The 111,924-nt window shown below is 39.1% G+C and overlaps 2 protein-coding genes across 4 annotated transcripts; one reads left to right on the top strand and one right to left on the bottom strand.

The window, feature by feature from the left end:
• The first annotated feature begins 15,005 nt into the window (after positions 1–15,005).
• Positions 15,006–74,042, top strand: STX18 (syntaxin 18). Of its 2 annotated transcripts, XM_063401609.1 has the most exons (12): positions 15,199–15,255; positions 48,347–48,414; positions 54,529–54,694; positions 58,612–58,727; positions 59,802–59,879; positions 59,983–60,049; positions 63,385–63,500; positions 67,924–68,012; positions 71,155–71,213; positions 71,900–71,969; positions 72,530–72,610; positions 73,926–74,042. In XM_063401609.1, exons 4-12 carry the CDS (start codon positions 58,619–58,621, stop codon positions 74,019–74,021), a joined length of 765 nt encoding a protein of 254 aa, XP_063257679.1. In that variant the 5' UTR covers positions 15,199–15,255; positions 48,347–48,414; positions 54,529–54,694; positions 58,612–58,618; the 3' UTR covers positions 74,022–74,042. The 2 variants fall into 2 exon arrangements, with proteins under 2 accessions (XP_063257678.1, XP_063257679.1); XM_063401608.1 differs by lacking the exon at positions 54,529–54,694 and having other exon boundaries at positions 15,006–15,255.
• A 2,604-nt stretch (positions 74,043–76,646) lies between these two features.
• NSG1 (neuronal vesicle trafficking associated 1) lies at positions 76,647–97,517 on the bottom strand. Of its 2 annotated transcripts, none has more exons than XM_063401611.1 (5): positions 97,231–97,517; positions 96,655–96,805; positions 92,895–93,011; positions 82,249–82,359; positions 76,647–77,027 (listed from the first exon to the last, which is right to left on the bottom strand). In XM_063401611.1, exons 2-5 carry the CDS (start codon positions 96,781–96,783, stop codon positions 76,827–76,829), a joined length of 558 nt encoding a protein of 185 aa, XP_063257681.1. In that variant the 5' UTR covers positions 96,784–96,805; positions 97,231–97,517; the 3' UTR covers positions 76,647–76,826. The 2 variants fall into 2 exon arrangements, with proteins under 2 accessions (XP_063257681.1, XP_063257680.1); XM_063401610.1 differs by having other exon boundaries at positions 96,655–96,894; positions 97,231–97,516.
• Positions 97,518–111,924: the final 14,407 nt, after the last annotated feature.

Below are 111,924 nucleotides of genomic sequence, written 5' to 3' on the forward strand. Positions count from 1 at the left end.
AATACCTTGTGTAGAATAAAATAATCTAACACAAAGCTAACATAGTCAGTTCCTTTGTCACACTGTTGCCTGCTGACAATTATGCCAGTGCCTGCTATTACTTTCTGTTAGACTCTGCATTTCTCAGCTGATTAATTTTAATTGCTGTATCAGTGCAAGTCTTTCAAACTGATCCTAAATTTTTTGCAAGAAAACTCAGAAACTTGACTAGGATGTAATTTGGAAGTGAGACACTAACCACGTTAAAGTGCTCTGGTTTTGTTCTCTTTTTGTATTGCAATAAAACCTGTTTGTGAGAGTTCAAACATTTTTTTCAGAAGCAGCACTCTTACAACTTCATTTCGTAGTAGATAAGATAATCACAGGATGCCTGGGGAATTAAAATCCTTGCAAGACATCATGGCTTGCCAAAGGCACAGCAGGCCAACAGCATCAGGGCCAGGATTCCAGAGAGCTGTTGTGCTTCAGCACAATCTGCCAGCTGCTATATATGCATCTTTCCACTTCTCATTCTCTCCTCAGCTCCTCTTTACTTCACTCTCTCATAAAAAATAAATGCTGAGGGAAAAAGTTATCTAGTCAATGCCCCTTCATCATCCTACACGCTGGATAATTTTATAGTGGCACCCTTCTTCCATTCCCTCTGGCCTATTTCTTAATTAGACTTGTTAATTAAAACCAAAACCCAGGCTACATCACCCCTATGTAACCTTGCACTCTTGTGTAACATCTTTCAATGGTACATTTTTAGACACGTACAATTTATTCTTTTCTGGATTTGACCCTTTCAGTTTCCCTGATACTGGTTCTTGTTAAGCATTCGTCAGAGAGATTAAAATATCTCAGCTAAATGGCTGATTTTGAACGGTCTTAAGTTTCTTTTAGATAAATTAAATATTTAGGATTTTTAGTCATTCACACATCTTTATAGCTGTTTTCTATACTTCTACCTTGCCAGTATTTTCCTTTGGCAAAACAAGTATCCAAATTTAGTACATTCTCCTTTTGCAGCAGTTGCGGAAAGACCAGGTACAGTTGCAATATTTTCCTTGTATTTACCTAATCCTCTGCTGACACACCTAAAGATTTTCCAGCCATACCATATTCAGTTCATTATTTACCATGATGAAAAAAGTAGTTAACCTGAACATGCCTCTGTCCACACAGATTTACTGGTCTCACACTGCTACAAGTTACTGATACTGCTTGAAGATTTGACCACCCCATTTAACTGAATCCTCCATCAAGTTACCTTCCCTCCCCTAATCTCACAGCTCCCTATGTCATCCTAATTCTTTCCTTGCCTGGGCCTTCACTGAACCCCACAAACTCCACAGATAATTTTTCTTCCCTGCTGTGAGCATGTCCAACAAGATGTGATCAGTGCTATCTGTCAGGGAATTGTTTACATCAGAGACAGCCCAAATGAGAGGCCCTAGCCATCATTGTCCCCAGAGTCTTACTCTGTAGAAAAGAAAAGGTCAATGGGAAGTTAACAGAAGACAAGAGGAAAGAAAAACATGTAGCAGTGTCCTTTCAACAAGATACTTCATCTTCATTTATATGCTATATATGCATATACTTTTTTAAATGTGCAGGCTGTCATGTTGCCTTTTCTTCCCCATCTCATGGAGACATTCTCAAGCTTATTTAATCTGACATGTACTTTGTGGTTCTCAGTTGACAAAAAGCCATTAAGCATTATTTATACAATATTCAAACAGAAGTTCCCATACTCGCAGGGTGATGAAATCACAAGTAATATTAAATGGCCTTCAGTCCAAAAATTGCCAGCCTAAGACTCTGAAAGGATCTACTCTGACATTTCCAACACCCTGATGTTCACTTTAGGACTTCAATACCTACCACAGGGCTCCTTTCAGTAACTGAACTCCCTCTTTGTGAACTTCTAAGAATCAGTGGCTCTCCTTAACACCTCCAGGAGGAAAACGACAGAGAATATCCTTTTCCGAAATAATATGGGTCAACCTCAAACATAAATTGGACACTTTCTTCCTTGTTTACTTGATCCTCATGCAGAAGATTTCAAAATGATGCCAGGTGGGCAACTCCTACAGTGAACATTGCATGGTGGGAGAGCTTATCCAAGGAGAATAGCTTAGCATGTTGCAGCAGAGGAGCAGTGAGTGAGGCCTCGGTGGTAATCGACAGAAGGCTTGTTCTGACAGGTTTGTGTCACTGTGTAAACAGGAATGTTTATAACTGTGCTGGAAAAGTGGAATTTGTTAGTGGGACAGCATTACACGTGAATGCCAACCAGGGTGGATCAAGTTTTGCCAATACAATTATTCACACAGCCCAGGCTGTGGCCCTTTCCTGCCGGTCTGACTTTCCCAGCAGTGGTTTCGTTGATGTGAATTATGTCCCATAGCCCTGGCTGTACTGAGCCCAGCTCCAGCCCAGCTCCAGTCGCAGCCTTTGTCCCAGCCCCAGCTCTAGCCCCAGCCATGGTTCCAGCTCCAGCTCCAGCTGCAACCCCAGCTCCAGCTCCAACCCCAGCTCCAGTTCCTGCTCCAGTTCCTGCTCCAGCTCCAGTCCCAGTCCCAGTCCCTGTCCCAGTTCCAGTCCCAGTCCCAGCCCCTGTCCCAGTCCCAGTCCCAGTCCCAGTCCCAGTCCCAGTCCCAGTCCCAGTCCCAGTCCCAGTCCCAGCCCTTATTCCTGTCCCTGTCCCAGCTCCAGCTCCAGCCCCAGCTCCAGTCCCAGTCCCAGTCCCAGTCCCAGTCCCAGTCCCAGTCCCAGTCCCAGTCCCAGCCCTTGTTCCAGTCCCAGCCCGCGCCCTGGCCCCGGCCCCGGGAATCTGGAGAACGGGCGCTCCAAAACAGCAAATCTTCCTCTGACCCCTAAACCGATCATTATTCACTTGAAAGGCAGGCTTGCACAAACAAATATTTTGTGTAGCTGTTATGATTATTGTCAGTATCTGTCCCCATTGTTCAGGCGCAGGAATTCCTTTGGTCTCATAAATACTGAGCCCGGCCCTCCCCTCCCCCCTTTAACTGTCAGATAATTACACAGTTGGCTTTAGAGTTTAACTTGTCAAAGGAGTTTCATTACTTTGTTCCTTTTGGGCAGCTTCCACTATTGTGCTTTCTGAACACTAAACAGAACCTATATTAACTGTCAGTTAATTACACACCGTTTTTCTTCAGTATTTACCAGTCAAAGGGGCAGGTAGGCTGCAATCCTATCATCTCAATCACTGTCTCTGCTCACAAAAGAATCAATAAAGATGAGTCACTTAGTGTCACCCAGTGTCTGATACTCAAAGCCACCCATTCCTAATTGCCTTTAGAGATGGATGATAATACAAACTTTGAAGTGATAATCAGCCTAATGAGTGGCCTTGCTGAGAGGGTAGATCATGTGTCAGAACAGTTTGCAGATGCTTACAGGCAAACAAAGCCAGCTTTCCTTTTAGACCTGAGAGGACCATGGCAAGTCTGGTACCCAGAGCCCCGCACAATGGCAGAGACTGGGGCACAGCAGGACGCTGCAGCCTGCTGATCACAACTGACTCCATCCATCTTGCTCTTTGCCTTTAATCAGCACGGTCAGAACAAGTCCTCCAGATCCCTGCATGTTTATGCTGGATGTTTAGGCAATAACTGTGTAAAAGATAAATTCTCTGATTCTGAGTCATTGGATTTAAATAATAGCGATTGGGCTTGATAGGTAATGGCCGGGAATCCCGGCTAAAACTACTGAGTAAATGTAATTAAATACAATCGAGTGCAGTCAGCCAGGCAGAGCCAGAGACCATAAAAGGCTCATTCAGACAGCAATGAAAACAAACAACGTCAGCAACAAAAACAAAACCAGTGTTTGGTTTGCTAATAAGAGCATGATCTGAGGCCTGATCTACACTCAATTTTTGCACCCAGCACTTGGACCAAATCAATAATTTGTAAAAAGCCAGCAGCAAACAAATAAACAAACAAAAAGACAAATTAAATTGCTATAATCCCTTAATCTGGATGCAGTTATGTTATCATAAAAACATTTTCTTTTTAAAATAATTAAGCTTAATTTTAAGCTTAATAGTTAATCTTCAATTCAGTGAAGTATGAACAAATAGTCTATGACCATGTTTGTGCTAATATGAGTGTCTCAATGTAAAACGATCATGTTGATTTGACAATCCTTTACTAATTTAGCTGCATTTTGACAAGAGCTCAACACAGATATTGCTTCAAAATCAACTCGCAAAGGCTGGGAATCTGCAGCATTACACCAATTTGACTTCTAAGCATAAAGGAAATATATGTGAAACAAATGTATGAATGAGTTAGCATGCTTAAAAATTTGGATGTAACAATCCAAAACTATTTTGGGGGCAAATCTGTAGTCACTTTCTTGGTGAAAGGTGGTGAAAAAGCTGAACAAGTGGGTTCAGGATTTACACTGTTTTAATTGGAAGCTGTCAAGTTTTAGTATTTTGTAGTCAACTATTTAGCTTGTAAAACCTGTCATGCAAATAAGGAAGTAATGCAATAAAGCAAATGAGAAACAGAAATTTCATAAAAGAAAACTTACCCTTTGAAACTAAGAGCAAGATTATTGCTGCCATTTCAAAAACTACAGAACAAGGCCTCTTTCAGAAAAAACAATCATATTTTCATATTTTTACTAGCTTTATATCTGCGTGGCTCCCTTTCTTCATGTCAGTGAGAAAAGTGCAATCTTTTGGATCTGGATGTACAGAAAAAAAAACCCTTTTATTTTGCATAGTTTGTGTATGAATATAACAGATGTGCCTGTGGAAAGGCTTTAGAGTTTTCTGATTTGAAGTTTTGTTTCAAGACAACATTCCCCAGTAAGTGATATCTGGTAATACTTGCTGCATGCTGACATGAAAACCTGTGCATTCAAGCTCTCTGCTATAATTAATATCAGCAATTAGCCCACCAACAACATTAGAAACTGAATGCACCAGAAGTTAATTTCTTTTGCTAGAGAGTATGAGAAAGAAAATACTTCACTGAATAAGTAAGTGGGCTTTAGAGGCGTGTGTCCATCAGCACTGAGAAGCTGGCAGTGATCACACAGGTTATCCAAGGTTCCTGAACTCACAAAGCTGGAAACACACATGACTGTCTGCCAGCACCCTGCTCTCACTCTTGTGGCAGTCAAACAAACTCAGCTCTGCTCAGCTCCCCTCCCTCAGTGGCAGCTGTGAATAACACAAGAGTCTTCCATGCATTGAAGCTGTGGGCTCGTTCCCTACAGACCTACAGCCCCTTCATCTCTGTGCACAAAGCACCCCAGTGAGCCAGACTTCTCTAACACTGCTACATCAGAACTTTTGGGAAGTGGTTTTGAGCTAGGTAAGTTCTTTCTTACCCAGTGAATCAGCTGGAAAAGACCACCCTGCCCACGCTAAAGTCATTTTCTTCTCCAAGGAAAATTCTAATCCACAGTTATATTTCTCCTACAGGAAATATTCCTTTTAAATCCCCTTAACTTACATATTAATAGTTCATATGATTCAAGTTAATTGTTAAGCAATAAAGTTGCTAAACACATTTTTTTAAATCACTATATAACTCCATAGACATATGCATTGGACTATATGTACACCATATATGGTTTCACAGTAATTTAGTTCTACACAAATGCATTCACAAGCATGGAAGTCTAAAAATATCCTTTCAAGCACATTATATTGCTAACATTACATATCTTATCACTTGTAATCACATTCAAAATCTCCATTTGAGCTCTGAAGTATGTTGGGCAAGGGAAAACTCACCTGTAGTTAGACCTATAGAACTGAGGCTGATAATTTGTGATTAGTTAATGGAAATGTGTTGACAAATGAATTACAGTTGCAAGTTTAAGCATGTATGTTGCAAGCAATTATGAACTGGAAAGGAAAGGAGACAATGAATTGAATAAATGGGTTTGGTGATGCATAATGGCTAATACCCACTCAAGTAATCTCGATTTACAGTTTGGATTATAGGCAGAGATGTTAAAATTCGCATAACATGATACACTGGAAAGTGTATCTTTCTAAATTTTTTTTCTAACTTTTCTTTTAAAATTTTTCTAACTTTTAGAAAAGTTTCTGATTTTTTGAAAAAACAAAAAAAATGAGACTTTTAATATCTCTTTGAAATCCACTTATGTGGTATTAACCTTAGAATATGAATTTAGCGTTATTTTGTTATCTCATATTTGTATTTTTATATACAAATGCTACAACCCTCTTCTTTATGACTATAAGATGCTATAATAAAATAGCATATAACTAGCATCTCATAGTCATAAAGAGGGTTTTGATGCTCAACTCTGTACATGTAACAACCAAATAATCCATGTCTGAAAGATTTCCCAAGAGATAAAGCCCTAAGAAAAGAATCGTAGCCAAGATTTTCAGAATTTTTTCTGTGTGTGTGTGTGAGCTAAATTTGAGAACCTTAAAGGTATCTGGTTATCAGAGGATTTTTAACTTCCCATGTTCTAAAAATATTGTAAGTTAGACACCCAGAAACAAGGGCAGCCACAATCAGTCGTTATCTTTAAACCCACAGCTATGGTTTCTCTCTCAGCTCACGTCACCCTTGCATGGGGTCACTGCTGGAAAAGGGAGTCCTAACCTCCCAGTCGCCTCTGGTTGTGCACTCTCGCTGCATGAAATCTGCTGGCACTCGTGCTGGTGAGCAAGCCAATCTGATGGAAACATAAGCCTCGAGAAAAGGCAAGGCGATCTGCTTGGCTGGGCAGCCACACAAGTGGTAATGACAGCACAGGGGCACAGGCTGCCAGGGCGGGCCGCAGGCAGGACGGCTCTGTCAGCACCAGCCCAGCCTCATCACCCCGAGGGGCAATGGAACTGCACCCCGTAAGCAATCTGCTGCTGCTTGGCCAAGAGCAGCCAAAGAAACAGAAACAGTGCAGCAAATATTAGCCTTTAACAAAACAGATACTTTAGAGGGTTAGAGTGAGGGCAAAAGTGAAAAAAGAAACTATGTCTTTGCTTTAATCTTTTGGTTTGCATATTGAGATTTACAGTGACTATGAATTTAAAATAGCATCTCCAAGGTCTTTTTTCAAATCAGTAGCTCTAAGTGTTTCACTGATACCTACAAAATTCCATCAATCTTTCCATGAGGCAGTAAAACATGCCAGGAGCCAGTCACCTGTTAGTGGAAGGCAAGTACATTTTGAGGAAAATGCAGCAGGGGCAGTAAAATCTAGCACCACTATAAATAATGGAAACCACAGGAAGAAACGAAGGTACTTAAACAGCTACTGGAGATGAAATTTAGCCAAGACATGATGGCCTACAATCCTTTTCCCAGTCTCAGTCCTGTTAAAAAGAGCCATGAAACTGGTAATGACAAAAAGGAATGGGAGACTCCTTTTGTCTCATCTGAGATGTATCTCTGGAGTAACAAACTTGCTTTTAAAATGGTTTGCTTTGTATTTATTCCCTTTGAGCCAGCATAAACTTTACCCATTGTTTTAACTGGACCAGATCCTTAGTGTGTTACTGAATAAATTACCAAACCCACTTCCTACTTTTCTTGGAAATGTCTCCATACCCCATATTCATTCAGTTCAGCTCTTCCCTGAGCTGCAACTCTGTCCAATCTTACAAACTACAAGGACAGGAAAGAACTGTAATTCTGGAACTCTGCAACACATTTTGAACATTTATTTTAACACATGCTTTATGGCACTAGGATTTTGAGCAGATAAATTCTATAGCAAAAGTCACAGACAGAAAACCAAATGTGGCTTTTGCAAAGTATTTTCTTATTTTTTTTAAAAAACACACTATATGATCACTGTTATGTTAAAATGCAGACTGATTCAGCAGTGGGCTGTATTGCCTTCCCTCCCATTGACTTCAAAATGAATAAGCTCAGCCTGGGTATTTGAGAATTCATTGCTGTGAAGACATATTCTGGCAGGTCAACACAAGCATTATTCATAGGCCTCAATTCAGTCTGTCATCTGAAATGAAAGGGAGCCTTTCTTTAAAAAGCTAAAATCCATCTTTAATTTGTTGTTCTAGTAACTGTATCAAAAACTGTTATAAAACAAATATTAAAAATGAGAGCAAGCTGATGAGCAATTGAAACACAGTAAAATAGATCTGGAAGTGCTGCAGAGCCACCAAATCCTTGCTCAAGCTATTGCAGACAACATGTTTATATAACCTTTTCCATGAATATATCAAGATCTCTCTTAAAAGCAGCTCGTTTTATTTCATTTACTGCTATTGTACAGTTATTTGTAGTTCTTCCAGTTTGAGTTACAGATTTATAGATTATATGCCAGAGTGGACCACTGTGATCATCAAATTTGACCTCCATAATCTGCAGGATTGCCCTGAATTCATTTGAGAAGCCAGTGATTTTACAAGCAGGAGTTTATTAGGGAAAGGGCACAAGAGCCATGGTATCAGTGTTGACTGATGGGATTAATCAGCTCATGTTAACACACTGATTATCATATAGTAAAGGGAAATGTTTCAAAAGAATACTCCAGTCTGAAACATAAAGCAAAATCATTTGGACTTCCAGAGAGGTCATGGTTGAAATATCACAAAACTCTCTTGACTCAAAGCAGATGTTTATTAAGATTAATTTAGTGTGAAAAATGAACCAGAATGCATATAAAAGACAATGCCTCCTCAATTATGTAATAGGACACCTCCTCATTATATTGTGTTCACTGAAGATGATGGTATTTTCCTAGGGGATGTATAACTACAGTTTGCCAAAGTCCCTCTCCCTCATTTTAGATTAAATATCAGACTGCAGAGCATGAAGCCAAGTGAACGGAAACAAGAGAACTCAAATAAACATAATTTAAATGAAAAAGAAAAGGCCTCTTAAGCATGTTTTCTGAATAAATGTGTTCAAAATAGAAAGTTACAATGATGCCAGGATACAAATACAGAGGAAAATCACCAGAATTTAATATAAGCAAAAATGCCTCTTTCCTACATTTGTAAATGTATTGCAATGAAATGCAATCTCTAAGTGTAAATATTCACAGAACTGAAACAACTTCTCTTTCTTGCCACCTTTTCTCTTTTTTTCCTGTCTCTTTCTGTGAGCTCCCTCCAGTGTTCTCAAGGAAGTATTGAATCATTTCATTTTGTTATATTACATTTTTATCACAGGAATCATCACGATAAGAAAGATTATATTAATCTAATCTCCCAGGATGCCCAGTCTGGGCTAAAGGTGTGATTTAAACCTGGTTGTGAAAACAGGCACTGGAAGAATAAGAATATTGAATATAAGAATTATGCCCCTCACCCACCACGGATGTCCCTTAGAAGGAATGGCACATGTGTCAAAAGGGCTGCTGGCTGTAGAGGTGACTAGAAAACGAGCTGAGACTAGGTACCAACCTTGGGATTATTTAGAGTAAAGGAGCATCAATTATTTCGTTATTTTCCTCCAGGAATTAACAAGAAAGGTTTCTGCTCTAAACTGCAGGTTCATCAGTTGGAAAAGACAAAATGACCAGGAAAACCAGGTCACTGACTCTCAGCCATCAACATGAAAAAAACAGGGTTGGCTCTAAGACCCTGTCAGGTAAGGTACATTCCATATTGCAATAATAATGCCTTTGTACAAGTCTAAGCTGAAAAGGGATATGATTACACTTTGGCAGAAACCAACCAGGGCACTGAATCCAGTACGCTGTGGACATGCCAGTCTGCTTGGAGCCAGCTCAGAGATCTCTGTACAGAGCTGCTATGCAGGCTACAAACCTGCCAAAAGGGCTCTAACACCTATTTACATCTAGTCCAACTCCTGCTTCTACCAAGATAAACAAAAATAGAGTCAAACGCTTTATTTCTATGCCTCTTCCACTGGCTTTGTGGAGTTACTAAACAAATGAGGATAAAATTATTCTCTGTAATGTTACTCTGCCTGGTTTATTTCTGCTGGTTTGTGTTTTAGTGGTTGTTCACTGACAGAACAAACCAGTCTGAGCTGGGGCTGTTGCAGTACCTTCCTACCCTTTCTTCCACAAGCTACTTGTCCCACCCCTTCCCTTGTACCCACAGCAGTGCTTTGGGCAACTGAGCCATGAAAAGAGTCAGGGAGTTTAGTTGTAATAAAACCAGGCAAATATTGGGAGAACATACAGAAGCTTAAAGTCATACGTAACAGAACTAAAGATGATTTTTAGTACTGCAATGTCAATTAATTTGGTGTCTTTGCTGGTGCTTTAGTTACTGTAAAGGTGACTGTGACAAGCCACTCTCCTGCTAATCTGCATGATATCCAGCAGATAGTGAGCCATTGCCCAACCTCAGAAATGTCCAAATGGAACTCTGGATTTACTCCAGTCCTTTGTGGGTTTGGCAAAGACCTTGTAGGATTTCTGGTGACGTATGCTGGGCCTGACTCAAATCCCAGTAATGGAAATTTCTTTGATTTGGCTTATTGTTATTTCTGACCCTGTAAATGTGGGGAGCACTCGGGCATTAAGAAAGACATTGTTTCCCTGACATATCAGTTGGTCACTGCTGTTTACATCAATTGAAACAGAATTAAAATTCCAATTCGATTTTTCCTCTTTTACTTTCAAAGCACTTAACATCAATTCAATGCCCATCCAACCATCATGTTGGATGATTTGTTATGTACACAGCAGGGTTTGAGTTTCTTATGAGAAAATTGAAAAAAAAAAGATCCAGATTTCACAACTCCCTTTCTCTTATCATTGTCTGTAACTAACTTCGGAAAAGCTCTTTCCATTTTCTCCCCTCTTCTCCTCTACACTAATTCTTTATATAAGTTCTTTGTACATTTAAATTTTTCTACCCTTTTTGTATTTTTGTTTTACCCATCCTCTTGTAAGGGCTGCTCTACCATCGCTTTTGCACGTTGCTAACATGGAATCAGTGGAAGATCAATTCTGAATACAGTTCTTTTTTAATACAAAATGTTAGTATGTCTGTGTTCCATGACTGAAGTGCCTCTTAATGTTTCATAACAGATTTTTAAAATCAATTTTTATTAAGAGGCTGGAACTTTAAAGAGTTTGCTTTCACTCTGAAACCCATGACTCTGGAGAATAATTTTCCAGTAATAATTTTCTCTAAAAATGTCTACTGTTAGACAACATATATACAGACATGTTTTAAGGCAAAAATATATTTTACACACAGGGCTTCTGGTTTTTTAGTATTATTGGTATAAATGTTGTTGTGATGGTCTAGTTCCAAGAGGAATGACAGAATCTTGATATTCCTGCCAATTGAACTGGTTTCTAGCAGTCAATATTTGTGGCCACAGACAATGCAAGTTGCAGTTCATATACATCCTTTTCACAAAACTTTGTTTCAATGAAGTGATCATACTTCCCTTGTACATGTTGTCTTCCAGCCCCACTTTTAAACACTAAAGAAGATTTCTCTCACATCCACGAACTGTAAGCCAGTAAGTATTCACACTTTTGGCTTAAAAGTTCAAACTGTCATCAAATGGAGTTTCTCTCTTTTTGAATTGTCTTGGTCACAAATGTGCACTGTGAGCAAATTGCCTTCCTCTTGATATTCTCTTCAGTTTGCAACACTGTCATCATGCCAAGAAAGTTACTGGGTTTATGCAAAAAAAGAAAAAAAAAAAGTAGAAAATGGACCACATGTAGTCTTCTACTGTCTGTGCCAAATTAGGACCTTTGTAACATCGGGAGGAAGCTCAGGAGCTTTATCCCTTTTGTTTGTCTTTCACCCCAAAGGAAATTACAATTTGAGGAGTTACCTGTCTCTGAGACAACCCCACCAACCCCTCTTTAATGAGCACATTAATTGATAATCACAGGGAAACATGAACTCCTTTTCACTAGTAGATTTTCCTAAGACTGCCTGTTAAGCAGGTAAGTATACCAGGACCTGATGATCAGCTTGCTGTCCTCACACTGCACACAAAAATGTTGTAGTTTGCAGTGTCTTCATTTCTTCTCTTGCAGACATGCTCCTGCTGGGGCACAACAGAGTGCACAGTGCATGTGGTCTCACCAATTTACCTGCATTGCTTGTGGTGGGACTGTAGTGCTTTGTGAATGTTTTTGGAATTTTATTCCAGCCTTAAAATCTTAAATTTCAAGGTGAGTGTTTTTAGCAATTACAGGAAGCTCCAGCATGTACTGTTGAAACCTATCTACTCCAAAGTAAGCTCCAAGCTTTTAAAAGAAGGTGGCTGTGGAAGTGCAAATGACTGCTGAGGAGATGCAGTTACTGTATACAGGAAGCTCGGATCAAGTTCAAATGAAAGCTCTGGGCACCAGTTCTTAGCAATTGATTTTAAAGCAGTTGTAATCTTCAAAGCTATCTATCTCTACAGCAGAGGCCCTGGGTATTATATAGCTAATGAGTTAGACCATTTGAGCAACCTTCTTTCACATTAAAAAGGTACTTTAACTTTTTCTTTTGCCAGATTAGCTGTTCAGTTTGTTTCTCACAGATGAGATCAGCTATATGGAATTTTAATACTCAATTTCTTCTAAAACGTGCCTCTGTTTATTTCCTTGGGCTGGAATGGAAGTTTTAAGACTGTTGAGGTTCAAAATTGGTTGTGTAATATTACTATTTCTGTTTCGGGGTGTTTTTCAGTAACTATTGGTCACATGCATAAAACAGAAATAAATAAGTAAAAGTAGAAATAAAGACATGATCTTGTTCCCAAAGAATTTCCAGCTAAGATCTCCCAATCTAGTAAAAGAGTTATGTGCTTAACTGTGTGTGCCTTGTGTGAGGTTCCATTGACCTCAGTGGGAGTATTCAAAGTAGTTTAATATGTGTATAAATCTTTGCAAAATTAGGAGGTAAACTATAGTATGTCTGTTAAATTTTACTCTGCTTTAATGAACTCTAGATTCCTTTTTTTGGTCAAAATATGTATAGAATATTCCAGCTATTTTAAAGAATCTAAATCTCATTAGAAAATAATTAAACTATTACTTGACACAGGCACCAACACATTGGCTTTTTTCTAAAAGCAGTAAGCAAAGGTGTTCAAAATTTCAAAATAGCTTTCATATTTCTACAGTTTAAATGTGAAAAAAGCAGAACTCTAATAGGAAAAACTCTGTAGATTCTTATCCAATGGTCATTTAAATGAGACCACTTTAAGGGAGTGTAAATCTTTGCTTCATTAAATATTGGAACAAACTATATAGTTGAGTGTTAATGCTGTCATCTACATTTTAAGGAGTATACTACCATGGGCCAAGATGTGGCCTTCTTATTTTTACAGACAAAAACTAACCTGTGCAAGTGTCTGTGAAAGAATGTGTATGTGGAATGAGTTATTAGTTATGACAAGGATGGCAGAACCACGGCACATGGAAATTACCTAAACTGGTAGCATTAATGAACATCTCAGAAGTGTCTTCCAGGAGTTTAAGACTGCGGATGTCAGCATGATCAAGTCATTCCTGAAAGTTTATTAAATGTGACTGCTCGGGTTTTGGTAATGCAAGGAAAAGGAAATCCATCATGTTAGGAAACATACCTGAAAGGATCTGATTTACTATGCGTGTGCTTCACATAGCTTTATTAAACATGTCCTTTGCTGAAGTATCATTATACTGACTTTCTTAATGTTGAAAGAGAAAGCATTTGGCTCACGGTTCAATCAAGTACTGCTGGCATTCCTGGAATGACAACTTTAATCTCCTTCATTGCCCACTTATAGAATACCTTAAATATATTTTCATGGTAAATCCAGCACCGAGGACAGAGACTTAAAACAGTTTATTCCTTTAATTAGAAATATGTAGCCAAACCACAATAAAAACACAATTTAAAGTAGAACGATGATAACAAAGTATGAATGAATGGTAATTACAATATAACTATGAGGGAACCACTAATATACAGCCAAGGCTGAATTGATGGGAATTGAACTGAAAGCAGAGTAATAATCAACATGAGAAGAAAGCCCGATACCCTGTAGTAGATAGGAAAAATAGTTCTGCTTGATTAAGTTTCAGTCCACTGGGATGAGGTAGGATTTGGAAATTGTACTCTTTGGAGACTGTGCCAGGGAATGAATGTACTTCTGGTCAGTGAAAGGACAGCTAAAAACTACATGGTGTCTGCTGGATCCCAGAGCACTGGGTGGCACATATGTATGTGTAAGCATATTTATATAAACACCACCACTAGTTATTTGGTAAAAAGCTTTCCTCTCTGTGCCACACAATTTTGCATAGCTAGGCCACTGCACAGACCAGGATAATAAAGTTGCCTCGATAGCAAATGTTATTTCACAAAGTTTATCCTGCAATGAGATTATGAACACTGTGATACATCCTGCAGGTACTGATGTACTGTGCCAGCGCAGGTGGCAGCAGGTCGGGGGACCCGGGAAGTCAGCTGTCCCTTCAGGAGAGGAAAGCATCGCTGTAACAAGGGGATATGTGGTCATGGGACACACACGGAATCACAGAAACACAGAATATTCTGTGTTGGAAGGGACCCCCAAGGATCATCGGGTCCAGCTCCTGGTCCTGCACAGGACATCCCCAAGAGTCACACCTGAGATCAGTGTCCAAACCTTTCTTGAGCTCTGTCAGGTTTGGTGCAGTGATCCCTTCCCTGCGGAGCCTGTGCCAGTGCCCAAGCACTCTGTGGGTGAAGAGCCTTTTTCTAATGTCCCACCTAAACCTCCCTGACACAACTTCAGGCCATGTCCTCGGTTCTGATCAGAGCCTGATCGCACATGAGGGCATTTCGTACGGGAGTCTCACACCAGCGCCTACCCCAGATCGCAGAGGGATCTGGTTAATGTGTATTAATCAACCAGCCTTGCACCAGCACCGCTTGGCGGCACCTGGCAGGACGCTCTAGGGGGTTCGTTACCCCATACATGTTCTATTCTCTATTTCAGCGTTCACTCAGCGCTGCCCACGCGTGCAGGCCGTGCCGGGACACGGCCCCGCTCCGCTGCCGTCCCTCCCTCCCCGGCACGGCGCTGCCACCGCGGCCTCCCCGCCCCTCCCGCCCGGAACCGCCCGCGGCCGGAACGCGCCGCGCGGGGCCGCGGTGCGCGGGGAAGGGCGCGCGGCGGCACCGGCGCCGCCATGGCGGTGGACATCACCCTGCTCTTCAAGGCCAGCGTGAAGACCGTGAAGACCCGCAACAAGGCGCTGGGGGTGGCGGCGGCGGGGGACGGCGCCAGGGACGAGCTGCTCAAGCGGGGCACCGCCCGCTCGAAAAGCGACTTCACCAGCAGGGCGCGGGAGGTGGTGAGTGCGGCCCCGGGGGGAGGGCGAGGGGCAGCCGGGGCCGGCGGCAGCGGCTCCGCCCGGGCGGGCAGCCCGGCCCTCACCGCCGCCTCGGAGCGTCCCCGGGGAGAGCGAGCGGGCCCCGGAGCCGCCCGCAGAGAGCCCCGGGGCAGCGCTTTCCCACGCGGGTGTGGGCTGGGAGCGCGGCTGAGAGCCGGGGCCCGGCGCTGCCGGGGCCGGCTCCGAGCCCGCCTGTCCCCGCGTTCCCCGCTGCTCCCGGGGGCTCTGCGGGCCGCTCCTGCCGGGGCTGCGCCTGTGTCGGTGCGGATCCGCCGGCCCCGGCCGTGCCTGCGTGCGCACGGCTGTTTCCTCCTGCCGGCTGCCACGTAACAGGAGCACACGCGTTCGCCAGCGTTTGCAGTGCTGCTCCCTGCATGCTGCCCGTGGCTTCCTTGCTTCCCCTTCACACGGTGTGGCAGTTCAGTGCCAGCCCTAGGCAGATTACATGTACAGAGGTAATCGGGACGTTTTAGGGCTTGAAAAGACAAGCACTGAAAGTTAAGGAATTACAGAGGTGAAAGCTCATTGGCATTAACAGCAGTCCTCAGTCTGTAATCGTTCTGTAAAAACAATTTTGTTGCATATTGTTCTCCTCCATACTGAGTCAAAGGCAGCTTTTGAATAACATATCTTTGATGAAGCAGTGACTGTATTTTGAAAAGCTGGGAGGAACTCTGAGCAGACAGACTTACAGAATGGATATGCAAGTTTGGGACTAAATGAGCAATGCACAGGTGGTTTATAGCAGCAGGGGAAGCACAAGGAAATCTGAGGGTTTTAGGTGCCATTCCACATACTCTTTCAGCCACAGATTTGTTTGTTCCCTCTGAACAAGCCTTTTGCCCCATTGCCGCCAGTATTATCTCTCTCTGAATTTCGATTCCTCCTCAGTTTCCATGTCTGTATTTCAAATAATTTACAGTCTCAGACTAGGTTCATGCCAACCTCTTCATCCCTTTTAGTCTTTGATTCCCCTTATCTTCTTACTACCAGGGCTTCTTTGCTTTTGCCTCTTCCCAAGTTTGGTTTTCTTTTTTGAAGTTCTGTTCATACTCAAGCCTACCCTCACCTCATCTTCCCCTTGCCCTGCTGTGGTCCTGTGCAGTGACAGCATGCCATAGCCATGTCCTTTTTTCCTGCCCTGGTTCTTTGGCTCCCCCCTGTTCACAGCTGCGCTTTCCTGATGATCCCAGGTTTTGTCTCTGAACTCCTCACCCTTTCTGAGTTTCCTCAGTGCACTGTCCAGAAAGAAGGACAAAGGCGGAGAGAAAAAAGTGTCTTGTTTAATTTGTAAGAGCATCAGGTGAAGTAAGCAGCTAATGCCAGTGGGGATGAGCTGAACCGTCTGAGGGGGACAATGGTTTTAATTAATGGTACTTACACAAACAATGACTTTGGAGAGGAAACAAAAGCCGAAATGTGTTGCTGTGTGAACACAGGGTGCCTGTTGACAGCTGGTCAGTGAGAAGGAGCGTCCTTAGCTCCTGTACCTTTGCGACAGTGAGCCAACAGCCCACCAGACCACAGAGCATCATTTTATTGTGTGAATAAAACGTTGAAATGGCAGCTGGAAGAATAAGCTTTATAGTAAAATAAATGATGATTTTACCAGTTTGTTTCAGCCAAATACACTTCAGTTTGGTTATGTATGTGTCAAACCCTCTTTCAAATGCTTTATTGTAGTCTTTTGATTAAAAGTTTAACTGCTTCAGCCAAGTCTATGCACTTTGGCTTGGAAATGTAATCTTTTGACAGATACATTAATTCTTTAATATATTTCTTTTTCAAAAGCTCCCCAAAAGTTAGTGAATTCTTGTCACTAAACAGGCTTTTTGTTTATTTTTTAAACTCAGGAAGATATGAAATGTTTAGCTAGTGTTGTCTATAAAAGTTTTAATGAACGACACTGGTCAGAATCCATATATGATAATAGTTAAGACCCTGAATAAGCTACACTTAGTCACCACTTTCTTTATGCCATACTAGGTTGCAGAATAGAATATTTCAGTTGGAAAGGACCCGCAGCTATCATCTGCTCCAACTGCCTGACCCTTTCAGGGCTGAGCAAAGTTAAAGCAAGTTACTAAGGGCATTGTCCAAATGCCCCTGGAACACTGACAGGCTTGGGGCACCAACCACCTCTCTGGGAAGCCTCTTGTGGTGTTTGACCACCTGCTCATTATAAAATGCTTCTTAATGTCCAGTGTAAGCCTCCCCTGGCACAGCTTTGAACCATTCCCAGTCATCCTGTCCCTAGATACCAGAGGGAAAAGATTGACACTTCTGCATGTCCTCTCCTCAGGAAAATGTAGAGCAATGAGGCTGACCCTCAGCTGCCTTTTCTCCAAACTAGAGAAGCCCAAAGTCCTCAATGCAAGTTCTCCATCTGGCATGCAAATATGGAAATTGTGAAATAATAGAGTCTGCACAGACAACTATTCCTTTCAACATTATATTCTGTGTGAGTTTGTGTAGCATCTTGCAGGTAGAGCTGTGCTGATGCTGCTTATGCTCCAAGCTCCAGGAGTAGCAGCCAGTTTCTCACAGCTGCAAAACAGCTGGAGTGTGGGACTGGGTGGATGCTCAGCTGTAGGATCAAAGATCTCTCTAGCCCATCCCACAGAGGTTTTGTGTCACATGAAGCGTTTGAACAGTTCACTGAACTGTATTAAGTGATGTAACTATTATACACTGAATGTTCTCTTTGTCCTTTCTGCCCTTAAAGGACTGTGAGTTTTGCTGTAGGATCCAAGAACTGTGGAGACTTTTTTGGGGTTTAACTCCTTTGTATACAGTCTAAGTGATGTTTAAGAGGGAAGACTGAAGGTGCTTAGTGTTTGGAGAAGAAGCTGACAAAATTGTAACCAGTAATCCTACACAGCTTCTGTATTTATGGTAGAGGTTCATTGCACCTGGGAGATAAAGTTATAAATTCCTGTTTTACACTTTCAAACTTAAGTTGATTTTTTTGAAGGAGGATTGAGGATTGAAGGAGACACAGAGAATGTAGAATATAAGAGTTTTGACTTGAATCAATATTGTGTGGGGAAGCTGGTTTAGAGATGTGTGCTCTCGGTGTTTTGTGTTAATCATAAGAAAATATTTCAACGTTCTGTATTAATTTGTATTTTTTGAAGCTGGCTGTTTTGTGCTCAGGTATACTGCATTGCTGCAGTCTCTGGGGAGCTGGTGAAGGTTTTTGCATTTGAGACTTAAGTTCTTATCACAAGGATGTTATGAGCTCACCTGTAACCATGGTAATGTTAGTCACAGAGACAGTGTTGCTGTTGATGTTATTAAGCTGTTCCATTCATATAAATCGAAGATGAAGTTACAGCTCTGAGCTGTTGAAAGGATTTTCTTTGCCCTGGCATTGACCCATCACTGTTTATTTGGTTTGGGGGTTTTTGGTCTGTCAGCTGCCACTGTACAACCATTGGGTTGTCTGTAATGTGACTAACGCTTTTTTATGTTGAATATTTTTGGCACCTCTCAATCTCTTCATCAGCTGCATGTTGACTAGGACCAGGTGAGAAATTATTGTTATGGATCAACAGGATCCTGTAGCTACAGGAAAGCTACAGTTACAGTGACAGACTTTCCATTGCTTGTAATTTATAAAAGACTTATAATTTATTATGTTTATGTTAGTGCTTTTTAGTGAGTTAAAACAAAACATTTTCTTTCTCTTAGACTTTACAGTGACATGTTGTTCAAAATGCAGGGTAATATTATCCAGGGATATTATCCAGTTTGCATTTCTTCATACTTTTATATAGTTTGTAGTTTTATCCAGACTGGATGCCAGGTACCCACCAAAGCTACTCTATCACTGCCCTCCTCATCTGTGCAGGGGAGAGGAAATAGAATGAAAGGCTCATGGGTCAAGGTTAGGACAGCGAGTGATCTCTCAGCAATTGGGTCGTGGGCAAGACCGACTTAAATTGGGGAAAATGAGTTTAATTTATTACCAACCAAATCAGAGGAGGATAATGAGAAATAAACCACAATCTTAGAAACATTTTTCCCCCACTCTTCCCATCTTCCCAGGCTGAACTTCACTCCCAGTTCTCTACTTCTTCCCACCAGTGGCACAGGGGGACAAGGAGTGGAGGCTGAGGTTCCTCACATGTTGTCTCTGCTGCTCCTTCCTCCACAAGGGATAATTCAGCCTGTTCCCCTGATCCAGAGTGGGGTCCCTTGCCCAGGAGACAGTCCTCTGTGAGCTGCTCCAGTGTGGAGTGCTTGTGGAGTCCTGCCAGCAGAACTGCTGCAGTGTGGGCTTCTCTCTCCACAGATCCTGCCAGGAGACCGTGTGAACTTCCCCTGGGGTCACAGCTGCCTGTGGCCATCCACCTGCTCCACCGTGGAGTCTCCATGGGCGGCAGGGGCACAGCTGCCCTGCCATGGTTGGCACCAGGGGCTGCAGGGGAACCTCCTGCTCCTCCTGTCCCTCCTTCTGCACTGACTTTTCTGCAGGGCTGTCCTCTCACATCTTCTCATGCCTGCCTCCTGATGCAGTTACTGCTGTGCAGTTACACTTTTTCACCTCTTTCTTAACTCTGTTATCCCAGAGGCACAGCCACTGGTGCTGCTGGCCTCATCCTGACAGTGGCAGGTCTGTCCTGGAGCCAGCTGGCATTGGCTCCACTGGACACGGGGAAGATTCTGGCAGCTTCTCACAGAAAACACCCCTGTAGCCAAAACACCCCACTACCAAAACCTTGCCACACAAATCCAGTACAGGTGTTCCTTGGTATGGTGTCAGGTTTGGGATTAAACTAAATTATTGAAGAATTTTAAAGATCAGAGCAAAAGTATTTAAGTAAAAAAAATGGGCTTGCATTAAGTGCTCAGTGACAAACAAACAGTTCAGAGCCCCAGTTTGTGACACTGGTTCACAGCTTCACAATGCCTTAAATCTATTGTCTCGGATGTTTTAAAAGATTGTCAGTTTTGCAAAGTATTTGGCATTTCTACTTCTGTTTTAGGGCAATATTAGGAATCTGACTCTTTAGATCTTAGTTTTTACTTTTTCGTGGCAAATGTGAGCAGTTGGGAATATAATCTTTCAAATATACATCTTAGATATTTGAAAATATTGAAGGAACTAGAAATTTTTATGATTGCTGACTGTTCAATATCCGATGGACAAATGGAATCAAGACTTATACAACCTATAAACAGAAATAAATATAAATTAATGGTCAAGCAGATTTTAATGGTGGATTTAATTGCAGTTGTGAATAAAAGGTTTTGTGAAAAGCTAAAAATGGAAGAAGCATGAATTATTCAAAATCAGTATCAGGCATATCTGAAGAAATATCCTTGAGAATGGAAAATTTGAAAGGTTAAATACTTGTAAATCTTTAAATGCAAAATTTCAGAATGATCAAATGTCCCTGTTTGAAGCTGTTGAGCACATAAGGATGCCAGATTCATGAGGCTGCAACATCTGTTATTCATATAAGTTCTGCATATGGATTCTGTAGGATGATTAACTGATTCTTCAAAAAAAAATGGTACAATAGGCCAATATTCACACAAAAAATATGTTCAGCTGCTCTGTACAAATGTGTAATGAGGAGGAAAAATCCCCACATAAAACTTGTCTCCAGAACTAGTTCTTGTGAGAGCCAGAACAAATGACATTGAATATAAATTTTAAGCAAACCTTTTAATTACAAGGCCACTTGACTTTTGTAGTTCATTGCTTTGGCTACACATAGGGCAGTGGTGACTTTATAATTTTATTTTATTTTTTAATTTTACATACTCTATGTAAAACAGCTTTTCATGCGTACCTGTGAAAGTCCAGCTTATTTCATTGTTTGGAATGCAGCCGAAGGGATAATTTAAAATAGGAGTGCTATTAGAAGAGATGGAGAGCTGATGCTTTGTCCTTGGTGCCAGATTTGAGATATTCCTGCACGTTTTTGTATTACAAATGCAAGTAGATAAAGATTAGTATTTAGAGCATTCCCCTAAGACAGACAAAGGGTAGGAGTGTTTGTATCTGGTGTTACAGTTTATTCATTGCCACTGTCACTACATTAAATAAAGCCTAAAAAAGGCATGGGGAATGCCCAAACCAGGGACTGGTCCCCCAAACTGACCATGAAAGACCACCTTGAATAGCATAATGTAATTGTTGACATAGCACAGTTAAAAGGGAGTGTTTTTAAACAGAAATACTTTCTGATCCCTTTCAGAGTGTTCAGGATTGTTTGAAGAGGTACCAAGGATAAAATTCAGCCACTGAAACTGTGTAATGTACACAGTGCTAATAGAGAAAGACAAGACCCTCACTGGAAAATTTCTAGGTGTTTACAAATAAAAACTTTGAAAAATATTAGATGTAGATTAGATTAGAAGATAGTAGATGAAGTCTGAAGATCTAGATTTCAAACAGAGTATTCCTTGTGCATAATACAATTCTAGTATGCTAAGAAAAAAGTTGACTTGCAAGCTGGGAGGTCCACAGGCTTTTCCACTGGTTTCAAAATATACTTCAGTGATTGGCACCAATGTGCTGATGGAGGGAGTAACACCATCCTTGTTCTAAAAGTAAAAGCTATAGAAAAATTAAAATGCCAGATACTAAATGTTTTATTGGCATATGCAGTTATTATTTTGATGGTTTGGAGTCAAGTTCAGGTTGATGACTCCAGAACAGTCAGGTTATATATGAGCTTTTCAAAAGGCTGGGAAATATCCAAAATAACGAAGTAGTCAGTTTATTGTATTAACTTTTATGGGATGGGACATGTACTCTCCAGGTCTAAAACAGAACTGAAAGGGTCTTAATCCTTAAAATTTCCAGACCCAAGAGTGGTACTGCTGTGGGCAAACACAGGCAGAGCACCAAAGACTGCATGGTCATGTAGTGAACTGCTTCTGTTGTAACTGAATAGCTGATACTTACCAGGGCTATGAGGGAAATGGCCAAAAATGGTTAAAGTTGTGTGCTTTAATGGTTTTGGTTTTATACTCCAACTGAAAAATTATAACCTAGTTTAATAAGGTTATTTAATACAATTTTTTTTCTCTACTGATTACATAAGAATAACTCCCATGAGAGAATATTTGAATGCAGGGGAAATATATACTGTTTGTGGTGTAGCCAAATTAGTCTCTTTATTAGAAATGAATGACTGTGCCAGATTTTGGACAGTGAGTGATATTTCAGTTCACTTAACTTTTAATTTGAGATAAGTTCTATTAAATTGGGCCCATTGCTGAGGTCATTAGGATTAATTCTGACTTCTTCCATGAACAGTTATAAACAGTCACTCTTTCCCCCAAAGTTCACTGATGTTGTTGCATTTTGTACTCGTTTACATACACATGGGTTTCCCTCCCCCATATATATTTTGCAGGCAGAAAATATAATTTTAAATTCTACTTTTTCAAATAGGGAGTTACAGTGTTCTGCTGTCTAATACCTCAGATTTATCTCTTCCCCTGTGCAAATTACGGTTAATGGTAGTTTTTTATTATGAGCATTTATTGGTTTTGCTTCTCATTTCCTTCATCCTTGTTAGAGACGTTTAGTCTGAGAGATGGAAGGGAAAGAGGATAATTTTAATTAGTAGATGAGAAATATTTAAAAAGTTGGTTAAAGAAATAGCAGAGTAAAGATTGAAGAATAAAAACAACTTGGAGAAGAATGAAATGCTGACCTTGTTTAGTACATTAGGACTAAATGCCAAATCACTAATGTTCCCCATGTGATGCTTCTGGTTTTAGCAAAAATCACTTCAGAAACAGTGAGGAGGGTATTGGATGGCCCTGGGGAAAAGTTCTGAACTCCTGCATTTTGGGAAATTCTGTGCAAATGTCCGTCATTGTTTCCCCTTGCTTTGTTTGTTTGTTTTAAAGTACATTCTCAACTCCATGGGAATTATTTTCTGAATTTAACAGAACAGCAGGATTGAAAGTTGGCTTGGGAGACAACTTTCCTTAGTTGCCTGTTAATTTTGTTTTGACTAACTGGACCTCATGTGGTGCTGAGGAGTCCAGAAGTATCTAACACTGAATTCCCATTTTGAGGATGTTGTCTTCGTCCTCACCTCACCTCCTTCCAGGCTGCTTGTGGGAGTTCTTTCCTGGCTTGGAGTTTGAGGAATTGTTACATCCTGCACCTGGAGCTGTGGACTCTTTCCTGACTGTGGTGTTCCATTAAGCTGCAAGCTTTTGCAGGTTCTTGCTTTTTCATCCCTCCACAAAGGATAATGTTTGTGGAAGTTTGTAGAGCATGTGGAAATGGAAGAAAGCTGAGGTTTAGCATAGGTTGTCTCCTTCTTTTCTAAACATAGTTTACATTAGCATGATCTCTGAAGGAGAAGGATGGGCTAGAGGCAGGGTAGTGGACCTTGAAGTGTCTGAAAAGCTGGAGAGACACAGTGGAAAAGACAGACAATAGAAAGTGTGCAGGCATCATGGAAGAAAATGGAATGATCCAGGTTGTAGAAGAGACAGACTGACATTACACATAGAAATATGAGTAAAAAACCAGAATGAATATCAGGAAATGATATGAGGTTGTGATATAGTTCATCTAAATAGGGAAGAGAGAAAGGCAAGTGAAAGAAGGGAGAAAAAAGATGGAACTTAATATTTTAAGGTTAGTGAATTTAACTGGTACATTTACACTTTTTGCTGTTTGTCTGAATTCTTTATCAAAGATTTTGAAGCAAGAACAGCTCATTGAGTACTTTGGTTCACTGCCATTGCTATAAGCTTTGGGCTCTATATTTATGTATTTTGAAATATAAACTCTTGTTTGGGACAGCAATGAACATAAAAGTAAGCAAACTCAAAAGAATATCAGTGTGGTTTGTTAAGAGATGTAACTGTGGGGTTTATTTTTCCAGCTATTAATACTGAGGCCAAAATAAAGCTCATTTCCCTGAAAGTTGGTAACTTTAAGGTGTTTGATTATTCTCCTTTGCTTTTTTGAAAATAGAACAAGTTGGGTGGATAGCAGTCCAGAGAAGGTCTTAGCTGTGACTCTTTCCAGCATCCTGCAGTTCTTTCTGTGTTCATGGTGTATCTTGCTGCTTTTTTCGGTAGAGAGGGATGTTTTTGGACTCACACTTGTATTTTTGCTAATTGAGACTCATTTTGGTCTTCAGGTTTAGTTATTGCTGTAATGCTGAGCTGATAGCTTGTGATTTTTTGGTAATGAGTCGATTAAATTTTTGTGTGTTTCACCATGGACTAAAGGATACAATTTTTCAGTGAAAGATTATGTAATTATATGCTCTGTCTTTGAAACTTCAGTCCTCTGTACTTGAAAATATTTTTCAGACTGGCAAGTATTAAAACCTGCCATGATAGCTTCAGCAGTGAGAGCAATTAAAGGGTGAAAATTGGAGGTATGAATCATTTCCAGTAATTTTAGGAAAATGTTCTTTAGTGTTGAAAATATTACACACTGTAGTATAATTGCATAGAATGTGAAATGATGGATACTTTTTTGAAAATGTGAGTTTCCTGGCTTCAGGGTGGTGTGTCAAAACTTTCTGTTTGGCAGAAAAGTACATTTTATAGTGATCAGGAGTTTGTTGTCCCTTTTTACCCTTTCATTCTGACTCTGCCTTCTCTTTTGATGGAGGCTGGTGACACCTGTAGAAAAGTGCATGTGCTGCATTGACTCAAATTTGCATCTATTCCATTTCTGCAGGTATTGTCCAGCATTTGAAAAGCAAACAAAATATAAAACAGATAAAATTAAATGTAATCCAACTTCTTTCACTCTTCGATTTTCCATTATTAATGGATTGTTTGTCATTTCACACTGGGTATATCTTTTTTTTTGTAGACTTTTAAACAGTTTTACATATGGATGTAATGTCACTCATTCTAAATTTAACATTTCATTTCTGTTGAGAAATTTCTGTAGATGCAACTGACTGGTGTTTCCCACCTCTCCAGTTTTTCAGTTGGGTAGGAAGAGTGAAATGAGTTTCAAGTGAATGTTGGTGGAGGTTCTGTGGGGATATCCATAAGCTCTCAACTGTTGTGTTGGTTAATGGTGGCAAATAAGAGAAGGGGTCTTGGTTTTACTCCTGAATTTGTTTGACCTCTAATATGAAGTATTATTCTAATATTCTAACTAGAATGACTATAATTTTAATAAGATCATTCTGTGAATTTATTAATTTTTCTTATGGTAAAAAAAATCCAAGGCCTTCTGTGTTTAGTCAAGGTGCAAGTAAAATCTCACCATATTTAGAAGACCATAAATAATCTTGCTGCAGGCCTTGTGGGGATGTCTGGTATAAAGGACACCGAGGTGTGTCAGGTGAAGGAGGAGGAGCGAAGGCAGCATCAGGTTGTACGGAGCCCACCCTGGGTACGCTGGGAGCTGCTCCCTGCCTCTGTGGCAGCAGCGAGCCTGAGAGTGCAGAGCAGCCAGGTCTCAGCCTCCAGAACAGGGGAGAGTTGATAAAAGGGTAGGAAAACAGAGGAGTTTGTCAGTAATGGGTTGGAACCAAGGTCTTTGGTGTTTTGGGAGGAAAACACGCTCTTGGAGATCTGAGTTTTTATGAAAGTCTGGTGTCATCTGCTGGTTTTCAGACTGACGAGTAAAATCCGGACGTAATTGCATTTTTTTTTTCTTTACTATTTTCAGGTGGTTTGGATGTTTTGAAAAACAAATTTGAATTCCCAGAACTTCAGAGATTTCTCTCTCTCAAAAATTTCTAGCCTTCCACTGAGAGTTTTTGGCTGAGATAGGTCTCGCTTTTCCCCAATCTCCCCCAGTTTAACAAGTTTTTTTCCTGCCTTTACTCCAGTTCTTTCCTAGAAAAGAAGGAAAACATTGTGTGAGCTGTAGAAGAACATATGGCTCTTAGGACTCTTTGTGTGTATCTTATGGGCATGTTATACATAATATCTGCATTTTTTATGACTAGTTCAGTTATATTAAAACACTGATAGCAAGCAGGCGTGAAAGACAAACTTAGTGGTGATGAAAAGCATTTAATGATTAGGAGAGAAACATATTTATTGAATATAAAAACCATGTCTAAAGGTTCTAATGATGACTTGAAACACTACCATTTTGTGGTACTTCCAGTGCTGTATGTCCTGTACAGTAGATATTGTTTAAAATTGCTTGGGAACTGGAGCTTACAATTGTGAGCTTGGAATGTCCTGCAGATAATTAAGTTGTGGTCAGGCCTTACAAAAATAAAAAGTTCTCGAACTATGATTTTATAAACATGCTACAATAACATTTCTTTATATCTAACAGTTTCTTACAGAAAGCTGATACTCTCACAAGGAATTGACTAAAGGTAAAACATCAAGAAAGAAAAAATATTGAATTAAATCTTCACTTAGGATGTTGACAGTTTGCTTGTAATATTAAACAGATGTGTGTGTTCTTGGGATATTCTTCTTTCAGAACCTTGTTGCATACTAGTTCTTAAGTGACAGCAACAAATTTTTGATTAATTTAAAATTCTGCTTTCTTCAGTTGTCTTTGTTATGTTATTTTCTTTGGGTCTAGTCAGCTGGACAGTGTAATGCCAGCTTGCAGTTTCTGCTGTGATGTTCAAGGGAAAGCGTTCCTTTGTGTAGGCTTAAACTGAGGCATTCCTCATTCAACTACATAGAAAAATTATTACATATATGCTAATGTATGTATTTGAAATACATATATGTATTTCTTGGACATGATACTACCTTTGCATGTGTGAGGGTGGCATGTATTGGTTCTGGTTGTGGGTGTGGTAAGGCATAATTTGGCCTCTTGGCTCCTAGTAAATACTGCACATAGAAGCCAATACCAAAATAATGGAACTTAAGTTTTTATAAGACGTGCATTTAATGAAACATAGAGGGAATTATTTGTTAAAGGGAAAGTGTATAGCACTATTAAAATGATAGAATGTTGTGTCCAGTTCTGATATCAACCTTTTCCAGAAGTGTGGTAGTAGTGGGATGTTGCTTTGTTGGGATTTTTTAAAATAGAAAGAGCTACTAGAATCATCTAAAGTCTGAAAAATTTACCTTGTGGTGAGAAATTTTTATTTTGTTACGACACACAATCACAAATAAAAAAGTCTCTGATTTCTTCATGGATCCTATGAACAGCAAAATGAGATGTAGTGCTGCAAGTAGTATGCATTATTTGAGGTGTGATTCAGCTGATTCTTGATCTGGTAAATTCTGCATCACTTGGAATCTCTAAAGTCAAATCTGTGTATTTCAAAATACATATGGTACTCAACAAGTAATGCAGCAGTTAATGCACAGAGATGGCTCTGGAATTCCTTTTTGCATGTGGGACATTGTTTCATACCAAAGCAAGGAATTGGATATTGGTTTTCCAGATCCCAGACTACTGCTCCAGTGACCTGTGACTCTGATCAGTCTGACCTTGGACTGTGCAAATGGATGAATGTTCTCTCTTAATTTTTAATAATACATGCACCTATAGGAAACAAATCACGCTAGAGTATTTCTAAAATAAAATAGCTGTATGTGACTTCACAGGGTGCTTAATCTACCACAGAAGTTTGTTGCTGTGAAGTAAGCAACCACTTTTTAATGGGTTTTTTTTGTTGTTGTCAGATTTCTTCCCCACAGATTTCAGGGGATGAGTGATGTACAAAGGTGGTTAAATTATATATATGTATTTTGTTATTATTTTTAGGACTGAAGGAATCAATATGAGGCAATTGTTGATTAAATAGTGCCACATTGCAGTAGTCTGCATAGTGACTCCATTTAATATACATGAATAGGGTATCTTTCTTTTTTTTTTTTTTTAGGATTGTGTAAAGACACAAGGAAACAACATAATATGAGTGAGACTAGCTTGTAAGAACACACTTTATTTTTCTTTATGATGTTGCTTTCAGTTCCCGTAATTTTTAGCTCATTGTGGAATCCATTAAAGTATAATGGGAAATTGTTGCAAGAGCTCAGATTCTGTTTCTTATGGGTTTGAATATAATGTAAAGGACTGTACAGCGAATACAGCGAATATTTATTACAGATAGTGGAAATGTGAAGGAGAAGAAAAAGGAAAAAATATCAAAGAGCTGATTAGCTGGTCCAGAATGTGACCCAGTATAACTTGTAGTGTGTTTATTTTCTGCCGTGTTACAGCATACAGAATATGTGGTGCTATGGCTTGGCTGTTTCATTTACTTGAGCATTTCTTCACAATTTATTGTCCAAAAAATTATAGTAATTTCAGGAATAGTTTGTGGGTTCCCACAATACATTTGAAATACTTATAGTTTCATTTTTTAGCGGAAGTAAGGCATATGTATTTTTTGAAGGAAGCTTTTTGTTGCTTACAATGAGGGAGAAGAAGCCTTTTCTATATAGCTCTTAAGTAAAGATTGAGACTTATTTTACTGAATTAAGCATAAGCACCTAATGCAAATTCTATATATAAGTGTTATTTCAATTTTACAGAAACATTTAAAAGCTTCTATTAGAGATGTGGGGGAAGAAGATAATGAAAATATTAATGGATTTTATCCTTTGAGTAAAATTGCATGCTTGTTTCAAAGGCAATTTTAATTTGCTTATACATGGTTGCTGCTGGTGTTCTTACATTTAAAAAAGAGCTACTGTTGCAGAAACCCGTAGTCTTCTTGCAGGCATTTTATGGATTGAAGTGTCTTGAACAAACTGATTTGTATCAATCAGTTCTTAAAATGAAGCAGAAGAAGTTTCTTCGTTTGGTGAGACTTGTAAGTTGTGGTGGGAATTCTGTGCAACCTGATGATGATGGACAGGATCTTCTGTCTTAGCAGGCATACAAATAATTCAATTATTATTGCTGCTGGGGCTTTGTCGTGCTTGGTTCTGCCTTCAGGTTTTGTCCCTCTTGTGGACAACTTTGAAATAATAGGAATAAAATATTAATCATGGAAATTACATGAGATAACATGCTTTTTCATTAGCCCACTCAGATACAGAGATTATATTAACATAGTTCCAATTATCCTTATTGCCAGTGCTTGAACACTAAGGCTGTGGCAGAACAGCTCTATCGATGTCTAGGTATAGATCCTACAAATATAACTTCTGTGACTGAGACTGTTGCCAGTGAGATACTGTCATTCATTAAACACAAATGTATGTCTTAACAAAAAAGTATTTTTATTGGAATTTTGTAGGGAAGAGGATTGGTGCAGTACAGAGAAACTGAAACTCTTGAATAGTAAGTTGTTTGGAATTAAGTTTCCTGCCTCTTTTAAGACTATGAACTGAACTATTATATGGCCGCCTGATTGCATGGTGTGTTTTCTGCTTTAAATTGCTATTACAGTAGCTCTGAGGGTCCCTAACTGAGAGCAGAGCTAGATTCCCTTTGCAGAGCGTTTGAACTGTTAACCAAACAAGACTTTGAATGATGCAAGATGAAATCCTGGTTGTACTGAAACAGGCTGCAGAGTTATGGTTGATTTAATGGAAGAAAATACTGTGCAAAAAATTCGTAGCCGAGTGAAAGTTTATTGCTTGCTCATTGTTTATTCCACATTTTATCTTGACTGAGAGTGATGATGAAGGCTCAAATAAAAGATTATGGAAAAAGAAGTCTCCTCAAGTGTTCTTAAAGGGTTTAAGACATATTTCTCTTTTTTTTTGTTTTGCAAGAAATGAACGGATTCAGTTGAAACTATTCAAGTATTGTTCACTTGGGTCCTGAGAGAGCATTCCCCAAATGGGAAGGCATTATGAGTAAGGACATTTCTAATTGGTGTCACTTATTTGTATTTCCAAAGATATGCTGTATCCTAAACCAAAATAATTCTGAAACTATTTATGCATAACAGTTGTTGGGTAAAACTAGCAATTTTCTGAAAAAATGTAGTTTTGAAACTCTCTCAGAGTTGTAGCAATTAACCTACATGCACATTTATAATTCTAGAAAATGGACAGCATATTACATTCAAAGACTTGATCTGATAGACTCAAATTGCTTAAAACATCAGTTATTGAAGATGTCCCCTTGGGACTTTGAGAAACTATTTAACAGATGAAAGTACATTTTGAAAAGTCTGACCTTACAGGCAATCATAAAATGAATCAAAACAGTTCTTTCCTCCCCTGAAATGTACAGAGCCCATCTGTATCTAATCCAGTAATTATAGACTGAGTTCAATTACCTTTTCAAACTTGGAGCAGACTGGAGACTAGGCAGTGAACAAACATCGGGTTTTGTCTAGACCTCAATTGACCACAGTCTAAAACTTGAATTTAGATCTAATTTTATTTTTAGCGTTGTTTGATAGTTTTTAAAGGATTTATTTTGCTACCTAGTTGCTAGATCATGAAGGTTTTTATTTGTTGACTTAGTGTTTATGGCAACATTTTTTATTCCAATGAAGTTAATAAAATGGCACCAAGTCCTAAGAGTTTACTGTATAAATAATATTTAAATTTTTAAAAAGTGGATTAAACGTCTCTTTTGAATCTTTAATATTGCTGCAATGAAATTATGAAAAAATTTGAACAAAATTATGTAATTTAATGTCTGTGCTCATATAATATATTTAATATTTAGATTAAAACATGCGCCTTTGATGGTTTTGGCTCTTTCAGAAAAATGAACCCCGACTACCTGACTGCAATATTATTAGTAGTAGTTGACAGAGATTAGAAACTGTGCTGAAAATAGTTTTTCAATTATTTTATTAATTTCTTTCAGTTAAAGCAAATAAACAAATCCATTCAGCCACACAGGCAATGTTAGAGAATACATAGATGGCTACAAGTCGTTGAAATTAATGTAAGTTATCACTTTGACCACCCAGTTGAAACCTAGTCATCTTTTGATATTATCACACAAGCAGACCAAACCACATAATATATAATATAATATGCATCTTGTTGAGAGGAATCTCATGCTGCATTCACTGTCTGACATAGCATTTCCAACATGATGTTGTTATTCCTTGTAGGACAGCTCTGAGCAGCCTTCTCTTGGTGGGCATTCTTTGCAACAAAGCTGTGTAGTTTGCAGAACTCAGTGCAGTGCACAGGACTGAGGTTGTTACAGGAGAACATTTCCTATCTCTTGGGTAGCAGTGGAGGAGCAATGATTAAGAATAGAATAAACGCTTTATTTTTAACTTTTAATTGTGCAGTGTGCTTTTGATAGAATGGCGTTTCTTGGCAAGTGAGGCCTATGATAATTAGTGCGTTCAGTTTAACTTACTTATTCTTAATAATAATCAGTATTTTGTAGCTGTTGCTGTAATTAGTTAAGAATGTGGTTCATGATGACTTGCAAGTCAACACGTATTTGATGAATAAGGCACACTGTTCCAGTAAGTAGTAAATTTGACATGACAAGCAGGAGTCTTTTGATGTTTAATTGGCTTTCCTTGTAACACTTGAGGAAAAAAATGATCTAATGAATGTTGCGTTGACCATAAAGCTGAAGCCCAGGAGATTGCATGGAATGTATTTTATCTCCATATTTTGTAGGCATGGGAAAAGCTCTCTAATATTTCTCTTTTGGTATGTTTTTCTGCGTGGGAGGTGTTTGGTTGGTTTGGGTTTTTAGTGTATAATAGTTTTCTGGATGAATGGTACTGTTCTGAAGAGGTAATATGGAAATGTATAAAATTATATTAATAATCATATTTTTAAGGAAAATTTGTAATAGTGTATTATCAGGAAATTTAGTAGTATATAACATCAGTCTGGTTTGTTGTTTTGGATTTTTTCCCCTCTCAGAAAGGAACGACTGTCATGCACTTGGAAGTCAGGAAATCCAATTTAAAATTTCAGTCCTTCATTAGAATCTTATTTTCAAAAGCATTGAGAAGTTCTTTATTTCTTCCTGCCTTAACTCCACTTCGGGAGCCAAGAATACCTTTCAGCTGTTGCTGATAGCAAATGTCATAATCTGATGCACAATTGCATTTGTATTGGTAGATTTATCATAGAAACTATGATCATAATCTGCTTAATCTGCTTCTAATCCCCTAGCACTTGTTTTTCTTCCTCCTTACCATTATGACAATAAGAAATAAAATTCACCTAGAAATTCTATTAACGTTTGTGCTGCCGTGGAGTGTACCACCAGACTGCAATGGAAGATAGGGATTGTTGGTGGAAGTTTCTGAATTTTTAATAGTTCTGTGTTACAGCTTCATAGGAAAAATCTGCTATGACCAGGATATGGAATCTATTTCCTGTGCTCATTTCATTTTACATGGCTTCAGTATTGCACAGAACTTCAGAAATGAAAGCATTTAAGCCCAACAGCTGAAATGAGTGTGTTCTGAGAGTAAACTAAGGCAGTACCTATGGCTGGAAGGTTACCTGAAATGAGAAGTCTAGATTTAGCACTGTGTTTGGATCTGGATAATTTTATTTCTAAGGGGTAGTGACACTACAGACCCCAAATTCCAAGGCTGCTGACAGTAACTTAAGAATTATGCTGGCTGCAATAGACAGAAGTTGTCTTACAGGAAAAAAGACTATTTTGTGGTCTCAAGATTTTTCATGACCACGTCAAGTGTTTTTCCCAAATGAAGGTTGGCTGGTTCAGTTGCATCTCTTTGCTCATTAGAAAAAGGACTTTGTTTTGTGACTCTTGCAAGAAACTACTGTTAATTTTCAGTTGCATTCTGACACTGCCTGATAGATTTTCTGCTCTGTGCATTGCATACACTATATTTGCAGTGTAAGATAAAAACAGTATTTTAAAAAACCTGTGTTTTAGTTTAATAGAAAAAGAAATTTGAAAAGTGAGGGCATTTGTCCTTTGTGCTTCAGTGGATATTTGTGTGTTGATTGTTTTCAAGCCAGATCCCTTGAGTCAGCTCTCGTAATTGTACGTGTCCCCGCCTCGGAGCAGGCGCTCCAAACCCGGTGGAGAACATGAATCTTTTAGCTGCCTCTTCAAGGAAATACATTGATTTTCCCTTGTAAGATCATTTTTAAATCTAAAGGGAATATTAACTTTATTATAACCCCTGGTATTAATTTTGAAAAAAAATTTGAGGTTCTTCAGGAGTCACCCTATTTTCTTCTGTTTCACTTATTTAAAAGAAGTAACTTTCTTTTGCCTTCATTTGGTCCTTACATTTTTGATGTGTGCTTTTCTTTCTGGTTCTGTGTATTGTGTTTAGTCATAGGTTTCTGTTGAAATCACAATTTTAGTGTCACTGATTTCTTATAGTTGGTATTCTTAATTTGCACTCCATTTGATTCCTTTGTTACTATATTTATTTCCTGATTTTTGGCTGATTTTCTACACATTACAGAATTAGTAGACACTTGTTTATTTAAGTGGTAAGAAACTCTTAACTACAAGAAGGATAATTTGGTTGCCTGCAAATACCTAGTCAGTTGTTTAACTTCCTGTAGTAGAAGGGAGGATTTTTCCTTTTTGTTGTTACCTAGTTTATTGTATAAGGCAAAGGAATTCAAAGTGCTGTCTATGTGAAGCTTAATGTTTATAAATAATTTTTCCTTTGTCTTTTTTTTCCTGTCTTATCTAGCTATTGCTTTTTGGACTTTTTCTTGACTCCATTTATGCCATTAATGAGTATTAATAATGGCTACTAATTAAGCAATAAAAAAGATGCTTGCAGTAATTAAAGTTACGTTTTTTAAAAACTTTGAGTGCAAATTCCTCAGATCACTAAATAAAAGAAAAATCATGTTGCATGACTTGAACTACATAAGTTACAATACAGCTAATTTGATACAGTGCAACGAGATAGAAGTAAACAAAGCTATGTGAGTAAAACTTTCTATTTAGACACTGGGCTTTATTTTCTCTTTATTTTTCTATCCTCACTCATTTTGTCTCTTCCATGCTTATTGATGCTGTAGCCAGACAGACACTTGAGTTGCTTGTGCATGAACCACATTTGAATTGCTCTGTGGAGGACTGAAGAACATTCAAGACAAAAATATGAAGTATCTTCAAACTAGTTTAAATATCCTGATTTTAAGGATGCATCACTGCTATACACTGTGTTCAATAATGTTTTTCCATTAGTATGACATTAGAGCTACAGGCATTTGAAACTGTTGTGTGTTTCTGTGGGGAACATTGTAATTTTGGAATGCTCTGGTTCTAATGCTGATGTGCCAAGGAGTAGAACATGTTATTAAAACATGAGGTCAGGTTAACCCTTTCCTTGCTAGCATATATATAGCATGAAGTCTTTTAGGCTGTTTTGAGCACTTTCAAGGAGAATATTTTATATCCTAAGAGATTTAATAATCGGTTTGGGGCATTGTTTTGTTCCCCTTTAAGTGTAGGGTTACGGTTTTTTTGGTTTTGTTCTGGTTTATTACCCTAAATAACGGTACTGTTCTTCCAATACATGGTAGGCTCTTGTGTCTCTGATATCCGTCTCTCATTTGCACTTTAATTATAATTACTGCTTTAGCTTGGGTAAAAAAACCCTTACTTTTCATGTTTTTTCACTCTTTTCCTCAGACCATGCCCTTCTGCTTCTATTTCTGTTACCCTTTCCATCTGCAATTCTTACCCTCCTTCACTTTTCAATGTTTCTCTTATTTTTGCGTGTGTGTGTATATATATATATATGCATATTGTGTCATAATGAGCTTTACCAGCTCCTGTTCCATTTATTCATACAGTCAAATATCTGTTTGACATTTACCACTTAATCCCAACCAGTCTCTATGGTAAATTTTCTTGCTACTGTTAAGTTTTCATATTCTAATTGTGATTCACGGCCATAACATTTTCATCTTAAAGTTGCTAATGAGATAGCTCCTCAGCAGGGAGGTACTTCATGTTTACCTTTCTCTCTTCCTAAGCTCATGCCAGTGCATGAGCAGACTACTGAAATACTGATGAAATGTATTTCAGTAATACTGACTCATCTGCAGTGCAGAGCAGAGCTGTGGAGCAGTGGCATGACATTTGTAACCCAAACAGAAACTGGGAAATGTAGCATCACTTCTGTCCTTGACTTGAGAGTCTGTTCACTAATCGGTGTAAGAGCTGAGAAACATTGTGGCAAAGTGCAATAATGTTTTAGTCTAACCTTGAGTGAAAACTCTACACCAACCAGTATCCATCTTACAGGAGATACTTCAATTTCTCCATATGCTTGTCTGCTGAAACACAGGTATTTTTCATCCAGTTGTTCTGTTATTTGGCCACACAATGGAGTACCATTCAGCTACTGCAGTCCAACCTGGGCAGTCTAGTTGTTAGGGCAAAAGACGGAGGTAACATTGATTTTTTTTCACTGTGTATGGGTTGGTGAGATACAGTGAAACTGTTTGATAGATGCTGAGTATTAACACGAAGCATCTTAGTAAGTTTTACAGCTTGATCTGTAAGTTCCTGGACAGTTTGTGTGTGTTTACTTGTTGATGTGGTGGTGGTTTAGTTACTTGAGGGTTCCTTCTTGCCCTTCATGCTACGGCAATGGCCAAATGGGTATCAGCAGAAAGTTGTGAAAAGGAGATCTCTATCAAAACAGTAGCATCTGTGAAATGTGTGTGCCCCAAATTGTTGAAAAACTGTGATGCTGCCTATAAAATAAAAAAGTTGGACAAAGGAAAGTAGTCCCAGTTTTATTCTCTCTAACAGAGTGTTTCAGGTAAAATAAGAACTCAAATTCATTTTGTGAAGTGTTTTAATAGATTTTTGTCTTCTGAAGCTCTTCTGATTCATCAGAGTTTATGAAGTAAGCACAGTCTTTTTCATTGCACTGGTGGTTTCTGTGATCCTATCTCAGTGTACTTAAAGGTGCTGGATAGCTGATGCAGCTCTCACCTCAAAGTCCTTGTGAACAGGAATCTGTCAATAAATACACGTCACTGTTTCTGTCACCGTCTTGTTTCCTAAGATTGTGTCACAGCTGGCTGGCCACTTAATAGTTTCAGAATGGAGACTGTGTTCCTTTCCTGAGCACCCATGAGGATAGTGCTGTAGTTCACAGCCCTCTCTTTGAGGAGACACTTTGGAGTTGGCTGCTGATTAGAACCTCAGACTTAATGCAGCAGTATAGCGTGGTGGTATGTTTCAGTACAGGTGCTATTTCATTTTGTTTCAGCCAACCCTTTTATTTCCTTTTCTTGTGTATCTTGGGTTTGCCTTAGTTTTTGCTGGTTTGTTTCTGTTTCTCTCCCTGTTTACGCACTGTGTGTTTACTTTTATGTGGATGTGTACCATCAAAAGCCACCTATTATGTGAAGTTGTGGGTTCTTATGAATTTGAGACTTCCTAGAGATAGATAAAACTCTTTCAGAAATTAGTAACATGTTGCAGGGAAAGGTAGCCAATTACAGGATACAGGTCACTTAACTAGGAGACACAAACAGATTGTTGTATTTTGAGGTGTCTTGCATGGTTCTGCAGAGTTCACTTTAATGAGTCTCTTTTGGCATTTGTATGACAAGCCAAGCTTTGTTATGTCCATGTGAGCCTTGGTTTGGCTGAGTCTCCTAGATCATTCTCTCCTACAGGCTGAGTTAAGAGAAGGAGACCAGAAGTTCATCTCTCTTGGGTTTTCAGATTTTATACTCTGGCTTATGAACAGTTACTGTCATACCAGAAACTTTCAGCTTCTAAGCAGCTTGATGTTTTTTCTTTATTTTGTTTGATAATGTTTTTGTCATTGTATAATAGAATAATTGAGTTCACAGCTTAGTTGTAAATAAGGCTAAACTTTATGATTTAATTTTATTATTTTCCTGATATGGTTTGATTATTTCCTATCAATATGGTCAAGGAAGGCTTACATGGTAATTATATACAGGCTATATAACCACCAAAAGTGCCACGGAATAGTTTATTGTAAAAGATACAGGAATTAGAAAGATTATCTGTTAAACTGTATTTTTTTGATCAAGTTTCCTTCTACTGCTGATTCAGTATTTTTCACAACTTTATGTTCCTACAGGAAACTATTTCAGTCTATTGTGATGTAAAATTTTTTCTGGATTTTGGGCTATGGGGGTTTTTTTGTTACATTGTAAAGCACGTCAGTGTTGCCTCATGTGAACTTCTTTTCCTTGCTTTTTGAAAATACAACAAACGCTGTTGCTCTTTTAACTCTTACTTAACTAACCTATAAATACTTAATTAGTTTAACTTTGAATTTCTTTATGTAGCACGATTGTTGAGGGTCAGAATGCAAACTTGTAAATAAACTTGAGGGTCAGTTTCAGGCAAACTTGTAAATACTTAGTCTATAGCAACCACTATTTCTGAACATTTTTTTTAGCTATGCTTTCTAGTTTGTGCATTTTTATCCTTTTCTGCTGTTCCCAAACTTTTTATATGAGAAACTCATAAAAATTTTTGTGCTGTCTTCCTGTTGGCTTTGCAATGTCAAAGAAGTTTCTCATGATTGCTCTTATCATTAAAAATGTTCCATATATTTAGCTTTTTAAATCTGAAAATCCTTAACTTCTTTTTTTTCTTTTAGTGATTGGCATTTATATCAAGTAAAATTAAAACTCAGATATCTGAATACTTTGTTCAAATTGGTTAAATGAGTATGATTAAGTTGTAAGAAGTAGCCCATCAAGTAAAATCTTACAATTGCATACAAAGCTGCCTGTTGAATTAAAAAACCAGAAACTCAACTTTCATTTGCAATAGCACCGTTCTGATTTTCATTAAATAAATTATGTTTTACTCTATTTTGTTTAAACTCTAGATTAATTTCTATGGTTACAGTGAATATAAATCTCTAGATTGCCTTTAAAAGGGATTGTTTATTCAGAACAGGACTGACAGTCTCTCCTCAAGAGAAGCTATTACTTAATTTTATTTTTCTAAGTTTAAATGCTTAAAAAATATTTCTAATGATACCCCAAAGGCATCATAAAAATGTAAAAATAATTATACTCTAAAATTACCAAAATTACAGGAAGTGGACATTTAAAAAAATGTTACTGAAATTCATGGCTGAGAAACAGTGAGGAAGGAAAAGTGCCTTACTTCACAACTTGAAATCTTGTCAGGGATTTCTGCTTTCAGTGATTAAAAATAATGTGTTTGAATTGTCAGTAGTACTGAGATGTGAGAGAATAGCATTGATTTCCCTTTTAATTACAACTAAAACTTTCCTCTCACAAATACTGCAAGATCTTTCCAGAGAGAAATTTTTATGTGACAGTTTTTTTCAGGTAAATAAAATAAAAATAAAATAAAATAAAAATGGGGGCATCTTTTTCATAGGCAAAACAGCTGGCAAATACCCCTAGGTAGGTGAAAACCAGCATGAAAAGCATTTTGAGATGAGAAAACCCTGGGGTTGAGAGATACTTTTTTGGACACTTCATATGTTACCTTGGGAATGTAGTGGTCATTTGGTAGTTAGCTTAATGGAAATATGGAAGGGCAATGTGCTCTAAAGGAAGAGATTCTTCTCTTGGGCTTTGGTCATGTCAGAAGATTCTCCAGTGGGAACAAGACAAAGTGTCTTTGTTCTGTGATGCTTTTAGTCCCACTTGTGCTCTGATAAACTTCCAGCCCTTGCTGTGGAGTTGAGAACCTGTCATGGTTTCCATTGATAACAATTTATAAGATGATCGTTTCCCAGAAAAGGACAGGATGAAGGAACTTGGATAATATTTGGATTTCAGATTGACTGTTAGTATTCCACTCTGGTCCAAGAGTTATTAAAAGCATTACCTTTTTTTTTTTTTTTTTTGTGTGTGTGTGTGCGACTATTTTTCCTCACCTCAGTTTGCTGTTATAAGAACTAGTGGAGAAGTTATTTTCCCCAGGGATGGAGGAGGTATTTTTCATATGGCTCTATTTCCTAGGTGCTCTAACAAAGGAGTAGTGGCTTGCTCAGAAAAGGCAGTGAAGCAGGGCATTTGAAGTGGGGCAGAGGAGCAGATGTGTGTGCCTGCTGGAGCAGCTCTGTCTGGGTTTCCTGAGGATGTGAATGCCTCTCTCTGCATCAGCCATGGAAGAACTTCTGGCTACCAGGGCCCAGGACATTCCTGCCATTAGGGCAGAGGATCAGCTCTTGGGGTTTGCTGTTGCATGAGAAGAGGGGGCAGAAAGGGCCCCTTGTCTCAATTTTTATACTGATACCATAAAGCACTTGGATTAAAATCTTAGTATGTACAGAATTGAGTTACTTCCAGTATATTTAGTTATTGCTTTTGTGCCTGATCTATACATGTTCTTTTCATAAGGATTAATAAACATCTCGTTTCTGGCTGGGTGTTTTTCTTGGAGTTTTAGTGGGAAAGAAACTTATTTGGTATAAAGGCTAGAGCAACCACTAAAGTAATGTTCAGTCTGTATAATAAAAATTAAGGTGTTGAAACGTAGTGGAAGTTTTTGCACTAAGAACATTATTGTACCAGTGATGAAAATCCAGGAAAATACTTGTCCTCTGCATAGTATTTGACAAGAGCTGTAGGATTTTGAGACAGAATAGGTGTTCGTGCTCTGTATCAGAATGGTGTATGTATGAAAATGCAGAGCTCTGAGAGGGAAGGGGCTGGCAGAGGGACTGCGGAGCCCAGCGAGGCTCAGCTCTGCCCGCGGCTTAGGGAGCGGCGGCGGCGGCTCAGCCCCGGCCCCGGGCTCAGCTCCTGCGGTGCCTGCAATGGCTTAACGCTGGAGCAGATTCAGCCTGGTCCCAAAGTGAAGCACATGTGCATGGAACTCTGTGAATTGCACTGCAAAAACTTTTCGGAAAATCAAAAGATTTAATAGTAATAGTCAGAAAGAGTAACCATTTATTACTGAGTATGTGGTAAGTGAGACTGGACATCTCTATATCGTAGACCATCTTTCAGTCAAGATGTACTAAATGAATACTAAATGCAGTACTAAAATGAGCTCAGACTGTGAGAACAAGGGACAAGGAAAATATCTCTTACAGAAAGACACAAGCAATGTTGAATGCAGTTACTGAAAGGTTGTAAATGGAGCATTTTCAACATCAGCGGTAAAAGCCAATTATTGCAAATATGTATTTTGACCAATTTCCCTGTATCTCTCAACCCAAACATTTCCCACAATTGTTGTGGGGTATATATTTTAGTCAATGAGGTTTTGGATGACTGTGTAAAAATATAAATGTTAAAGAAAGTTACGATTAGATTCTGACAATGAAAAAGGAAAAGGGAAATAGTAAGTTTTATTAAAGTCAGATGTGCTCTTTTTTTAAAATTGAAAGTCTTTGTTGCTGCTGACAATAAATGAAAACTAGTTACTAAAACCATTTAACATGATGCTACATTGTAGGAAGCCTACTGTTAATTTTTTCAGGTCATCTCATGTTCCTATTGACTGTCTACAGACCATTTTCAGAATATCTAGATGTGTTTCTGTATGTGATGGTGTCAAACCAGTGTGTTCCCACAAGAGCTAAGGAAACAATGACAAAATTAACACAAATCTCTGTCTTAAGGACTATGTGTGTTGCATTTTTCTGGTTCAGAGCTGGAGTTCAGTTATTTGTAAGTAACTACTGTAAAAATAAGCCTTTTTTTGGTTTCTATTTACAAATGCCTGAAGTACAAAGCATTAGAAACAGTTTTAAGGATACACAATATATTTGAGGATAATTTCCTAAAAAAAACCAAATAAAAACCTGTGACTTCGAAGTAATTTTTCTATACAGGTGGAGTTTGCTGCCAATACCATAGACATTTTTAAAACATTTATCATCTCCAAATAGCACTCCAGTGAAACCTTCATCCAGTGATAACACTGGGTACTTTCAGTCTTTATTGTGATCAGTGGGGAACTGGAGTATTTGAACTCTTGGATCTTAATTTTGTTTGACTCTTAGAAGAGTCTTGAATGACAAATGTTAGCAGTTGTGTCACAAAAGCGCAAGAATAATTTTTTCTTAATATATTGGACTGAATCTTACACTAACTCTGGATTATTTTTATGGAAAGCATAGTAAGATGAAATGTGAGGCTTTTAGGCTGATAGTGAGTTATTGACTACCAAATTTTGCCATTGCAGGTAATTAACAATGAATAAAAAATAAAAATAATCAAATGCAGATCTAAAGTGTACTTTAGAGGCAAAGTATTTAAATGTAAACTGACAGTAGAATAAATCAAAGAGACAATTTTTGAACCACAGACAGTATATATAAAAATATGTTAAGTAAAGCAAGAAGTAAAAAAAGAAAAAAAGGTCTAGAGCCAACTGGATTTTTTTTGGTTGTTGTTTGTTTGTTTTAATGTACAGGACAGTGCTCTTTACTTTTTCCTTTTTGACAGTTTGATATTAAGCAAAATGAAGTGTTTTGTACTCCTGACCGGGTGTCAGGAAGTTGGCTTTGCTTCTTACTGCAGTTTAAAGGTTTCTTAGTCGCTTTGTTCATGTGCACCAAATACTGCCTGTGGTATTCTGCAAACAGGCTTTAACTTCCAGTATTCCACAATGACTAGTGAAATCTTCTGCAATGATTCCTTAAAATTTTACTTTCATTTTATATTAAAAAATTGTGTTGTTTAAAATTAGAAAAATATTGATAATACTAAACATCTTTTAAAATATTTATAAAATTTTGTACCATCTTTACCTTGAAGTTTCGAGTAGCCTCACTCTTCCTTTTCATGGCTTTTAATTGAATTAATTCAGTTTTCAATGTTCTTATCCCATATACCACACATTTTGGTAACATGACCCCCCCATTCTTGGTTAATTCCTTTGCTTCAAATGCAAGACTACTAATAAAATGCAATAAAAAATGTTTCTGTGCCCGTTGCTGTAATGTATATGCTGATATAAAGCAGAAACTGAACAAAGTCACAATTTTCCTGAGATTAGAGGTAGCCAGGCTGGCTGTCTCCCCGCTTCCAGCTCCGGGCCACCCCCACGCCACAGTTTAGATATTATTTGCTCTTTTGGGTCTCAGATTACGAGAGCAATTGATCTGCGTGACCTATTTTAGAAACTTTCACGTTTGCTGGGGAAACCTAAACCAAATGTATCCCCTCCAGAGACAAATCAGCTGCAAACAGGCCGGCTGACGTGTGCGGGCAGGCAGCGTGTCCCCGCCGTCACTGCTGGGGACACAGCTCCACCTCCTGGCGTGCGGGGAACCCGCCAGCAAATCCTCTAAAGAACAGTCTTGACACGAGAAAATTCAGATTCCGGCTCCCCATTCAAACTTGGGTTTCATTCAGTTGGCTTAATCTCTGTGACTTGTCACTGCACCAGCGATTTATACAATTTCATCTTTTGAAGGTTCCAGTTCGGAAATGTAGACTCCAAGTAAGGGTGCTTTAAATACAAAAATCTTATCAGTTCTTAGCAACATCCAGCAAGAGCCTGTGTTGATTCAATGGGCTGACAGTGCTTAAGATATAACCTAGGTAAAATATAATCAGTGTGGAACCTGGCCTGTCCCGTGTTGTATTTTTAAGAAGTTTATGTATCTAATCAAAAGTAGCTTGTACTGGAAAAGTTCTCTGTAGGAGTATTTCTGCACCAAAATGTTTCTAACTAGTTCTCAACTGTAATTCTTTAGGTAAGAGTCAAAGCTCTTATTTTAGAATTTATTTAATATAAATTGTGCTTCCATTTATAGTATTCTGTTTGGGTTTTACTTCAGACTTCTGAAAATATTTATCTTTGTTACATGCACTAACCATACAAATTTTCCTTTTTTTTTGGTAGTTTTTTGTTATTATGATTTAAACATTGGAAAAACAAGTTTATATTCTTACACTAATTATTGTATCTCCTCCTAGTACTGAGATTATACTTTCTTTGGTCAGAAACATGCAGTTCCCATTTATAAACTGATGTCTTACTGAAATTGAAAATTTCCCTTGAAATAGGCAATGGGTATGTTCTGCTTGACTCTATGTTTGGAACTGAAAACATAATAGGTGTCTAGATATTACTATTTTAACAATTTTAAATTTTCCACTTTTTGCAAAGGGGCCTGTAGAATATAGTCACCTTTTGATGAAGCTATAGATGGAATCTATTTAGGTAAAACATTGGAGATAGTGTTTTTCAAACATATTGGAAAATTAAATGTAAAATTTTGTTTAGGGGTTCCCCCCCCACATTTTTAGGGTTACTATGGCACCATAATCAGAAGCGCTTGTTAGTGCTGCTGAATCAACAGTAAATACAATGTCTCTCACAACTTCTACAAAAGCCTTTCTTTTGTGTTTTGGTTTTAAGTAATTTTTAAAGTTTCTTTTAACAAAGTACACCCTTTAAAAAATTCAGAGTGGCAATACAGCGCGAAGTGTAACAGTCAATTTTATACGGTAGGAAATGGCTGTGCATTGTTGTGACGGAAGAGTAAATTTGATAAAACGCTATATTTGTTCAATGGAAATGACTATTCAGCACGGTTGAATTCTCTCTACAATATGTCACGGGAACCTACTCCAATCATTTTAATCGTAAACAATGCTGCTGCTTCTTGCAGTGGGTTAAATGCATGCAAATTGGAACCTACTGTTTCATGAGTGATCAATTCTTTGTTGGGAGTGGGAAGCAGTGCTGTATGTATTGCTGGGCGACTGAGGGAAGTGGAGTCAGCGTCTTCGTTCTAAAGTCTCTGCGTCTCAAGATGCTGCTTTAGAGGCAATGCTTTCCTGTTTCTCATCTTTTTAAATAACTTAGCCTGCTCTGAAATTAGAAAAATCTCTAAACAGAGGAACATCTACCATTTCTAGTGCAGACCACAAGTATAAATAGAGCTGTGCATGCCACCTGTGGTAGCAGATGGCATCCATTCACAGCTTCCTTTTGTGTTGGACCGGCAGTAGATGCAATAATTGCTTTTATGATTTAATAAGAGCTGTTTAAAAAATCTGTAGTGGCAATAAAACACAGTTGTATGTATTAAAGAGATAGTTTACAGAGAGGATCATGTGGAAACTGGATAGTAACTTTTTAAAAGTTATGTTACAGGCTTTAATATGAATTTATAGTGTTTTTCACTTGCATGATGTTGATGCTTTTGTTTGCCACATAGTAGCAAAGTGCTGCTGCTTCACTGTAGAGAATCAATTGGGTTTTCATGATCAAAACTACACTTGGGAGTTTTTAAATAACACCTCCCCAGGTGTTATATCTTCAGATTCAGTACCTGAGCCTAGGAGGTTATCATGCTGAATTTTTATGTTGCAATTAAACATACCTTACCCATTCATGGCAGATACCTCTTGTAGGAAGTTCCCTACTGGTGCTTTTCAGCTCCTGCCCTCCCTTGTGCTGATACAGGTATTTTTGGAGCTGAAATGAAAGAAACCAATTCTTTCCAGAGGAGTAATTAAAAAAAATAATAATAATTTCAATGGTTGGGGGTGTGGTATTGGTAGTGAACAGAAGCTCAAGAAAATGCTGTTGCTGTGCTCACAATAAAACTGGTGCTCACAATGTTGTGAGCATTATTCCCCTGATTCCTTTAGAAATGTCAGTTATCTGGAAATTGAGCAGTGCTCTTCCCTGTAAGATTAGTTGTTATGGTAGTGCAGGAGTGCTACAACTACGAAGGGCTTTTCTCTAAGCCCTCCTGCCTCTGTGTGGGTGGGGGGGAGGAAAGGAAATAATTTCTTTATTTCAGGGTTGAAGGAAAGGCTTATTTTTCTGCTCCAGACTGTTGGAGAAAAAGAAAGTTAATTTCCAGATGCAAGGAATGGGAACCATGACAAGAGGCCAATACTCAGATGTGTTTGTGCTTCTTCAAATTGGCTCTCATCTGTCCTTTTGACACCTGTGTCAAGTGGTGGTATAAAGGTTTTGAAAACAGGCATGTAGAGCAAATTGGAAGTTGCAGTTATGATAGATGGGTAAATGGAGTGGAAAAATGGGTGTGCTGAAATGCAAGTGGGATTTAAAATTCTACTAGATTGACTTGAAAGATTAATTAGAGAAGATTCAAAAATTTATCCCAGAGGCAGTGGAAGGCAGGGTGAGAATGACAGACTGGCCAAGAAAACTGTTGCAGAAGGGAAGACTCTTTTTTACAGAGATAAAGTTAGGTTTGGCCAAATTCACAATGAGTTTCTAATGGTATTAAAACCCTCCTAAAGTTAAAATATTCTTTAGCTATTTTAATAAAAAGAAAAATAGCAGAAGTGTGAATCTGTCATGCAATTGGAATATAGATGATGAATGGTTTACTCATGGACTCTACACTAAATTAATAAGGAAAAAGCCATGGACCAGTGGGGTAAATGCAAGATACGTACTGGGATCTAGAAAAAAAAATAGTAGGAAGAAAGATGTTTCCAGCAGAAATAGTTACAAAGTAACCAACACCAATGAGTGCTTTTTTAGTTACTTGCTTTGGAAATGGATGGATACAAACTTGGTCAAATGCAGAGGAAAGCTGTGTGGGTTCTGCAACTTCAGAACTGTTTTATGAGAAGGAAATAAAAGCTTGGGGTTATTTGTCTGTTCTATGAAAGTTAGAGATAGATAGATGTATGAGTGGATGGAAAGAATTACTGACAGTCAAACACATGCAGGGAAGCAGAACTTTGAAGGGAAAGGACCATTCTGAAACAAGAAGAAATGTATGGAAGTTGGTTATCAGTAAACCTGGATATTAAACAATAATTTGACAGTAATAAGAGCAATAGGATTCTAATAAAGCTGCTCAGTTGTAATAAGGAGAAGCTTTATTCCCTTTAAGCTGAAGCTTGATAACTTTGTAAAAAGTATATGGTGGGCCTCTGATAACACCAAAATAATTGCAAGTTGATGACCCTGGAGATACCTTCAAGATTTATGTTTGTATAATGAGAGATACTTTGTGTCTACAAAAAATCGAGCATCATACAGAAAACCAATCTGCTTTTTAAAATAAAATTAACATTCCCTCCCTTTAATACTAGTGAAACCTTCTTTTTAATAAAAAAAGTTAATTTTGCTCATATGGTTATGACAAATTGAATTCAAGCTATGCCACTTGTACATGGTAACAAAAGGCGGAAGAAATATCTGCAGTGCAGGATTGCAGGAGATGCTGTTAGAATTTGAGGGAAACTAAAACAAGAAGTCTCACTTCTGATGCAAATCTTGGGAACTAAGCTTGATGTGAGTATGGGCATAATGGTGTCATTCTAAATTCATGAAAATAGCTTTACAAATGGAGGAGAGGCAAAGTGGGGTCAGTGCAATTCAAACACATGATGACAATTTCAGCCTAAATAGAATGCTCTTTGTGACTAGATGAATTAATTACTGTAAGACAGTGCTCTTGCTTGTCATTCTGATTCTTTCTGCTTGTTAATCACTCCTAAATTGTACCTATTGCAGTAATATTAAGATTTATTTCTTACAAAATTTTGCTTACCTATATTCTAGCTTAGTGCTCGTGCATTAATGTAAATGCTTTGGAACTTTTCTAACTTTATATTTGTTTTGTCATCTGTAGTGCTTTCTGCCTATTAAGTATTATTGTTCCACTGGAACACTATAACTGTTATAGATGTTTTGCTTTCATAGTCAAGCTTGATTTATCTGTTCAGCCAATTTGATGACATACCAAGTCTGAGCTGAGAAAGAGATTATACAATATCTGTACAAATAATAAATTCAAATGGCGATGAGAAGGAACATCTGTAGAATGATTTAGGTTACTCTTTGTGCCTTATTGGTCCTGTAGCAATTGCAGATTTCCCTTGCTGTTTATAATGGTGCTAACACACTTTGGGAAACTCCTAAAGGTACTGACAGAACTCAGTTTGCTGTGAATGAGATGAAATTTCCTGTGTTAATCACTCAGAAAACTTGAAACATGAGGACTGGTAAAATCCTTATCCAATATGATGAATTATAGTAAAACTGAAACAGAGCAAATAATAATAATAGGGAAATGGAGACTTATATATTTGCACAAGGGAATACTTATCTTGAGTTGTACAAATTACTGTGGTCTTATTAAGGAAATTTTTTTCCTTGCACAGTTTTTCAAAGAGCTGCTTTTGAAAAAAATAATTGGGGGAATTAATCTTCTATTTATCCAAACTATTCTGCATTCTTTCTCTGTGGGTTTTTTTGTTTGTTTAATTGCTAAGTTCATTTGCATGAAAATGGAATTTGAAGAGTTGAACAGTTTCTGATACTTTTTCCCAGATACATGGAATAAACTGCATTTATTGTAAATGAAAACAACTTTTGTTTTATGAAATTCCTTGTATGCTTTGTTTACACAAAATTATGAATTAATATTTGAGAATACAGTTTTAAAAGTTGTCTTGGAATATATATACTACTAATGTATAGAATTCTCTTCCCTTTTCCCCCTCCCCATCATGTCTTTTCATTTCTCTGGTGAACTAAGCTACATTTCTGTAGTTTCTCCATTCTCTAAAACAAGCAGCATCTTATGCTACACCAAATCTTTTAAATCAGACTGAAGTTTGCAAAAGTAGTTTCAGATTTTTTTTTGGCTTTCCAAAAGATCTTTGTAAAGATCTCTTTAAAAAGAAAATAAAGTGATTTACAGTATAAGTTGTTCAGACTGATGTGGAAATTCAGAAATGGAAATTTGATTGGAATGTATAATCTGGCAAAGCTTACTAATGACAAAGCTTACTAATGATTGTCAGATACTAGAGATACTACTGCAGTTTGGGGACAAACTGGTCACTGTATTATGGCAAAAGTAGAAGCAGGAGGGTCACTACCTTGCCATACAAGTTTTGATAGCTGAACTTGATTATGTATATCTGATCAGTAAAGAGTTGAAAAATTCTAGTGTGGTCTTCCACAATGAATTTATTTCCAGACTGGAGTCATTAAATTCTGGATTGACAATTTAGATAATGTTTTGTGTTACCACTTTTAATAATTTTAATGTTGAATACTGTAGTTACATTTACTGGTTTGGGAAGAAGATGTGTTTTCAGTAGTGTTCTCCTAGCTGGACCTTCATACAACAGACCCTTTTTAGTTTATTTTTGTGTATTGACTGCTTGGTAAATGTGAAAATTCGAGTATGAAAGAGTAAATGTTATGATACTATGTAATTATAGAATAAGAAATTTATGAATTCATGTTTGAAGTGTTGAATACTGCACTTCAAACAAAATTATCAGTTATCTGAAATTTAATTATGATTTTCTATTCATTTAGATTTCTCATATTGGAAAGCTGAAAGATTTTCTTCTACAACACAGAAAGGATTATATTAATGCTTACAGGTAAGTGTGCACTGTGTTTAAATGGGTTTATGTATTGTTTATTTGTCTTAATGCTTATAAAGTGAACAGCTTTAAAATCTATAGGCACAATGACTAAAATGAAAACAGAGATTGTTATTAATTGGCTTACTGTAAACCACTATAAGATGGAAGAATAGGGCTGTCCCAAGAAAACAGGACACCTGAATAAAATGAGACTCAGAATTTGAAGATGATTTCTGGCTCTTAGGAGTGAGTTCTGAAAGAAAGCAGCTGGGAAGTTGAAGTCCCACACATTTTAAGGACCTGCAGAGTAAGTTTCTGAAGAAGTTCCTGGGACAGCAGAGTAATCCAGGTTTTCCCTTTCACCCTGTCATACTAACCCTACCTGTCATGCCAAAGTTTAAAATCAGTAGCATCAGCAGGTCCTGGAGGAAAATGATGCAAACTCTTCAGGCTCTGGAATGTGAATTCCAGATAAGGGTACCAGTGGGGAGAAGGTGTCAGGGGACAGCAGCACAAGATTTGTTTTTCTATGACAAAGACAGTAGGCTTCAGCTTTGGTAGTTACTATTGTGGGAAGAAAGTTTTGATTCTCTTCAGCCACTAGGAAGCATTCAAAACATCTGTATCTGTTTACTTGTTGGTAACTTTAGTAGTAGGATTTTTAGAAGATTACAATACAAATTTACAATTTGATGTTTGTAAGAAAAAAATAGTATCTTCTGGTCTGCAGATACTAAATCAAGTTATCATAAGATCTAAATGTTAGTGAAGCTTTTATTTTGGTGAACTGAGTAGAAATCATTGTAGCATGTGAGAAATGTAAAATTTGCTTTGTAGGGAAACTTTGTTACATGCAAACCAGGTGAATCAGTCCTGTCTGCATTCCAGTTCTGACACCACTCTGACTGAAGCTGATTCAATCAAGGTAGATAAAATGCAGCCTAAAATAATTTTGGGTTAAAAGCTTCCTAGATACCCAATAGAATTGCTATCCAGGCAGATATCCTTTCCCCAAGAAAAGACAGTAAGAATAGATGAGCCATCTGCTATTCCTTAGGCTCAGTCCGTATTGGAGGAAGAGTTTTTGAGAAACAACTCTAATCCTGAAAGGGTCTGTCACAGTAACAACAATACTACTACACAAGTGTGTTCTGAGTGCATTATCAGAAGACTTCTGGCACCCTTTTTTTGTCTCCACAAGAGTTTAAAAGCTGTATTTTGTTACTTTGAAAACAAAACCAAACCAGAAGGTGGCTTCTTTGATCCATGAGAGGCGGTGGGAGCTGTTCAGTCAGTGCTGGTGAGGATGCTGCTGGGGGTGTGCACAGTGCTGTGTGTGAGGTGCATGAGGGGTGCTTGTCCAAGGAAGCAGAAGCAGTGCACAGCTCTGTGTTGTGACTGCTTCTCTGCTTTTCAGTGCCTGTTGGAATAGTGCATGAACAACACTAGGTGGAGCCAGCAATTTATTACTGACAGAACTGGGTGTACTGTGTGAAAACTGTGTGTGCATGCAGAGAAACTGCAAATAATTCCAGTAAGAGCAGTCAGTAGTGATTAAATTTTGGGTAGTGTTTGTATTTTATTAACAGTAGTGTGCATAAAATGAAAGAGATTAGAGTAAAAATGTGTCCAGGTTATTTTGATTTTCAGAAGTTTTTAATGTTCTTTTTGTAAACAAGTTGCAACAAGTTATTATGGTAATTCTCAGTGCTTTTCAGCTTCCTCTCCCCCACCCAAGCCTTCATTAAGGAGAGGAGAGAAATGTCATTTCCTTTATTAAACCATAAAATAATGCTGGAGATCTCATTTGTGATTGCAGTTGATTCTGTTCTTAATGGTCAAATTTAAATTGTTTATGTTTAATTTGACATAAAAATGTCAAATGGTTACTTGTGCTGTTCGACTTCATGGATGCAAGGAGCATCATAGTCTTGCAGTCTTAGCAAATTCCTCACTCACTCAAGACAGCAGTTTTAACTACTCTTCAATCCTTAAGTAATGAGGACTGGTTTTGAACAATTTAATACTGAAAAGCTGTGCTGAAATTTATGTAGATGTCAAGTTTCATGAGCAAAAATACTGCTTTGTAGTTTGTCAGTCCTGCTGTTTGTTTTCCCAACTATAGCACGATGTGTTGGTGAAATTGAGCTTTTGAGGTATTATTATGCCTTTTAAATCTTCTTCATAATGTGTTACAACCAGGTTCTTGATTGCTTCTTTGACCTTACTTTTGAAGACTCTGAATTCTTTAATAATGGCGTTTTTATTTTTGGCATACATGAAATATTCTGCTAAAGAGGGTATGTCTTTAATTCATTTTTAGAGGAAAATTTTTAGCAGTGAGAAAGTCAGTTGAAAGAGTGGTTGTTTGAAACCAAGCCCCTGACCTATTTTATCAAACTTTAACTACTTAACTGAAATACCTAAACTGACTTAGTAATTGCTTATTCACCTTCTTTCTTCTTTATTTGGCTATTAGCTACAAAATATCTAAGTGGCAAAACACATGAAATTCTTGATGTAGGGATCTCAGCTTGCTGGTTTACAGGCCTCGGCACCTTTATCCTCTGTTGTTTATTAGGATTTATTTCCTTTCTCTTACATGTAGTGTTTTTGCTTTCTGTGATAAGGAATTTTTTGTCATGGTTTTAACTCCAGCTGGCAGCTCAGCCCTACAGAGCCACTTGCTCACTGCCTCCATAGTGGGATGGGGGAGAGAATCAGAAGAGTAAAAGTGAGAAAACTCACAGGTTGAGATAACGGGAATTTAATAGGGAAAGAAAAAACCACATGCCCAAGCAAAGCAAGTAATTTATTCACCATGGGCAGGCAGCTGTTCAGGCATCCCCAGGAAAGCAGGGCTCCATCACACGTGACAGTGACTTGGGCTCCAAATGTGTCATTCTCCCCCTCCCCACTCCTCTTTTCTTTCTCCAGCTGTATGTGCTGAGCATGCAGCCAAATGATCTGGAATATCCCTGTGGTCAGGTGGGCTCAGCTGTCCTGGCTGTGTCCCCTCCCAGCTCCTCGTGCACCCGCAGCCTCCTCACTGGTGGGGTGGGATGCAGAGCAGGAAAGGCCTTGGCTCTGTGCAAGCACTGCCCAGCAATAACAAAAACATCCCTGAGTTATCAGCACTGTTTCTAACACAAATTCAAAACACAAACCCTGTACTTGCTGCTGGGAAGAAAACTCATTCCATCCCAAGCAAAACCAGTGCACTCAAGTTGATCACTCTTCCTGGAAAGGAAAAGACAGGGACTCCTGAGGCCTGAAGTTGTTTACGAAATGTAGGTACTTTTTAATTTCTTGTTATTAAGCAATAACTCCTTTCAGATGAGGATTTCAGATGAGGTCCCATTTTTAGTATCTTGACTGCTATGCATTCTGTATTCTTCCTCTCAGTCCATTTGCTTTAATGCTTTCCTACACTGCTTTTTACACTGTACTAGGAGAGATCCTGTCTTCAGTCCTTGGTAACTTGTCTAAAGTCCCATCTGTGAACAACTTGTGCCTTTCCTTTACATCATCAGCTCCTCCATGTTTTTGATCACTGAGCCATGAAGACAATTCATATGTTTGTGTTAAATATACTTCAGGGAGCTAGCTGTAGTGCCCTAACACCTCGAAATTTGAAATGATCCTCTTGGGATTCCTTGACAGCCTTCAGTTTCTCTGAAGGATTTTTCAAGGTTTAGGCAGTTTAAAGACCAGTCATCATTCCTACTGCTTTAATGAGAATGTTTAATTGGAAAGGAATTGTGAGAATTCTAGATTTTTTACATGGAACACCTCATACTTAAAAATACTTGAGAGAAGAGCTTTCCATCTGATATTATTAGACATCTAATTAATTGTGTTTTGCAACTGCAGAGATACTTATGTAGTTGATCAGTGTAGTGTAGATGACTTTGGAATAGAAATTTTTTGCACTTTTTGCACCAGAAAGGCTGCTTGGGTGGCTTTTGATGCACTTTCATTACATGCTTCTGTGGTCCTTCTGTGCAGTTAAGTGTTTGAACATTTATTGTTAATTGCAAATAATATACCTTGAAAAAATTGCTAACAAATTATCTTTCTGTCTTGAAAAATAATGGTAGTGCCCAGTAATTATGCCTTCTGTCCTAAAATTTATCTGTCTCTGTCTTAAGGCAATAGATCAGTTAGGTCATTTGCCACTTAATAGAAAATCATTGAATGCTTACACAGTGTTTTGTGAAGAGTGTTTCCTTGTATTTAATGATAAAAGAAGTAGCCATTAAAGGACTCTAAAAATAGTATTTTACTGACTCATGTACAATGCCAGGCTGCATTCTTTTCTTGACTTACTCACATTTTTACAAGAAGCAAGGCCTGCTTTGTTATATTGAGGTAGTAAAACATGTAGATGATCTGTATAGACTTTCTTCCTGGAGGAGTATGTTTTTCTGTTCTCAGGGAATTATTTTTAAATTATTTATCGTATTTTTACTTTATTCTCAATTACACTAAATTCATGTATCACATTTCAGAAATAGTAATTTTTCACAGCACTCTGGAATATCTCAGCAGTATTTTACAAAACTGAAAATGCTAATTCAGGTATGTCTGTATTGCCTATTCTAGTAGCTGAGGCTTCCACACAGAATTAAAAAAAAAACTATGTAAAAGTTGTTGTGGACTGTTTTGTCATTTGAATTGATGATCTTTTAGCTTGGATTTATGTCAGCATTTGGATGGAAAAAGACAGTAAATGAAAGTGCATAAAACTTAGTTAAGTAAGAAATCAAGCAATTTAAAATATACTAGATGCTCAAAGAGAAGAATGTGACTGCTGTGTTTGCAGCTGAGGTTATACATACTCATATGTGCACTTAACACATGGGGAGCATTTCTTTATGGATTTACAAGGCAGTATCTGCAGGTGGTAAGCTGGGCAAATCTCTACTATTTTACAACTGATTTAGTTCTGCTTATTGCTTCTATCTCTTTTGTAATACACTGTTGGAGGAAAATCAAATTTTTCTTCTTGATTTGTTACCTTTATTGGGTTAATAAGCAGAAGATATTTTATGTACCAGTGGAATTACTAATTCCAAAAGCTAATACAACATCAGCTTTGTTTCCTTGTGCCTTGCCGACAAAATAGGATCATAGAAATGTTAGGCTGGAAGGACCATGGCTGAAACATTCAAAAAGAGAATGTCTGGTGTTTTGCTTGCTTTTAAGTACTTCGTTCTGTGAAGATTTCGTATTCTCATTCTGCTTTTTCCTGTTTCCCTATCCATGTTACTAGAATAATGTATCCCATTGTAATGATGACTTTCTGTGCAACAACATGTCGTTATTGTGTTTGGTTTATGATCCAGTGTGATCCCAGATGACTTTCTGGAGAAGTGTTCCCTAATCAGTTGTTCCCCATTCTCTGTGGGTTCAGATAATAGTTCTTGGTGCAGCGAAGAGCTGCTGACCATAACTTATTCCAATTCTTTGTGTTACTTCTCCAAGCAATATTGTATTGAATTGAAGTCTTGTTCTCTTGATACGGTTTTAGTTTGCTTAACTTTATGCCTCTGAATGTTTAGTAAGTATATAATTCATTATGCCGAGTTGCTAATGAAAGTATTAAACAGCATCAGATTCAGGACAAAATCCTGTGAAACATAACTCAGTGTTTCCTTCTGTTTTGGTGTATAACTACCCCTGAGTTCAACTTTGCAGTTTCACGTTCTTTTGGTGCTTATTTCTTTAAACTCATTTATTCGCTGGGAGCTTGTGAGAATGTTATGTGAGATGACAACAAGAGCCATACCAAAATATAGCAGTGATTGCTTTTCATCCATCCATTAGACCTGTTACTGCATCCCAGCAGTAAATTACATTGCCTGTGATGTACTACTGATACATCTTGGGTACTGGTGATCTTTCTGTTCTTTCCTAAGTGCGTAAATAGGACTTATTTATTCCTATATTTTTCAAGACTGAGTGGTCTGCAAGTCTTCTGTGCCTTTTTTTTGTCCCTTTAACCCTATTTTCAAAGACAGTTGCTAACCTTCATCTTTTTATCAATCTGTCGTTTGCTTATTCTCTCCTAGTTCTTAGCAGTGAGGATACACGTTGTCATTTGATGCATTTCCCATTTCATTCCAGGGCTTGCTCTGCTGTCTCTGCACACTGTGTGAGTGTGCATACGCCCTGGGCTTTTTTGGAAGTTGGTTAGTTCCGTCCAAGAGCGCAGCTTTGTCACACACATAGGAGGGATATGCACTCACCAAGTTTGCCTTCAGCGTTGTCCCAGGAGCCACTGCACCTTCAGGTACACGTGTGTGCTATGACCTGGTTCATGCAGCTCTCCCTCATACACTGCTCACTCAGCTGCCTGTTGACTAATACATTATCTGACACTGGCTATTGCTGATCATAATATCAGCAAAGAATCACGATCTTTTTAAAATGACAGAGATATTAAATTTAGCCCAGATGATTTAGAAGCAGTAAACAGCAGTAAGCTAAAAGGAATAGTAACTGAAGCTTTCAAGTGACATTAATGATGAAAATTAGTGCAAAAAACACCCCAAACAAAGCAATAAACATCTAGATTTAATTCATACTCTGTATATGATTTTACTTCTCTGTTGAGTAACAAACAGAGACCATATTCTTAAGTGTTTCTTATAGTAATGTTTGCAGAGCAATCTCTTGTTATCACTGGCATCCCTTCCCAGTTGTCTCATCCTGCACTTGATCCTTTTCTGTGTCCCTGTATGCTGTGTTCCTTTAGACTTGCCAATAGAACTCAGAACTAATTTGCACTTTGTATTGTGATCTTTGTTTGAGCTCAGCAAAGCTCACTTGATCTCTCACTGTATTGCCTACTCTTCCTTTTCATCGAAGGCAGAATTGCACATCATCATAATGTAATTTCTATATGAAAACTACTAGTTCATCTGAATTCTTTTCTGTTCCTTTATAGATCTGCATTTTCTCTGCAATTTGACCTACTCATTTTTCTAGAGTGATTAAATCTGCCTACTCAATGGTCACTGTCTTCACTGTACTCTTCACCCATTGGTAAAAATCCCAAATAAACCAAGTTGCCTTCTAGCCCAAATTTCTTATGAAATTTTCTCATACTGGCGAGGATGAAAATCCAGAGGAATTTCTTCTCTTCCTTTCACCATTCTTTATCTGTGAATATCTTGGCTAATTATTCTGGTTGCTTCTGAAAAACCTGATTTGCTTGGCCCTTCTTGATTTAATGATGGAACAGTCCACTGCTGTGGTACTGCCACTGCACTTCTGAGCATGCATTTGTATCTCTAACATACAAGACACAGCTGGATGTTTTTTCCTGTTGTGTTGGTTTTTGTTTGATGTTTTTATGTGGTTTTGGCTTTCTTTGGCCTGTTTTATTTTAATGAGCGGTTCCTCTTCCGGTAGAGGATGGTGATTAAATGGATTTTCAGTATAATCTCCATGTGCAGATTTACTGGGGAGTGAGTGCAGTGGGGACTTCAGTACCCTGTTAGCACTAGTGGATGCCATATGTGTTCTGACATAATGGGATGTGATTGTATGACTCCATTCCTGCCTTCCCAAGGAGGTTGGGTTTCAGGTATCCTTCCCTCTGAGTGGCTTGGCCAGCTCATGTTCAAAAGCACTGGTACCAGACACTGTGTAAGCTGTAAGCAGTTATAAAAGGAAAAGTATTCTGTTTCTTGTTTACTGCATTAAGCTGCATTTTACTAGCTTTGAAGCTGTGAAACTCCTATTTAAGAATTTGATCTACCCTGTTTTTCTATAAGCAACTAGACAAAGTAACTTAACAAGTTGGTTCCCAATGTTAAAAAGCTGTTGCAATTATCCTCAGTGTATCACTACACTACCACTAGTTAAACTGTTAGTAAAAAATGAAATGTGCCTTAGGCAAGTTTTTTCGTATTTATTTGTAAGTCTGATTCAAAAGAAAATTCTGGTTTGCATTTTGTAATCTTTATTTTACCCTTTTATGTTAAAAAGTGCATGGAAAGTGTTGAGCTCTGCAAGTACTACAAAGCTGGGAAGAGTACAAGAAGCTAGACATAAACACAAGAACTTTATATCCTGTTCAGTAGCAGACCAGCCAGAATTTATTATTGTAATCTGAAATAGAAGAGTGCAGCTTTGAGGAGCCATCATGCAGCTCTATGTATGTTACTCCATCCTTATATCCCACCATTCTGTGTGCCTCAAAATGCTCAAGTAACTCTCTAGGCTGAGATTATGAATTATGTCATACCAGATGGTCCTAAAGGTCTCCTTCTGTCTTGGCCTGTGTGGAGATGGAAGTAGGAATGAATTTCCCGGCTTTACACATGCTTAGAACTTGCTTATCCAGCAGACTAGCAACAAAAATATCTGTACAAGCTGTGCAGAGGGACTAGGGGAGAGGTCTGCCCCAATATATTTAACAGTGTGAGTTATCTTACATTGCATTTGTAACTGCCAATGTGTCATCTTAGCCAGGTTGGGAAATCCTCTCTTATCAGCTATTTCTAAAATCAGGCAATGTCAAATCTTTCATCATTCAGGATGCTTTCTCAGAAAGTATGATTCAGAGTTACAATTTATAAAAACACTGATTATTCCTGTGATAGAGATTTTGCCACAAATTTATGAAACCTGTCTGTCCTGAACAAAGGAGAGCAATGCAGCCACTAAAAGATAAACGGAAACACAACATATGGCTGGCTTTCTCTAAGGAAAAAAGAATAATTTTATGACATTTGGAATAGTTTTAACCAGAGGAGGAAAAAAAAGCCCTGATATTTAGATGTCAAATACATGGCAGTTTTGGAAAAAACATGTAAAATACAGAATATTACTTCTAATTAGTTTGTCTTACTGTTTGCTTGCTAATCTGTGCTTCTGTACTAGATGCTCACTAATCAGAAACTAATTTTCGGGTCAGATGAACCATGTGCTGTTTTTTATGTAAAACCTGTAAGATGGGATGGGAATGAAGAGATGTTGGTGTAATACTTGAAGCCTTTAGAGTGTACTTAAAGCTTTGTGGAGGAGATCTGGACCCTGCTTGCAGTACCTTGATGATGCAGGAAGGAGCTGCTGGGTGTGTGTAGGGTGAATTGATGGGATGGGGTTGTGTGCACTGGTTGTGGGCATTCCTGCAGCTGGGATTGCAGCAGACACGGGAGCTTTGGCATTACTGCAGTGAAGTTTGTAAGAGATCTCTAGGGATATCAGGCTAAATATTGAAGATCCTCTCTTCCTACTTGTATTACTGCATTAATGTAGTTGCATTACACATGAGGAAATTTTCACATATAAAAGTAATAATTTCAAATGCAGTTATGGGTTAAGGTTTCCTTTCCTTTTTTAAAAAGCAGATATAATAGGCTGTGATCACTGTATCATCAGGAAACCCAAGATAAACTTTTTTTTGCTGTAGGAGAATTTTATCATCCTGTCACCTATGGCTGTATAAACACTGTTAAATACCTTAACACAGTGTACTTCTCTGCTGGTTACCTACAATGAGTTCATACTTTGAGGACAGGCCTCCATTTGTATTAATTGACCACAAAAAATATATTAGTGTTAGAAAATACTAAATGCATAATGTATAATCTAAAATAGAAATAAACATTGGGAGCGGGTTTTAATAAATAATATTGCAATCAATACTAAATAATATTGCTATTTGATACTAAAATTGTGCATTATTTTCCAGTATTCTTCCTGTAGTTTGAATTCACAGTTTCATAGTACAGCTACTTTAAAAGCATTGAAGCATTGTATTTAGGATAACGAAAACATATTTAAGTAAAATAAGTTCCTTTTTTCCATACTTCTTTCAGTATTTGAGCTATTCCTTTATCTTAATTGGTTTTGTGTTTTTAGGACACTTTATTGGAATAAGTACTGAGGGCAATGATATATTTTGTAGTTGTATTTTCACCTTATCTGCTCTGTGTTTGCTTATGTACAAGATGATAGGAGATACTGCTTTTTCTACATACTTTACTAGTGAAAGTGTTCTAAGAAAAAACTCCCAACTTTATAGGAGTGGCATTTTTATCAGTGGTAGTTACTGTACTTTTTATTACTTTTCCTGTGAAAATCAGTGTTGCAGAAAAACTCTTGCAAAGATGTTGAGTCGGAAGAATTTCTAAGGTGTGCTCATGGATTTTATGTTGGGGATTTTTTAAGTGACAGGTTTGTGTTGTTTTTCAGCCATATTATGTCTGAATATGTGAGGATGACGGACACAGAGCGTGACCAGATAGATCAAGATGCCCAGGTGTTTATGAGGACATGTGCTGATGCCATTCATCAGCTCAGAACAGAAGGTAAACAGCTCTTACATGATTTTTCTTTTTAGTTCTTGATAAAGGCTAAGGCAATGCTGAATATTGTTGAATAATGGTGAAAAATGCTTTAGGGAAAAGATTGGGGAACTCTCGTTGCTTTTTTGTTTGCATTGGTGTAATCCCATTGGCTGATTAGTACTGTAATTCCATTTTTCTTTAATAATAGTGAAAAGAGCATAGAATTTTGTTTATGTATTCGAATACACCAGTTAACAAGTGTAAAAAAAAGTCTTAAAATATTTGCTACTTGAGTAGTAATTCAGCACTGTGGCACAGAGGCTTAAACCAAAGCTGTCTAAATGTGATGGTTGTCTTTTACTAGCTTGTGTACCTGTAAGGTATTACAGGCATAATACTTCCAAATCGGAGATCATTAAATAACTTTAACAGAGTCCTTGTAAATTAAAAGTGGTTTTGGCAACTTGAATATGGGATCATACCTTTACTACACTGTCTTGTAGAAGCTGTAGAGAGAAAATTTCTGTGTTGCCATTTTCAAGCTGACTTGCTGCATCTCTGTATTTTATTGATACACAAAAGATTTCCATCACCTTTAAAATGCCGTCTAAACGTGGTTTTAGCATTATTCAGAATCACTGAATGTCAGTCATGCATGGGAACTGTATAGTACAAAAATGAAAAATATCTATATCTGTGAATTAAAAGGATGTTTGAGACAATAAATCCCAAAAATTTCCACATAGTCTGTACACCGAAGAATTTGAACAAATTCAATAATTTAAGCGTCTCTAGATGTGTTTTGCTGTTCTTAGCTAGATGCCACCTAATCCTGTTTAGTGTTTAATTGACATAATAGAACTCTGTGGCATATGTAAAAATATTATAGAGACTAGTTATTTTCAGTTTTTGGTTCATTGTAATGACTTGCCGTTTTAGAGAATCTATATTTAAATGTAGCTGTATTTAAAAGAAATACTAATATATAACATATATAAAATGTAACTAGGCTTTTGAATATAATTTGCATATCAACTGTTGTGGAATTCAGTAAAAAGTTAAAAGATTGTTTTATATTTTTCTTTTCTATTTCAGCACACAAGGGTGTCCAGTCTGCTCAGGTGAAGGAGCACAGAACAGCTGTCTTGGACTTCATTGAAGATTACTTAAAAAGTACTTAGTATTTACTGAATAGTTACAAATGGATGATTGCATTTTCCAAGAAAAGAATCTTGCTCTTCTAACCTGAAATTTTGTTTACTGCTGTCTTAAACAGGAGTGTGCAAGCTGTATTCTGAGCAAAGAGCCATCCGAGTTAAGCGAGTGATAGATAAGAAGAGACTGTGAGTAGCATCAAAAATAGTTTAACTGTGCCTTTCACTTGTGGCACGTTCAATAAAACTATTGTTTTAGATTATAAGGAGATTGTTTTAATGGGAGTTTGTGGTTGCAACTTGGAGCAACTTCTGCAATCAACAGGTGCATTCCAAGGCTCTTTACACTTCAGACATGTGAAGTCTGAAAGTGGCAGTGCCATTATACTGTTGCAGTTCTCATTTAGGTAAAGGATAAAAAGCACCAAATCAGTAAAATGTGGGTTAGTAAACCTATTTGACTTCTACAAATTCACCAAAATATTTCTTCTTCTTTATTTTTTAAGGTCCTGTCTTTCTGCTAAACACGTGACTGTGTTGTTAATAAATACTACTTGAGATGGCAGGCATTCATGGCAAGCATAAACATGATGAAAATAAAAACTAGAATGTAACTTCTGAACAGAAACAAGAGCTTCCACTTCCTATAGTGGCACTTACAAAGGCTGCCAATGTAGAGCTGAAAATGTGCAGGAGACATTAAAAGTGATGTACTTGCTGCCTTTTTGTCTGGTGGGATGTTTTTTTCCATCAGGTTTTAAGCCCCATACTTCTTCACTTCCTTTTTCTGCATACTCCCAATTGTGAGAATGACAGGGACAGTGAGCAGGTTTGCAATTTATTTAATACCTGAGAGACTTTCCTTGTTTTCTCACTCTGCATTATTTGAACAGTAACTTCAAGGTCCATTATCTATATTTTAATGTAAAAAAATATAGTTCTAGAATATGCACATAAATAAATTCCTGAGTGTTTTTCCAAGACTTGATGCTGGTTTATCAGTTTGGTGTTTGGGTTGATGAACTGCAGTTACAATGAACCCAGAGAGATTTTTTCAGAAGTTCATAAGTATATTTTATTCAGAATGATTCAGGCTGATTAAGCACAATTAGATTCACTCAAATATATCCTCATGAGACATAAACAGTAGTACATGTGGAGGATCAAACCAAAACCAAAAAAACAAAGTACCCCAAACCACTTCTGAAATTTGGTAAGAAGTAATGAGAGAAAAGTAAGGCATTGGTGTTTTTGTAGCTCTCATAAGTTTTCAGAAAAAAAAAATACAGGAAAAACTGTGTGATATTTTTAATGTGTAAAAATCCAGAATCTTATCAGTATTCTTCATGTGAAAGAGCTTTAAAGAAAGATAGCATTGTTCCTGCAGCTGTGGCAGTAGCTAATGAATACCAGCTCTTCTGTTAGTTAGTACTCTTACATTACTGTTTCCATGTGAAATCCCAGGTTCAGGATTTCTCAGGTGAATAAACAGAGAAAAAAACTCAATTTGATGCGTTATTTCAGAAGTTATAGTACCAGTTAAGGAAAGAGCAATAAGGCATTAAGAATTACCCCAGAAGATAGATTCTTTTTATTGGAGTGTCCCTCTCTGCCTCTCTTTATGGATGCAAGAACTAGAAAACAGATGTTGACCAGGTGGAGTCTGTAGGCACTGCAGATGTGATATAATGGCTAAATTGTCATTTAAATTAAAATTCAATTCAAATAAATAACAGGACATAACCCAATCTTTATTATGACTTAAAGAAAAATTGATTGGGAATTTCCCTGAGGATTTCAGTAGATGCTTTATGTGATAACAACGTTTACCCTCTCTTAAAAGAAGTAGGCATCCTTTAAACAGTGCATCCCAGACACTTTGTTCATTTTAAATTGAAAGTTTCCTGTATTCCTATACTGTGCACAGTAAGGACAACAAACAATAAAGGAATATGTTTCTTTAGAAATAAATTAATCCTAGTGCAGCTCTGCTTTTCTTCAGTTTAGTCAATTTAAAATACAAGCTATCAGACAATACTGAAAAGTTTGCCATAGAAATATATTTCATCATGTTTCCTTTTATATTGATAACTGTCCTAAGCTCTTCAACAAATTGCCTGAGTGTTACAATTTTCTTACAGAGGTTGCCTTTATGTGCTCACTCACATTTTTTGATTAAAAGGTTCTGCTGGTTAGGACTAGTTTCACAGAAACAAAAGCTGAGAAATAGAAACACAAGCATTTTTTTCTGTAAAGGTACTTAGTTGTGATTTTCAATTTTAATGTTTATTGGTATTGAAGATTATATTTAATTTCAATTTTAAACTTCTTTTTCCATTAGAAGATTTTGTAAATTATGTATGCAATTATTCAAATCAATCTGATATTTTTGTTACCTGGGAAATGGTGTTTTATTAGTATTAAAAGTATTATTTGAACTGCACAGATATGTAGATAAGGGTGTTTTTTTTATTATTAGGCAAATTTGAGAGGAGATGAGAGTAGAATTCTTCTCTGTAAAATTACCAAAAGCCCAGTACTTGCAGAGGTTTTATAACTAAAAAAATTCCCTGCTACTGTTTTTTCTTGTTAAACAGCGATCACTCAGTGATGACAATTGCATTATATTTTGGTTTTCACAGAATTTTTAAATGATGGGTTAGAATTTAGACACAATGCAAAGAAGGAACACAAAAAGCAACACCTTCTGTTAGGCACAGGGGAGAATTCCAAATCATAAGGAGATTAACTGTTGGTTATCTTTGAGAGGGTAGGAAGTGATAAAGGGTAGGGTGGAATCACCTGGCACACAATTCCACACATTGGTTTTTGGTTTTTTGGTTCTTCACCTTTTCCAACTGCATTACTAAATATTTAACAGCTTCCTATGTAGCAAATACAGAATTCATTGTAGACAACAATAAACCACAGAAATCTACTGGAAAAAATATACTATCACTAATTTTCAACATTTTTGATGGCACACTGAAACAAGTAACTTAAAGTATAATAACCGAATAAGCTTCTCGTGTTTTGTATTGCCTTTGTATTAAAATTACCTAATAGGGACTCAGAAGCAGTATAAGAACGCTAATTCTATTGCATTTCCTTTATGATAATTGAAAATATGAAGTAAAATTATCATTATTATTTGAAAAAAATAAGTGGAGCTTGACCGTTGCTGCTACGAATTTTTCAGTATGACATAAAAGTTGGCTTTTTTTTTTTTAATACATTGGATTTTTGAAAGTAAGTTTAATAAAGTGTCAGTATTTTTAGGCTGTAGCCTTCAATGTTCTCAACTCTGAGCATGTGATGCATTTTGTCCAGGAATACTATTCACACTTTCTTTGCCTTTGTAACAATATTTCAGTGACAGTTGCTAAGTACATTTTGTATCTTGGCTGGAAAATCTTTAATGTGAAGTTTGCAGGAGTTAAAGTATTGAATGTAATAATCCATTCTCATTTTACAGAAATACATCTGTGTGGTATCTGTTAAATCATAGGCTCTTGTTCTTCTAGGTCCAAACTTGAACCTGAGCAGAGCAATGTGTCCAAATCTATTCTTTCTGCTGAAAAATCTTCACAGAGTCCTTTAGAGGATTCTGAAGAAAAACTTTCTGCTGAGGAAAGCAAAGGTAAGAAGGAAATGTAGTTACGTTTTACTTTTTGTGGCAAGACCTGTCCAGTAGACAGTGCTTCCTTCACTTTAGAAGGGCCAATTGCTATGACTGGCATATCTTTCATTTTCATCTTCCTTGAGCTGATCAATGAAGCGTATTGTGAGACTGAGGAGAAATCTTAAACTTTTTGACATGCCAGCTAAACAAGTCATATGCTTTGCTGAATTCTTCATCCTCTTAATAACCTCTTTATGAACTGTTCACTTCTCATTTATTTTTATCAATATCATATCTTCTGAAATTTGTCTGACTTTTCCATATTCCTTTCACTGAATGCAAGGAATTAGAAAGAGGTCAGTGACGCTCTGGGAACATTCTGTAGTTTTTAAGCACAGAGACCTTGAGTTGGACACTTGTGCAGCAGGAACTCGCAGGTGGAACATGCTCACACAGAGGAGGTTATTGCCTGCTCAGGTCCAGTAGTTTTGGGGCTTTCTTCTTGACAACATTGAGTTGCCCTGCTGGGAGGATTGCATCTCATCTTTCAGTGGGCAGGAGATAGCTAGAAGTCCAAAGCAGTATCTCTCACGTTGGGGTCATTTCAGATGGTGCAGGTCTTGGTGGGATTTGTGAGCGCTGGTTCTCATTCCTGGTTGCCTGATTATCCCTGGCTGAGGGATAGAAGCCATTTCAATCCTCTTAGCCATTTCAGCCTGTGCTGGGATGTGTGTGCTGGCAGAGCTTTGGAGCAGAATGCCCTTTGGAGTACCACCACTAGGCATATAATTTCAGGTTTCATGCCTGAAGAGAAATCTTGTTCCTGTGATTCTGAAGTTGCTTTCCCTGGTTTGAGATCTCCCACTTGTGTTGTGTAAAGGAGACAAAGGTACTTTGTGATTTACAGCAGGAATTTTTTTCCTTGTAGTACATTAAGCTGGGATAATACTTATCAGGATACAACAAATGCAATGGTTGGTCATATTATTCTGATAAACAGTTGTTGTTTCATTAGTGATTTTTATTAAAAGAGTAAAGTTGCTCTGTTAGGTGACTCCAGGGCCGTACAGATGGTGTTCATGTGAAGTACATGCTCCACTTCTGGATGAATTCTCTAACACTGAATTACCTCACAATGTGTGAATAGCTTCATTTTCTGATAATGGCTTTGCTTATCTTCCTAACCAGTTTGTACTTCTGCAGCCCTATCAGTGGGCCTTTTTTTCCCTCCCAACACTGAATTTATTGTAAGAAGTACAGGTTTTGATTATGTGCCATGTGCTGTTTCTAGTGCTTACCTTTTTATAGTGTTCCTTAAGTGATGCAGCACACAGGCACACAGAGGAGTTTCACTTTAACCTGTTATCAGTGTTCTGCAGCTGGGAGCTGGTGCCACTGGTGAAGCAGCAGCATAGCAGCATCTTCATTGCCCTGTGCTCTTTCCTTGTTACCAAATCCCTGCAATCTCTGCAAGTGTGCATTCCCACCACATAGTGTCATTACAATTTTTAGCTCCAAAAATCTGTGCCACACCATGGAAAATACTGTTCCTTGGTTGCCTTGGACACAGCAAGCCACTGCAGTAAACAGAAATGCAGCTATTTTATTGCACATCAATTTGGATTACTCCAGTACTTGCTTTCATGAGTTTTTGTTTTAATTTTTATGAGAAAGTAGGGGTCCTGCCACACAAGCGGTGCTGCTGCAGTACTTATGAGAGGTTGCTGACTAGACTTTGAGAAAATTATGGAACTTGTATATAAAATAAATCTGTCTGGAACAGTATGCAAATACACACAGCCTGTGATTCCTCACATCAGGGTAAGTGCTGGTTGCTGCTGCTTATAGGAATCAGCCTTGTGACTTAGCTGGTAGGTGGCTGTCGAAGTATGAGAACAACATGAACAAGATGACGAGGAAACAGGAAGTTCAGTTTAAATCTTACAGCCTTTGATTTATACTTTTTTTCCAAGTAACTTTTAAAAATTTTAGGAAGCCAGAGAAATGTTTGCATTTTGAAATAAGCAGTTTCATCCTCAGGATGCTGGTGATTTAGATAATGGTGATAATTTGATTTTATGAATTAGCCATCAGCAGCATGCCTGGGTCCCTTGGGTTAAATCTCATCTGTAAAGATACTTTTGGTCCTTAATTTGAACACTGTGATGAACAGCTGAATGTGCTACTTGATGTGCTGAAGCACCACTTGGGTTTTGTCTGGTTTTTTGGCAGAAATCAAAGCAAATTGTGATTATCTTTGTTTTGAGGCAAAGCACCTGTTTACATTAGAATTATAGTGGACATGTCTCATGGTAGGAAAATAGTCTCTCTGGAGAGTTCTTTTATATACTGGCAGTACTTATTTGCATATTACAAATTTGATATTTAGTTTATGGAAATAAATGTAAATAATGAGTAGCTTTTGAACTGGTCCACAAGCTTAGCAGCTGTCTCCTTTCAGCATGGAAAAAGGTTCAGAGGATTTGATCATTATTTTATATCTCTGTCACGAGTTAACTACTTCTGTTTCTGAAATAGAAATGTAGTTTGGCTTTTGCTTGCTGAATTGCAGAAAACCATTAATGTCAGCTCTGTGTAAGCTGCAGAAAGCCCAAAACATAGCACAGTGACAGGAGGAACCCTGGGGAGATACATGTTTCTTGCTTACCTCTTACCATAAATATATTTGCTTATTAGCCATCACATTGGATACAGGTGCTGTTTTTTAACAGTGCTTGCAGGGCCTGAAACTAATTGGTTCCTCTGGGATAAAATAGGAGAGTTTTTCTCTTTTTTTTTTTCTCTATAAACTAATTATCTTGCTTTGTTTGAATGCAGTAAATAATTTATTGTAATTTTTATATAATGTAAATATATTGATTACCTAAACAAGTTTTGTATTTCTGTGAAATAGATTTGAAATACCGATAATACGCCATAGAAAAAATAGTTAGATGCTTTCTAAACAATCTTTAAAGAGATTCTGGGGTTTATATTTTATTTGTCTTTACAAAGAACTGATCTATTTTTTGGTTTGGGTTTTTTTTCCTAATTTATTACATTCCTTATCCACATCCCTCATCCCTGTCGTTGTTTATGCATCCTGGATAGGTTGTTGGGAGGCCAAAAAAAAAGGTTTATAATGGAGACATACACAATACTGTTTTACAATATTAGTGTGTTCAAGAGTTTGCACAAATACTATCATGAAGGATAAAAGGGAAAAACTTCTCCTTATATCTCTTTTCTTATATGTGTTTATAAATGGGATTGTTCCTTTCAGAGGCTTCCCTAGACAAGTCAGTCTCTGAATGATGATGCATCAGTGCTGCTTAAGCAATTGAAAAAAAATGTCTAGGAAGTTAAAACAAATTAAAATACACATAAATGCTTAAAAGATTGACTGGAATAAATAGGAAGCCTGAAATGTATGAAAAGGTAAAAGCTAAATCTTTCTGTGTGTTAATTTGCAGCCTGCATCTGATGCATCAAAGCAGGTTGAGGGCTGATCCCTTGTGGGATGGTACCCACAAGATCTCTCTTGGGTTTTTAAGATTGTTACAGCCAGTGGGGAGAGGAGAGGCTCTCTCAAGGCTGCAGGATCACAGGGTTTTAAACACTGATGCCAGAACAGCTTCAGAAACAGTGGATTCCTGTAGCACAGCTTCTTTTCTCTCCCATTCTGACTGCTTCCTCTATAATCAGAAGTATATAATTAAGCCTAAAATTAAATCTTTCAGAAGGGAATAGCCCAGAAATAGCCCTTCAAGATCTTTTATGCCCAACTCATACAAAGATTTATGCAAATGAGTAGCTTTAATCAAAGGGGAAATACTACTGAAACGAATGAAGCAGCTTTGATGTGCTATGGTTAATTTGTGGGGTTGAAGCTGATTCCTGTTACATGCAGGAAGACCCCTTGCACAGGGTGGTGTGGGATTTGCACTGTAATAGGAAGTTTAAACAGCATGAGAAAATTGCATTTGTCTGTGAACGTTGCTCAAAACATCTTTGAGATTCTGGCTTTAGTTTCTGAAAGGAAATGGTTCTTTCAAGTCCCACTGGAAGATAATACTTTGCATATAGACTCTCATTTTGAAAATTGTATGGTTTTATCTGTTAAAAGACAACTGCTACAGTATTTTGAGCCCTAAAAACTCTTTAGTGCATTATGAGCTGTTTTACATCCTTCTCTGTCAGTATGTTAATGCAACTCCCTTTAGCTCACAAAATTAAACCTTACATGAAGACTTGGCCCAGTTCAGAAATTAAAGGTTATTGATGTAATTGTGTGCTGTAAGTACAGGGTGAATCTCAGTAACTGACAAAGGAGATACAACAATTTCATCATCAGTCTAACATGGATGAAAAATTATTTTGACTTTACTATTCAGTGCCCTGAACTATTCAGTGCCTCAAGTGTTTGGTGGTTCTTTCACAGACAGGAATCTGCCTGATGCCCAAAGTAACCTTGGATTATGGGGGGATGGCAGAGGTGAAGATGAGCTGTCACCTGAAGAAATACAAATGGTATGTTTATCCTGTGTCTGTTTTATTTTATTTTCTGTTGTATTCATGTGTGGTAAAAAAAAAAAAAAAAGTACAGATTCAGCTAAATTAACTTTTAAATTAACATTCTCTGCAGAATAATGCTGTAAGAAGATACACCTTTTGCTTGTGACTTCCTGGTAGCAGCTGATGTTTAAAAATGCTACAAAATATTTACATGGAGACATAAAATTAATAAAAGCTGTCTTTCAACAACAGAAATTAAAATTGTTTTCCACCATTACAATTACTAATTGCTTTGTTAAGTCAGGAAACAATAGAAGCCAAGGCAATATCAGAAGAATCATTATGAAACTTCTGAAAGAATAAATTGTTTGCCCATTTTTCTTGGACAGTTTCTAGAACACAAATAGTTGCACTATTTAACTATTACTGTGAAGTTATACTTCATTTTATTTCCTTTTAATTTTTTTATTATCAAAATCAGATTGATTTCCTAGGAGGATTAACTGCAAGGTGTCTGTCACAACAGAATTTCATGAATTTTAATTTTTTTGCATTTCTCTGCTATCACTGTGTTTATAGATTGATCCAATTCTGTTTACATTTGAATAGGAAATTTCTGACACAGGCATGATTGCTGACAGCCTCTCAGATTTTTTGATATTCCTAAAATTTATAATTTTGAACATAGCTCAAAATTCTTGGAAAACCTCTCTACATTAGCACACACTGCCTTGGGTTTATATAAAGAAAAACTGATTTCAATCAGTAGCTGTGCAGATATCAGAACAGTGAGCTTTACAGGGCAAAGGGCTACAGCAGTATGACTTGAAGCTTCCTTGGCAGTGACTCGAGGTGTTCCCAGACACAGCACACATCATTCTTCCAGTCAGAGATGAGTAAGTTGCACATAATTATGGTATGGCTTGTTTAAGGGAAAAGGTTCCTCAGAGGCTGCTCTGTATGCTCTCATATTGTTCTTGAGTGCCCATCTAAAATCTAGAGGCGTGCTCCTGCTTTCTGTTTTCTTTGAAAAGATAATTCCTTACAGATTTTCATTCTCCTGTCTTTAGGCACAACACTGTTAGGCCCCTGGCTGTCAGCTTCCAGTGAAACAGGGGCAGCAAGACTTGGGGGTGATGGCTCTGACAGGGCCTTGTGACTGAAAGCGAAATGCAGGTTGTGTTTGTAGGCCTAGGATCATAGGAAAAATCTCCTTTCTGAAAGGGTTTTCAAGCTGTGCAGCAGACTGCCCAGGGAAGCAGTGGAGTCACCATCCCTGGTGATATTTAAATAAATGTAGACATGGCACTCAGGGACATGGTTTAGTGGTGGCCTTGGGTTGTTATCTTGATCTGTAAGATCTTTTCTATCCTAAACAATTCTATGAAAACGGTAGTCTGTAAACTGCTGTGTTGGTTTTAAATTGGGATGGTTTGCATCATATCATACCTAGCAAATCCTCAGTCATGGTTCCATGATCGTTTGTGTAGCTAAAATAATTCATTAAAGCCCTATCATTGCTAAAGCACCAATTTCTATCTGTATTTTACCCACAGGAAAGAGCTTGACATTGTTCAAAATGTTTGCAGGCTACTGCGTGATTTACACAATAAATTTCAGTTTATAACTCTGAATACAGGTATATTAATGGTTTTTACAGTAATTCTGAGCAGATGTGATTGCATTGAGTGGGAAAAATCTGTCTCTGCTGTTTGGAGTCATGAAAATACCTACTTCTCTCTGATTTTATCTTATTGTTGGTTGGTTGGTCTTGTCTTAAATTCAGGCACAGCACATCTAATGACTTCTCTCATGGGATAACTAATAGGAGTGGGGATTATTTCTTCTATGCCTTGGATTTTTAGCCATATATTAAGCAGTTTGTCACTTTATGCCATACTTCAGTAACAGAATATTTCACTACCATAAAAGAGGCTGTTTCAATAAGCCATAAATCGTTGAGCTATGCTGATTGCTGGAGTTTGATTTTATATTCCCATCATGTAAATCCCTTTGTGACGCACTGGTATAGGATGTGTTCAGTGCTCAAACCCTTTGTTCAATTGCCTCTTTTAGCATATCTTAACTGCTGTCTGTGCAAGTGCTCCATCAGCCATGAGTTCAAGTTGCAAAGATCATTTAGCAGTTTAAAAGGCAATCTGTGCCAGTGGAAGATTTTAAATATCAAAGGGACTTTTTAAAAGAATACTTTCTCAAGTGGATTTGTGCTATTTGTAAAGGATTAAAGTAATTCACTGTTTCTTTACTGAAAATTTGTCTTCTCAATTAATTACCATCTCAGCTTTTTAAGGCAGCAAAACAGGGAATTTCTAATGTTGACTGTTTGTACAGATATCCTTACAGAAGTCAGAAAAAACAATTGGCCCAACTCAAGGATCAACTTGTATTAAATCTCGTGGCTCTGTTTCATTGTTCTGTGCCTTGGCTGTGTTGTGAGGTGACTCCACAAGAACCAGACATACAGTAGTCATGAATGTAAAGCAGTGCCCCTTTAGCCATCCGCTGCTGTGAAGTAAATATCACTGTATTTTAGGTGATTATATTTTCAAAGTAAGTATCACTGTATTTTAGGTGATTATATTTTCAAAGTAAGTATCACTGTATTTTAGGTGATTATATTTTCAAAAATGTTCTGCTCTGTAGGTGGTCTACAGACAGCAGTGACAATGACACTTGAATGTATTGCAGCACTGGTATTATTTTATTTGACAAAACCACTGGATCTTTGGAGTGGAAATCAATGGGACTTCATGGAACTATGCTGTATGTTGCTCTCTGTTCCCCTTCAACTCATGGAACTGGGCACCTTGCCTGAGACTCTACCTCACAGGGAAGGTGGCAGTGCCCAGTAATATTCCTCCTAGACTCTGTGGAATCCTTTAACCCAGGAGAGAAGGCTGTTCTTACCAGTGAGGTAGACAGTGAGCCTCTAGTACAAAAATAAATCTGGATGTTAAAAGAAATAAAAATTTTTTCTTCATTCTTTATGATAGAAATTGCCCACGTCAGAAGACAGACCTTTTCTCTGTGAATTTTACTGTTACCCTTCTCCAAACACATACCTGTCATTTCAGACTCGCTTCTGGGAAATCAAACCTCTAATTTTGTGTGTCTTTTCCTTCTCCCCTTTTTCCAGTTTGAGCAGGAGAACCAGAGACTTGTTGGTGAAATGAACAATCTCTTCGATGAAGTCAGGTACAATTTTCTGTCACTTGACAGAGGGTGGCCCATGGCAGTCCCATGGCCCAGTCAGCCCCTGTGTGCAGGGCATTGGCTGCTCCTGCTCCAGTGGTGTGGGAGCAGCTGGGACAAAACACCAGTGCCCAGGAAAGGAACCGTGTGCAGTCCCACAGTGTAAAGAACAGTAGCACTCGTTACATTTGGAAGGTTTACATTGTCCCTTATCCTAGTTTTAAAGTACTAAATTTTCCATTTCTGTCTGTTGCCTGCTGGATCTTTAGACGGCACTAGGGGAGGTACCATTGCTGGCCCCATGCAGAGAGCAGCAGTGGTGCCATTCACTCTTCCCAGCTGTGCAAACACCCAAACAGCTGAGCTAGAAACACACTGCACCCACCAGAGCAGCGTATGAAAAGGGTGTGACAAAATCCACTGCTTAGTGCCCAGCATGGGTGTTATTCTATGAAATGGGAGAAGGGTGAAACCCTGGCAGTGAAAGCTGCTCACTGAGCACTTTGGGGGTGCCTTTCCCAGGGCTTCACCGTGGCCTGGTTGTCTCCAAGCAGTCCCAGGGGTTGCTGCTCACAGACTGACACAGCAGCAGCCTCCTGGGCAGCCACTCACTGGGCTGGAGGGTCTGAACCTGCAGCAGCAACACGTTTGTGCTGGTTTCTTACGGAGTGTTTCTGTTCTTTGCCAAGACAAATTGAAGGAAAAGTGGTGGAAATCTCCAGATTGCAAGAGATATTCACTGAGAAAGTCTTACAACAGGTTAGTATAATTTAATACTACAGCAGTAAATACAACTTGAAGATTTTCTCAGGGGCATTTTGGTCTTGATTGCCAACTTGTGAACATAAAATTAATGAATCTTCAATACAAATGTGAAGGAAAATATTTTTGTTTTTCAAATTCAAATCATGATATTTACTGTTGTTACTTACTAGTACCAGGAATGGAAAATGAGAGGTATGTGTTAGAATCCCTCTGCCTCAGAACTGGTGTCCTGTTAGATGTGTTATTAACAGCATCCTTTCTGGAAATGTTGGCACCTCTTCCAAAAGAGGTGGGAAAAATCAGTCAGGTAAGATTTGAGTCTAGGTAAATGGGAGACATCCTACTGGTCTTGGTGGTTTACATTCAGATTTGTAAAATCACTGATAAAGAAATTACAACTTTAAATGTATTACTCTCTGCCTCTGCATCAATGAAACAAAGATGTTAGTAATACCAGATTTTATTTTAGAGTTCTGCTTGTTCCCCATGTCCTTGGAAGTGTTTTATTCGTAACACTCATTACTGTTTCTCAATTTTATTTCTTTTTTAAACAGGAAACTGATATTGACAACATCCATCAATTAGTTGTGGGTGCAACAGAGAATATAAAAGAAGGCAATGAAGACATAAGAGAGGTAATATCTTGAAGTTGTGTTTGAGACTGTTTCTCTCAACTTTCAGGTTTTTCCAGGTGTTTTTAAAAACACCCTGTGTGAGCTCACCCACGGGACCAGTGCAGTGGGTGTTGGGTGTCAGGACAGGGGGTTTGAGAGAACTCTTCAAGGTAGCTGAGCTTCTCAATAGTTCACACTTGCTAAGCATGATCTCAGTAGCTGGATAGGACTGCAGAAATCTACTTGGCCTCAGCAGTTTTTTAAACATGAAGGGCACCTGGCTTGCATTTAAGCACCTGTGAAGTTTTTTTTAAAAAAAAGAAGTGGGGGGACAGAAATTGCAGGCTATCACTATAAGACAGTGCTGAAATGGTTCAAACAGAATGCTGACTGCTGGCAGAAGAGACTTCACCACCCTGAACACCTCTTGCATGCTCCTGGTAAACAAATCACTTCCACTCTTTTACTAATTAGAAGGAAAGGATGTTTTCTTTTGGGAACTGAAATTTCAATAAAAATTGAGGTCCTAAATTAGGCTACAGAGTAAATGGCTCACTTCATTCTCTCTCCTGAGAGCACACAGAAAAGGTTCAAGGGTGAGTTATCTACTGCTCTGCACAAAACATGGCAAGAACTGAAGCTGTATTTTGCTTCACTTTTCACATTTTTAGGTAGAACTAAGTTTCCTAAAACATCATGAGAAACAGTAGTGAAAGGTGGTAAAATAAAAAACTTTTTTACTCACATAGGTGTTTGTATCATAGAAAAAAAAAATCCATCTGTAAATCTAAAAAGTGAGAGCAAAAACAAGTCCCCTGCTGGTCTCAGTTTTGGAAAGGAGAAGCCAAGAAAAATATTGGCTCTGAGACTGAAATAAGTGACTGAGTTATCTCCAGAGGTGTCAGGGATTTTGTTTCTGTTTGTTTCTTGTTTGGTTTTGATGTTTTTACATTTGTTCCAAGTCAGATCTTTATTAGAAAGATGAAGGCCTGATTACTTTTAATCAAGGAATATAATTTTTGGAACTTAAAACTAACTTAGAAGCATGTACTTTCTGATATAGTTCCTAGTGTTTGATTGCATGAGATCTTGGGATTTTAATAGTTATTATTTCCAAATGTGCAGTTTTAAGAATTTGAGTGTGACTTCAGTGTGATAAATCTAAAGAGGTACCAGTGAGCCTGACCTGTATTCATCTGGAATTAGGGGCAAATTTTGTTGTTTCTCTTGTGGGAGGGAAGGGGGATACCCCAAAAAGGCATTCTGGGTTGCCACTGTTGAAACTGGGTTTTAGTATTTATTGGTAATGGTAACAGGGATAACCTTTCCCTCACAGGCCATCAAAAACAATGCTGGATTTAGAGTATGGATCCTCTTCTTCCTTGTGATGTGTTCATTCTCCTTGCTTTTCCTGGACTGGTATGATAATTAATTAAACATACTATTGTCTCCATGCTCTGTTTGTAAATGGTCTGACTTCAGTGGAGGGGGTATGACAGCACACCTACGTGTTTTATGCCTTTTCTCATACCTCTATGATGGAAATATTTTCCAATAAATAAGTGTGTGCACATATCCATTAGTACATTCATTTTAAATGCCTGTATCAAACATAAAATCATGCTTATCCTCTGGAGAACACAAAAGTCTTTGAAAGAGCTGTGAAGAAAGCTACAGAGCTAACAGAAGAAAAAACAATACTGGTTTTGTCACAGCCACCCACCTGTGCTGTGGGAAGTGCAGCTCCCATCCCAGATGAAAACTGTTACTGTGCAGAAGCATCTACACTGTCTCAGGCCTTTATTTCATCACACCACTTCAGTACACACTGAGCACTTGGCACATAAATGACCTTTACTGCTAATCCTTTGAAACCACTCAGAAATCAGCTCCATCTAATGGTAGTAATGATGATAAGGAGTCAAGGAAAGAGCTTTACTTGTAAGTGAAAAGAGAGAATACAACACAAACAGATTGTGCAATGAAACAGATGTTCTGGGATGCTGGAACAAAGCCAAAGGATAGGCAATTGAAGTCAAACTCTTCAAAGTGCTAAAACTGGGAGCAATTTGTTAACTAAAAAGTCTCAAAACCAACTGACTCAATCAACTCCCTCTTGATAAATCCGAGGGAAAATGGTTTTGACTTCAAGATGCATAAACAATCTGCTTCTCCTAGATCATAAGGCTTACTAATTTTTATTGTTAGGAGGAGAAAAAGAAGTTGTTTCTCATCAGTATTTACTTATGCATTAAAGTTTTTATTGTCCTGAATTTAAGGGGAGGAGATGTATCGTGAATCATTTCTATTTAGGACAGTCTTGGGAAACAAACCTTTCCATCCTGTAAAACCTGAATGTCCTCTACAACTACGCTGATACAAAATGTGTGTGTTTTCCTATCTCTCTTCTGAAATGTATATTTCTATAGGTTTTATGCAACAGGCAGCATCATTCTTATTCTTTACTCTGCACAGAGTGAAAATGTCAAAAGTTACATGTCAATTAATTATGTTCAATAAAGCAGATGCCTGTTAGAAAATGGTAACACGGTATGTTTTAAAGATCTTAACATAAGCTTGATATTTTTAAATGCAAAGAAAAATTTGGCACATTGGTTATTGCTTCTTAGGCATTCCACATACCATGATGACTTAATAGAAAGCCTTTTACAGCTGCACTGTGTAATGCACATTTCCTATCAAATTTAGAGCATTGAGTCATAATGGTTATTTTTACTGTACTGGGATGACAGGCTTCTGCTGGAGAAAAACAGAAGTGGAGCTGGCCACATTTGTTCTACTATAGATCTTGAGAAACAGCCAATACTGATGTTTTCCCTTAATTTTTGTACAGACTCTACCAAAGAAAAAGGAACTTCTGACATATCCACTCTCCCTTGTCCCATTCAAGTTACATGAATAAAAAGGCAACTTGCTTGCTCAGATGCTTCACACACTTTTGTATGTTAAATTAATAAGATGTCTTTTTATAATGTATATTTAAGATTTATAATAAAAATGAAAACATGATTTCACACAAGGAATACGTAAGTTTGTAATTACAATGGAACTTGAACGTGCATTCACAACACTATGTTCTTCTACATCTTTTCCCCTCCCGAGCCATACACAAACAGTTCTACTCTTCACTGCTTCACATGGAGCTTTAACAGCCAGTTGTGGGATCTAATACGCTACTGTTTCACTTGTGATGCCCCATGTTTTAAAAAGTATCAAACTGCAAACCCTACATAATAGAAAGCTCTTTCTAACTAATAAAAAGGGAAAATGTGAATGTAATACATGAGAAAATTTGGACATATTACTCCTTCACCTGTATCCAACAAATGACATAGTGGATTACATGTACTGTGAATAGGCTTTCTGCCTCTTTACTATGATCAGAAGATGCCATTTCTCATTAGAACATCCTGAACTGTATATTTTTTACACTATCCTCAACACCCACCACTAAAACTGCCTGTGTTTTTCCATAATGTCTATCTAGTTTGTGTTTCAGTGCACATCCTTACCAAGATGCTAAAGCCACAGTGGAAATGCAGTTAAATCCTGTTGACAGCAATAAGAAAACATTGAGCATGCCTTGTTGCAGAGAAGAACTTCATTATCACTTACAAAAAACAGTAAAGGAAATGTAAGGAAAAATGCGACCTGACAGTTTCTTTCTTCATACAAGTCATTACATCACGCCCCGATGTCAGTGCTACCATTCTTGCTTGAGCCCAAACTAAATATTACTTACAGCTTTCAGCTATGCAAGAGATCACTCTAGTTATGGCTGGGGTGTTTCAGTTTGCAAAATGACAAAGAATTCAAAAACTGAATAAATTAAGGATCTGTTCAGACAACAGAACACATGATTTATCTAAGGTCCAAGCCCTGAAAATCCAGTGACAAAATCTATCAGTATCCAATAGACTGCAAGAACATATCTAACATTGGATTTTTTTTTTTTTTAACATTGAAAATGGTGTCAAAGCTCTACAGCAATGCTGATATGCACCTGGGGTTATGCCCATGAATGTTCTGCAGCAAGTTTTTGTTTTCAGTTTTTTCTTTTTTTTTTTTTTTTTGCAAAGCAGTATCAGCAAACAGAAGCAGTTACACCATAAACATGAGTAACCTCTAAATTATCCATAATTATATTTAATGAAAAGTTCCTTGAAGTCCCTTAGTTACCTTCAAATGACATAGTTTTAATAATTAGCTTATCCTACTAAGCTGATTTCTCAGCAGCTTCAGTCTCCTGTTCAGAGAGTTTCTCTTCTGACAGTACTGTCATCCACGGGGACACGGAGCGCGTGATGGTTTGTTTGGCCAGGTTGTAGTGGTTTATGACCGTGTAAAATTTCCCTCGAGCGCTGGAGTCTTGCTCAGAGTAGTAGTTTTCCAACCCAGCTGGAATGCACTGATTATTCTGAAAAGAAAATCCATTGCTTAGATTTCAGATGCAGCCCCTTCCACATACACATGAAGCAGGTTAGGGTGTTTTTCTCCTTTTCCTTTTAGTTTTAATCCAACAGTCACTTTCTGTGAGTCTAAATGCAGCAATTAACTACAGTGTTGTCCTACTGTGTTGAAAATGTTCTTCCCTGCAATCCTTAAACTACTCATGCATTTGCCAGGAAGACCAATCTGGGTTTATATGCCAGAATAATTAACATACAAAAACTATTTTTGAAAGTATTCCATCTCCAGTTCCAGCCACATTTTGCTGTTTTTTCCTGCCCACCAAATTCCAAGTGTTTGGTTTACAATTACAGCTGTCCATATCCTACTGTTAGATTAACTTCAGGCAATTTACCATGGTGTTTGCAGTCTGAGGGGCAGAAATTAATACAGATATATTGGTGCCAAGGTATGAACAGTTTTAAAGCCCAATAGTTCACACATTATAGGGAAAACTCTGTGGGTGGCCAAGCGTATGTGCAACTGTGTACACACATACAAAATACTTCACTCCTGCTTGTCAGAAAGATGTAGCCAACAGCAGGCTTTTAAAAAGCTCTCTGCAGCTCTGAGACTACATTATTTCATTTCCCAAGACTGTAAGAACACTAAATAGACCCTGCTAGATGCTCAGAGCTTTGGAAAGTGAAATAGATAATTTAGAGAGTAAAATAAAAGTCGAATCCATTTTGCTGTCATCCTAAAAGCCACAGTGAATGTGCCTGTGCCGTGCGTTTGTCACATGTACCATCACCCAGGAACTCTTCCAGTCACAGTGCAGGAAGAGCCCACAGAGCAGCTCCTTGCACCAAAGCAAAAAGTTACTGAGACACACTGAGACCCCCAGGTTCTGCCCCAGAAGGTCTTGGGGTCTCTCTGCAGGTTCTCTTCCCACACTGGCCAGTGCAGGCAGTCCTGCCTTATACTTCAACATGTTAGGGCAGTCACCTGAGCAATTGAATTGACTCCTGTAAGCTAGAAGTAGATGCAGCTTGGGGAAAAATACATTTACTCATTTCTACTCAGCTGTTGTAAAAAGAAATGGGATATTCAATCTTCTTGTTTCCAGCACCAGAGGACTAAAATTTATAATACTGTAGCACAGCAGCTTTGAACTGCTACTGTTCTCCTGCTCAGCAAACAAAACGCTGCATTGGGAATTTCTCAGTAGAAAAACACATCCAAAAATTCCATGGGTTTTAGGACCAGATTCTACCTTGAAAGTCTCCACATTTACTTCTGAGTTGACTTTTGTCCATGTCAAAAAAAAAAAAAAAAGGCATAAATAAGTACCAGTAACAAGAGTTTCCAATGGTTTTAAGTTATAAAGCAAAGGATGGGTGAAGACCCAGCAGACTGTCTTGGCTTAATACACATTTTGCTTCCTAAAAAGGCTAACATGAAAAAAATCATCAGAAGGTACAAAAGAAGAAAGGAATACTTGCCAAAACACGAGAGCCACAGGTAGTCTGAGAGCCTGCCTGCCCTGGTGAGTTCAATCCCCTGGCTCTTGTGATGGCTGGAAGAAGCCTTGCTGTCACAAGACCAACAGCCCTGCCACAGCCAGCACCTCACTGGCTCCAAGCCCTGCGTGTGACAGAAGCCTCCAAGTGTGTCAGACCCACAGGGGTGCCCAGAGTGTCCACAGCCTCCCTGGTTCCCTTTAGCTGTAATCTTTGGCCAAGGCAGCAGCCAGGGCAAGTCTCCCTCGCAGTTTTGTTAAGTAGCAGCACAAAGCAGATGGGGTTTGACCCTGGCTAAACAGCACCTGTGTCCATTCAGCCCTGTAAGTCAACAGAGGCTTGTGCTCACAGTCAGTGTATTTGCCAGCTGCAAGACTTGTAGATTTACAAAAACATAATCCAGGAATATGGCATAGAGCTATTTGGTATGCATATTCATATACATCAACCATGTCATCTTCTGGAAGTATTATCCATGCTTTATCTGGGATAACTTTCACTATTTCTGATGTGATAAAATGACTAAGAAGCACACAGACATATTTGTAGCGATTATTTCACTCAGTCATGCGATGTAATCACAAATCTAAATATTTAAAGTGGGGAAAGGAACACAATCCATTGAACTAATGAAATCTGCCAAGGAAATTCAAGCAAATACAATTATTAGAGCTGAAGACAAGCCAAGATTACTGACAGTCTGAAAAAAACCTACAGAATCTTGTGTTGCCTTCAGAAGCAATTTACTTTGTAGCAGGCAAAAATGACTCAGTAATGGTTTGTTCTTTTCTTGTGGGGGGAGGCTTGTAGTCACAAACATGCAAAACATCTGACAGAAGAGCCTAAAGAAACACACATCAGTTTCCCTCTTGACTGCATTTTTGCTCCCAGGATTTCGTGATTCTAGAAGAGATGATAAAAGCCTCTCCTTTTACTCCCTGCCCCTTGTGTAGTGCCTAAGGACAGCCCCTTGGCTTAGTTCCCAGCCAAGACAAGCCTTGCAGCACTCAGTGACCAAGTGATGGGAACTGCTGCTGATTGTTACCCTGCCATTCGCCTGAGACTTTCAGCTGTGTAGAATATTCACTTCCATCCTTTTTATTTGTTTCCATGGTTCCCAGGTGAGAGAAGGCAGGCCATGAAGAGAAACTGGGATGTTCCACGAGTGATTTGCCAGTCTTTTTTTCACAACCCTTCCATTCTGGAAATTAGTTACAGGTTATGACCTCTGATGCCAAAGAAAACCCTCGTTGTCAGTCTGTATCTGGCTGAATTAAGAGGATTCCTTTTGCTCCTTTGACACAAAGACCCCAGTGGTATTCATTTATAAATAGTATTTTCTGTCACATTAACTTTGCTGGGTAATTCCCAATTAAACAGATGATGGTGTGGTCTTCAATGCACTGAAATGACTTTGTTGTAGTCCAAAAGTCCGCAAGTCTGTCAGAACACAGGTGCTTTGACAACAAAAGCTAAAGGGTAACAGATCTGGTACAGAACATACTGAAACCCTGGGGAAATTCTTCAGGATGTAAAAGTGCACTCAGGCTTTTGTGGTGAGTGTCACCAAAGGTTCTGATGAGTGCTCCAGAGCAATCTGCACAGCAGCAGCACTAAGGCTGTCTCAGAGAGCTTAAGCAAGCACAGAAATGAGACTGCTGTACAAGGGAAAACAAGCACCTTTTTAAGCACACCTTCACGCCCTGGAGGCGTAGCACAGCAGAAACCTTTGGAACTGCTCCATGGATGAGAGCATCAAAGCAGAGAAGTGAGTCTGACTCAGAGCTGTGGTTAGCTCAGCCTCTATGCAGAGATTCCTGCAGCACCAGGCTTCCTGAGGCAGGCACACCTTTGCCCTTAACCAGGAAATCACATCAGCATCTGAAACCTGGGAACATCCAGGCCACAGAATGATGCTGAGTCCACCTGAAACATGAAGCCAGTCCACAGAAACACTGGTCACAAGGTGAGAGACTTCATGTTTCCTAGGACATCTGTGCCAAGCTATGTCATCACATATCATGGACTCTCCCAAAAAAAGACACAAACAAATACAAAGTCATCTCAACAGTGCTAGTTTTCAGGTCTTGTGTCATTTACAAACATCCCTACCCTGTAGAAAACTCTTTCCTAAAAGAGTTCCATGACCAAAGATGCAGTGTCTCCTGGCCATAATGCCATCAAGCAGCTGGAAACAAAACATGAGCTGCAAGAAAACCACCAAGAGAGTAACCATGATGCAGCCCTACATATGTGCTGCACCTTGTAAACAGAGCATGAGCTGTGGGATGTTCTGCCTCACTTCTGTCCCAAACACAGGACCCAAAAGAGAAACACAACCAGACTCTGGTCACAGGGCAACTGAAACATATATCTGAAAAATAAGAAAGTGTTCTTTCCTTAAATATTTGTGACACTGGCAAGAAAAGCCACAAGAAGCCAGAAGACTGCAAGTCAAAAGAGAGGACAGCTTGGTGTGAAAGGAGAGAAGCAGGAGGCTGCTGCTAGACTCACACAGGAACATGTAACTGCCTGTTCCTGTCAACAGGATCACATCAAGACACGCTGGAGAGGAACACAGCAGCCCGTTTTCCACACTGCTCAATGCCAAGAGAGAGCTCAGGGGAAAGAAAGGCCTATTGTCCCCTGAGACACAAACACAGAGGGGCTTCAGTGCCCATTTGACACAACACAAAAAGCCAACAGCAGAACCAAAGCTGGATCTCCTGAGTTACAGCCAAGTATTCTAACCACAGTATCTTTTGCCCTTGAACAAAGGGGAAGCAGCAACTAAATGAATGTTCAAACCTAAATTAATCCAGAAGGGCATCACTAATTATAATTTTGGACTAGATTCTTGTAAGATATTTATGTGCTTGAAGTGACAGATAAAATCCTGAACAGGACTGCTGAGGCAGCCATCCCTTCTTAAATCCTTTTGAAGTTTGTACTGGGTACCCATTTGATTTATTACGTGACTAAATATTATTTAAAAAGAAAAGGGAAGAATGCCATTATCACTGCTATTTTCTTACCTCATTTCAGCCAAGTTCAACACTGCTAAATTTACAACTGGGAAGTCAATGTTACCTTTCTGACTTTCAGCCCAGGTCATAGCAAACGGGCCAGCATCACCATCTCACACAAATAAAGCGAGCCCAGCCTCCCTTTTGGTTAGAACCAGTATTTTTTACAATAAATGTGTTTTCCCTTTTTTGGCATCACTTTTGGCAGTAGGGCTCGGAGGTCACTGTTCTAGAACAAGAAGTTCTTCCTACAAAAATAACCCTGAAGTAACTCTACTACTCTTAATGAGAACATCACTCTACTTTTTCTTTGACACATATTCCAGATTTTTTTTCTCCACACTTTATCATTTTTTTATTTCCTGAGACACAGTAATTTGGAGGAACGTGCAACATTAAACCTTATGACCCATAAATGAGGGCTTTGTCCAGACGACTGCAGGTAAAGTAAGTCTGAAAGACACCAGTGTTACATTTCTGCTATATGTTCAATGTCTATAGCTTTAATAAAATAACACTTTAATCCTGTGCAATAGTACAAATTACAAATTACAAAGCAAAAGCATAGCAGGAAGCACACTAACCTATGTAAAGAAACACCAGATCTGTGCAATACAACATGCCTTAATCAAGGTTATGCCTAAAACAACACAGAATATTACATACTCTACTGTTCTTCTAGAATGGGTATGCAATTTACCTTGAAAACAAATCCTTCTGGACAGGTATGATCATACTTGTAAACCTTGTAGACTACCAGAAACACAACACACGTTAGGAATGCAAGGGCAAAAAGGACCAGCACAGTTACCTGTAAAGAAAAATAAAACATGCTTATGTTAGTAATGCACTGCTTATTCCATTGCTGCTTGTTACTGCAGGCAGCAGAAGTCAGCTGTGAATGCACTTCACAGTAAAATCGAGCAAAGCATAAAACCAGCTGCTTAATTATTGAGGGAGAACAGAGAAGCAGCACATAAGTGCTTCTACCCTGCCCTTCTCAAAGAGGATCATCTGGGCAGGGGCCCATTGCCTGTGTACTGCAAGGCTTTTTTTCACTGCATTTCTGTGCAAGGCACATGAGGCCAGGACACACCAAGGTAGCTTGTGTCTGCTATTTTTTCAGGATGTGGATGATACAAGTGCAAGTCTAGTTTATGTCAGCTGATAAGCATGTTTGTTTTCCCTGCGCCTGTCCAAGAAGGGAGTCAGGTGACAGTAAGGTAGCACAGGTGTCATCCAGAGGTGACTTGCAGGGCATGGAGAAAGGAATGTCTGCCCTCTTTTCTCAGGATTAGAGTTTGTTGCAGCTGCTCTGAATTTGGGGATAGTTACAGCAGTAGTCTGCATTCTTGGTTGCTCAATACTCCCTAATGGATAGGTTGGAACAGCACTAGTTCATCACACAGAGCCTGTCCAGGAGTGGTCACTGCCAGATCCGTAGGGAAACACAGCCAGTCCAAGCCTGGGCTGGCCTGCAGGAGCTGTGTGGCACTTCCTTCCCAGTGCTCAGAGAGCCATCACACACAGCCTCGCATGGCTGTTCACCAGGTCCTTTGGTACCTCTCTGCCCCTGGGCTGCAGACAAGTCCCAGACACACCTTAAGACAAACCTGAAATCAGTGTCAGTACAAGCTGACCTTTCCCAGGTACAAACTCTGAGCAGCTGGACACCAGCAGCCTTCTGGTGTGTCAGGAGACAGAACTACCTTTAGAATTACACCACCCACTGATGAGAGAAAGCACTAAATTTTGTCCAGCAGTAGCATTACAAAGCTCTCCAATTCAGACCCATTTCTGTGGAAGGTGTGAGCTGAGCAAATAGCATTTATTACCTGGGAGAGTCTCCCAGATGTGTGTTTTTATTATTTTAAAACTTCAACTGACAGACAAATTAGTAGGTCATGGAGATTGCACAGTAAGAGTGATTGAGATGAATTTTCTTTTTGGCAAGTTAGAAAGAAGAAAGGCATGTGCTACAGCATAAGAAACAGTAATAAACAGAAACAAACAAGATTATATGATTCATTTTTTGAAACAAAGCATAATACTATCTAGATTTTAAAGTACGATGAGTAAGCAGCTACATACACCTCCTGAAAAGAGAGCTTAGGCATATCAGGGTCAATTAACTGAAACAAGAATAATCTGGTATTTGAAAAAGCAAAAACAACAAAAAATTGTAGCTTTGCCTCTTGGTAAAAACAACCACCATACACCCCCCTTTTGATAACTGGACTAACAGAGTTTGAAGCACTGCAAACTGTGTGTGGCAGTGGTATTAGGACAACAATAAACTTAAGGGACTTCTCATCCTGTGAAAGCAAATCTCATCACAGGCAGACAACAGCAAGTGCTGCATTTCCTGGCTGAGACAAGCTTGAGTGCTGTGTGTTGCTGAAGCCAAGGATATAGTAAGGACTTTTGATAGAAAGAAAATAAGCAAAAAAAAAGGGAAGGCTGGAGTAGAGGCAAGGAGAACTGCAGATCAAAGAGTAATTTAGCAGGAGAAATGCAGATATTAATGCAACAATAACAACTGAAATGAGAGATGGAGTAAAGGATCTTTCTGGTTAATAGCAGCAACATGTTCAGTTTCTCAACAGTCACTGATACAAAAAAGAAAAAAAATATTCTTAATTAACTTCTGAAAACTTCACATTGACAACAATTTTCACATCTGACTAGTCTTTCTCCAAGTTTATTACTTGTTTGCATACACAAAAATTAACATGGATAGCTCACTCTGTCTTGCCAACCTTGTATGTTCTCCTTACATCTCCCATGCCTCAGGATGTCCTGCATGAATCCAAGAGAAAAAGTGCATTTTCACCTTCCTTTCTGGTCATTCTCTGTGGCCCAGTTTAATAACAACCACCATAACACTCAGACACACGTCCCCATTCCTGGCCCAGCTATGGCCCAGCTCAGCCCTTCTGACAGGATTTTTATCATGTTTCTGACTCCACACAGCCTTCAGCAAAGGCTGCTCCCTTTAGGAACACAGGCAGAACTGCTGTGGCACACATCAACTCAGCTCATATTTGTCTCCACCACAGACAGGAGCTAGGAGTTTAAAATGTTTTGAAAAATATTCTCAAGTCCCAAAGTATTTTAACCATATTTACTGGCCCTTCTACTAGCAGCCAGTAGTAGAACTGTAATGTTATTTCCCATTCTGACATATAGATGAGGTCTTGGGAACATACTGAGACAACATACTCACAAGCTGTTTTGTAACTGAGACTAAATGTTAAGACAGTAAGAAAAAAATTGTGTTTCCACAATCACTGCAGGATCACTCTTCAAAGCTTCAAAACTGCTATGAGAAGTAACTTTTTTAAAAGAAGATAAAAGCCCAGTGCTGTGCTGATTGCTGGAGCCTGGCAGGTTGCAGAGCCATGGCCTCAGAGGTGATTTGCTGAGACCTGTTTTCAGTGACAGTGTGGAGCTGAGAGTTCTCACTGCTTGTACGAGTTCTTCCATTGCCACACAGGAAGCCATGGGAAGAGTTCTCAGGGGTCCTGCTTCAAAAATCTCACAGAAGTTTTCTCTCTCACTTACTGTATTTCCTAATGTTACTAATTTTGGTATTAACATGTAAATTTTTACTCTCATTATCTCCAATGATTTGCAATCACACTCCATTTGCAAATCCCTAATCAAGTAAGCTCTTGTCTCCTTCCTATTAGGAGAGAAGCTCCCTCCTCTTACCATCCTTCAGGATACGAGGAACTTCTATTTAAAGACAGCTGCAGATGAAAATGGCACTGATGGAATCTAGCAATGGATTTCTTTCCAAGGTGATTGCCATCACCTGGGAATCCAGTCCACTTCTGCCTCTTAAACTGAAAATCCTTTTCTTTCTTCTAATTGACATTCTTCACTCTCATAATAACCCACCACCACTGATGATGGCCCACAATGATCAGATCCCCGTGTTCACTCTGAACCTGAGGCACTCAGCTTCTTGCCCTGCACTAACACAGTGCAACCTCTGTGCCTCACCTTCTGAGCCCTCTCCTCCCAGCAGCTTTTCAGAAATCATAGCATGAAAAAAGAGAAGGCAACAAGCAGCTCTTCAGACCACAAGCAGCCCCAAAGCTGTTTTCTTACTGCTTTCTTCCACGGCAGCTCTGCACACTCACTATGAACTAAAGTTGCTCTCTTCTTACCAACACACCACACCCAACTTGCCCTGTCCCTCAGGCAGGAGCAGCTGTAATGCATGAATGAGCACTCCCTCCCTTCTTCTGGAAGGAAATCCTGAATCTCCTCCTCTGTGGTGGCCAGCTGGCAGTGCAGGACCCCACACAGCACAGTCACAAGCAGAAATCTTGTGAATTACTGTGATCATTCACTGCAGAACTCTGAGGTGACTGTCACACCTCAAGAGTGATGAGCTTTTAAAATACTTTTTTTCTTGAAGTAACTATAAGATAGGACAAACAACCATTTCTTTTAACTAGGAATTCAAAGTGTGATTTTGCTTTCATCTTGAGTGTGACATTTAAAGTTAGTTTTAAGAGGATCTGGCAGCAAAACGAAGTGAACAGCGAAGATGACAAGATATTATGTATGTGGCAGATTTTTGAATAGATTGTAAGTGAAGAGCAGAAGAAGGACAATGTCTAGCCAGAAGCCATTAGAGTAATCAAAATGAGAGATGACTAATGATTGAACTAAGCAAACCCACAGCAAAAAACCTGTCTTCAGACTCTGTAAGCAGTTAGCTGAACAAATGAAACTCACCAGATCTGACAACTACACTACCATGTAAACAGCTTGTGATAAGGCCTTCACCAGATCTAGCAGATCTGCCCCATCAGTCCACGCTACTTCACCTCAACTGCAAAGGACTACAAGCTGTATTTTCTCTTCCTGGATACTGCAGTCTCCTCCTTCCTGCCTCCACTAATGTTTATTTGGACTCCCTTTTTAATCAAGGTGCAATTCTACAGCAAAATTCATCAACTGCACCAACAGTGGCCTCTTCTCTTCGCATCCTTTCCTGGTCATATTGGAAGGCATGCACAAATATGACCAGGAAAGGGTCTACCTTCTTGCTCCTCTCAGCTCCACACATTTTGCTGTTTATTTTAGCCCACTGTCCCACTAAAATCTGGGTACCATCCATTTCTCCTCTGCCTTCACTTCTGCTTGTCTAATGCCTCCTCCTGCCTGAGACTCTTTCATTAAGCCACTCATAGTGTGCTGTCCTGCACCATGCCTTCCTTTGTGTTTTTTCTTCCATCAGCACATAAACCCATGTAGAAGCACTCCTGTTATTAGAAGAACCAACAAGACATGCAATGATTTTCACTGCTCAATCACTGGCTCTTGGTTACGTCTCATCTCTGCTCTACATCTATGCATTATCTACTTCAACTGCAGCCTCTTGGGAACACAACTTTCATTTCTGTTTGTAAAGTGTGAGGCACAGACTTGCTGTCAGCACTGCACAAGAAGAGTGAAAACATACACTTAGAGAGCACCTTTCATAGGAAATGATTTATAGCCAATTAATGCTTTGCTCACCAGTAAAATGCAGAGACCTCTGGGGTGAAATACAGCAACTCTGTACAACCACTTAGGACAGGAAATTAAAATTATTGCGATTCAATTTAAACTACAAGAGAATTTTAGGCAGATGGCCTGTAATTACAACAGATTGTGTCTGGCTACATCCCACACACAAAACATTCGTAAAACATTGCATTGACTTTCTTGCTAATGGCCATGACCTCCATTTCACCTCTCTCCACTAAAATTCTGCATCTCCAGCTACATAATGCCCTCTACCAGCACGTTAGAGAACACAAAAATCAGCTTTCCACTTATCACTGCTTTTGCAAAATTATGTCCTTGTTTTCTATTACCTCAGCCTGTCCCTGGAAGTTTAAATGACAAACATGTCTGAAACAACATACTCAAGGATTAAGAAATGTTCACCTTGTGAGAAATGGCAATGTGAAAGAAAAAAGGAATATTTACATCTATACATGCAACATTTGACTCGTATTCATTTACAGAGTAATGCAAATGCACAGAACAGCCTGATGCAGTGCCCTGAATTTGCTATGGAAATATACAGGATGACCAGTGACTCCAAAAGACAACCAGGTGCCTTTTTTCAGAAGAGTATTTCTAACATTACATGTCATGTTTAGCTGTATGACTGGTATCCATCTATTAAACTCAGCTTCTTCACCACAACATTCCCATCAAAACTTTGCGCTCAGAGAGGATGATAGTTTGGGGGCAGATTGTACAGAAAAAGCAGCAGAAATAAAAAAAAATCGAAAATCTGTTTGTCCTTCTCAAATAGAAATGACAGAGGAAAGAACTGTCTTGGATGCTTACCTGGGAGTAGAAGCAAAAAAGGCAGGAGATTCATGAGGTAACAGAATAGAAAAGAAGACCAGAACAGTAACAGAAAAGAAGCTACAGAACCAGAGCTTATTAACAGTGACAGTGCAAGACAACAGGACCAGTCTGCAGGGGAATTGATTAATGAAACCTGAGGGACACACTGTTACACAAAAACAGGTTAACAAGGCACTGGCCTTGAGATCCTAGAACTGCAGCTTAACTCAGCTGTTCATGGCAATGTTCCTGCCATCTTCCATCACACAGCACCACATATTGTGTTTCTTAAAAACAGGGATCTGAGGAAGCAGTTCAAGAAACCCTGTGGCACCAAGATAAGAACCTTACTAGCTTCCCACACAAACACAGAAGATATTACTGAGGCCAGGAAAAAGGCTGCATAATGTTATTACGGAAGAGGAAAGGTTATTTAAGTGATGCATCTGGAGAGATCCAAAACATCTTGTGTGGCTGGTTCTGTTCCAGCAAAAGGATTTCTAATGGAGACAGAGGACACCTGACTTATAGCAGGGGAGCTGTGTTAAGCATACACTCTACTTAAATCCTCCAGCTCTGACTATAAAATTCCTTTCAACCAAGAATCTAGCAGGAGGATTGTCAATGTCATTTCAGAGAATATCAAATATTAAAAAAGGAAAAGTGACAGTTGCCATGCAGTGCCTTTACTTACATCCATTATTTTAAAATAATTGTTACATTGAAAGAACCACCTCCTTTATTTTTCTTATTTGAAGTAGTAATGAAAAAATATAAAGCCTGCCAAACACTTATACTTGTGGGCAACTTTAATCCTGTGAGTAGTTCCACTGGAGAACAGAACTACTTGTGACAGTAAGTACCTGTCACTCTTCCAGCACTAAGTGACAGACACAGAATCTACTTAAGGAAGTGAAACCTGTACAGGAATGAGTTGACATCTCCTGCTCTTAACAGACTTTTAAAGTGGGAGCAAAGAGCTACTCAACACACAAAGTAATCACACAGCAGCCAAGAGAGAACCAGTCTCCTTGTTTCTGATTATTTTTGCAGCAATAATAACCACTACTATTACTAAGAAGAGGTGCAAAATGTTGAGGCAGAAATATGTTTGCAGGATTGCCCTTTTTAAGACAGAAAACCCCCCCGAACACTTAGATGTATATTGCATATATTTTTGCAGTCTTAAAGTGACCAGGTAAAACTGCAAAAACTTATCTTGAAGTTCCCTCTTCCATAACCTCATGCAGACATTTCAACAGCTGCTTGCTACTTGATAGTACAAGTTTGCATGGTCTTAGCACAGAGATAAGCTTGAGACTTTGGCTCTGCAGTTACGTGTATGTAGAGATGTCAGAAATAAAGTCAGGATAACTGAACTGCCTTTGAACAGAAACAAAAGGCTGAAGACATATCACAGCTTGGGTTGATTTAACGGCTTGAAATTTATTATTAAAAATCAGTGTTTGCTTTCAAAATACCTCTAAATGTTCTTTATTGAGGTTTTCTCAAAGACAGAAAAAACTCCTCATGTTTTGCTACAACAGATTTTTTTAGATTGGTGTGTTTGTACACAACTGCCAGCTGTAGCCCAATCAGTGGGTGCCAGAGTACAGATCCCACTACAAAATCCAACTGGAGATTGTAAAAACACTGCTCTGTCCATGGGGGAGGCAAAGGTTTGGCCTTGGGTAACTCAGACCATCAATTTTCTTCTGCCCTAACTTCCTCCTGTGTCCTGATTCACAAGGCTCCTTTGTTGCTCTGCAGAGTGGACAATTTACAGGAAAAATCTCCCTTGCTCAAAGTTGCTTTCCAGATGTGAAGAATCAACACCCCACATCAACCAACACTGTTCAAAGAAGAAAAGCAACTCTTCTGTTTCTCAATAGGAAATAATCTTAAGTGAAAAAATACCATCTTTGGTGTGGTTAGTGCCATAAAAATAAATTAAGACAACAGGGTTCTCAGAATCATGAAATCTTCACGTTCTTTTGAGAGATTCTGATTTGAATTCAGAATGCAGCTTCATGGAGGAAAATTATACTTGCAGTTTTCTTTGAAAACATTCTCAGCTCTGTTATAATAACTGTGGTAATGTGAACTGAATGCAGAAAAATATATTTTATAACTGATTATTCACCAGGTGCTAAAACACTAAGTGATCTACATGACATATGCACATGCTGGGGTGACTGCATTTGTTAAAAATGTATAACCTCTCAAGAACAGCTTTAGATGATCTGCACTGCTGAATCCCAAAAATGCAATCTGCTTTGTCATTATTTACAAAGTACATCCTAGAATACACATGTGAATTATTTGTAAATGTGACTGACTGACTTGCTTTATTTTTAGCACAACACTTGGGCTGTGCTTTGTGGCAAGCTTGTGCATTGGTGATGTACAATACTGAAGTCATTAAAATGGTGTCTGAAAGTTTTTTCATGAACACAAGCCAAAATCAATATCTCACCAGTTAAATAATGCATTTCATAATTATAGCAAATATTTAATTTTCAAACAAATATTTTTTTGCTCTCTCAGAATCAAGAGCAGAAGTTAACATGATGGTTCACAATTAATAAGGACCCAGGAGAAAACCTCACATAATCAGTACTTTTCATCTACATATTTATGAAAAGTTATCAACTATTCATGTAATATTTACTGCTGGGAGTGGTGAATACAACAATCATCCTCGCTGGAGGACTGGTCATTTTCTTTACAATGCTACAAGCAGCATAATTCAATTCTAAAATTGTTATATAGTGATTAAGGGACGTTTTCAGGACCTGAATGTTCTGCATGAACATTGTTTTCAATTAACTGAACCAAAATTTTCCTAACTGATCAATCCCCATCCCCATACTCTTCCTTGGAAACCTAGACTTACAGCCACATTGTGAATCACCCTGCAATTCCCAAGAGACCAAATCTTACAGAAACCTCTCTCTGATGCAGCAGTTACCTAGCAGCAAAACCTAGCAACCCTCTAGTATGAGATTAATCCCAAAGCGACCATCATAATGTAACATCTAAAGGATATTTTATTTAAGAATGCCATCCAAAGGTATATAAAAATGCAATGCAAAAATCCTCAGGCTTTTAGCTATTCAGCTACACAAATTAGGAAAGACTACCCAACAGCACAACAAGCTATTTATGTGTTTCCAGCAAGGTCTCATTTGCTCCACTCTCCCAACAAAGACAGATAAAACTCCCCAGATTTACAAAAGGATGCACAAGCCTTTTAGATGTGGCTAAGATATTCAAAACCCTTCTTTAGCTACAATTTAACGTTCCAGCAATGAAATTCCTTAGGCCCTACTGCTAAACCATAAGTGCAAAGTTCTTCAGGTAGAGGCTCTACTCAGCTGCTTGGAACCAGAGTCCTATCAGGGCACTCAAACCAAAAACTGCCTCTCCTTTCTCCTCTACAACATAGTAAGCATTTTCCAATCACCTTAGTGTGACCAGGACACACACAGAGACAGCCAGACATAAGCTCTCCTTGTTCTGAGCTGTCCATTTGCATTTACCCTAGCCTCACCTGAGAGAAGGGGATTACTCTCAAGGACTGGTACTACGGTGCCAGGAGGATGAAGGGAGAACGTGAGCCAGAATGCAGCATTTTCCCTGAGGAATGGGATGGCCTTGCCCCTAACCTAGGAATAGGAAAAGCTGGAGCTAGCTTTCTTGCCTCCTTAGCAAAACCCTACCACATCCCATAACATCATCTTGGCTGTCTGGGGTGGTTCCCTCCCAGCTGACTGGGAACCTACAGGCTTCACTGTATGGCTGAAGGCTTCCCCAGGTGAACGGCACTTAAAACATTTGTCGCAGCAACACTCTGCAAAGTTCTTTTCCAAATATAGTCTAATCCCTCCTTGAGCCTTCACTCTGTCTGTTTAGCATGCTCTGGTTCACTGAGAGCTGCATATACACTTCTGAAGGTCAGCCTGGGCAGCTTTTAGAGCACTCCTCAGGCACAACAGTACCAAAATCTCTGTGTGTACCCCAAAATTCCTACCATGCAGACAGAGTTTAGAACTGTGCAATAGAAAGAGAATCCACACCTTTACTGAAACTCTGTATTTTCCTCTCATATTAAATATTAGGCTTCCAAAGGTATTTGTACTCGTGCATTGAAGAGTGTGGTTGCCTACTGCTTAAAAATGCTTTGGTATCCTTGGGTAAGATGCCAAATTAAATGCACCAAAAACCTTCAGTCTTACTGCTAAAAGAATAGGGGAGCATGAGCTGAAGTGCCAACTTTCCTGCTTTGCTTTAATTACACAGAACAAGAAAAACTATCCTCTGGTGGGGGGAAAGGATATCCAAATCTTGCACTAGCTAAGCTCTCAGGTTTCCTATGGGATAAATGAAGGGAATGATAAGGGTGTGGACACAATCTGAGTCAGATCCTTGCTGAACTGCCATGTGACAGTAACAGTCGTCACCGAACCACAAGATTGAATTGGACCAGGAAAACTGATAGGAAGGAGCTCTGGTATAAACCCCTGGGTTGCCAAGTCATATATTTAACTTTAAAAAATACATAATGGACTATGACAGTGCTTTTAAGAGAATGGTTTGGCCACAGTGATAAATAAGAAGCCAGAAAGAAAATAAATGTTCTGGTGGTTCTTGTCCTTCAACACAAAGAGGAGCTTTATCCATGCCACGAGCACTCCCCGTGTGCAGCCCACACACCCTGGCAAGCCACACTCTGAAACCCACACACTGACAGAAATGCCTTCAGGATTCATCTGCCATGAGGTTATAACCAATAACGCTGCAAGATTTGATTTGGCTTCTAATTGTTAACTACTGAATAACATTGAATTAATTTTCCCATGTCCAGCTATATCCACAACAGGCACTCTGTTACAGCCAGCTCTGACTACAACCAGCAATTGATTTTAGGCACTTCTGTGAACACAACTGAGTCACAACATCTTCAACAGCGCTGCTTACCTTAAATCTTTCTGAAACCCCTTCAGTGATGCTGATTGTGAATTCAGCTATTTTAGGAGTACGGAACTTTCCCTTCTTGCGATCAGGTTCATATTCTGTTTTTGTTTTGACCACAACCTTTAAAAAAAAGAATCAGTCATAAAACTGTCAACTAAAGCTGGCCACAAAAACCTTAATTATTCTTTAACTCTTCTTCTATCTGCTTACAAGCACATCTAGCACCATATCTTTCCCATCCCCACTTTGTGTAATTCTTCTTTGAAAGCTCTAAATTTTTAATTATTTTTTCCAGTTTATCAATCATAAACTGACTTACCTCTCAAAGTGGTTTTGATGGACCTACAGCAAGACTTGTTATGCAACAGTTTCACAAAGGTTCAATTTTTTTTATCTGTGGTGACACTAGGCAAGGATAGGTCAAATCCAAATCATGGACCTTCCCACTTTGTATAGTTTGAAAATAGCCACCTCCATTTGCTTCAGGAAATTCCATTAATAGGATTTCAAATTAGACACCAACAGAAGCTTATTAAAGAGTACCCATAAAATCTTGCAGATGATGATGCCATGTTCTGTGATGGCAGGATTTTGAGTTTTAAAAGAAATTGAAATAACCCATGTAGTCTAGTTGCTATTCACCATGTGATAAGTCTATGGCCCTTGGCACTCTTATTTTTAACATCTAATTTCTGAATTATCAGCTGCAAGCGGCAAGATACACACGAGCCCTTGTGTTAATGAGATTTCTTCAAACACCCAAGGCTCTTCAGTTTATTCCTTGCTATGAACTACTGCCCTAAGCCACACAATTTAGCACCTTACCTGTATTCCCAAAATACTCATTACGTCAGTTGTATCTCTGCTGTTCTCCTAGGCATTCTGATCATACAAAATTTTTACATACCTCACCTACTTGCCTCATTTTTGTCTTCTGCATTTTTCAGGAGCTTTTTCCAAGTATTGTTCTCAAGCTAGGGTACAGTTTATTGTACTGATGGTGCTATGACAATTTGCTCAACTTCCTCTGCTTTTCCAAGGACTAAATATCTACTCTTTTAGATTTTTGAGAATCAAAGTCTACCTTTAGCACAGCCCACGGTATTAACAGCAAATATATTAATCACAGAAAGGCCTGGGTTGGAAGGGACCTTAAAGATTATCTTGTTCCAACCCCATGCCATGGGTAGGGATCCCTTCCACTAGACCAGGCTGCTCAGAGCTCCATCCAGCCTGGCCTTCAACACCTCCAGGGATGGGGCATCCTCAGCTTCTCCAGGCCCTGTGCCAGGGCCTCAGCACCCTCACACTAAACCTACTCTCACCTCAAAGCCACTCCCCCTTGTCCTGTCACTAAATCCCCTTGTAAATAGTCTCTCTCCATCTTTCTGAATTAAGACAGTGACATTTCAGGTAGCCAGACACTGAAATGACAAGCTTTGGGTTCCCTTCTTCTCACTTCCCTGAATGGTACCTAGAATGTGTGACTGTACCTGGACTCAGCACCATAAAGTTTATTAGACACTTTCACAGTATTATACATACTTGTTCAGGACATACATTTAAAAACTACTTACCTACTTTCAGCTATGATCAGTAAGACAGTAGTTATTACCAATTTAACTTTAGAGCTGCCCAACAGCATCATGGAAGTTAACTGCCTTATGATTTCTGGAATGCTTTTTAACATTTTAGTTCTCTTCCTCCCCCCTTTACGTTGCATAATCTCAGGCAACTCAAATCACATTCAGCTGACACTGAATGTACAGTTCTAACTGCTTGGTTATATAATGCCTTCTTTTGTTTAACATATCTAAATATGAATTTAAATCACTTCATCCCTTTAATTTAGAAACTGTCAAAATCATCAAATCTTTAGTGCTGTAGTCACTACTGTTCAAGAAGTTATGCTTCACTGCCATGCTGGAGCCTTGCAAGGGAATAATAAGCATAGATATATGAAGTATGTATTCCTGTTCATTATACATGAGTGTCTGAATATTTCAGAATTTGATCTGTGTGTCAATCTTTTCTTAATACTGCTTTCTTTTTTTCACATCAGTTGCTCTGCTCCTGCCTTTGAGTCTCCAGCAACCAGCAAAGAGACACTGACATGACTAACCAGTTACAGAAGGACACCAGCAGGACCAAGAGATTTAATTTTCTCAGTCTGCAAAAGGAAAAGAAAGCTAATATACCATTGGACAGTGGAGAGCAGAAGAACCAATCAAATATTCCTTTATTTAAGTTTCTAGCTTAGCTGGACATTTGCTTTCATTCAAGGCAAAAGCCATCCAGGTGGGAGGAGTCCTGCCCCATTCTAGTAGGAGCAAAAAAAACCCTGTGCTCACTACAGAGGCTCTGCTCAGCTTAAAGCTATTACCCTGCAGATCCCTCCTTCACACTGCTGCTTAGCAGTGCAGGAACAAATTCCTTTGGTCACTGGTCCCTGGTAATCGGTCACATCCAGTCACCAGTTGGCAGACGTATCAGACACGGTAAGACTTAACTTGTTCTAAAGCCTCAGGGTGTGATTTTGTCCTCAGTTACAAGATTTACACCCATGTAACTGAAGGCATAAAATGGAGCCTCAGGCTCCTGAACAGCTGTTATGGCTTATTGCATTTATGCCTGCCAACTGGTCACCACACACAACACAGAACGGTGTTGATAGCAATTAAAATGGAGGTCGCACATTTATTTGTATTGCCTGCAAGCAACACTCTACCGAGGAAAATTTTACAAGCCAAAATTCTTTACCCCAAGTTAAGATTATATGAATTTTTTTGAGGTTTGAGGAATGTATACCTAGCAGTTTAACTAGGAATTCAGTTTGTGGAAGACACAAGGCCAAAAAATAAAAACTGTATGAAGACCATAAAGCTTTTTATTACCAGATGCATGTGGGAAATTACAAGTAAGAATCCTATTTAAACAGGATACTGAAAACCCTGACAAAATCCTGCTCCTGTGTGCCTCACGTGTAGTAGCACTTACTGAATTTTTTATTGTGAGGACAATAAACATATTTACAGGATAACCAATCACCTTTCTAAATCTTTAAAATTAAATGCCTAATAATCAAGACATTTAATGAGGAATGCAGGAAGCACATTTCCCTTCCAACCTGTAAGCAGCTCACTGGACTGCCCCCTTCCAGCTACAGAGGATATCCAAATCCCTATTTGGAGATTTTTGAACAAAATAAATTGCCAAGGAAAAAACTCAATGGCCTGTTCTCATCTCATTATTTTAGCCTGTCTGGGGTTAGCATCGGTTTCTTACTGAAGCACAGAAGGAAAATGGAAGTGCTCCCTGTTAGCAGTATGCCCATGCCCATCCTACAGAGAAATAAGGCAGGGCTCTATTCTCCCATCAGAGGGGCATTTTCTGGACAGAGAAAATTGGAATTATTCACAGAGAACACACAGCACATTCCAGATGCAAAAAGAAAGACTCAGAATAGGAAGGGTTGCAAAAATACAGCATAGAGAAGCTTGCATTTATACAGTATATGTCTCATATAGCAGCATCTCTACGTGCTTACTGCTAACATTTCACACTGATTTTTAATGCAAATCACCATTAATGGATTTTCACCAGCTTAGCTGTTTGGGTTTTTCCCTAGAGAGAACTAGCATGCCTTGAAACACCCCGTATTTCTTGCCGTTTCTAAGCCGCTCTTTATCCATAACCCATTCTTTTGTTGTTTGCCTGAGATTCGGGTGTGATTCTCCAGGGTGGAAACTGAAGCCTACTGTACCTTATCAGGAGGTGGGAACTGGAGCTGATTGACATCCAGGGGTGTGATCAGGGGGATGGTGTCAAATCCATCCTCCAAGAGGGGCTGCTTTGTGCTCTTCTCGCTGAAATTATTCCCCAGTTTCACCATTCTTCCAGGATAGAGAGATTTTCTGCTGGCACACACAGGCACACACGCACAGAAATGCAAAATATCAGAAATCAGACCTTTTCCCAGCCCTCGAGGGACCCGAGAAACCTTCTGGAAAAAAAAAAAGAAAAAAAAATTCTGGTCGCTATGACTCGGTTAGGTATTGGCGCTCTGGGAAGGACGATGAGCAGAGCTTCCACTATCAGAATTTCGAACCCCCCAAACCACCACGCACACAAAGCAGCAGCCCAGACCCCCGACACGTCAGCCCGGCGGAGCGCTGCCCGCCGGCGCGGCCCCGCCCGCAGCCCGCACCATGCGGAGAGCTCGGCAGCGCCGGCCCGGCCGCCCCCGCCCCTCCCGCGCCGCGCCCGGGGCTCCCCTGGCCGGGCCGGGCCGGGCCGGGCAGGGCAGGGCAGGGCAGGGCAGGGCCCGGCTCGCACTCACCGCCGCGGCTGCCGGCCCTGGCTCGGGGCGCGTCGTTCCGCCGCGGCCGCGCAGCGATGGCGGAGCGGGGGGCGAGGCGGCGGCTCTCCCTCCGCGGGTGGCTCTGGGCGGCCGCAGCGCCGGGGCCGTGACGCAGCCGCCGCCTGGCTGAGGCAGCTCTGGAGCGGAGCACAAAGGGGCCCGCGGGGACGACGGGCGGCGGCTCCCCCCAGCCGGCGATGGCGCAGCGGCAGCAGGTGGAGGGGGCGGCGCGTCCCGCCCGGCCCCCGCCCCTCCCCAGGCGGGGCCGCGCCGTGCCCGGCGCTAGCGGGGCCGGAGCCGCCGCCCTGCCCCGCTCGGCCCCGCCGGTGCCCGGCACGGCGAGCCCCGTGAGGGGCCAGGGCAGCGGCGGCGGCTCGGCGGGCGAGCTGCGCTAACCGAGGCGGCGGCGAGGGCCCTTCCCTCGCCTGAGGCGGGGCGGGCCGGCCGGGTCTGCTCCCTGCGGGCGAGCGAGCGAGCGGTCAGCGCGGAGAGAACCCGGCCCGGGTCCGCTCTGCACGGCGGGGGATGCGAGCGTGGGGCCGGGGAAAGGCTGATTGCGGAGCCGAGAGAGGGAGAGAGGACATCTTACAGCTCGGCTGGCTCGGGGCGGAAAAAACCAGAGTGATTCCTATTCACTGCGCTGTCTCCTATAACCCAAGGCAACCAGCATGCTCCTCTTGTAGTCTTGCAGGTGCATTGCTTCCCAGCCAGGGGAGGAAGAGCGCTGTGGGCGATGCAACAAGTGCCGGGGATGGTGGGCAGCTCTGAGAGAGAGCAGGCAGACAGGTGCTCAGCCTGGAGCCAGTTTCATGCTGCAGAACCAGCCAGCCTCTTCTCACAGATGCCAGCATGAGCAGCCTCCCCGCGTGGTTCGTTCCATTTGCCCAATCCAATCTGCGTCCCGTTTTCCTGAGGTCAGTGGTCTGTAATGCTAAAGGCCCTTTCTGGCGGTGGCACAAAGCGAGTCGTGTCTCCAGCTATGGATCATCCTGTCTATCTCATTTATTTTTCCCATCAGTGTTCTGTCCTGAGTAAATAAAGTGTAAAATAAGCTTGTCTTACCTGAGTAACATTTCATAAATCACACTTGCATGTGTTAAGTAGAAGAAAAAGGGTTTCATTTTATATAGAAAATTGCACCTGTGACTGGAAAAGAAGGGGTTTCTCAGAAAACAAGAAACATTTGAATTATTTAATTTTGCAAAGCCCTTGTCTTACAAGTGTTCTTGAGCAGAACAGATGAATAACCCACAGAGGGATGAGTGTAATCCATTCATTTGTATGTGAAGCCAAAGTCATACAGAATCCAAATGACATGAAAAGTCCAAGTGATGATCAGAAGTGTATTTGACAGTATACTACAGGGAGCCCAAACAACACAGCAAATGGTTTAACAAATTGACTGACTAGGTTCTTTCATCTCTAGCTTTGGTGATTTTACATTTGAGCCCTTTTGGCTGAAGAAGGTCAAAAGCTTGGGGCAATTGTGTATTAAGTGTGTGCCTGAGGAGGTATCAGTATTGGATAAAGATGAATGGATGTAAATTCCCTGGTTGGCTGGTGAGGTATTTTTTTAGTTATGAGAGCATGTGCACAGGTTACTCTGTTTTAGTGTCTGTCGTAGAGAAAAGGAGAAATTTCGACAGCATGTTTAAAGAATGAGTTATTCTCTTTGCCACTGTGCATTTCTTTAGTGGTATCTGCCTTTTAGAGACTTATGCTGACTAGTCTTACCTGGTTCTCTAGTCTTTCAGAAAAAATCTTTTTGTTAAGCAACTGGACACTACACTTGTTGCCACTCAGTACTTACACTCAGTGGCTTACAGTGTTTTCATTTTAAGTGCATGTGACCCCACATACTATGACATAAAAGAAAAAAAAGCTCTGTGTTTTTGTGTGCATGTGCATGCACACACAAATATCTGTGACTAATAAGTGTCTTTATTTGCCAGCTACAGTGTTTTTGAATTTATTATTTGAAAATAAATTGATTGGTCAAAACTAGCACACCTCTTTTCTCTAGGGCTGCTGCTGTAGGTCATTTTGCTATGGTTATTCACGGGGGGTTAAATTTGGGGAAGGAACTGTCCTCTTTCTTCTACAAATTAACTTGGGTTCCAGGTGCTTAACAAATAACCCACATCCTTGCTGAGCCACTGAAGTATCATGGCCAGCAATCTTTATCTCATATTAGTTATCTCTGAGGAAACATGATAGCTCCTTGTGGGTGTGTGGGCAACAGGAAAAGCAGCCAACACACAGAATTGATGACCTAGTGGCCACTCTCATTAAGTCAGATTGTGCCCTGATTTACTTACTCAGAAACCTTAATGGTCTCAGTGAGGTTAGAACTCACCCTGTGTACCATCAGCCTGACTGTGAAAGCAGAAAATTTGCACTTCACCATCAGGGAGGTGTAGTACTTCCCAGTGAACTAAGTACTGGAATAAAAAAAAAACAAACCCAAAACTGTGGGAGTAACGTGAAGCTTGTATTTGCTGGCACTTGGTCTAGGAAATGATACAGAAGTCTTTTTTAAATAAGACTAGGCCCATGTGTCACAAAAGCTGGAGAAAGACCAATTGCATGGGACAGCCTACATTTTCCCCACTTGCCAAGCCCTCATTTTGAAGCAGAAACATGAAGAGCAAAGTCACACAGTTTCTACATATGGAAATGAAGGAAATGTTGTAAACTGCTATATTCCATAGGGCTGGACTTCTGCTTCATCACGGGCAAAACATCCAGAAATTACAGGATTTTTTCCTGCAGTGTGGTTTCTCTAAAAATGAGGCCAAAATTGTGACAATTAATCTATTATTTGTTATTTGATGAGGCTTTATTCAGGTTGGCCACATGGCTTTGTGGGTTGTAGTTTACTGACACAATCAACTGAAATGGCTCTTCTGGAGCCATTACAATTTGTTGTGTGAGTGCAGCTGAAAACACTTCAATATGCCATGTGTCACGCTTTGTCAAGCTAACAGTTGATGTTTCCAAATCAGGATTAGGAACAGTGCTGATGCAGTGCAATGCTGCAATTGCTTGTGCAACATAAGCATTCATGAAAGGGAGCAAACTCTGCTGAAGGAAAGCAGCACTACCTATTGCTGTTTGTCAGGTGTCCCAGCAGTTTATTTTCCCTGAAACAACATCCAGTCCCTCTGGTATCTGAGGTTATTTACAAATACCAAAGAAGAGCATTCTCACCAATCCATTTTAGGAAGCCAATAAACTTCAGAAATTACATTAAACTCGTGGTCAGCAATGGGGAAACTGGGATTAAGTGATGTACCAAAGGAGGTGCAGGAAATGCACGGTGAAGCCAGCCAGGTAGAGCCAGTTGCATGACTGCTGGCACATGATAGAACCAGGAATTCACCTCACCAGGCAGTGCTAAGTTTATCCAGCCCCTTTAGTCCCTCCCTCTGCCCAGTAAATCCAGGCTGGGCAAGCAGGAAAGCTAAAACTTCATATTTTCTTTAGGATTTTATTCTTGGCTTTCTGTATGTGAGAGGCTTACGTGTGAACAGCTCTAGAATTGTGGCATTCATACTGAAATGGGTTAATGGATAAATGAATAGTGAACCTGTGCATGAACAAAAGTGATACCTTGATGCCAGAAAATAGCAATGTGAAAAATAATGGTATTCACTTACTGTCAGATCTGTAGAACTGTCAGATGAAAACAAAAATGTTGATACTGAAGAATGCACATTTGTTATTTCCAAAATTACTGAAAAGGATGAGTTTGAATTCTTCTTTGGGAAAATTGAGATATAGTCACTGGAAAGCTGTGAAATTCTTTAAAACATCAAACCATTTTTCAAGTCTGGCATCCTTAGGTTAATCATACTAAATTAATACATAGATATCTAAAGATTTTTCAGAAAGAACATAGGCCACACATTGGAATAGTGCTGAGGCAGAACAAGTTCTAAGCCCTCAGATTCTCAAGAGCAGCATTTTTCAAAGGGTGACAAAACCATCAGTGATACACCCACATAAAATACAGGGCAGTAAAAGCCAGAAGGATTGCTCTGAGAATCAGGGCTCTGAGCTTGCAGGTGCAGCAGAAGGGATAAATTGTGCTGCAAGGCAGATTATGTCCTGTGCCTCCTCACACCATCTGTAAGCCTGCAGGTTCATCTCTTGGTGAGGAGAAGGTGCCAAAATACAGCAGGGAGATGAGTGCTCTGGGTCTGGGGAGAAAGGGAGGGCAGGATCAGATGAATTGTTCTGCAGGTCTCCTGTTATTCCCAAATATCAGAGCCACCACGTTGCTAGGCTGGGGCAGAAAAGTGACAGTCCTATGATGAGGAGGCAAAGCTCTGTCTAGCAGAGGGATTTGGGGAGACAGCAGTGATGGGATATACTTAAATGCAAGGAAGTGCAGCTTTAGGGGTAAAGTGAGGTTGATCTTTTACTGATCTCTTCCCAGGTTAATCCTACTTATGATTTAAACAGTCCTTTGAATGGCTAAAGTTACCTGATTTAGAGAAGCACAATAATGTTTTGGCTATTATACAAATGGATTTCAAACAGCATCTAAGTAACACAAGGTCATGTAGTCCAAATATGATCCTCTATTAATTTAGAGTATTACATGAATTTAAAGAATAAGATTAATTCCAATAGAAGCTGGACTTAACCACTAAACCATTTATTTAAAAAAAAAAAAAATGCATAAACAAACCTTTCACCAGGACTGCTGGAATGTGATCATAGACTTCTCTTTGGCCTTGAACCACTTCAAATTAATTGGTTTGTAGCCAAAGGAGGTGCATAATATCACATCACAATTTATATTTAGGAAACCTCATTAGAAATGAAAAAGTTATGTAACTCCTCAGAGAAAGCAAAAGAAATATAGGACAAATTATTCTCAAACACTGCAGTTAAATTATTTTAACAGCAGGGTAGCTTTAAAAAAAAACTGTTAGGACAAAATCCTACATAGCATGAGGAAAAAAGCTCTTATATCTTACTGTAATTAGAAACTCATCAGGTTAATGGGACAATTTTTCAAAAGCTGCCATTTAAGTTTTTGCACATGACATTGATCTTGCTTTATTTCAGCTTGCAAAGAGAACTTGGCACGAGGGGGGGAAAAAAGCAATCAGACATTTTCTAATGTACATGTAAATTCAAAGCTCTGTATCTTTTGTGTCTGTGCTCTTTCATTCAATTTGTACTTGTGATGGAGTTCTAAGACCTCACTTTCGCTTCAATATTCGCTGAACGAAATTGCTCAAAGCACCAAGTGATTTTTGGGTATCTCAGTCTTTAGCAGGAAATCTCACAGGGTTCAAGGGAAGAAAGGCAGCTCGTCAAGATTCACTCTTTTTTTGGGCACTTAAAATCTGAGACATAGGAAATTAAAGATCACTTTTGATAATTAAGGGCAGCACTTTAAAAAGACATGTTTAAAGCTATGATAAGAGGAAATCCTGAAAAGGATGGAAAGGGGTGTAGGTTTATGGGAAAAGTTGTCCAAAATGGCCAAATGACAGAGGAGCTTCAATCTGTAGGCAATTCTGTTATTGACTATGGCATGGTTTTATGGATTCCTAAATATGCTTATTTACACAGATATCTAAATGTCAAAGGAAAAAACAGGGGAATGTACAAAACATCTGCTCACTCCAGATGACTAACAAGTGAAAAATGAGAGGGAGCCTGCAGAGCAGCTCATGAAGGAGCCAGCCACCTTAACTGAAAAGATGAATTATTCCTTTTAGAAAGTAATGAACTGTTAGAATTAGGGGCCTAGACTGCAGCAGCTATCCACTGAAGTATTTTTTTAGAAAGCTTTCAATGTGGTACACTGTAAAACAAAACTGCAGAGATGTTACTAAAATAACAAGGTACTGTGCTTACTATTTTATTCACATTTTTCAGGGTGGGTGGATCAAGGAAATTATGGGACTGGAATAATGGTATAGGACATTATAGAATAGAGTATTTCAGCTGGAATAGACCTAAACTGATCTTCTAGTTTAACTGCCTGACCTAGTCAGGGCTGAGCAAAAGTTAAAGCAAGTTATTAAGGGCAGTGTCCAAATACCTCTTAAACGCTGACTGGCTTGGGGCAGGGCTCTGAGAAACCTCTTCTGGTGTTTGATCACCCTCTTGGCAGACAAATGTCTCCTAATGTCCAGTTGGAACCTCTCCTGGTGCACCTTTCAACTATCCCCATGTGAAATAAAGTAACTCGATAAATGAAGTAGAACTGTGTAGCTCATTAACTAATATCAGAAGGGTACTCTTGGATTTAAAATGTGCTGCTATTTACATATAATATCATTAGTTTTATATTCTGAATGGAAAGGGTTTTACACATGACTGTGATTAAGAACTGTAAAAGTGAAAAGCTGTGATATACAGTGCAGCTTATTTGCAGTGCATATCACACTCATCTGTAAGATTAGAGCTTTAAAACAGCAGAGTTTTTCCTATCCTGGTAACCCATTTTGCATTCCTTTAAACTGACAGTCAATCCATGCAACAGGAGATACTTTGAAAAACAATGACAAAAGGATGTAGCAAGCAATTTCAGTTGTAACTTCAGAGAAATAGTATTAACCCTGCAGGATCTGGTTGCCACAGGAATCATTCTTTCTCTGCTAGCTGAAAAAAATTAAACCCAAGACCAACTATATCCAGACAGAACAGATGTTGACTACCACAGGATTACTGGTACTTCACAGCAAGAGATCTAAGAACTTAAACCCCTCTGTTTATATTCTGTAAAACGCACAACATTGTCACCGCTGTATTTGAATTACTTTAGAAAACTGCAACTGAGGGCATTAAGCACCCTACACACTAAGAAATCTAAATCCAGTACTTATGAATTTTAAATCAATCAAATCTCTAAACATGGTGCACATTTGAAAAAGAATTAGACAAAATGAAAACATTGTGAAAAATAGAAAATAAGAATGAGAAATAATTCCAGAAAGACAGGATTCCCACTAAATGTTAAAGTACATCAGCTGAAGAAATCTACCAAACACATTCAAGACTCCCCATAAATTGGGTTCTTGAATCAGTGTCTTTAGTAAGAACTGGCAGTAAAGACAACCAGTTGCCTTCTGTGGACACAAGGGAAGAGAAATCTCCTTGAATTCTCCATTAAGGGCTGTGGAGAGCAAATTTTACGTTAGTTTCCCCGAGGAGAATACAGGCAATTGTACCAAGCAGCTTCCAAAAATATTTTACATCTTCAAAGCACTGGACAAGGATGAACTAACAATTCCCTGTTCCATTTCCCATTACAGACAAAGGTGAATTCCAAAAGAAAAGCAAATCAGGCCTCAGGCCTGAGAGATGGAAAAGGACAGTTCTTCAAGAGTGTTGGGATGGCCAAACTAATCAATAGTAGTAGTTTAGTGAGAATATCCAGGTGGTAATTCCTACAGAGAAGTCCAAAGTGGTATATTTGAATACACTCCCAGCTGCCCAACTACATTTTCCTTGGCTGAACTCAATCCAACTGGCTCATACCAGCAAAAGAATTTGCAGATAGTCACAGGATCATAAAGCAACAGCTCACTGGACATAGAGAGGAGCAGGTGGATATTTTTATTGTTTCCAAGTAGTCTGTTCTTGTTTTCATCTGTCTCCAAGTATCATATGTAAATGTCAACTCCTAGAAAATCAAAAAGCAGTGTAAGGAAATATTTGGCAGTGACAAGGAAGAATCTATCACTTCTCCTAAAGAAGGACATCAGCCATTCAAGAGCCATCCTCTCTGCTCTGCCAGTCTAGTCCTACTGGGCAGCTCGGGATAGTAGAGAGCATCTAGAAGTAGCAGCAGCAAGGACTGGTTGCCTTCTTCCCACTGCAAGGGAAGAACTTTTCTTACACTGAGATCACACTGAGCTTCAGTAAGTCTAAATCTCTAATATTGTCTTTTGGGGGAAACTTGTGATCTTAATGCATAGAGGCTTTTAATTACTTTCTTAAGACATTTTCTGGAGGATCAGCGTATTAACTAATGGAATTTCAGTGTAATTTAAGCCTGTTCAAAGCACAATTTTTGCTCAGGCTATAGCTATATGAGTTTGGGACATGGTTTACTTTAAAAAAAACAAGCAAACCAAAGAGTGTCATCATGCTTGCAGAATACAACACACAATGGCAGTTCCATTTCTGTAAAGACATTTCATACTCATCAAGTCTATTCTTCCTCTCTTTTAGTAAAAATTACATTTATGTATGTCAAGCATAAATAATGACTCCAAATAACAGTGACTACAAATAGAGAGCAAATATGGACCCAACATTCATTCAGTAGTGTAACTAACACAACATGAATTGTATACACAAACTCTAAAGAAAACCAGTGAACAGCTGTGCTGGAAACTCAAAACCAACTTTTAGAGGCATTTTTACATATTTCTATGGTTATAGGTGGGTACAGGAGGGTGTGTTTTTGAGACCCCTCAGTGCTTTCATAAATCTAGCAAAGAGCCTGAATATCCTTTACATCCAATGTACATAACTCATTTAGATTACTTAAAGAAAACTCAGTTAATGAGAAAATACTATTACTAAAATATTAAAAATATTTGGAAAGTAATTGTTTTCTAGAAAATAATTGGTTCAAGTTGTTTTAGAAGGGTTTTAGGGAACAGTATTTGAAGAGATCTGTATTACAAAACTGCCTACTAATACAGCAATTGACAGTTCTGGTAGAGCAGAGTACTTACAACATGATAAACAAGAGTAGTACTTGTTATCAGCTGCTGTGCACTCTGCAAACTTTGGAAAATTGTGGCTCTGTGAAAGCACAATGCTTTCAAAGAGTAATAACGTACAAATAAACAGTGACATTTCCTTGGAAAAATCCATAGGAACAGAGCTGAGAATGAATGTTACAGCAGTCAAATCCCTGTTGGAGCAAGAGCGAGGGGCACATCCTGTAGCACTTTTGGCAATCTGCTGTTCTGCCAGGGCACGGGTACTAACAATGGGGCAATTCCAGCACAGCAATGAAATATAGCTGGGCTGTGAAGCTCTGGTATTGACAAGTCATTCTCTTTGACTCATAACACCACACAGATACCTTTATTGCTGCCAGATGTGTAGGTAGATTCAAAATTAATGATAGTGTTTGATTTGTATCTATTACCAAGCTGTACAGCCAAAATCACAAAGCCAAATACTGAAACTTCATTATCAGGACATCCTTGGAGTTTACATGTAGGCACCAAAATCCAAACTTTACTATTAGATTTTACTTTTTGTAAATTTTTGAAGAGAATTTATGCTTACTCTTACAGGAAATACTTTCAGATTTATTATTATTAATTTTTTTTACCTATTCTCCTCCTGTTCTAGAGAAGACATTGGTGAACAATTTCGATTTTGCATTTCCCACTCATACTCTAATTATTCTGAACACAGACTTCTCGCTGTTTATGCTTACTCTGGCTGCTGTTATCCCTGCCCTTTCAGCCTGAACACATGCAGCTATGCCATATTTTCAGATCCTTGCCAGAAGAAGCCCAAACACTTATTCTGTAGAGACTTAGAGGGGAGTGACTTCCTAAGCCGGCAGGTGGGCATCACAAAGTCGAAGAATGGCAGAGGGTGGCTAAAAGCCAGAGCAGTGTTGTTGTGCTGAGCATTTTTGCTTCATTTGAAGGAAATGGTTTAGGGTTTGAGTGAAAAATAGTATCAGGAAATGTAAGCGGTCCTGAGAGCCCAGAGAGCTCTGCCGAGGGTCGGTGTTTCCCTAGAGACCTTTGCAGGAGTGCCAGGGAACTGGCTTGCTGTGTGTGACAGCCTGCAGCAAGAGAAGCAGCCGGGAAGGGCCGAGGCGTGGGGCAGAGCACGGTCACAGAGCACAGCGGTGAAACATCCCGGAGCTCCCTCACACAGCACAGGGTCCGCGGGGCAGTGCAACCCCCAGTCCGCTCGGCAGGAATGCCCACGGGCAAGAAATTCTGTCCTTGCAGTTTATTAAAGATGCGGATGACACGCCAGTCAGCACATTATCGCTTCCTAACAAAACGGAAGGAGGCTATGGCCGCTGATCCGCCGCAGCCTGATTGCTGCGGATGCGCGGGAGGCAGGCACGGCCCCGGCGGGGCCGCACTGGGCAGAGCGGGGCAGAGCGGAGCAGCCCAGCCCGGCCCGGCCCGGCCCAGCCCAGCCCATCCCATCCTATCCCAGCCCAGCCCATCCCATCCTATCCCAGCCCATCCCATCCCATCCCATCCCATCCCATCCCATCCCATCCCATCCCATCCCATCCCATCCCATCCCATCCCATCCCATCCCAGCCCAGCCCAGCCCAGCCCATCCCGTGTGTAGCCCGGGCTTTCACTGCCACCCGGCGGGCAGACGGGCTCTGAACGCGCCGATGGGGAGTGTGCATCAGGGGCACCGGCTCTGGGGATTCGCGGGAGAAGAGAAACTGCTCAGCTCACACCCGTGGAGGAGTAAGGGACAGGTAAAGAATCTATTATTTGATATGAACCACACATGCAAAAATCATGTGGGTGTATCCTAAAGCGTCATGAATGTGACCTACACACGGCCACAGATATTTTGAAATACTTTTTGTCTTCTGATTTCTAGAAGCACTTTAAGTATGTTAGGCTTTTCTTGCAATGACAAGGGCTAACCCCTTTCAAAGGCAGGTTTTATTTCATCCTCTTTTCAAAGGGAAGGATTTTTGAGAACAGCAAATAGGACAAATCATATAATTAAGCTTCTGAATAGTGGTTATATGATTACTGGTGGCTGACAAAGCTTCCTTGTTTAAAACAAAGCTTTCCAATGGGATAAAACTTTGATGATTCCACTCCAGCCAGGATACTCAGAAAGATGAAATGATATACCCAGGACAGGTGCTCGAGGTGTTCATCCACATCACAGTCCACAAGGAACAGCACTCCTTATCAGAAGTACTACTAAATTAGACAGCTTCCAGACTTAGAGTATTATTTAGTGTTTTGTCACAGAAGGGTTCTTCTAAGCACTTCAAAACACAAATCATCAAAGCAGCAAGAAAGAAAAGTCCCAGATGCAAACATGAAGTGGAAGTACATGGCTCATAATTTGTATAACACTTTCATTAGCACTTCAGAGAAAAGCATCCTTTAGGATTATTGCTTCTAGTCTTTGCAAAAGTAAACATAATTTGGGCCTGGGTATTTAAAAGCTACATTTTATTTGAAGAAAAAAAAGTGCTTTGCAGCTGGGCACAGTCAGGATTCCTGTTTTGCCAATGTACCAATGTAATTATTTGGATCTGGATCTGGAGCTCAAAAAACTGTATTCCTGACAAATATTAAAGTTACCAGAAGAGTCACTTACTACTCAATGGCAGAAGGACAAAATTTTCTTCCTCTTTGACTTATTACTGGATGGTTTCAAAGGCCTCCCAGGCACTTAGCAAATATCCTTGGTGCCCTAAGGCCCCGGCAGGCATCCTTTTGCCGAAGAATAGATGAGAAAACAGAGAAGCATTTAAGATCAAAACCTTTTTGGTCAATGTAATTTTTCTGGTAGCTCTGAAGCTTATGATTACAAGGAAAATAATTTGTCAGGTCCACGATTATGTTCTCCATTTCAGGCTGAAGTAACTGCTCTGAAGCAAACATGGCATAATCTAATCTACTTTACCGTAACAGCAGCTGAACTAAGCTTTGACAGTGATTTACTTTTTGTCTGCTCAGTTCCTAAACTCAAAGTGAAGTCTGAGCTTGAGAGGGTGCTGAATACAATGGTTGAAACCAAAGGCAACATTTATATGAATCTTAATGAAGCTGAATTCTCAAGCTTCAGGCAACTTCAAGTCTTCTGCAAGTCAGACAATATCTGCATTACATGAGAACTTGATGTAACATTATGATGCTCTCACAAGTACAAAAGGCTGTATTTTCCAGTACCTGATTCCCCTGTGACCCAGCTTTTAAAGTCATGATTATGAAAGGTTTTGGGAAGTGAAGGAAGTGTATGGAAAAACAGTGCAAATTGTTTGCTTAACAGCATTTGCTTTTAGAGCACGTCCAGAAGTGTTAAAAATATGCTTCAGATGACGAGAGTGATTCATGACTAGACAGCTGCTGAGAGAGACATCACTGACAGGAGAGAGGGGGGAGAGCGTGTGTGAGAGAGAGGGAGAGAGATTTGACATGCAAATTACTTGGAGAAAAAGAAATTAAATACTGTTTCTTCTGAGCTCTAGAAATTAGGAATTATTTTAATGACTTTTGAATTGAAATGAAGTTGCATCTCCTGGAGGTGTCAGAGTTTCAGTGCCCCTCAAATGTGCTCCACAGGCTACTGTTGTTATCCAGCTGATTCTGTGACTGTCTGCCATCACTTTCTGGGTAGCAAAAGGTAATATCCTTTTGCCATTTGGCATTCTGCAATATTAAGAGACTGCTGCATTTCCTGGCAAGTCCTAACTTCATAAATAATGCAATTCGGACATTGGTGTCAATCTTTAGTCAAAAAATTAAATAGAATTGGCTGGAAGCAAGTCTCTGCTCAACAAGTAGAAGGGATACTTTCCACAACCTGCATCCACAGAACAAATCCAGAAACTGATTGATTGAAATCCAAATCCAAAAGCAATGACTAAACAATTTAACAACTGAGTTTGAATTTTGATATACAGCATTCCCTATCCAAAATATATCATGGCAGAAGTTCCCACCTCTGGTCTGTACCTACAGTCCCACTGCTTTTTCCCCTATATTTTTAGCATGGAGCTGGTAGAACAGCCGTCAGCCTGTGGGCACAGGACTTTACTGTAGCAGCTGACCAACAAAGAGCAATCTTCATTGATTTTCTGCTTTGATATTGCTAATTTCATATATGCTAATTTCATATATGTTTCATATGTTTAGAGATATGGTGTTCCCTGAAGGCCCAAACTTAAGTTTTGGATATTTGTCAAAAATAGTCAGCCTTAATCTTGGCCTTTTCAGAACTCCACATGTACGTGCCTTCTGGATGATTCAATGTTATGGTTGTTCTGGTGGCTTTTGTTTTCCTAAAATACTATATCTTTATTTTTATACATGGCAAGTGAATATGTGGAGGGCATTTGTTCTGAAGTGGAAGCAATCCACAGTAAAATCATCTAGAACTCTCTGCATATAAATTTTACAAATTTCCAATCCCTTCTAAAATAAGCATGTTAAACATTCATATATTTGCATTGAAAAAGCTAAGCTGATTTTAGAAAAACCAAAATGATTAAATCATAGGCAATTTGTGCTGACCACCCCCTTTTTAGAAAGGGCTTTTTTTCACATTCTTTGTTTCACCAGAATACAGATTATCTATTTGAAATACATGAACTGAATGGACTTCCCATTGAGGTTAGTGTATTCTAGCATTGTAATAAAGGTTATGAAAAGATATCCGAGCACCAGCTGGCCTTCCTTTGATCCTCTCCATTCTTGTGATGATACATTTTCACACTTAAGATGATTCCCTTCTACCTCAAAGGCTCAGAGCTGCTTTGGTCCTTACAAATATTAACTGCAATCACAATGACCTATCTTTCTGGTTCCAGTCATCTGTTTAATATAGAGTGGAAGGTCAGAACTACATTAAAAGGGTCTGAAAGGCTTTATTTCAGTATACTGCCCCATGCAGAGCTTCACAAAAAGCTGGCAGACTTGTAGTTCATGCATGCACGCTCCTCAGCACTGCATTGTGTGCTACTATTAATGGGCTTTTGTAACCTTCCAGGAAAAATTCCCTCACCAAGTGAACAAAACTGTTGTCAGATCTGAACACACATGTGAATATCAACTACAAAAAGAAAAAAAAATATTTAAACAGTAGGGGTACTGTCTTCAGAAAAAAAGGATGTCTGAGTCACTAGCTTGTGTCTTCACTAGGCTGTGTTTTAAAGGTAGTTTTTATCTATTTTCTAGGATGGAGATTTAATAGCAGAGGTGGAAACCAACTGTTTAGAGAAGGCAAATTCAATAATAGATGTCAGTAAGGATTAATGAATAAGGCTATGGACCAGAAAGCACTGTGTGTACCAATACAAAGAAATCTATTTGCAGCACAGTGAAGCACAGGTCACTTTGAAGTCATTTGCATACTGAATTACCAAATAGCTGCATCTAAGGCACTTCAGTTGTCCTTAGAACACATTTCCCAAGCTATCACATTTTTTCCTTTGAATCTGTCTATAAAGTTCATGTTTATTTGCTTTCTTTAGTCTTCTTCTCAAGCAGGATCATCTCTACCATGTTTATCTAACATAATACTTCTCAAACAAATTCTTCAACTAAAGAAAGCTAAATATCCAAAATCCCAGCACAAACTCCAAAACCTGGAGCCTGGAGAATTTATTAAGTTTTACCACTCTGTTTACCTATATGCCTCTACTCTTCTCCTTACTGAGCTTGAATACGTTAACCTCTGGTCTGGATTATGAGGGGTGGGTAAGTGGCATGAAGTGAGCAGCAAGAGTTGAATGCAGCTGTCCACGTATGAATGGAGCTACCCACAGTGGGGAAGACAATGCAAGGAAAGAAAAAAGTGGATTCCAGAAGCAAATGGCCTATGGGGCCAGTTCCACTTGCTTCACACTGATTTTGTCTTAAATTTGGCTTGCTCTTGTATATGCCACTTAGATGTTTTGGGAATACTTCATGTGTAGCAATTACTTCCCTGTAA

Source organism: Prinia subflava, chromosome 7 (genome assembly GCF_021018805.1).
Source record: "Prinia subflava isolate CZ2003 ecotype Zambia chromosome 7, Cam_Psub_1.2, whole genome shotgun sequence".
Classification (NCBI taxonomy): domain Eukaryota; kingdom Metazoa; phylum Chordata; class Aves; order Passeriformes; family Cisticolidae; genus Prinia; species Prinia subflava.

Bases quoted from the DNA above. Each gene is read 5' to 3' on its own strand.
- STX18 (XM_063401608.1), top strand. From the start codon at position 15,091: ATGGCGGTGGACATCACCCTGCTCTTCAAGGCCAGCGTGAAGACCGTG. The intron at 15,256-48,346 runs GTGAGTGCGGCC...CTATTCATTTAG, and splicing joins CCAGCAGGGCGCGGGAGGTG to ATTTCTCATATTGGAAAGCT. The intron at 68,013-71,154 runs GTATGTTTATCC...CCCTTTTTCCAG, and splicing joins CACCTGAAGAAATACAAATG to TTTGAGCAGGAGAACCAGAG.
- NSG1 (XM_063401611.1), bottom strand. From the start codon at position 96,783: ATGGTGAAACTGGGGAATAATTTCAGCGAGAAGAGCACAAAGCAGCCC. The intron at 82,360-92,894 runs GTAAGCAGCGCT...TTTTCTTTACAG, and splicing joins GGGTTTCAGAAAGATTTAAG to GTAACTGTGCTGGTCCTTTT. The intron at 77,028-82,248 runs GTAAATTGCATA...TTTTCTTTTCAG, and splicing joins CAGAAGGATTTGTTTTCAAG to AATAATCAGTGCATTCCAGC.